General features: G+C 47.7%; 1 protein-coding gene across 1 annotated transcript; it reads left to right on the top strand.

Annotated features, from left to right (window-relative positions):
- Positions 1 to 26,055: 26,055 nt before the first annotated feature.
- On the top strand, positions 26,056 to 79,276 carry LOC145337733 (NACHT, LRR and PYD domains-containing protein 3-like). Its single transcript, XM_080182572.1, is given in 12 exon segments — positions 26,056 to 26,138; positions 36,128 to 36,223; positions 43,649 to 43,815; positions 51,934 to 52,105; positions 52,208 to 52,273; positions 54,193 to 55,930; positions 59,763 to 59,849; positions 67,129 to 67,291; positions 68,403 to 68,416; positions 73,274 to 73,444; positions 75,011 to 75,178; positions 78,849 to 79,276. Coding segments are annotated over 11 exon segments (2,898 nt in total). The 5' UTR covers positions 26,056 to 26,138; positions 36,128 to 36,159; the 3' UTR covers positions 78,937 to 79,276.
- The last annotated feature ends 40,500 nt before the right edge of the window (positions 79,277 to 119,776 follow it).

The raw sequence follows: 119,776 nt of genomic DNA on the forward strand, positions 1-119,776 counted from the left end.
CTGAGACACTGAGACCCAGAGGCACTGAGACTCTGAGGCACTGAGACCTTGAGTCCCAGAGGCCGTGAGACCCTGAGACTCTGAGACACAGAGACCCAGAGGCCCTGAGACCCAGAGGCCCTGAGACTGAGAACCTGAGACCCAGAGACCCAGAGGCCCTGAGACACTGAGACCCAGAGACCCTGAGACACTGAGACATTGAGACTCAGAGACACAGAGACCCAGAGGTCCTGAGACCCTGGGACCCTGAGACCCTGACACACTGAGACACTGAGACATTGAGACCCTGAGACGCAGAGGCCTTGAGACCCTGATACACTTAGACCCTGAGACCCAGAGGTCCTGAGACCCTGGGACCCTGAGACACTGAGACACTGAGACTCTGAGACATTGAGTCTCAGAAACACAGAGACCCAGAGGCCCTGAGACAATGAGACACAGAGACCCAGAGGCCCTGAGACCCTGAGACACTGCGAACCAGAGACCCAGAGGCCCTGAGACACTGAGACACAGAGACCCAGAGGCCCTGAGACACTGAGACATTGAGACTCAGAGACCCAGAGACCCAGAGGCCCTGAGACACTGAGACCCAGAGACCCTGAGACACTGAGACATTGAGACTCAGAGACACAGAGACCCAGAGGTCCTGAGACCCTGGGACCCTGAGACCCTGACACACTGAGACACTGAGACATTGAGACCCTGAGACGCAGAGGCCTTGAGACCCTGATACACTGAGACCCTGAGACCCAGAGGTCCTGAGACCCTGGGACCCTGAGACACTGAGACACTGAGACTCTGAGACATTGAGTCTCAGAAACACAGAGACCCAGAGGCCCTGAGACAATGAGACACAGAGACCCAGAGGCCCTGAGACCCTGAGACACTGCGAACCAGAGACCCAGAGGCCCTGAGACACTGAGACACAGAGACCCAGAGGCCCTGAGACCCTGAGACACTGCGAACCAGAGACCCAGAGGCCCTGAGACACTGAGACACAGAAACCCAGAGGCCCTGAGACACTGAGACTCAGAGACCCAGAGGTCCTGAGACCCTGAGACACTGAGATACTGAGACATTGAGACTCTGAGACCCAGAGAACCCAGGACACTTAGACACTGAGATGCATAGACCCAGAGGCTCTGAGACCCTGAGAAATTGAGACATTGAGACCCAGAGACCCAGAGGTCCTGAGACCCTGGGACCCAGAGACCCAGAGGCCTAGAGACCCTGAGACACTGAGGCATTGAGACTCAGAGACCCAGAGACCCAGAAACATTGAGACACTGAGACACAGAGGCCCTGAGACCCTGAGACTCAGAGACCCAGAGGTCCTGAGACCCTGAGACACTGAGATACTGAGACATTGAGACTCAGAGACCCAGAGAACCCGAGACACTGAGACCCAGAGACGCGTAGACCCAGAGGCTCTGAGACCCTGAGACACTGAGACATTGAGACTACGAGACCCAGATGCCCTGAGACCCTGAGACACTGAGACATTGAGACTCAGAGACCCAGAGACCCAGAGGTCCTGAGACCCTGAGACATTGAGACTCAGAGACCCAGAGACCCAGAGGCCCTGAGACCCTGAGACACTGAGACACTGAGACACTGAGACATTGAGACTCAGAGACCCAGAGACCCAGAGGTCCTGAGACCCTGAGACACAGACACTCAGAGGCCCCGGGACACTGAGACCCTGAGACACTGAGACATTGAGACTCAGAAACCCAGAGGCCCAGAAGCCCTGAGACCCTGGGACCCTGACACACTGAGACACTGAGACACTGAGACATTGAGACACAGAGTCCCAGAGGCCCTGAGACACTGTGACACTCAGACTCTGAGACCCAGAGGCCCTGTGACCCTGACCCTGAGACACTGAGACACTGAGATATTGAGACACAGAGACCCAGAGGCCCTGAGACCCTGTGACACTCAGACTCTGAGACCCAGAGGCCCTGAGACCCTGACCCTGAGACACTGAGACACTGAGATATTGAGACTCAGAGACCCAGAGGCCCTGAGTCCCTGAGGCCCTGAGACCCTGCGACACTGACACACTGAGACATAGAGACCCAGAGGCGCTGAGACCCTGCGACACTGAGACTCAGAGACCCAGAGACCCAGAGAGCCTGAGTCCCTGAGACACTGAGACACCGAGACCCAGAGGCCCTGTGACCCTGAGACACTGAGACATTGAGACCCAGAGACGCAGAGGCCCTGAGACCCTCATAAACTGAGACCCTGAGACCCAGAGGTCTTGAGACTCTGGGACACAGCGACACTGAGACACTGAGACATTGAGACTCAGAGACACAGAGACCCAGAGGCGCTGAGACCCTGAGACACAGAGGCCCTGAGACCCTGAGACCCTGAGACACTGAGACATTGAGACCCAGAGACGCAGAGGCCCTGAGACCCTGATACACTGAGACCCAGAGGTCCTGAGAACCTGGGACACTGAGACATTGAGATTCGGAGACCCAGAGGCCCAGAGGCCCTGAGACCCTGGGACCCTGACACACTGAGACACTGAGACATTGAGACACAGAGACCCAGAGGCCTTGAGACCCTGAGTCACTGAGACACAGAGACCCAGAGGCCCTGAGACCCTGTGACACTCAGACTCTGAGACCCAGAGGCCCTGAGACCCTGACCCTGAGACACTGAGACACTGAGATATTGAGACTCAGAGACCCAGAGGCCCTGAGTCCCTGAGGCCCTGAGACCCTGCGACACTGAGACACTGAGACATAGAGACCCAGAGGCCCTGAGACCCTGAGACACTGAGACACAGAGACCCAGAGGCCCTGAGACTCTGAGAACCTGAGACACAGAGACCCAGAGACCAAGAGGCCCTGAGACCCAGAGACCCAGAGGCCCTGAGACACTGAGACACAGAGACCCAGAGACCTAGAGAACAGGAGGCCCTGAGACACTGAGACACAGAGACCCAGAGGTCCTGAGACTCTGAGACACTGAGACTCAGACCCAGAGACCCAGAGGGCCTGAGTGCCTGAGACACTGAGACCCACAGGACCTGAGTCCCTGAAGCCCTGTGACACTGGGACCCTGAGACCCTGACACCCACAGGCCCTGAGACCCTGTGACTCTGAGACCCTGAGACCCAGAGGCCCTGAAGCCCAGAGACCCAGAGGACCTGAGACACTTAGTCACCGAGAACCTGAGACCCTGAGACCCTGAGACATTGAGACCCTGAGACCCTTAGTCCCTGAGACCCAGACGCCCTGAGACCCTGAGACACTGAGAACCAGAGACCCAGAGGCCCTGAGACACTGAGACACTGAGACTCAGAGGCCCAGAGGTCCTGAGACCCTGAGACACTGAGATACTGAGACATTGAGACTCAGAGACCCAGAGAACCCGAGACACTGAGACACTGAGACCCAGAGACACGTAGACCCAGAGGTTCTGAGACCCTGAGACACTGAGACATTGAGACCCAGAGACCCAGAGGCCCTGAGACCATGAGACACTGAGACCCTGAGACCCAGAGGTCCTGAGTCCCTGAGGCACAAAGACCCAGAGGCCCTGAGACTCTGAGACACTGAGACACTGAGACATTGAGACTCAGAGACCCAGAGACCCAGAGGTCCTGAGACACTGGGAGACTGAGTCATTGAGACTCAGAGACCCAGAGACCCAGAGGCCCTGAGACCCTGAGACACTGAGAGATTGAGACTCAGAGACCCAGAGACCCAGACGTCCTGAGACCCTGAGACACAGAGACCCAGAGGCCCTGAGACACTGAGACCCTGAGACACTGAGACATTGAGACTCAGAATCCCAGAGACCCAGAGGACATAAGACAGAGAGACCCAGAGGCCCTGCGACACTGAGACACTGAGACATTGAGATCAGAGACCCAGAGGCCCTGAGACCCTGAGACCCGGAGACATTGAGACTCAGAGACCCAGAGACACACAGACCCTGAGACCCTGCGACACTGAGACCCAGAGACCTAGAGGCCCTGAGACACACAGACCCAGAGGCCCTGAGACCCTGAGACACACAGACCCAGAGGCCCTGAGTCCGTGTGTCACTGAGACCCTGAGGCCCAAAGGACCTGAGACCCTGTGACACTGAGACCCGGAGACCCAGAGGGCCTGAGAACCTGAGACCCTGAGACACAGAGACCCAGAGGCCCCGAGACTCTGAGAACCTGAGACACTGACACACAGAGAACCAGAGGCCATGAGACCTTGAGACCCTGTGACCCTGAGACACTGAGACATTGAGTCCCAGAGACCCAGAGGCCCTGAGACGCTGAGACACTGAGACACTGAGACCCAGTGGCCCTGAGACCCAGAGACCCAGAGGCCCTGAGACACTGAGACCCTGAGACACTGAGACATTGAGACTCAGAGACCCAGAGACCCAGAGGACCTGAGACACTGAGACACTGAGACACAGAGGCCCCGAGACACTTAGACACTGACACACTGAGACATTGAGACTCAGAGACCCAGAGGGCCTGTGTTCCTGAGACACTGAGACACAGAGACCCAGAGGCCCTGAGACCCTGAGACACTGAGACATTGAGACCAAGAGACGGAGAGGCCCTGAGACTCTGATAAACTGAGACCCTGAGACCCAGAGGTCCTGAGACCCTGGGACCCAGAGACACTGAGACACTGAGACATTGAAACTCAGAGGCACAGAGACCCAGAGGCGCTGAGACCCTGAGACACAGAGGCCCTGAAACCCTGATACACTGAGACCCAGAGGTCCTGAGAACCTGGGACACTGAGACATTGAGATTCAGAGACCCAGAGGCCCAGAGGCCCTGAGACCCTGGGACCCTGACACACTGAGACACTGAGACATTGAGACACAGAGACCCAGAGGCCTTGAGACCCTGAGTCACTGAGACACAGAGACCCAGAGGCCCTGAGACCCTGTGACACTGAGACCCTGAGACCCAGAGGCCCTGAGACCCTGACCCTGAGACACTGAGACACTGAGACACTGAGATATTGAGACTCAGAGACCCAGAGGACCTGAGACACTGAGGCCCTGAGACCCTGCGACACTGAGACACTGAGACACAGAGACCCAGAGGCCCTGCGACCCTTAGACACTGAGACATTGAGACTCAGAGACCCAGAGACCCAGAGGCCCTGAGACCCTGAGACACAGTGACTCAAAGGCCCTGAGACCCTGAGACACTGAGACTCAGAGACCCAGAGACCCAGAGACCCAAAGGCCCTGAGACACTGAGACCCAGAGACCCTGAGACACTGAGACCCAGAGACCCTGAGACACTGAGACACTGAGACATTGAGACTCAGAGACCCAGAGGCCCTGTGACCCTGGGACCCTGAGACACTGAGACACAGAGACATTGAGACCCAGAGACGCAGAGGCCCTGAGACCCTGATACACTGAGACCCTGAGACCCACAGGTCCTGAGACTCTGGGACCCTGAGACACTGAGACACTGAGACACTGAGACATTGAGACTCAGAAACACAGAGACCCAGAGGCCCTGAGACAATTAGACACAGTGACCCAGAGGCCCTGAGTACCTGAGACCCTGAGACACTGAGACTCAGAGACCCAGAGACCCAGAGGGCCTGAGTCCCTGAGACACTGAGACCCAAAGGCCCAGAGACCCTGAGGCACTGAGACTCTGAGACCCAGATGCCCTGAGACACAGACACCCTGAGACACAGAGACACAGAGTCCCTCAGATACTGAGATACTGAGACCCTGAGACCCTGAGACACTGAGACACAGAGACCCAGAGGTCCTGAGACCCTGAGACACTGAGATACTGAGACTCAGAGACCCAGAGGACCTGAGACACTGAGACACAGAGGCACTGAGACTCTGAGGCACTGAGACCTTGAGTCCCAGAGGCCCTGAGACCCTGAGACACTGAGACACAGAGAACCAGAGGCCCTGAGAGCTTGAGTACCTGAGATCCTGAGACACTGAGACATTGAGTCCCAGAGACCCAGAGGCCCTGAGACCCTGAGACACTGAGACATTGGGACTCAGAGATCAAGAGACCCAGAGGCCCTGAAACCCTGAGACACTGAGACATTGAGACTCAGAGACCCAGAGACCCAGAGGCCCTGAGACCCTGAGACACAGTGACTCAAAGGCCCTGAGACACTGAGACACTGAGACACTGAGACTCAGAGACCCAGAGGCCCAGAGTCCCTGAGACAGTGAGACACTGAGACACTGAGATACTGAGACCCAGAGACCCTGAGACACTGAGACATTGAGACTCAGAGACCCAGAGGCCCTGTGACCCTGGGACCCTGAGACACTGAGACATTGAGACTCAGAGACCCAGAGGACCTGAGACACTGAGGAACTGAGACACTGAGACACAGAGGCCCTGAGACCCTTAGACACTGAGACACTGAGACATTGAGACTCAGAGACCCAGAGGCCCTGAGACCCTGAGACACAGTGACTCAAAGGCCCTGAGACCCTGAGACACTGAGACTCAGAGACCCAGAGACCCAGAGACCCAAAGGCCCTGAGACACTGAGACCCAGAGACCCAGAGGCCCTGTGACCCTGGGACCCTGAGACACTGAGACATTGAGACTCAGAGACCCAGAGGCCCTGAGACCCTGACACACTGAGACACAGAGACATTGAGACCCAGAGACGCAGAGGCCCTGAGACCCTGATACACTGAGACCCTGAGACCCACAGGTCCTGAGACTCTGGGACCCTGAGACACTGAGACACTGAGACTCAGAAACACAGAGACCCAGAGGCCCTGAGACAATTAGACACAGAGACCCAGACGCCCTGAGTGCCTGAGACCCTGAGACACTGCGAACCAGTGATCCAGAGACCCTGAGACACTGAGACACAGAGACCCAGAGAACCCGAGACACTGAGACACAGAGACACTGAGACGCATAGACCCAGAGGCTCTGAGACCCGAAGACACTGAGACATTGAGACCCAGAGGCCCTGAGACCATGAGACACTGAGACCCTGAGACCCAGAGGTCCTGAGACCCTGAGACACAGAGACCCAGAGGCCCTGAGACACTGAGACCCAGAGACGCTGAGACACTGAGACATTTGAGACTCAGAGACACAGAGACCCAGAGGTCCTGAGACCCTGGGACCCTGAGACACTGAGACACTGAGACACAGAGGCCCTGAGACGCTGAGACACTGAGACCCTGAGACCCAGAGGTCCTGAGACTCTGGGACCCAGAGATACTGAGACACGGAGACACTGAGACTCAGAAACACAGAGACCCAGAGGCCCTGAGACTATTAGACACAGAGACCCAGAGGCCCTGAGTACCTGAGACCCTGAGACACTGCGAACCAGTGATCCAGAGACCCTGAGACACTGAGACACAGAGACCCAGAGAACCCGAGACACTGAGACACAGAGACACTGAGACGCGTAGACCCAGAGGCTCTGAGACCCGAAGACACTGAGACATTGAGACCCAGAGGCCCTGAGACCATGAGACACTGAGACCCTGAGACCCAGAGGTCCTGAGACCCTGAGACACAGAGACCCAGAGGCCCTGAGACACTGAGACACAGAGACGCTGAGACACTGAGACATTTGAGACTCAGAGACACAGAGACCCAGAGGTTTGAGACCCTGGGACCCTGAGACACTGAGACACAGAGGCCCTGAGACCCTGAGACACTGAGACCCTGAGACCCAGAGGTCCTGAGACTCTGGGACTCAGAGACACTGAGACACGGAGACACTGAGACTCAGAGACACAGAGACCCAGAGGCGCTGAGACTATTAGACACAGAGACCCAGAGGCCCTGAGTACCTGAGACCCTGAGACACTGCGAACCAGTGATCCAGAGACCCTGAGACACTGAGACACAGAGACCCAGAGAACCCGAGACACTGAGACACAGAGACACTGAGACGCGTAGACCCAGAGGCTCTGAGACCCTAAGACACTGTGATCCAGAGACCCAGAGCCCTGAGACACTGAGACACAGAAACCCAGAGGCCCTGAGACACTGAGACACTGAGACTCAGAGACCCAGAGACCCTGAGGCCCTGAGACACTGAGACCCAGAGACGCTGAGACACTGAGACACTGAGACATTGAGACTCAGAGACACAGAGACCCAGAGGTCCTGAGACCCTGGGACCCTGAGACACTGTGACATTGAGACCCAGAGACGCAGAGGCCCTGAGACCTTGAGACACTGAGACCATGAGACCCAGAGGTCCTGAGAGTCTGGGACCCTGGGACCCTGAGACACTGAGACACTGAGACATTGAGACTCAGAAACACAGAGACCCAGAGGCCCTGAGACAATGAGAGACAAGACCCAGAGGCCCTGAGACCCTGGGACACTGCGAACCAGAGACCCAGAGGTCCTGAGACAGTGAGACACAGAAACCCAGAGGCCCTGAGACACTGAGACACTGAGACTCAGAGACCAAGAGACCCAGAGGCCCTGAAACCCTGAGACACTGAGACACTGAGACAATGAAACATTGAGACTCAGAGACCCAGAGACCCAGAGGCCCTGAGACCCTGAGACACAGTGACTCAAAGGCCCTGAGACACTGAGACACTGAGACTCAGAGACCCAGAGACCCAGAGTCCCTGAGACACTGAGAGACTGAGATACTGAGACCCAGAGACCCTGAGACACTGAGACACTGAGACATTGAGACTCAGAGACCCAGAGGCCCTGTGACCCTGGGACCCTGAGACACTGAGATATTGAGACTCAGACACCCAGAGGCCCTGAGTCCCTGAGGCCCTGAGACCCTGCGACACTGAGACACAGAGACACAGAGACCCAGAGGCCCTGCGACCCTTAGACACTGAGACATTGAGACTCAGAGACCCAGAGACCCAGAGGCCCTGAGACCCTGAGACACAGTGACTCAAAGGCCCTGAGACCCTGAGACACTGAGACTCAGAAACCCAGAGACCCAGAGACCCAAAGGTCCTGAGACACTGAGACCCAGAGACCCTGAGACACTGAGACCCTGAGACCCTGAGACACTGAGACACTGAGACATTGAGACTCAGAGACCCAGAGGCCCTGTGACCCTGGGACCCTGAGACACTGAGACACAGAGACATTGAGACCCAGAGACGCAGAGGCCCTGAGACCCTGAGACACTGAGACCCTGAGACCCACAGGTCCTGAGACTCTGGGACCCTGAGACACTGAGACACTGAGACATTGAGACTCAGAAACACAGAGACCCAGAGGCCCTGAGACAATTAGACACAGTGACCCAGAGGCCCTGAGTACCTGAGACCCTGAGACACTGCGAACCAGTGATCCAGAGACCCTGAGACACTGAGACACAGAGACCCAGAGAACCCGAGACACTGAGACACAGAGACACTGAGACGCGTAGACCCAGAGGCTCTGAGACCCTAAGACACTGAGACACAGAGACCCAGAGGTCCTGAGACACTGAGACCCAGAGGCCCTGAGATACTGAGATACTCAGACCCAGAGACCCTGAGACACTGAGACACAGAGATCCAGAGGCCCTGAGACCTTGAGAACCTGAGACCATGAGACACTGAGACGTTGAGTCCCAGAGACCCAGAGGCCCTGAGACCCTGAGACACTGAGACACTGAGACACATTGTCCCTGAGACACAGAGACCCAGAGGCCCTGAGACCCTGAGACACTGAGACACAGAGACCCAGAGGTCCTGATACACTGAGACCCTGAGACCCTGAGACACTGAGACTCAGAGACCCAGAGACCCAGAGGGCCTGAGTCCCTGAGACACTGAGACCCAAAGGCCCAGAGACCCTGAGGCACTGAGAATCTGAGACCCAGATGCCCTGAGACACAGAGACCCTGAGACACAGAGACACAGAGTCCCTGAGATACTGAGACCCTGAGACCCTGAGACACTGAGAAATTGAGACTCAGAGACCTAGAGACCCGGAAACCCTGAGACCCTGAGACACTGAGACACAGAGACCCAGAGGTCCTGAGACACTGAGATACTGAGACTCAGAGACCCAGAGGACCTGAGACACTGAGACACAGAGAACCAGAGGCCCTGAGAGCTTGAGTACCTGAGATCCTGAGACACTGAGACATTGAGTCCCAGAGACCCAGAGGCCCTGAGACACTGAGACACTGAGACATTGGGACTCAGAGACCAAGAGACCCAGAGGCCCTGAAACCCTGAGACTCTGAGACAATGAGACATTGAGACTCAGAGACCCAGAGACCCAGAGGCCCTGAGACCCTGAGACACAGTGACTCAAAGGCCCTGAGACACTGAGACACTGAGACACTGAGACTCAGAGACCCAGAGGCCCAGAGTCCCTGAGACACTGAGATACTGAGACCCAGAGACCCTGAGACACTGAGACACTGAGACATTGAGACTCAGAGACCCAGAGGCCCTGTGACCCTGGGACCCTGAGACACTGAGACATTGAGACTCAGAGACCCAGAGGACCTGAGACACTGAGAAACTGAGACACTGAGACACAGAGGCCCTGAGACCCTTAGACACTGAGACACTGAGACATTGAGACTCAGAGACCCAGAGACCCAGAGGCCCTGAGACCCTGAGACACAGTGACTCAAAGGCCCTGAGACCCTGAGACACTGAGACTCAGAGACCCAGAGACCCAGAGACCCAAAGGCCCTGAGACACTGAGACCCAGAGACCCTGAGACACTGAGACCCAGAGACCCTGAGACACTGAGACACTGAGACATTGAGACTCAGAGACCCAGAGGCCCTGTGACCCTGGGACCCTGAGACACTGAGACATTGAGACTCAGAGACCCAGAGGCCCAGAGGCCCTGAGACCCTGAGACACTGAGACACAGAGACATTGAGACCCAGAGACGCAGAGGCCCTGAGACCCTGATACACTGAGACCCACAGGTCCTGAGACTCTGGGACCCTGAGACACTGAGACACTGAGACACTGAGACTCAGAAACACAGAGACCCAGAGGCCCTGAGACAATTAGACACAGAGACCCAGACGCCCTGAGTGCCTGAGACCCTGAGACACTGCGAACCAGTGATCCAGAGACCCTGAGACACTGAGACACAGAGACCCAGAGAACCCGAGACACTGAGACACAGAGACACTGAGACGCGTAGACCCAGAGGCTCTGAGACCCGAAGACACTGAGACATTGAGACCCAGAGGCCCTGAGACCATGAGACACTGAGACCCTGAGACCCAGAGGTCCTGAGACCCTGAGACACAGAGACCCAGAGGCCCTGAGACACTGAGACCCAGAGACGCTGAGACACTGAGACATTTGAGACTCAGAGACACAGAGACCCAGAGGTCCTGAGACCCTGGGACCCTGAGACACTGAGACACAGAGGCCCTGAGACCCTGAGACACTGAGACCCTGAGGCCCAGAGGTCCTGAGACTCTGGGACCCAGAGACACTGAGACACGGAGACACTGAGACTCAGAAACACAGAGACCCAGAGGCCCTGAGACTATTAGACACAGAGACCCAGAGGCCCTGAGTACCTGAGACCCTGAGACACTGCGAACCAGTGATCCAGAGACCCTGAGACACTGAGACACAGAGACCCAGAGAACCCGAGACACTGAGACACAGAGACACTGAGACGCGTAGACCCAGAGGCTCTGAGACCCTAAGACACTGTGATCCAGAGACCCAGAGCCCTGAGACACTGAGACACAGAAACCCAGAGGCCCTGAGACACTGAGACACTGAGACTCAGAGACCCAGAGACCCTGAGGCCCTGAGACACTGAGACCCAGAGACGCTGAGACACTGAGGCACTGAGACATTGAGACTCAGAGACACAGAGACCCAGAGGTCCTGAGACCCTGGGACCCTGAGACACTGTGACATTGAGACCCAGAGACGCAGAGGCCCTGAGACCTTGATACACTGAGACCATGAGACCCAGAGGTCCTGAGACTCTGGGACCCTGAGACACTGAGACACTGAGACTCAGAAACACAGAGACCCAGAGGCCCTGAGACAATGAGACACAAGACCCAGAGGCCCTGAGACCCTGGGACACTGCGAACCAGAGACCCAGAGGCCCTGAGACAGTGAGACACAGAAACCCAGAGGCCCTGAAACACTGAGACACTGAGACTCAGAGACCCAGAGGTCCTGAGACCCTGAGACACTGAGATACTGAGACATTGAGACTCAGAGACCCAGAGAACCCGAGACACTGAGACACTGAGACCCAGAGACGCGTAGACCCAGCGGCTCTGAGACCCTGAGACACTGAGACATTGAGACCCAGAGACCCAGATGCCCTGAGACCATGAGACACTGAGACCCTGAGACCCAGAGGTCCTGAGACCCTGAGACACAGAGACCCAGAGGCCCTGAGACCCTGAGACCCTGAGCCATTGAGACTCAGAGACCCAGAGACCCAGAGGCCCTGAGACACTGAGACCCTGAGACACTCAGACATTGAGACTCTGAAACCCAGAGACCCAGAGGACATGAGACAGAGAGACCCAGAGGCCCTGCGACACTGAGACACTGAGACATTGAGATCAGAGACCCAGAGGCCCTGAGACCCTGAGACCCTGAGACATTGAGACTCAGAGATCCAGAGACACACAGGCCCTGAGACCCTGTGACACTGAGACCCTGAGACCCAGAGGCCCTGAGACACACAGACCTAGAGGCCCTGAGACCCTGAGACACACAGACCCAGAGCCCCTGAGTCCCTGAGTCACTGAGACCCTGAGACCCAAAGGGCCTGAGACCCTGAGACCCTGTGACACTGAGACCCGGAGACCCAGAGGCCCTGAGAACCTGAGACCCTGAGAGACAGAGACACAGAGGCCTGAGACTCAGAGAACCTGAGACACAGAGACACAGAGACCCAGAGGCCCTGAGACTCTGAGAACCTGAGACACTGAGACACAGAGAACCAGAGGCCCTGAGACCTGGAGACCCTGTGACCCTGAGACACTGAGACATTGAGTCCCAGAGACCCAGAGGCCCTGAGACGCTGAGACACTGAGACACTGAAACCCAGTGGCCCTGAGACCCTGAGACACTGAGGCATTGAGACTGAGAGACCCAGAGACCCAGAGACCCAGAGGCCCTGAGACACTGAGACCCTGAGACACTGAGACATTGAGACTCAGAGACCCAGAGACCCAGAGGGCCTGTGTCCCTGAGACACTGAGACACAGAGACCCAGAGGCCCAGAGACCCTGAGACACTGAGACATTGAGACCCAGAGATGCAGAGGCCCTGAGACTCTGATAAACTGAGACCCTGAGACCCAGAGGTCCTGAGGCCCTGGGACCCAGAGACACTGAGACACTGAGACATTGAGAATCAGAGACACAGAGACCCAGAGGCGCTGAGACCCTGAGACACAGAGGCCCTGAGGCCCTGAGACCCTGAGACCCTGAGACACTGAGACATTGAGACCCAGAGGCGCAGAGGCCCTGAGACCCTGATACACTGAGACCCAGAGGTCCTGAGAACCTGGGACACTGAGACACTGAGACATTATGATTCAGAGATCCTGAGGCCCAGAGGCCCTGAGACCCTGGGACCCTGACACACTGAGACACTGAGACACTGAGACACTGAGACATTGAGACACAGAGACCCGGAGGCCTTGAGACCCAGTGTCACTGAGACACAGAGACCCAGAGGCCCTGAGACCCTCTGACACTGAGACTCTGAGACCCAGAGGCCCTGAGACCCTGAGACGCTGAGACACTGAGACACTGAGATATTGAGACTCAGAGGCCCTGAGACCCTGAGACGCTGAGACACTGAGACACTGAGACCCAGTGGCCCTGATCCACTGAGACCCAGAGGCCCTGAGACCCTGAGACACTGAGACATTGAGACTCAGAGACCCAGAGACCCAGAGGCACTGAGACACTGAGACCCTGCGACACTGAGACATAGAGACACAGGGGCCGTGAGACCCTGAGACACTGACACACTGAGACATTGAGACTCAGAGGCACAGAGACCCAGAGGGCCTGAGTCCCTGAGACACTGAGACACAGAGACCCAGAGGCCCTGTGACCCTGAGACACTGAGGCCCTGAGACCCTGAGACACTGAGACCCAGAGGCCCTGAGATACTGAGATACTGAGACCCAGAGACCCTGAGACACTGAGACGCTGAGACCCAGAGGCCCTGAGATACTGAGATACTGAGACCCAGAGACCCTGAGACACTGAGACGCTGAGTCCCTGAGACCCTGAGACCCTGAGACACAGAGACCCAGAGGCCCTGAGACACTGAGACATTGAGACTCAGAGACCCAGAGACCCAGAGGCCCTGAGACCCTGAGACACTGAGACACTGAGACCCAGAGGCCCCGAGACCCTGAGACACAGAGACCCAGAGGCCCTGAGACCCTGAGACACTGAGACACTGAGACACAGAGGCCCTGACACTGAGACACTGAGACATTGAGACTCAGAGACCAAGAGACCCAGAGACGCAGAGGCCCAGAGACCCTGAGACCCAGAGACCCAGAGGCCCTGACACCCTGAGACACACAGACCCAGATGCCCTTAGTCCCTGAGACACTGAGACCCTGAGCCCCAGAGGCCCTGATACCCTGAGACCCTGAGACCCAGAGGCCATGAGACCCTGAGACCCTGTGATACTGAGACCCTGAGACCCAGAGGCCCTGAGACCCTGAGACACAGAGAGCCAGATGCCCTGAGACCCTGAGACACTGAGACACAGAGACCCAGAGGCCCTGAGACCCAGAGGTCCTGAGACCCTGAGACACTGAGACACAGAGACCCAGAGGCCCTGAGACACAGAGACCCAGAGGCCCTGAGACCCTGAGACACTGAGACACTGAGACACTGAGACTCAGAGACCCAGAGACCCAGAGGCCCTGAGACCCTGAGACCCAGACACCCTGAGACACTGAGACATTGAGACCCAGAGACCCAGAGGCCCTGAGACCCTGAGACCCAGAGACATTGAGACTCAGAGTCCCAGAGATCCAGAGGACGTGAGACACTGAGACACTGAGACACAGAGGCCCTGAGACCCTGAGACACTGAGACATTTAGACTCAGGGACCCAGAGATCCAGAGGCCCTGAGACCCTGAGACACTGAGACACTGAGACACTGAGACCCAGAGACCCAGAGACGCATGAGGCCCTGAGGCCCTGAGACACAGAGACACTGAGACTCAGAGACCCAGAGACCCAGAGGTCCTGAGACCCTGAGACACTGAGACACAGAGAACCAGAGCCCCTGAGACCCTGAGACCCAGAGGCCCTGAGTCACTGAGACTCAGAGACCCAGAGACCCAGAGGTCCTGAGACCCTGAGACACTGAGACACAGAGACCCTGAGACCCTGTGACACTGAGACCCTGAGACCCAGATGCCCTGAGACCCTGGGACTCTGAGACACTGAGACACTGAGACCCAGAGGCCCTGAGACCCTGAGACTCTGAGACACTGAGACGTTGAGACTCAGAAACCCAGAGACCCAGAGGACATGAGACAGAGAGACCCAGAGGCCCTGCGACACTGAAAAACTGAGATATTGAGACTCAGAGACCCAGAGGCCCTGAGACCCTGAGACCCAGAGACATTGAGACTCAGAGACCCAGAGACCGAGAGGACGTGAGACACTGAGACACTGAGACATTGAGACTCAGAGACCCAGAGATCCAGAGGCCCTGAGACCCTGAGACACTGAGACACTGAGTCACTGAGACAGGGAGACATTGAGACCCAGAGACACATGAGGCCCTGAGACCCTGAGACACTGAGACACAGAGACCCAGAGACCCAGAGGTCCTGAGACTCTGAGACACTGAGACACAGAGATCCAGAGGCCCTGACACCCTGAGACCCTGAGAACCTGAGACACAGAGACCCAGAGGCCATGAGACCGTGAGACACAGAGACCCAGAGACCCTGAGACCCTGAGACCCACAGGCCCTGAGTCCCTGAGACCCTGTGACACTGAGACCCTGAGACCCTGAGACCCACAGGCCCTGAGACCCTGAGACTCTGAGACCCTGAGACCCAGAGGTCCTGAGGCCCAGAGACCCAGAGGACCTGAGACACTTAGTCCCTGAGACCCAGAGGCCCGGAGACCCTGAGACAGTGAGTCCCAGAGACCGAGAGGCCCTGAGATCCTGAGACACAGAGACCCAGATGCCCTGAGACCCTGGGACTCTGAGACACTGAGACACAGAGACCCAGAGGCCCTGAGACCCTGAGACCCTGAGACTCTGAGACACTGAGACGTTGAGACTCAGAAACCCAGATACCCAGAGGACATGAGACAGAGAGGCCCAGAGGCCCTGCGACACTGAGACACTGAGACATTGAGACTCAGAGACCCTGAGACCCTAAGACTCTGATACCCTGAGACCCAGAGACCCTGAGACCCAGAGACCCAGAGGACCTGAGACACTGAGCCACTGAGACCCAGAGAACCTGAGACCCTGAGACATTGAGACCCTGAGACCCTGAGTCCCTGAGACCCAGAGGCCCTGAGACCCTGAGACATTGAGTCCCAGAGACCCAGAGGCCCTAAGAACCTGCGGCACTGAGACACTGAGACATTGAGACCCAGAGACGCACGAGGCCCTGAGACCTTGAGACCCTGAGACACAGAGACTCAGAGGCCTTGAGACCCTGAGACACTGAGACATTGAGACATTGAGACCCAGAGACGCATGAGGCCCTGAGACCCTGAGACCCTGAGACACTGAGACACAGAGATCCAGAGGCCCTGAGACACTGAGACACTGAGAACCTGAGACACAGAGACCCAGATGCCCTGAGGCCGTGAGACACTGAGACCCAGAGACCCAGAGGCCCTGCGACCCTGCGCCCCTGAGACCCAGAGACCCTGAGACCCTGAGACACAGAGACCCAGAGGCCCTGAGACCCTGAGACCCTGTGACACTGAGACCGTGAGACCCAGAGGCCCTGAGACCATAAGACACAGAGACCCAGATGCCCTGAGACCCTGAGACTCTGAGACACTGAGACACTGAGACTCAGAGACCCAGAGACCCAGAGGACCTGAGACACTGAGTCACTGAGACCCAGAGACCCTGAGACCCTGAGACATTGAGACGCTGAATCCCTGAGACCCAGAGGCCCTGAGACCCTGAGACATTGAGTCCCAGAGACCCAGAGGCCCTAAGAACCTGAGGCACTGAGACACTGAGACTCAGAGACCCAGAGACCCAGAGGTCCTGAGACCGTGAGACATTGAGTCCCAGAGACCCAGAGGCCCTAAGAACCTGAGGCACTGAGAAACTGAGACACAGAGACCCAGAGACCCTGAGACACTGAGACCCAGAGACCCTGAGACCCAGAGGTCCTGAGACCCTGAGACACCGAGACACAGAGATCCAGAGGCCCTGAGACCGTGAGACACTGAGACCCAGAGACCCTGAGACCCAAAGGCCCTGAGACCCTGAGACCCTGTGACACTGAGACCGTGAGACCCAGAGGCCCTGAGACCCTGAGACTCTGAGACACTGAGACACAGAGACACAGAGACCCAGAGGCCCTGCGGCACTGAGACACTGAGACATTGAGACTCAGAGACCCAGAGGCCTTGAGACCCTGAGACCCTGAGACACAGTGACCCGGACGCCCTGAGGCCCTGAGACAATGAAACCCTGAGACCCACATGCCCTGAGGCCCTGAGACCCTGAGACACTGAGACCCTGAGGCCCAGAGGCCCTGAGACCCTTAGACACAGACACCCAGAGGCCCTGAGACCCTGAGACACTGAGACCCTGAGTCACTGAGACACTGAGACTCAGAGATCTAGGGACCCAGAGGCACTGAGACCCTTAGACAGTGAGACACAGCGACACAGAGACACAGAGGCCCTGAGACCCTGAGACACAGCGACACAGAGACACAGAGGCCCTGAGACCCTGAGACACTGAGACATTGAGACTCAGAGACCCCGAGACCCAGAGGCCCTGAGACCCTGAGACACTGAGACCCAAAGACCCAGAGGCCCTAAGACCCTGAGACACAGAGACCCTGACATCCTGAGAACTAGAGGCCCTGAGACCCGCAGACCCTGTGACACTGAGACCCATAGACCCAACGGCCCTGAGACCCTGAGACACAGTGACCCAGGGGCCCTGAGACCCAGAGACAGTGAGACACAGAGACCCAGAGGCCCTGAGACCCTGAGACCCTGAGACCCAGAGACCCTGAGGCCCAGAGGCCCAGAGGCCCTGAGACCGTGAGACACTGAGACATTGAGACCCAGAGGCCTTGAGCCCCTGAGACACTGAGAACCTGAGACACAGAGACCCAGAGGCCCTGTGACCCTGAGACACTGAGACCCAGAGACTCAGAAACCCAGAGGCCCTGAGACACTGAGACACAGAGACCCAGAGACCGAGAGACCCTGAGACCCAAAGGCCCTGAGACCCTGAGACCCTGTGACACTGAGACCCTGAGACCCAGAGGCCCTGAGACCCTGAGACACGGAGACCCAGATGCCCTGAGACCCTGAGACTCTGAGACACTGACACGTTGAGACTCAGAAAACAAGACACCCAGAGGACATGAGACCCTGAGACCCTGAGACCCAGAGATATTGAGACTCAGAGACCCAGAGACCCAGAGGACGTGAGACACTGAGACACTGAGACCGAGAGGCCCTGAGACCCTGAGACACAGAAACCCAGAGACCCTGAGACACAGAGACCCGGAGACCCTGAGACCCAGAGGCCCTGAGACCCTGAGACCCTGTGACACTGAGACGTTGAGACTCAGAAACCCAGAGACCCAGAGGACATGAGACAGAGAGACCCAGAGGCCCTGCGACACTGAGACATCGAGACTTAGAGACCCAGAGTCCCTGAGACCCTGAGACCCTGAGACCCAGAGACATTGAGGCTCAGAGACCCAGAGACCCAGAGGACGTGAGACACTGAGACACTGAGACACAGATGCCCTGAGACCCTGAGACCCTGTGACACTGAGACCCTGAGACCGAGAGGCCCTGAGACACTGAGATACAGACACCCAGAGGCCCTGAGACGCTGAGACGCAGAGACCCAGAGGCCCTGAGCCCCTAAGACCCTGAGAAACTGAGGCACTGAGACTCAGAGACCCAGAGACCCAGAGGACCTGAGACCCTGAGACATTGAGTCCCAGAGACCCAGAGGCCCTAAGAACCTGAGGCACTGAGACACTGAGAGTCAGAGACCCAGAGACCCAGAGGTCCTGATATCCTGAGACACAGAGACCCAGAGACCCTGAGACCTGGAGACCCAGAGGCCCTGAGACCTGGAGACCCAGACACCCTGAGACACTGAGACATTGAGACCCAGAGACCCAGAGACCCAGAGGCCCTGAGACCCTGAGACCCAGAGACATTGAGACTCAGAGACCCAGAGACCCAGAGGACGTGAGACACTGAGACACAGAGACCCAGAGGCCCTGAGACACTGAGACAGAGAGACCCAGAGACTGAGAGACCCTGAGACACTGAGACCCTGTGACACTGAGACCCTGAGACCCAGATGCCCTGAGACCCTGGGACTCTGAGACACTGAGACGTTGAGACTCAGAAAACAAGACGCCCAGAGGACATGAGACAGAGAGACCCAGAGGACGTGAGACACTGAGACACTGAGACACAGAGGCCCTGAGACCCTGAGACACCGAGACCCAGAGGCCCTGAGACCCTAAGACCCTGAGACACTGAGACATTGAGACTCAGAGACCCAGAGACCCAGAGGACCTGAGACCCTGAGACACTGAGACACAGAGACCCTGAGACACTGAGACACTGAGTCACTGAGACAGTGAGACACTGAGACATTGAGACCCAGAGACGCATGAGGCCCTGAGACACTGAGACACAGAGGCCCTGAGACCCTGAGACCCTGAGACACAGAGACCCAGAGGCCCTGAGATACTGAGACCCAGAGACGCTGTCACCCTGAGACCCTGAGACACTGAGACGCTGAGCCCCTGAGAGCCAGAGACCCTGAGACACTGAGACACAGAGAACCAGAAGCCCTGAGACCCTAAGACACTGAGACCCTGAGACATTGAGACTCAGAGACCCAGAGACCCAGAGGACCTGAGACCCTGAGACACTGAGGCACTGAGACATTGAGACTCAGAGACCCAGAGACCCAGAGGGCCTGAGACCCTGAGACACAGTGACTCAAAGGCCCTGAGACCCTGAGACACTGAGACACAGAGGCCCTGAGACCCTGAGACTCTGAGAGATTGAGACCCAGAGACGCAAAGGCCCTGAGACCCTGGTAAACTGAGACCCTGAGACCCAGAGGTACTGAGACCCTGAGACACTGAGACATTGAGACCCAGAGACGCAGAGGCCCTGATACCCTGAGACCCTGAGACCCAGAGGCCCTGAGACACTGGGACCCTGAGACACTGAGACACTGCGACATTCAGACTCAGAGACCCAGAGGCCCAGTGGCCCTGAGACCCTGGGACCCTGAGACACTGAGACACTGAGACATTGAGGCTCAGAGACACAGAGACCCAGAGGCCCTGAGACCCTGAGACCCTGAGACATTGCGACCCAGAGACCCAGGGGCCCTGAGACCCTGAGACACAGAGACACAGAGACACAGAGGCCCTGAGACACTGAGACTCAGAGACCCAGAGACCCAGAGGTCCTGAGAACATGAGACACTGAGATACTGAGACACTGAGACATTGAGACTCAGAGACCCAGAGACACCGAGACACTGAGACACTGAGACGCATAGACCCAGAGGCCCTGAGTCCCTGAGACACTGAGACCCTGAGACCCAGAGGCCCTGAGACCATGAGACACTGAGACTCTGTGACCCAGAGGTCCTGAGACCCTGAGACACAGAAACCCAGAGGTCCTGAGATACTGAGATGCTGAGACCCAGAGACCCTGACACTCTGAGACCCTGAGACACTGAGACGCTGAGTCCTTGTGACCCAGCGACCATGAGACACTGAGACACAGAGAACCAGAGATCCTGAGACCCAGAGACACTGAGACACTGAGACATTGAGTCCCAGAGACCCAGAGGCCCTGAGACACTGAGACCCTGAGACATTGAGACATTGAGACTCAGAGACCCAGAGGACCTGAGACACTGAGACACTGAGACACAGAGGCCCTGAGACCCTGAGACACTGAGACACTGAGAATCAGAGACCTAGAGACCGAGAGGGCCTGAGACCCTGAGACACAGTGACTCAAAGGCCCTGAGACCCTGTGACACTGAGACACAGAGGCCCTGAGACCCTGAGACCCTGAGACACTGAGACATTGAGACCAGAGACGCAGAGGCCCTGAGACCCTGAGACCCTGAGACACTGAGACATTGAGACCAGAGACGCAGAGGCCCTGAGACCCTGATACACTGAGACCCTGAGACCCAGAGGCCCTGAGACACTGGGACCCTGAGACACTGAGACATTGAGACGCAGAGACCCAGAGGCCCAGTGGCCCTGAGAACCTAGGACCCTGAGACACTGAGACACTGAGACATTGAGGCTCAGAGACACAGAGACCCAGAGGCCCTGAGACCCTGAGACACTGCGACCCAGAGACCCAGAGGCCCTGAGACCCTGAGACACAGAGACACAGAGACCCAGAGACCCCAAGGTGCTGAGAACATGAGACAATGAGATACTGAGACATTGAGACTCAGAGACCCAGAGACACCGAGACACTGAGACGCATAGACCCAGAGGCCCTGAGTCCCTGAGACACTGAGACCCTGAGACCCACATGCCCTGAGGCCCTGAGACCCTGAGACACTGAGACCCAGAGACCCAGAGGCCCTGAGATCCTGAGACACTGAGACCCAGAGACCCAGATGCCCTGAGACCCTGAGACACACAGACCCAGAGGCCCTGAGACCCTGAGACACAGAAACCCAGAGGCCCTGAGACTCTGAGAACCTGAGACACTGAGACTTTGCGATTCAGAGACCCAGAGACCCAGAGGACGTGAGACACTGGGACACTGAGACCCAGAGGCCATGAGATCCTGTGGCCCTGAGACCCTGTGACACTGAGACCCTGAGACCCAGAGGCCTTGAGTCCCTGAGACACAGAGAGCCAGATGCCCTGAGACCCTGAGACACTGAGACACAGCGACCCATAGGCCCTGAGACTCTGAGACACTGAGACATTGAGGCTAAGATTCCCAGAGACCCAGAGGACGTGAGACCCTGAGCCACAGAGACACAGAGGCCCTGTGACCCTGAGACCCTGAGACACTGAGACTTTGCGACTCAGAGACCCAGAGACCCAGAGGACGTGAGACACTGAGACACTGAGACACAGAGACATTGAGACTCAGAGACCCAGAGACCCAGAGGCCCTGAGACCCTTAGAAACTGAGACATTGAGACTCAGAGACCCAGAGGCCCTGAGACCCTTAGAAACTGTGACATTGAGACTCAGAGACCCAGAGGACCTAAGACACTGAGACACAGAGACCCAGAGGCCCTGAGACCCTGAGACACTGAGACCCTGAGACCCAGAGGCTCACAGGCCCTGAGACCCTGAGACGCTGAGACACTGAGACACTGAGACCCAGAGGCTCACAGGCCCAGAGACCCTGAGGCACTGGTACACTTAGACATTGAGACTCAGAGACCCAAGATCCAGAGGACCTGAGACCCTGAGACCGTGAGACACAGAGACCCTGAGACGCATGAGGCCCTGAGATCCTGAGACACTAAGACACTGAGACATTGAGACTCAGAGACACAGAGATCCAGAGGCCCTGAGAGCCTGAGACACAGTGACCCAGAGGCCCTGAGACACTGAGACCCTGAGACCCACATGCCCTGAGGCCCTGAGACCCAGAGACACTGAGACCCTAAGACCCAGAGGCCCTGAGACCCTGAGACACTGAGACCCTAAGACCCAGAGGCCTGAGACCCTGAGACGCTGAAACACTGAGACTCAGAGACCCAGAGGCACTGAGAACCTGAGACACTGAGACACAGAGACACAGAGACCCAGAGGCCCTGAGACACAGAGATCCAAAGGCCCTGAGACCCTGAGACACTAAGACACTGAGATATTGAGACTCAGACACCCAGAGGCCCTGAGACCCTGAGACACTGAGACACAGAGACCCAGAGGCCCTGAGACCCTGAGACACTGAGACACTGAGACATTGAGACCCAGAGACGCAGAGGCCCTGAGACCCTGATACACTGACACCCTGAGATCCAGAGGTCCTGGGACCCTGGGACCCTGAGACACTGAGACACAGAGACATTGAGACTCAGAGACACAGAGACCCAGAGGCCCTGAGACCCTGAGACACAGAGACCCAGAGGCCCTGAGACCCTGAGACACAGAGACCCAGAGGCCCTGAGACACTGAGACTCAGAGACCCAGAGACCCAGAGGTCCTGAGACCATGAGACACTGAGATACTGAGACATTGAGACTCAGAGACCCAGAGGCCCTGAGACACTGAGACATTGAGACCCAGAGGCCCTGAGACCATGAGACACGGAGACCCTGAGACCCAGTGGTCCTGAGACCCAGAGGCCCTGAGACCCTGAGAAACTGAGACACTGAGACATTGAGACTCAGAGACCCAGAGATCCAGAGGCCCTGAGACCCTGAGACACTGAGACCCAGAGACCCAGAGACCCAGAGGCCCTGAGACCCTGAGACACTGAGACCCAGAGGCCCTGAGACCCTGAGACCCTATGACACTGAGACATTGAGACTCAGAAACCCAGAGACTCAGAGGACATGAGACAAGCAGGCCCAGAGGCCTTGCGACACTGAGACACTGAGACATTGAGACTAATGACCCAGAGGCCCTGAGACACTGAGACATTGAGACTCAGAGACCCAGAGGACGTCAGACACTGAGACACTGAGACCCAGAGGCCCTGAGACCCTGAGACCCTGAGAAACTGAGACATTGAGACTCAGAGACCCAGAGGGAGTGAGACACTGAGACACAGAGACATTGAGACTCAGAGACCCAGAGATCCAGAGGCCCAGAGACAATGAGACACTGAGACCCAGAGACCCTAAGACACTGAGACATTGAGACTCAGAAACCCAGAGACTCAGAGGACATGAGACAAGCAGACCCAGAGGCCCTGAGACCCTGAGACACTGAGACATTGAGACTCAGAGACCCAGAGGACGTGAGACACTGAGACACTGAGACCCAGAGGCCCTGAGACCCTGAGACCCTGAGAAACTGAGACATTGAGACTCAGAGACCCAGAGGATGTGAGACACTGAGACACAGAGACCCAGAGGCCCTGAGACCCTGAGACCCAGAGACATTGCGACTCAGAGACCCAGAGACCCAGAGGACGTGAGACACTGAGACACTGAGACATTGAGACTCATAGACCCAGAGACCCAGAGGCCCTGAGGCCCAGAGACAATGAGACCCAGAGACCCTGAGGCCCTGAGACACTGAGACCCTGAGACCCTGAGACCCAGAGGCCCTGAGACCCTGAGACCCTGAGACACTGAGACCCTGAGACCCAGAGGCCCTAAGACCCTGAGACTCTGAGACACTGAGACCCTGAGACACTGAGACCCTGAGACACAGAGACACAGAGACCCAGAGACCCAGAGGACCTGAGACACTGAGACACTGAGACCCAAAGACCCTGAGACTCAGAGACACTGAGACCCAAAGACCCTGAGACCCTGAGACACTGAGACCCTGAGACCCTGAGTCCCTGAGACCCAGAGGCCCTAAGAACCTGAGGCACTGAGACACTGAGACTCAGAGACCCAGAGACCCAGAGGTCCTGAGACCCTGAGACACTGAGACACAGAGACCCAGAGGCCCTGAGACCCTGAGACACTGAGACAGTTTCTCTGACAAAATAGAATTAAATATCTAACGGTTGAAAACAAAGTTTTTTTTTATTAACACATATTTCAACACATTTCCTACATGATGATGTCTGAACCCAATAAAGGAACAATACTCTTTGCACATTGTTCTCTCTGGATGTTTATAGTCAAGTAATAAAGACATTATACAGTGGGTAATAAAATAAGGAAAACATCAAATCTAACAACTGTATAATGTTTCCCGGTAGATCGGAATTTACCAGGGGATGTATTACTCTCACAGGCACACAGAATGACTGACTTTGTTCAACTTGATCAGTGAATTATCGGTATAAGTTAATATACATGAGGATATGAGTGATTCAGACCCAGCACTAAATTAGGGAAAATGTGATGAGGATTTGTACTGAGCAGGCTGAAGTTCATGTTTATGACTCTGCTGTTTGACAACAATTATCAAATTTTAACGTAGGGAAATTGTGAAATATTGACTTTTTGGTGCATTCGTTATCTATCTATCTGTCTATCTATCTCTCTATTTATCTATCTATCTGTCTATCTATCTCTCTATTTATCTATCTATCTGTCTATCTATGTATCTATCTATCTATCTATCTGTCTATCTATGTATCTATCTATCTATCTATCTGTCTATCTATGTATCTATCTATCTATCTATCTGTCTATCTATCTCTCCCTCTCTCTCTCTATCTATCTGAGACACGTATATAAGTCCTCTGTGAAATTGGATTAGAAGTTTCGGAATCCTGTCACCAATTGTAACAGAGTCACACGAGTTAATGCTCAAAATGTCCATCATTTTGTACAACATTTAAATTTAGTGTTTGAGAGCAAGTATGTTTCAAAGAAGAGAGTTTATTGTGTCCTGTTCTCTGCCGGATGAAACCCATAAATGAACATTGATCTTTGAACCTTGTTCTCCCGGGAATTGCCTCATTAAATAATAGATAAGTTAGACAGTGGGTGATAACATCTAACAACTGCTGACTATTTCTCTGTGGGTCTTAAAGAATCTGTGGACAATACTCTCTGTTATTAGGCACACAGAATGAATGTCTTCGTTTAAACTGATTACGGATTTATTGAAAGGATTCAGTAAAATTATACTGTTTAATTCAGACCCAGCTGGCATTAAGAGAAAGGTGTGGTGAGGAGTTGCACTGATCAGACTGAAGGTCGTATTTATGACTGTGTGTATCTGATCTTTACCCAGGGTGTGTTTGATAAGCGGTTGAATCCACTGTACTAATTTGTTCAGACTTTCTGGAACCAGGAGCGGGAACGGCTGCTCACGGTAAGAGCCCAGAATATCCTCACCACCTTTACATTGTTTTAATGTAGGGAATCTGAACAATCTCGAGTTTTGGTGCCATGGATCGATAGGTTAGAAAGTTCAAGGAGGTCAGTGTGTCTGTGTTAGTTTTCCATAATACCAATCCAGCCAGTCCATCTTTCCCCTATTTGTCCATGTACCCCCTCATCCTTTCCTTCAAGAATTCTTCATTTCTGTTTAAACAAAGTGAAATGGGATAAAAATGCTTCCAAATCCTTCTAACAATGATAACAGTTTATCTGCAGTTAATATTAAACTGTTCAGTGTTTGTAACATCACATGAAAGCTTCTATCGACCTCCCTTCCACATGTGCTGACAGTAATCATGCAACTGAGTTCCTTCATCCATGTATGATTTTACTAATTTTTCTTTGTCCTCTGTGAACCTTACATCTTCACTCTCGTGTGTGTCTTTTACTCGAGGGGATATTCCTGCTTGAAGCTGGAACAAAGTTTCATAAAGTTTCATCGTAACCTCCAAGGTCTGAGCAAGTCACTGAGTCATCTCATTGAGACGTATAAGATGATGAATGGGATGGATAGGATAGAGGTGGAGAGACTCTTCCCGCTCAGAAAGGACAGTAGGACTAGAGGGCACAGCCTCAAGATAAAGGGGGGGCGGTTTAGAACAGAGTTGAGGAGGAACTTCTTCACTCAAAGGGTGGTGAATCTCTGGAATTCTCTGCCCGTTGAAGTGGTGGAGGCGACCTCGCTCAATATACTTAAGACACGGGTTGATGGGTTTTTGATAAGAGAGGGGATTAAGGGTTATGGGGAGAGGGCGGGAATGTGGAACTGAGCCACGACAGATCAGCCATGATCTTATTGAATGGCGGGGCAGGCTCGAAGGGCTAGATGGCCTACTCCTGCTCCTATTTCTTATGTTCTTATGTTCTTATGTTCTAAGTCACGTCTGACATGCAGTGTGGGGCCGGGGACATCCTAACTGTGAGGTGTCCAAAGATGTCCCTACAACAGGCCAGAGGTCCTTTAGTCAGGGTTGTACCACATTGCCCAAGAAGTTCAATTCTGAGGGTTCCCACCACCTTTCCTGTGATAATACTGCCACTCCCTCTGGTAGATCTGTTCTCTCACGGGACAGACATTGAGTGATTCCATTCCAAAAAATGGAACCAGCAGACAAAGCTAATTACCAAATATTGAGGCTAATTAGCTGCTATATTCCTGATCACATCTCAGGCTGTGAACAAAAAATAGCGCAGATAACCAACTGGAGACTAGTCTGAGACATTCTCCTCACTAATCTACTGTTGCTGGGAGAATTATCGATGATGGAAAACACACAAGTTCAGGGCAGTAGAATAGAATAGAAGCCTGGGTACCGAGATTAATGCATCAACAATATCAATAAATTACATTTACACAGATAGAATTGTAGCAAAATAAAGTGAAAATCTAGTGATTGAAAATGAAGATATTTTAACGGTAAATCTCAGTGTTTCCTATCCTCTGGTGTCTGAACCCAATAAACCAACAATGTTTGAGTTTTGAACTTTGCTATGTTTGAAAGTTGATATTCCAATAATAAAGACATTATACAATACGTAATACAAAGAGAAAAAAAACATCACAGCCAGTAAATGGAGACTGTTTTTCTGTGTTTCTAAAAGGGCATGGGGAAATGTAATCACTATCAACAGGCAACAAAATGAACATCCTTGTCAAAATTGGTCAGCAACTAATCAGAACAATTCAATTAAAATTATATGTCGTTTAATCCGGATGCAGCTCTAAATAAAAGTACAATGTGTTAATGGTTTGTGTTGATCAGGGTGAAGGTCTTGTTTATGACCCTGATGTGTAGTTATTCTTTACCCAGGGTGTGTTCGATAATCTGCTGTAAGCTCTACACTAATTTATCAGGACTCTCTGGAACCAGAATCAAGAACCACAGCACAAGGTAACAACCGAGAATATACTAACAACTATTCCAGTGATTTGAGAACGGAAACATGAGCCTTTGTTGCATTTTACAGGGTGGCCCAGTAGATTTATTGAATAGTTAACAGCACTGAGGAATGTCAGCGAGTCTGTGCCGGACACTGCAAGGTCAATCCTTCTAGCCCAAATATCCCACCTCCCTTATCACCCTGTTTCCTTCAAATCGATTGGTTTTCTTTGGAAGATATCGGTGAAATTGAGACAAATATATTCAATTTTTCCAGCAATAGTTACAGTTTCTCTGCACTTCATCTAAACCGCTCAGAACTTTAAACATCAATTGAAAATACTTCTCAATGCTGTTCTCCATGTTGCTAATGTATCTGAATGTTATCAGTGTAACTGAATGTAATGTTACCAATGTCATTTCTGGCACCATTTTTATCAACATTTTCTTCACCTCTCTGAACAGGTTATGTTCTTGTTTAAGTACATGTCCAATGTTCAACTCATTATTCCTGCTTAAGGCTGAACTAATGTTTTAGGTTATATTCAATTTGGGCTCATACTTTTCACACTCTGAGACACCCTAATTGGACATACCCAAAAAAGATGCTGGGGAATCCCACACCACACCCCAGAAATCCCCGGTAAATCTTGTGTGACAATTACCCGAGAAGTTCAATCTTTAACTGAGCCCATCGTCCTGTAATGGATCCACCAGATATTGTGATGTAAATTACAAACTTCTGATTGTTCAGACTGACTGACAATAGTCATCACTTAGACCAATTTAGAAGAATTAAATCTACTTCAAATTTAGATCTCACTAGATTACTGAGGTATCTGTTGATAATATGGTGATCGATAGATCTTTAGATCCATAGACCACCCACCAGTGGCTAATAATCCAATAGGAACGACAGACTGCCATGACACTCCATGTTATTCCACATCTAACTTCCTAACATCCTGACCGTCCCCTCGATCCCCTCTGGCCAAATCCACAGAACATCTGTTCCCCTCCCCGTGTCCCGACTTCACCACCTCCAACATTCTACTGGATCCCACGGAAAACCACCTGATCTACAGAGTACTTCTGTCTGTGTCTTCCGTGTGAGCCCACCAGACCATGCCTGCCTACCAGACACTGCCATGTGAGTTATTATGAGCCCCTTGGGGAAACCCCACCTCCCTTCCTCAGGACTACAAATTTAATTACCCCCAGTCAACTCGTCGCTGACTAAATGCCACTGAGCACCATTCACTACTGACCCCTATACCCACTGATCATCCAGACCATCTGAACATCCCCCTGCAGCCCACCCTCCCCACTGAGCACCATTCACTGCTGACCCCTATACCCACTGATCATCCAGACCATCTGAACATCCCCCTGCAGCCCACCCTCCCCACTGAGCACCATTCACTACTGACCCCTATACCCACTGATCATCCAGACCATCTGAACATCCCCCTGCAGCCCACCCTCCCCACTGAGCACCATCCAAAGACTTGACCATTCTAATGACTGACCCGGCTGACAATCTGACCGATCTCCACCAAGTAACGACGTCATTGAAAATATGACACCCCAGAGGAACTTCATTCACCGTCTGCCAACACCACACTGAACATGTCCTATCCAAGCCTTTCACTGATCATCCCCCTGGCCACCTGTCCCTCTGGCAACTTCCTTGACCACCCAAAGGCCTAACATTGCCCACAGGTCCCACACTACATCCAAAACCCACTCCCATCACGTGACCTGCCTACAAACCTCCCAGAGATCCATGGGACAAAATGGTTTCCCTTCACCACAAGATTAGCCCTCCATCCTGAATAGGACAACATAACTGTCCCCCCACCAGCTGATGGATACAACACTGCCTCACTTGCAGCTCAGTGCACCCACCGAGAACCACCCAACATAGCACAGAATTCCAGCCCATCTTCCACAGCCGGGCCAACACCCCACTGACTAATCTGATAATGATTTTCCAATCATCACTAGATATTGAGGAGCTAACTGAGGGCTGCAGAAAGGCAAACTTAGTTCAATTGTTTTAAAAAAAATGTCAAGGGAAAGGCCAAACAATTATAGGCCAGTTAGCCTTAAATTGGTGGTGGGCAAATGAATGGAAATAATCCTGAGTGGGGGGATTAATTGTCAAGTAGAAAGGCAGAGATTTATCAGGAATGGTCAATGTGTATTTGTTAAAGGAAGATCTTGCTTCACAAATTTGATTGGATTCTTTGAGGATGTGATGAGAAAGGATGCTGGAGGTAGTGCTGTGTATGTTGTGTACATGGAACTTAGCCAGGTCTTTGACAAGGTCCCATATGGCAGATAGATGAAAAGTGTAAAAACCCACGGGGTAGAGTGTAATGTGGCAAACTGGATAAAATGTTCCACAGTGCTCACTTTTGCAGCTCCTTACACTTTGTGTTACAGATTAACATTGTGGAAATGAATGGGGCAGCACGATTTGGAAATCACAGAGTCACAGCCATAGAGATTTACAGCATGGAAACAGGCCCTTCGGCCCAACTTGTCCATGCTGCCCTTATTTTTTTAAACCCCTAGTTTAATCCCAATTGCCCGCATTTGGCCCTTATCCCTATATACCCATCCTACCCATGTAACTATCTAAATGTTTTTCTAAAAGATAAAATTGTACCCGCCTCTACTGCTACCTCTGGCAGCTTGTTCCAGACACTCACCACCCTCTGTATGAAAACAGATGCCCCTCTGGACACTTTTGTATCTCTCCCCTCTCACCTTAAACCTCCAGTTTTAGACTCATCTACCTTTGGGTAGGGGAGTCTAAAATTTGCAGATGGAAAAACATTGGCCCAGTAGTGAACAGTGTAGAGGGTAGCTATAATTTTGAAATAATATAAATGGGTTGGTGGAGTAGGCGGTGAAGAGGCAGACGCATTTTAACACAGAAGAGTGTGAAGTCATGCCATTAGGGAGGTAAAGCAGTTATAGAGATTACACGATAAATGGAAATATATTAAGAGGAATAGATAAGGTGAATGATCATGGTGTACAACTACACTGGTGCCTAAATGCAGCAGTTCAAGTAGATAAGGTTGTAATGAAGGCACAGGGAATGTTCTCCTTCACTGCCAGAGGTATAGAATACAAAACTAGGGATGTAATGTTGGAATTGGACAAAATACTGATCAGGCCACAGCTGAAATATAGTGTGCAGTTCTTGTCCCCATATTACAGTAAGAATGGAATTGTTCTGGAATGAATGTAGAGGAGGTTTACAAGAATGGTGCCAGGGCTAGAATACTGTTGCTATGAGGAGAGATTAAATAGGTTGTGGTTATTTTCCTTGGAAAATAGTTAACTTAACCCAAAAATTACTTGAGCCCGGACACATTATTGGAATCTGGAGCTTTTTCCTTCACAAGTGATGAACCCTGCGCTATGGTTTTGTGACCGAGATATTCCACACTTTGTGCCAAGAAAATGCATTTGGTACAATTCTGATGCAATGCTGTTTCTGAAGACTCTAACACTTGATTCAGGGTTGCTGAGGTTCTCCTCCTCAGTTTTCCCTGTAATTAGATGCCATAAAAATGAACTCCTCCAGGAGGAAAACCTTGTCACAGATTATCCATTGTTCCCAGCACGGTTTGAAAACAGAAACTCCAGGTAATCACGTACACACAGTATCATCATTTTTAATAACAGGGATATTTGATGCTCCCCAACTGAATGGACTCATCGAGTGGCTGCAAAGAATCAAACTCCTCCTCCTCCACTTTACCTTTCATGGTGAAGGACATTGTCCAGTACTTGAAAAAGTGAAGAGGATAATCTGTGGATCAACAAACAACTTCACTATGATGCCACGCAATGTACCCAGTTCATCTGAATATTTCTGACTGGAATCCTCTGTCACCTTTGTGTGCTTTATTTCATCCCAGTTCTACAGAACTTCACTGAGCAGCCGTGTCCTATGGATAAGGCTCCTTTCCTTTTACCACAAGGATATGTGTCCTCCCTTTGTGTGCAATGTCCATTTCTAACACTGGAAGCAATGGTATGGGCTCTGTGGTGTACATCTGAAGTTTGATCCCTGTCTGAGGAAGGGCTGGCGCCTGGTTAGAGTCCCAAGTTATCTTGCTGGTCCTTTCACTGATTACAGAGGCAGAGACTCCCGTGTCCACCACCACCTTGGTTTGTTTTCCACCGACCTTCACTATTTCATAGATAGGTTTCACACACCCTGACTCACATTAAACATGTTGTAAGAGTGCTCCTAGAGCAAAGAAAAGTACAACACAAGAACACAACCTTCGGCCCTCCAAACCCTCAAGTAACTGAATTAAAAAGCCCTTCTGTCCTTACTCGGTCTGTATCCCTCTATTCCTTCCTTATCCATCTACCCATCCAGATGCCATCTAGGGGTAACACAGTGGTTAGCACTGTTGCTTCACAGCTCCAGGAACCTGGGTTTGATTCCCAGCTCGGGTCACTGTCTGTGTGGAGTTTGCACATTCTCCTCGTGTCTGCGTGGGTTTTCTTCGGGTACTCCAGTTTCCTCCCACAGATGTGCGGGTTAGTTGATTGGCCACGCTAAAATTGCCCCTTAGTGTTCTGAGATGTGTAGGTTAGAGGGATTAGCGGGTAAATATGAAGGGTTGTGAGGATAGGGAATGGGTGGGATTGTGGTCGGTGCAGACTCAATGGGCCAAATGGCCTCATTCTGCACTATAGGGTTTCTATGATTCTATGATGGCCTTAAATGTTGCGAATGTGCCTGTGTCAACCACCACCTCTGGCAGCATGTTCCAGGCTCCAACCATTCTCTGTGTGAAAAACATCCCCTGCACATCTGTCTCAAACTTGCTCCCTCTTTCACCTTGAACCCTTTTACTGACACTTACACCCTGGGGAAAAAAGCTTCTGAATTTGCACCATGTCTGTGCATCTCATAAGTTTCTAAACCTCTATCAGGTCTCCACTCAGCCTCTGGCTGTCCAGTGAAAACAATCCTTGTTTATTCAACCTCTCACCATAGCCAACACCCTTCAGACCAGGCAACATCCTGGTGAATCTTATTTGTGTTCTGCAAAGCTTCCACATCCTTCTGGTAGTGTGGTGACCAGAACTGCATGCAATACTCCAAATGTGGCTGAACCAAGGTTTTATATAGCTGCAGCGTGATTTGCCAAAGCTTGTAATCAATACCCTGGCCATATGTCGTCTTAATAACTATGGCCACCTATGTTGCCATGTTTAGGGAACTGTGGACCTGCACACCCAGATCCCTCTGTGTCTTAATGTTCCAAAGGCTTCTGCCGTTTACTGTACAATTCACACATAAACTTGATCCTCCAAAATGCATCGCTTCACATTTATCCAGATTACATTTCATTTGCCATTTCTGTGCCCAAGTTTCCAATCTATCTACATCCTGTTGTAAACTGAACACTATTGCCCTCTCCACCAATCTTCGTGTCACCCGTAAACTTACTAATCAGCCCATCCAGTTTTCCCCAAATGAAATAGGTCCCAGCACTGGTCTCTGCAGAACATTACTAACTATAGATCACCATTCTGAAAAAAAAACCCTTGCCCTGCTGCTTTCTGGGGCGAATTTTCCTCTTCTGCCCACCATGGGAATCCGAAAGCCGAGGTAAGGTTTGTTGACCTCGGGTTGGCTTTTACGGTTTTGGGACGAGCACAGCCGTAACATCCTGCCCTCTGTCTTCTATCACCAAGCCAGTTCTGTTTCCGTCTAGCCAGCCCACCCAATTCCTTGTGATTTCAGTTGTTGTACAAGTCTGCCATGTGGCATCCTGTCAAACGCCTTAGTACAGTCCATATAAACTACACCCACAGCCCTTCCCTCATCAGATATCTTTATCACCTCTTTGAAAACCTCAATCAAGTTGGTGAGACATGAATTTCCCTTATAAAAACCACGCTGCCTGACACAAGCTAGTCAATGTCTTCCAAATGTGCACATATCCTCACCAGAAGCTTCTCCACCACAGACGTTAGGCTCAGTAACCCTTCATTTCCTGGATTATGCCGGCTTTCTTTCTGAAACAAGGGATCGCCAATGGCTATTCTCCAGTCACCTGGAATCTTGTCTGTGGTTAAAGAGGATGTGAAGATATCTTTTTTATTCCCCTATTTCTTTCCTCCCACAGTAAACTGGGGTCAATCCCATCTGGCCCCAAGGACTTGTCTACCTTAATTTAATTTAGACACCTATCACTTTCTCCTTCGATGTATTGACATTCTCTCGAGTGTTCACACACCTATCCTTGGCCTCAACATCCTTCAGACACCTATCCTTGGCCTCAACATCCTTCACACCCATCTCCTTGGCCTCAACATCCTTCACACCCATCTCCTTGATGAATACAGATACAAACGACTCATTAAGGATCTCACCACCTTCCTGTGACTCCACACGTAACTTCCCTCCATTGGCCGTGAGTGGGCCTATTCTTTCTTGGGCTACCCTCTTGCTCAGTATACAGGCATAAAAGACCTGGGATTCTCCTTCGCCCTGTTTGCTGAAAACATTTCAGCCTTCGTAATTTGACGATTAAATTCCTTCCTATTTTCTCTCTACTCCTCAGGGGCTTTGTCAGTTTTTTAGTTGCCGAGACCTATTTTATGTTTCCTTTTTGACTAAGCTTACAATTTTCCTGGTCATCCATGGTTCCCGAATTCTGGTATTTCTATCCTTCATTTCTCCGGGTCAGGCATTTCCTGCATTTCAACCAATTGGCCTTTAAAAGCTTCCCACATGAGAGAGGTGGATCTGTCCTCAAAGAGCTGCTCCCAATCCGCATTCCCCTGTTTCCTGTCTAATTTGGATGTATTTGGCCCTTGTCCAATTGAACCGAGAGTCACTCTTGTCCTTATCCATTCCTATCCAAAGTCTTTTGGAATTATATGGATTCCTTTGCTCCTGTATCTGCTCTGAGCTTTCCAGATGATGTGTAGCTGACTGATACTTTTTCAGATTTGAATTCCCTTGCTCCACCATCGAATCGTGGAACTATAGAACACTACAGCACAGAAACAGGCCTTTTGGCCCTTCTTGGCTTTGCTGATCCATTGTCCTGCCTAGTCCCACTCACCTGCACTTGGACCATATCACTCCACTCCCATCTCATCTACGTACCTGAAGAAGGTTTTCTTAAATGTTGAAAGTGAGCCCCCTCTCACCACTACATCTGGCAGCTCATTCCACACTCCCACCACTCAATATTTTCCTGAACTTCTTCACTCAAAGGGTGGTGAATCTCTGGAATTCTCTGCCCGTTGAAGTGGTGGAGGCTGCCTCGCTAAATATTTTTAAGACACGGGTTGATGGGCTTTTGATAAGAGAGGGGATTAAGGGTTATGGGGAGAGGGTGGGAATGTGGAACTGAGCCACGACAGATCAGCCATGATCTTATTGAATGGCGGGGCAGGCTCGAGGGGCTAGATGGCCTACTCCTGCTCCTATTTCTTATGTTCTTATGGTAACCTCCTCGAAAAACTTTAACAGGTTGCTTAAACATGATGTACCACGCACATAGCCATGTTGACTCTCTCTAATAAGCCCCTGTCCATCCAAGTATTTGGAGATCCTACCGCTTAGTACTCCTTCCAGTAACTTACCTACTACTCTATTCCCTTGAAACTTTTCCCCCTTCAGAGTTGGATAGGATAGTATTTGTGATTTTTAACAGCAGTGACAGGGTACAAACTTGACTGTATGGAGCTTCTGCAAAAATGGTCCCGGATTTGGGAGATAACAACATGTTCAGTGACTTTGGAGAGGGAAATGGAAACTGGGAATGGGACAGAGGATCGCAAGGGTGAAGGGTGGATTTTTCAGGGGACCTGATGAGGGTGACTGGTATTTTGTGAAACAGCTGCCACTAATATCGCGGTAACATGTGTAATTGTAATATTCTGAAATATATCTTACATCACAGTGAAGATCTTAATGCTCTGCTTCTGATTTTCATATTTACATCTGACCCTGACCCTGATATTATCCTTATTACAGAGTCTCAGAATCAGGGAACGTCTGTCAATATCATGGCTGAAGGTTCAAACAGGGGAGAATGTTCAACATCTCCAAAAAGAATGAGATTGGACACAGGTAGGATCACACAAAATACAGATCTAATTTCTGTCTTGTCTGCTGCTCACACAGGAAGAGGGAACAGGACAGGGACTGAGTAGAAATTGGGAGTGAGGCACCATCTAGAGCGGGGTGATCCAAAGTTCAGCCCAGGGGCCGGGTGTGATTTGTGAATCTCCTCTATGTCCCCGGAGGCAGTTTTCAAATTGTTGTCAAACAGCTGAGTTCAAATTCAAATTTGGACATTGTAAGGTTGACAAAGGGTGACTCAAGCAGAGTGTTCCTGAGTAACAGTGTGAGACGTGGGCCACAGAAATAGGAGTGATAGTGGCTGGAGATTCTGTTGTCAGGGGAATAGACAGATTCTTCTACAGCCCTGGCACATCACACATGGTAAGTTACCCCCTCGTACCAGAGGAAAGAATATCCTGGAACTGGTGGGATCGTCTTTGAGAAGGAGGAAAGACCAAAAAGATCCATGTTTTGAAGTAGTGACACAGATGGAAAGATGTTCATAGAGGAGCTGTTAAAACTGAAGCACTGGAATGAAAAACAAAGCATGAGTTAGTGATATCGGGATCATTCTGTGCTGGGTCAGGTCAGGAGGGAAATAAGAGGCTGGGTCAATGTGAAACTGCAAGGCTGGAACAGGAGTGGGGTTTCTCATTCTCGGTTTCAGAAGGAAGGGCCCCAGCGTCTGGACCATGAACCCATCAAGGACAATGGAAAGATAAGTGGAAAAGGGAGAACAAACAATTCATACGAACATCTGAAATAGGAGCAGAAGGAGGCCGTTCGGCCCCTTCATCACTTCTGCTGTTCAATGGGATCGTCGCTGATCTGTTTGTGTTTCAAAATCAACAGCCCTCTGAAAGAAAAAAACTCATCATCTCTGACCTAAAAAAACAACTTTGTTTTAAATAGTGTCCTGGACGTACCCACAAGGGGAAACATCCTTTCCATGTCCTCAGTGTCAATGCTGGATTTTCGAGGCTTCAATCAAGTCACTGCTCACTTTTCTGGACTCTGAAGGAAACAAGCCCAGTCTTTCTCGTGTTTCCTCATAAGATAACCCGCTTCTTCTGGATATCAATCCAGTTAACTTCCTTTCAATAGCATCTAATGCACGAATTGTTAAATAATGAGCTTATTAACTAGGCACAATATTCATAAAGTCATTTAGTCAGAGGTTTACAGCATGGAAACAGGCCCTTCGGCCCATCTTCTCCATGCCAGCCTTTTTTTAAACCAGTAAGCTGGTCCCAGTTGTCTGCATTTGGTCCATATCCCAATACCCATCTTACCCATGTAACTTCTAAATGCTTTTTAAAAGACAAAATTGTATCTGACTCTATTAACACCTGTGGCAGCTTGTTCCTGACACTCACCACCCCCTGTGGAAAAAATTGCCCCTCTGATCTGTTTTGTATCTCTCCCCTCTCACCCTAAGCCTATGGCCTCTAGTTTTAGACTCCCCCACCCCCTACATTTGGGAAATGTTGTTGACTGTCTACCTTACCTATGCCTCTCATTAATTTACACTCTGTATAATATGTCCCCTCAGCCTCCTACGCTCCAGGGGAAAAAGTCCCAGCTTATCCAGCCTCTCCTTATAACTCAAACCATCAAGTCCCAGGAGCATCCTAGTAAATCTTTTCTGCACCCTTTCTTGTTTAACACTATCATTTCTAGAATAGAGTGACCAGAACTGTACACAGTATTCCAAGTGTGGCCTCAACAATGTCTTGTACAACTTCGACAAGACGTCCCAACTCCTGTATTCAGTGTTCTGACCAATGAAACCAAACATGTGGAATGTCTTCTTCATCACTCTGTGACTTCACTTCTGAGGAGCTGTGAGCCTGTTCCCCAAGATCTCTTTGTTCTGTAACTCTCCCCAACGCCCTACCATTAACTGAGTAAGTCCTGCCCTAGTTCAGTCTATCAAAATGCATCAACTCACATTTATCTAAATTAAACTCCATCTGCTGTTCATCAGCCGTTTGAGATGTGGTCTCCCCAATTCCCTGTAAATCTTCAAATCCCCTCAAAATAAAGGACGATATTCCATTAACCTTCTTAATTACTTGCTGTACCTGGAAATTATTATTTTCTGACTCATGCACTAGAACACCCAAATCCAAATGCATCAGAATTCTGCAGCCATTCTCCTGTTTTGTAATTCTGCTTATTTTATTCTCCCTGCCAAAGCAAACAGATTCACATTCTCTCACATAGTCCATCTGTCAGTTTTACTCACCAATGTACAACCTCCTTGTATCCCCTTCACAATAACTTTTTCTACCAATGTTTGTATCATCTGTAAATTTAACCTTGATGCCATTGCTTCTCTCAAATATTTCATTCATTTAAAAAAAAATAACAAGTTGATGTCACATCATAGACGATTGCAGCATTCCACTTGTCCCAGCCTGCCAATCAGATAAAGCACCCATTCGTAAATACTGTTTTCTACCAGCCAGCCAATCTTCAATCAATACTATTATGTTAATCCCTGCACTGTCATCTTTCATTTTCCACAAAACTTGCCTCTGGAATCCACGTGCAGCATGTCTACAGACTCCTCTTTATCCTTCATAGAACAGTAAGAAGTCTCACAACACCAGGTTAAAGTCCAACAGATTTATTTGGTAGCAAAATCCACTAACTTTCAGAGCACTGCTCCTTCATCAGGCAACTGGGATTTCAGTTCACAAACAGGGCATCTAAAGACACAAAATCAATTTACAAAATAATGGCTGGAATGTGAGTCTCCACAGGCAATCAAGTCTCAAAGGTACAGACAGTGTGAGTGGAGAGAGGGTTAAGCACGGATTAAAGAGATGTGTACTGTCTCCAGACAGGACAGTTAGTGAGATTTTGCAAGTCCAGGCAAGTCATGGGGATTACAGATAGTGCGACATGAACCCAGTATCCTGGTTGAGGCCATTCTCGTGTGTGGAACTTGGCTATCAGTCTCTGCTCAGTGACTCTGCGTTGTTGTGTGTCATGAAGGCCACCTTGGAGAACACTTATCCGAAGATCAGAGACCGAAGGCCCATGACCGCTGAAGTGTTCACCAACAGGAAGAGAACAGTCTCGACTGATGATCGTTGAGAGATGTTTATTCATCCTTTATTGTAGCATCTGCATGGACTTCCCAATGTACCATGCCTCGGGACATCCTTTCCTGCAGCGTATCAGGTAGACAACATTGGCCGAGTTACAGGAGTATGTACCGTGTATCTGGTGGATGGTGTTCTCCCGTGAGATGATGGCATCCGTGTCAGTGATCCGGCATGTCTTGCAGAGGTTGCTGTGGCAGGGTTGTGTGGTATTGTGGTCACTGTTCTCCTGAAGGCTGGGTAGTTTGCTGAGGACATTGGTTTGTTTGAAGGCAGGAAGTGGGGGTGTGGCTACTTTCAAAGAAGACCAATGAATTAATTAAGCACAATTTCCCTTTCCATGCTGACTCTCCCAGATTTCCTTGAGTTTCTCTGTGTCCAGGCACAATCTTCTTAATGATCGATTTGAGTGCTTTATCTGTGACAGAAGTCAAAGTAACTGGCCTAGAGTATCTTTTTTTATCCTCCATCCCTCATTGAATACACAGGTTAAATTTATCAGGTTTTCAGCCTGATGGAACCATTTCACAAACTAGGGAATTTTTGAAAATTAACACCAATGTATCCAGTACCTCATTACCCATCTCTTTGTGATCCCACGATGAATGCCATCTCGATCTGGAGATCTGTCAGCCTCAGCTCGAGCAGTTTGCTCAGTACCATCCTTCTCGTAATTGCAATTTCATCAAATTTCTTTCCTAATCGCTGTCCTACAGCTATTACTGAATGTTTCTGTATCCTCTAGAGTGTAGACAACAGCAAATTGTGTTCACTTCATCCGCCAGTTCATTATTATCTGCTAGTCTCTCCCCATTGTCACTCTCCACAGGGCCAGTACCAACTGTACTGACTCTTTTCCTGTTTGAATACTTGTAAAAACTCCTACTATCAACTTTCACCATTTTTACCTGCTACCTGTTTATTTCAGTGGACAACACAAGTCTTAGACCCATTCTTCTGCCTCAACCTGGTTCTTGTCAGGCAACATTTTTTACACTCTTGCTGTTTACTGCAGTGAACAGTGTCATTCCCCCTCACTAAATTCTTTTGGAACAAAGTGTCCGGCTATTTCTCTCCCTGCCTGATATTACACAGTGTCTTCAGTTCAGCTTCCAGATCAGTAATCCTGATACGAATTTCCTCCAGCTGCTTATACTTTTCCTGACAAATACATCAGCAAATCACCTTGTAATTCAAAAGCTCCCACATTTCCACAGCTGCAACATAGCACCAGTGGTGCCTTTGCTACTTATGTTATTTACTTAAATTGATTGCTCATTTAATTAACTTAGAATAATTCCTATATCTCCCACACCTCTCTCCCATGCACTGAAGTCCTACTTGAAGCTAATTTGCTGCTCTCAGTCACCGTCTTACTCTGGTGTAGTTATGTATCCCTTACACCCCTTTTACACAATACAAAATTAATATAGATACTGTTACCTGGAAAGAACAGCAACAAGTGAAACAAACATATTTCGAGAGCATGAAATGAAACTTGCAGTGGTATTAAATCAACAGTTATTTTTTTGTTACATTTGGGAACAGACGGTGGTCAGTAATAATGTAGACCCTGTGAAAACTGATAATAGTGATATTGTCGGTGAAAATATGGAAATTGGGATATGTCAAATGTCAAATTTGCATCAGAATTTACAGTGAATTAGGGAATAACATGCCAGACATCTCCAGGAATCTAATGATGAATCAGAGATGAGGTTCATTCCAGTGTTTTAAACAAAGTCGGTGAGGCATTTTTCTCAGATTCATTATAGAGGTTTGAGACTTGTTGGTGAAGCCAGTATTTATTACCCATCTTATCTTCCCTTGAAAGGTGGTGATGAACTGCTGCTGACTTGAACCTTTGCAGTCCATGTGGTGCAGGTAGATCCACAGTATATTAGGAAGGGAGTCCTGGGATTTTGAAAGAAGTGGGATATCAGTCCAAGTCAGGAACTTTCATGTGATCATGTTCCCATACATATGCCACCCTGCTGGGGGTAAAGGTCATGGGCTTGGAAGTTGCAATAGTTTGCCAATCAAGCATGTTGTTTTGTCGTTAATAATGTTGAGTTTATTGCATGTGAATGGAGCTGGTTTCTTCTGGGCAAGAGATGAATATTCCATCACTTTACTGATTGTGCATTTTAAACAGTGAACAGGCTTTGGGGAATTGGGAAATGAGAAATATCTGCTGTAGAATTCCCAGCCTCTTACCTGTCCTTATAGCCACAGAATTTATATTGTTTATCAAGTTCAGTTTTGTCTCAATGGTAACCCAGGGAATATGGTCAGTGGAAGATTCAGTGATGGTAATTCTGTTGAAGGCCATGGGGAGATGATTAGATTCTCTGTTGGCAGTGCTCGTTGTGTGGCAGTTGTCTGGTGTTAGTGTTACCTGCCACTTATCTGTCCATGCCTGGATACAGTCTTGTTCCTGTTGTATAGGGACAGATAGCTCAATTGTACAGCACCTCACTCCCTTAGCCACCAATGCATAAGAACATAAGAAATAGGAGCAGGTTTAGGCCATCTAGCCCCTCGAGCCTGCCCCGCCATTCAATAAGATCATGGCTGATCTGAAGTGGATCAGTTCCACTTTCCCGCCCTCTCCCCATAACCCTTAATTCCTCTGTCTATCAGAAACCTATCTACCCGTGACTTAAACATATTCAATGAGGTAGCCTCCACCACTTCAATGGGCAGAGAATTCCAGAGGTTCACCACCCTCTGAGAGAAGAAGTTCCTCCTCAACTCCGTTCTAGACTGAACACCACCCCCCCCCCCCTCCTTATTTTCAGGCTGTGCCCTCTTGTTCTGGTTTCCTTTTTAAGTGGAAAGTATCTCTCTACCTCTATCCTATCTAGCCCCTTCATATTCTTATATGTCTCTATAGATCACCCCTCAGCCTTCTAAACTCCAACGAGTACAGGCCCAATCTACTCAATCTCTCCTCAGAAGTGAACCCCTCATTTCCGGTATCAACCTGGTGAACCTTCTCTGTACTCCCTCCAAGGCCAAAATATCCTTTTGCAAATAAAGGGACCAACACTGCACACAGTACTCCAGCTGCGGCTTCACCAGTACCCTGTACAGTTGCAGCAAGACCTCCCTGCTTTTATATTCAATCCCCCTCGCTATAAAGGCCAGCATCCCATTCGCCTTCCTGATCACCTGCTGCACCTGCAGACTGGGTTTTTGCGATTCATGCACAAACCCCCAGGTCCCTCTGCACACTAACATGTTGTAATTTTTCACCATTTAAATAATAATCCATTTTAATACTATTTCTTCCAAAGTGGATAACCTCACACTTGGCAACATTATGCTCCATCTGCCAGGCCCTCGCCCACTCACTTAGCCTATCCAAATCTCTCTGCAGACTCTGTGTCCTCCACACAATTTGCTTTTCCACTTATCTTTGTGTCTTCAGCAACCTTTGTTACCCGACACTCAGTCATCTATATAAATCCTCATCTATATAAATGGTAAATAGCTGAGGCCCCAGCACCGATCTCTGCGGCACTCCACTAGTCACCAACTGCCAATCAGAAAAAACACCCATTTATTCCAACTCTCTGCTTCCTATTAGACAACCAATCCTCAATCCACGCTAACACCTTACCCCCAACTCCGTGCACCTTAATCTTCTGCAGCAACCTTTTGTGAGGCACCTTATCGAACGTCTTCTGGAAATCTAAAAACACCACATCCACCTGTTCCCCTCTGTCTACAGCACTAGTCACATCTTCATAAAAAAATCCAGTAAATTCGTCAAACACGACTTCCCCTTCATGAATCCGTGCTGTGTCTGCTTGATCGAACCATTCCTTTCCAGTGCAATATATCCAATATATGCACAGTGACAGTAATATGTATCATTCACAGGAGGAACTGCAGCAACTCACCAAAGCTCCTTCAACATTTCCCAATCCATGATCTCTGTCACCCTTGAGGGACAAGGGCAGCAGATATATGGGAAGGCCACTATCTGCAAGTTTCCCTCCAATGGCAGTTCAGGAAAGAAAACAAATTCAGGCCTTACCAACAACTCCCACATCCAGTGAATAATTAAACAAAAACGTTGGTTTTATATTTGGAATTGATAGCCTCTTTTAACAATGGATCTTTATGGATTTGGGGCTAAGTTTGTTACAGGGGTACGGTCAGATATACTTTCACTGAATGTTTCTGTGTTCCCAGAAGGTGTTTGATAATACGGTTCACAGGGGGTTTCAGTTGCTTCTTGTAAAGTGAAGTGTAACAACATGGATAGAAACTCATTGACAAGTTTCATTTTCTCCATTTGTGTTCACAGATCCAAACCCCACAATCCCTGAGTTCCTGACAAACTGTGATGAATATCAACTGTTCAAATTGACAAAATTCTACCGGGACAGACTAGAGCAGGCGATGGAAGGAGGAGTGGATGGAATCAGCTTATCCTTAACATACGAGAGGATTTTCACTGGACAAGAACATGGGGTAAGTGGGAGGGACACAGAATGAATTATTTCAATCAGTGCAGGACTTTCAGGATATATTGACAAATGATGGTAAAAGAACAGGTTCTGTCCAGATAATCTTCGAGTATACAAGGAATCACAAGCTGCACTGATAATGGAGTTATTGACGAATAATATTCCTGTCTGTAAGTCTACACCAGACCCAGGTACCCCGCCCGGGGACAGGAGCTCGGCTGCACTCGCCCCCCCCGGGGACAGGAGCTCGGCTGCACTCGCCCCCCCCCGGGGACAGGAGCTCAGCTGCACTCGCCCCCCCCGGGGACAGGAGCTCGGCTGCACTCGCCCCCCCCGGGGACAGGAGCTCGGCTGCACTCACCCCCCCCGGGGACAGGAGCTCGGCTGGACTCCCCCCCCCCCCGGGGACAGGAGCTCGGCTGCACTCGCCCCCCCCGGGGACAGGAGCTCGGCTGGACTCACCCCCCCTGGGGACAGGAGCTCGGCTGCACTCGCCCCGGGGACAGGAGCTCGGCTGGACTCGCCCCCCCCGGGGACAGGGGCTCGGCTGCACTCGCCCCCCCCGGGGACAGGAGCTCGGCTGCACTCGCCCCCCCCGGGGACAGGAGCTCGGCTGCACTCGCCCCGGGGACAGGAGCTCGGCTGGACTCGCCCCCCCCGGGGACAGGGGCTCGGCTGGACTCGCCCCCCCTGGGGACAGGGGCTCGGCTGCACTCACCCCCCCCGGGGACAGGAGCTCGGCTGGACTCGCCCCCCCTGGGGACAGGGGCTCGGCTGCACTCGCCCCCCCCGGGGACAGGAGCTCGGCTGCACTCGCCCCCCCCGGGGACAGGAGCTCGGCTGCACTCACCCCCCCCGGGGACAGGAGCTCGGCTGGACTCACCCCCCCCCGGGGACAGGAGCTCGGCTGCACTCGCCCCCCCCGGGGACAGGAGCTCGGCTGCACTCACCCCCCCCGGGGACAGGAGCTCGGCTGGACTCACCCCCCCCCGGGGACAGGAGCTCGGCTGCACTCACCCCCCCCGGGGACAGGAGCTCGGCTGGACTCACCCCCCCCCCGGGGACAGGAGCTCGGCTGGACTCGCCCCCCCCGGGGACAGGAGCTCGGCTGCACTCGCCCCCCCCGGGGACAGGAGCTCGGCTGCACTCGCCCCCCCCGGGGACAGGAGCTCGGCTGCACTCGCCCCCCCCGGGGACAGGAGCTCGGCTGCACTCGCCCCCCCCGGGGACAGGAGCTCGGCTGCACTCGCCCCCCCCGGGGACAGGAGCTCGGCTGCACTCACCCCGGGGACAGGAGCTCGGCTGCACTCGCCCCGCCCGGGGACAGGAGCTCGGTTGCACTCGCCCCCCCCGGGGACAGGAGCTCGGCTGCACTCACCCCCCCTGGGGACAGGAGCTCGGCTGCACTCGCCCCCCCCGGGGACAGGAGCTCGGCTGCACTCACCCCCCCCCGGGGACAGGAGCTCGGCTGCACTCGCCCTGGGGACAGGAGCTCGGCTGCACTCGCCCCCCCCCCCGGGGACAGGAGCTCGGCTGCACTCGCCCCCCCCCGGGGACAGGAGCTCGGCTGCACTCGCCCCCCCCCGGGGACAGGGGCTCGGCTGCACTCACCCCCCCCGGGGACAGGGGCTCGGCTGCACTCGCCCCCCCCCGGGGACAGGAGCTCGGCTGCACTCGCCCCCCCCCGGGGACAGGGGCTCGGCTGCACTCACCCCCCCCGGGGACAGGGGCTCGGCTGCACTCGCCCCCCCCGGGGACAGGAGCTCAGCTGCACTCGCCCCCCCCGGGGACAGGAGCTCGGCTGCACTCGCCCCCCCCCGGGGACAGGAGCTCGGCTGCACTCGCCCCGGGGACAGGAGCTCGGCTGCACTCGCCCCCCCCGGGGACAGGAGCTCAGCTGCACTCGCCCCCCCCCGGGGACAGGAGCTCGGCTGCACTCGCCCCCCCCGGGGACAGGAGCTCAGCTGCACTCACCCCCCCCCGGGGACAGGAGCTCGGCTGCACTCGCCCCCCCCCGGGGACAGGAGCTCGGCTGCACTCGCCCCCCCCGGGGACAGGAGCTCGGCTGGACTCGCCCCCCCCGGGGACAGGAGCTCGGCTGCACTCGCCCCCCCCGGGGACAGGAGCTCGGCTGCACTCGCCCCCCCCGGGGACAGGAGCTCGGCTGCACTCACCCCCCCCGGGGACAGGAGCTCGGTTGCACTCGCCCCCCCCGGGGACAGGAGCTCGGCTGCACTCGCCCCCCCCGGGGACAGGAGCTCGGTTGCTCTCGCCCCCCCCGGGGACAGGAGCTCGGCTGCACTCGCCCCCCCCGGGGACAGGAGCTCGGTTGCACTCGCCCCCCCCGGGGACAGGAGCTCGGTTGCACTCGCCCCCCCCGGGGACAGGAGCTCAGCTGCACTCGCCCCCCCCGGGGACAGGAGCTCGGTTGCACTCGCCCCCCCCCGGGGACAGGAGCTCGGCTGCACTCACCCCCCCCGGGGACAGGAGCTCGGCTGCACTCGCCCCCCCCGGGGACAGGAGCTCGGCTGGACTCGCCCCCCCCCGGGGACAGGGGCTCGGCTGCACTCGCCCCCCCCGGGGACCGGAGCTCGGCTGCACTCGCCCCCCCCCGGGGACAGGAGCTCGGCTGCACTCGCCCCCCCCCGGGGACAGGGGCTCGGCTGCACTCGCCCCCCCCGGGGACCGGAGCTCGGCTGCACTCGCCCCCCCCCGGGGACAGGAGCTCGGCTGGACTCACCCCCCCCCGGGGACAGGGGCTCGGCTGCACTCGCCCCCCCCCGGGGACAGGGGCTCGGCTGCACTCGCCCCCCCCCGGGGACAGGAGCTCGGCTGCACTCGCCCCCCCCCGGGGACAGGAGCTCGGCTGCACTCACCCCCCCCCGGGGACAGGGGCTCGGCTGCACTCGCCCCCCCCCCCGGGGACAGGAGCTCGGTTGCACTCGCCCCCCCCGGGGACAGGGGCTTGGTTGCACTCGCCCCCCCCGGGGACAGGAGCTCGGCTGCACTCGCCCCCCCCGGGGACAGGAGCTCGGCTGCACTCACCCCCCCCCGGGGACAGGAGCTCGGTTGCACTCGCCCCCCCCGGGGACAGGAGCTCGGCTGCACTCGCCCTGCCGATTATTGGGAGATTGCTGGATACACAAACTGGAGATCTGGTCTCAAAATCCAGAAATCCGCTCGGTGCTTGTGTAAACCAGTGTTAAAGGAGCCCTTATGAGATCGGAGCTTTAAAACACCATGGAACATGCTTTGACATTAATTTTCAATTTTCGTCAAAGGCCCTTTCTGAAGTCATAGAGATTTTCAGCATGTAAACAGGCCCTTCGGCCCAGCTTATCCATGCTGCCCCATTTTTAACCCCAAAGCTAGTTCCAATTGCCCCGTTTGTCCCATATCCCTCCATACCCATCTCGTGTAACTCCCAATGACTTTTAAAATACAAAGTTGTATCCACCTCTACTACTACTTCTGGAAGCTTGTTCCAGACACACACCATCCTCTGGACCCCTTTGTATCTCTCCCCTCTCACCTTAAACTATGCGCTCTAGTTTAATCTCCTCTACCTTTTGGAAATGATGTTGACTATCTCGCTGATCTGTGCCCCTCATTATTTTATAGACCTCTATAAGATCACCTCTCAGCCTTCTATGCCCCACAGGAAAAAAACTCCCAGTCTATCCAGCCGCTCCTTACAACTTGATCCATCAAGTCCAAGTAGCGTCCTAGTAAATATTTTCTGCACTCTTTCTAGTTTAATAATATACTTCCTATAATAGGGTGACTAGAACGGGATACGTTATCCCAAGTGTGGCCTTATCAATGTCTTGTACAACTTGAAGACATCCCAACTCCTGTATTCAATGTTCTGACTAATGAAACCAAGCATGCCGAATGCCTTCTTCACCACTCTGTCCACTTTCAAGGAGCTATGAACTTGTGCCTCTAGATCTCTTTGTTCTGTAACTCTCCCCAATGCCCTATCATTAACTGATTAAGTCCTGTCCTGGTTCAATCTACCAAAATGCATCACCTTACATTTATCTAAATTAAACTCCATCTGCCATTTGTCAGCCCACTGGCTGTTACAATGCTAGATAACTGTCTTCACTGTCTGCCATGCCACCAATCTTGATGTCATCTGCAAACTTACTAACCATGCTGACTAAATTCTCATCCAAATCATTAATATGAATGACACATAACAGTACACCCAGCACTGATCCCTGAGGCACATCACAAGTCACAGGCTTCCAGTTTGAAAAACAACCTCTGTCTTCTGTCATCAAGCCAATTTTGGATCCATTTAGATACCTCACCGTGGATCCCGTTAGATTTAACCTTATGCAGCAACCTACCATGCAATACCTTGTCAAAGACCTTACTAAAGTCCATGCAGACAACATCAACTGCACTCCCCTATCTACCTCCTTGGTTACCCCTTCAAGAAACTCAATCAAATTTGAGAGACATGATTTTCCACTCACAAAACCATGCTGCCTGTCCTCTATCAGTCATTGCGTCTCTAAATGTCTGTAGAATCTGTCTTTCAAAATACCTTCCAACAACTTACTCACTACCGATGTGAGGTTCACCGGCCTATAGTTCCCAGGCTCTTTCCCTGCAACCCTTCTTAAACAAAGGCACAGCATTTGCCACCCTTCAATCTTCAGGCATCTTACCTGTGATTTTAGCTGAGGAAACCTGCTGTCCTGACTCAAGCTGGCCTGTTTGTGGATCCACAAATGTGTTTGACTACTCACTGCCCTCTGAAATGGTCTAGAAAAAGAGGCAAAACAGCTTAATTTCTCCAATCAAGGATGTCTTGGCAGCACGATTACTGACTGAACTATCCAGGCTGAACTTGTGGCGATTCACTTGTTTATGACAGTGTTGGTAAGACTCAGTGTACTGTCTGTGTTGGAGATGAAGAACCTTCTTCAAACTGAGGAGTGGGTGTGGTGTTGTGTGATGCTATGTCCCTGTGAAATGTGACAGATTATCAGGTGCAGCATTGCTTATCACCTCAATCTATTCAATAATAACATCACACATCCATCACTCCACCATTATAATCAAACCAGAGGCCTAACCCTGGCTCAATGAGTTGTGTAGATGAGTGTTATGATGGCCATAAAGGACATGGGAGATGGTCATTAAATCTCCTATTGGCTTTTTAAAGTACAAACTTTCTGTTTGAGCGGAGGCTTTAGCCGGACTGCTGGTTCTGGGATACAGACTTGCTGTAAGTTGTGATTGCTGCTCTTCCTTTTGATTTTCAATAAATGGTTTCTGGTGATGGGGAAGTGGATTTGGAGGCTTTCTGCATTGGTGATGAGGACTCGCCTCTGCAGACGACTGCCATTCATCAAGTAGCTTCAGTAATGAAAAGGAAATATGTTTGTTTTTGTGAAACCTGAGCCCTATGATAAGAGTGTACAGAGAGCATGCATTACTAATTTCATGTTAGCAACATTGAAGGAGATGAAAAACAAATGTAATATTGTTGAGAGCATGCAAGGCCCTGACATTCATTATGATTTAAAAAGTTTGACCTTGCTGCATGTTCCTGACTTAAACTATTGATGAACTAGTAGAGCGAGGGAAAAACCTCCATGACCCGAATCCCTCTGTTATACTCCAGAGATACCACTTCAACGTGGCTGAGAAATCTGTAGGGAACCTATCACCCAATTCCTGTCTGGATGATGAAAATTAGCAGAACATTTGTGAAATCTTGCTGCCTCAAGATGAATTGTGGTGATATAGATTGGTCTGCAGCATCAATAATCTAACTAGACCAAAAGAAGCTGTTGGTATAACTCAGTCTGGATTCACAACAAATAATTCCAATAACCTAATGTGTGAATAAAGCAGACGAGGTGCTCAGGAACTACAAGGGGCATCAGGCAGCAAAGTCATCCAACTGGGGAGATTGTCATTGTGTAAACAGTCTTTAATAGAGAGGGTTTGTGTAAACCAGGTGTTAAAGGACCCTTTGTGAGATCGAAACTTTAAAAGACCATCAACGAAAGGCAGTGATGACCCGAAGAGTGTTGGGGAACATATGCCAGAGAGTTGCGGATGCCAGACAATAAATTATTACAAGTACAGCCAAAGGGCACAGCCAAGGTGAAATTACAGGAATCGGTAAAACGTGTGCTGCCTAGTGAAGAAACCATGGCCAATACCTGACCGTACCATGCTGCTATTCCTTCTTCCAGAGTCAGAGATATACAAGGGAATCACATCACCACAACAAAGGCTGCCCTCATCATTATAGAATTACTGGGAAATGGCTAACCCCAAAGAACAAAAACAGGAACAGGCCTTTCGACCCTCCGAGCCTGCACCGACCATGCTGCCCGACTTAACTAATTCCGTCTATGGTTCCAGGGAACCATATCCCTCCGTTCCCATCCTATTCATGTATTTGTCAAGATGTCCCTTAAAGTCACTATCGTATCTGCTTCCACTACCTTCCCCGGCAGTGAGTTCCAGGTACCCACCACCCTCTGTTAAAAAACTTGCCTTGTACATCTCCTTTAAACCTTGCCCCTCGCACCGTAAACCTGTGCTCCCTAGTAACTGACTCTTCACCCTGGGAAAAAAAGCTTCTGATGATCCACTCAGTTCATGCTCCTCATAATCTTGTAAACTTCTATCAGATCATCACTCCAGTGAGAAGAAAGTTTCTCCAACCTTTCCTCATAGCTAATGTCCTTCACACCAGGGAACATCCTGGTAAATCTTTTCTGAACCCTCTCCAAAACCTCCATATCCTTCTGGTAGTGTGGCGACCAGAATTTAACACAATATTCCAGCTAAGGTTCTATAACATGACTTGCCAATTTTTAGACTCAGTGCCCCAGGCGGTAAAGGCCAGTGTGCCGTATGCTGCCTTGATTACCTTCTCCATCTGCATTGCCACTTTCAGTGACCTGTGTACCTGTGCACTCAGATCCCTTTGCCTATCAATACTCCGAAGGGTTCTGCCATTTACTGTGTATTTCCTTTCAGTATTAGACATCAAAAACACATTACCTCTCACTTGTCCAATTTAAACTCCATCCGCCACCTCTCCGCCCAAGTCTCCAACCGATCTATATCCTGCTGTATTCTCTGATGTTCCTCATCGCTATCCACAAATCCATCAACCTTTGTCTCGTCAGCAAACTTCCCAATCAAACCAGTTACATTTTCCCCCAAATCATTTATATAATATGTAGCAAAGTTCCCAGCACTGATCTCTGACTACCGCCAGTTGTCACAGCCCTCCTTTCAGAAAGGTACCCTTCCACTGCTAATCCTCTGTCTTTGACCGAGCCAGTTTTGTATCCACCTTGCCAGCTCACCTCTGATCCCATGCATCTTCACCTTCTGCACCAGTCTGCCATGAGGGACCTTGTCAAAGGCCTTACTGAAGCCCATAGAGACAACATCCACTGCCCTATCCTCATCAATCATCTTCGTCACTTCCTCAAAAAACTCGATCTAGTTAGTGAGACACGGCCTCCCCTTCACAAGTACGTCCACTTATTTCCAAGTGGGAATAAATCCTGTTTTGAAGATTCCTGTCCAGTAATTTCCCTAGCACTGCTGGACATCATAATGGATAGCCATAATGGGCATTTGATACATCCTTAGCTGGTCTCCGTTACAGGAGAACAGATGCACAAACAAGCTAACCTGCACATCTTTGGACTGTGGGAGGAATCCGGAGCATCTGGAGGAAACCCACACAGACATTAGGAGAATGTGCAAACTCCACACAGACAGTGACCTAAGCCAGGAATCGAATACAGGTCCCTGGAGCTGTGAAACAGCAGTGCTAACCACTGTGTCAATGTGCCGTCCCATCGCGTTGGACACTGAAGGACAGACAACTAATCACATGATTTCTAGTTCAGTTGATTCACATTTGTTTATTGTTAATGATTGGAATGAGATTTTAAGAGAATTTTCAGCCCATGTTTATTATGGATCAGGACCTGTCCCAGTGACTGATTTCTGAGCTGAAAACAACTGGGAAATCCCATCACTGAGCAGATCCTTTCCTTCTCATTCTCAGTGTTTATCTTTCACTCTGTGTCTCATTATTCTTCATTATTATTCTTCATAGAAAGTCACTGAGCTCGTGGATAAGGGAAACCGGGCGGACAGTTCCAAACTTCTCCTCAGTCTGGTGATGGGAAAAGGATCTCGGGCTCGAAGGGTGATGTGGGAATCCTTTGTGAGAATGCGTCACGGAGTCCCAAAGCTGGATAAAATACTGAAAGAAATACAGGAGCTTGGTACGGTAAATCACAGTGAATTCAATTTCCCATTTAAACACTGCCGATATCACTGTAATATTACACAGAGCTGTTTCCATGGAAGTTCATTTATTTAAACAGGTGCTGATTCGTTTGATTATATGGACATCGCACATGGTTTATCTGAATTACCCAGTAACCTGAAAGGTAAGAGAGAAAATGGAGATAATAAACTATTTCACTTCTGAGAATCTGAATGATTGGAGCCTTTTTTAAGAGATTGTGAAAATCTGGGATAGTGAAAATTAAAGACTGTGGAAATTGGGTAGAGCATGATTCGGTTTTATCATTAATACTCAACCATACATAGTTTCAAATTACAATTCATATCATCTCTCCTTTTTTTCCCAAAATTATGTGATTAATGCATCTTTTCACTTAATCCAGCTGTTAATTGCTATTAATTCTGAAGTCTTGTACACACCCAGTCGAAACCCGGTACTGTGTGAATCTCAGTACAGAGTTCCTGTGTGTCTGGATGTTCTAACTAACAGAAAGAAAAGATTGGGGGTAAATGGGTGTTTTTTTTCTGGTTGGCGATCAATGACTAGTGTGCCTCAGGGTTGAGACTGCAATTGTTTATGATTTACAGTGATGATTTTGAGTTGTATGTCAAAATTGGCAGATGACACAAGGGTGAGTAGCAGAGAAAAGTGTGCAGAGGCTGATGAAAGTCTACAATGTAATATAGATAGTGTAAGTGAGTGGGCGAGGCTCTGGCAAATGGAGTACAATATTGATAAATGTGAGGTCACCCATTTTGGTAGGAATAACAGTAAAATGGATTATTATTTAAATGGTAAACAATTGCAGCATGCTGCTGTGCAGAGGGACCTGGGTGTCACTGTGCAAGAACTCAAATGTAATTTTGTCCTTCATTGATAGACGGATGGAGTTTAAAAACAGGGAGGCTATGTTGCAGCTGCACCAGGTGCTGGTAGGTTCACACCTGGAGTACTGTGTATAGATTTGGTTTCCTTCCTAGATAAAGATATACTGACACGAGAGGGGGCACCGTCAGCTCTGTGCCAGAGATCAGTGCGGAGCTGTATAAATTATTACAATGTGCATTTGAATCTGCTTAAAAGTCACTAGCAAGCCCAGCACTGAAATTTCCAGGCCCGTTAGCCTCTCGCCCTGTCACCACCTCACGTCAGGAGTTGTTCACTCCAACGGGATTTTGTAGGGAGCTGGCGAACAGACCCCACTGGAGTGAAGGGGATGACATCGAAGCCCCTAGGAGGGTGGAGGTGGCTGGGGTACCCTGGGCATTGCCAGCCTGGGCCCCTGGCACTGCCAAAGGGGCAGAGTCCTAATGTCCAGGACACCTTGGCACTGTCTACTGGGTATTGAGCAGTGCCAAGAGTTCAGGGCCTAATGGGGATCTGGCCTGTGGGAGTGAGGGTGGGGAGTCCCGCTTCCACTCTGCATTCTGGCTGAGTGACAGAGGGAGGGAGGGACAGCGATTGGGGCTGGCCATCAGGGTGGGGAGAGGGGACCAGCCTGCTGGGGGGTGTGAAACCTATGTCGGGGTGGGGGGTTGGGTCAGGACTGTGTGGGGGTGGAGGGTAATGATGGCCTGGGTGTGTTCATGGGGCTAACGACCAGGGTGCCGGCAGTGTGGGGTCACTATGCATGTGCCGATCTTTGTGCTGACACATCGCACACACAGTGGCCACTCAGCGCGATGCTGCCGGTCTCTCCAACCGGAATAGGCTCCATTCACTGATCTTCCATCTGATTCACACTCGTCCACTCTGCTGTGCACAGATTGTGGGAGATTCATTCTGAAACTCCCGCTGAAAAGTCCAGCATGATTTACTCCAGTTTTTACACACATTCGACATTTAGATTCCTGTTTGGGAGAATCACCCCCAACACGTTATAGAAATATTGGAATTAAATGACAATCTGAAACGTTGTGGAAATTAATCATTGTCAAATGAGGTTTTCAATAACTCAATTTTATATCCTACTCAAACCTTGACTGACTGTAAAATAAATCCCTCAAATCAGCAAAGACAGTGTCTTAATGCAACTAACATTTCTCTCTGTTCTGATTGAAGATCTCCAGCAGAAACACAAGGAGACACTCCGGGTACAAACTGAAACTCTGAGAGTGAACACTATCCTCATAAAGGAGAAGGTTAAGATTTTCCAGCTGGTTGATCGATATGCTGAGCTAACGGTTATTTCCAATGTTCGAGATCGGACACTTGTCGAACATGAACTGCTGGCAAGAGGCCGAGATCATGAAGAATGGAGAGAGAAACATCTCCGGAGAGAACTGGAAAAAATACGAACTGATCAATTGTTCCAGAGCAGCTTTTCCCAGAGAAAATCCGAATCTGGGAATTCAGCAGCAGTGAGCGGAGTCCCGGGAATCGGAAAAACAACAATGGTACAAAAGATTGTTTATGACTGGGCCACTGGGAAAATATACCCACACTTTCAATTTGTCTTCAGTTTTAAATTCCGGGATTTGAACACTATTAACTGTAGAATAAACCTGAGGAATCTGATACTGTTCTTCTATCCTTACCTTGGGAATATTCTGGGAGAGCTCTGGAAGAACCCAGAGGGATTGCTGTTTATATTCGATGGTTTGGATGAATTCAAGGACACGATTGATTTTGCCGACAATCGGAGAAATACAGACCCTCAGTCCATGTGCACAGATCCTGAATGCTGGTGTGAAGTGTCTGACATTGTGTACAGTTTAATACAGCACAAGCTGCTCCCAGGATGTTCAGTGCTACTGACCAGCCGTCCCACTGCATTACATTTATTAGAAAAGGCTGAGATCAGTGTCTGGGCTGAAATCCTGGGATTTGTTGGTGATGAACGGAAGGAATATTTCAACAAGTTTTTTGAAGATCAGACGGTGGCAGCAGCTGTTTTCAAACACGTGGAGGAGAACGAGATCCTGTACACCATGTGTTACAACCCTTCCTACTGCTGGATCCTCGCTCTGTCACTGGGTCCCTTCTTTACACAAAGAGACAGGAAACAGCAGCAAGTTCCCAAGACCATCACCCAACTATATTCCTACTATATTTACAACATTCTGAAAAACCATAGCCGAGAGATTGAAAACCCCCGTGATGTGTTACTGAAGCTTGGTGAGATGGCCTACACAGGAGTCTCCAAGAAGAAGATTGTGTTTGGAAATGCAGATTTGATTGAGTACAATCTACAACCTTCCCAGTTCCTGTCTGGGTTCCTGATGGAACTTTTAGAGAGAGATGATTCTGTCCAGAGTGTGGTTTACACATTCCCACATCTCACCATCCAAGAGTTTGTAGCTGCACTCACACAATTCCTGACTCCAGATCCCGGGGAGATCGGGAAACTCCTCAGTGAAGCTCACAGTGAGGAAGATGGGCGATTTGAGATATTTCTCCGTTTTGTTGCTGGTCTCTCCTCCCCACAGTCAGCTCGACCCCTGGAGGAGTTTCTGGGTCCATTTCTTCATCAAACAACCTGCTGAGTGATTGACTGGGTGAAGGAGAAGGTTGAAGGACAGATTGGAGACACAGAGACTGAAACTGGGAAAAGGAACCTCCTGAACACATTCCACTACCTGTTTGAGTCTCAGAATAAAGCACTGGCTGAGAATACAGTGGGATCTGTGAAAACACTTTCATTTAGTGGATTACGACTGACCCCGATTGACTGTGCAGTCTTGTCTCATGTCATTGGACTCTGTGATACAATAAAACACCTCGATCTACAGCAATGCCACATTCAGTGTGAAGGGATCCAGCGGCTGGGACCCGTTCTGCACAAGTGTCAGGAGTTGAGGTAACTGTTTGTTTGGTCTCATGGCGCATAGTTTCATTGTTGAAAAACCATTTCCTTTGTTCTAATAAAACAGAGACATGTTCAGTTAAGGAAGTCGAGAGAGAAACAATGTCCAATGGTCACAGAGAAAGTGTGGGAGAATGGTGTAAAGTAATAATGTTCATTTCAGAGCAGCTGCAGACATGATGGGCCGATTGGCCTCATTCTGAACCTGTAATAAATCGATGATTCTCTGATAAAACTACATCTTTTCAAGAAAGCGGATTCTCGTGGGTAAATAGCCATGGGCAGTAAATGTTGGCAAAACCAGCGATGATCACATTCCTTGAGTGAATGAAAGCATTATTGGGATACATTTTAAATAATTAGAGGTGTAAAGGCCTCCCTACAAAATTTAAAAATAAATATTTCACTCTCCCAACAAAAACCATCTGATTCTGTATGATGCTAGAAAAAAAATTGTTTCTGTGTTCAGTACAGATTACAGTTTGTAGCTAATTATTATCAGGATTATTTTCCTGTACTCTGCCTCTCTTATGTATTATAGTTGGTGTGTGTTATATCGGACAGTGTCCCTTTATAATTCATGTGATCACCGGTGACATCAGTCAGGGTTGAAGTGGAAGTTCAGTCTTGTATTAAACTTTACAGTGGGCAGTTATGTAAAAACCTCCCTGTTCGGTTACAGCAGCCCACCAGTTTTCTCTCTCACTGCAGCCTCATAAAACCTGAACCACTCACTGTGTTTAAAAATAGTTTTTTTCACACTGTATTTGCATCTTTTGCAAATCAATTTAAATTGTGTTGTTGATCCTTATCCAAACAGCAAATGTTGATTTGCTACCTGCTCTGTCCAGCACCATCACTATTTTGAACATTTCAAATCTCCTCTTAGCATTCTTCCTTCCAAGGAGAACAACCTCTCCAGTCAATCCTCGTGACTTAAGTTTCACATTCTTGTAGCCAATCTTGTAAACATCTTCAGCACTCTCTCCAATGTGTTCTAAGCCTTCCTAAAGTATGACACTGTGCAGTGAGATCTTTTTTCAGATTTGGCACAGCCTCCTTGCTCTTGTATTCGATGCCCCTATTGACAATGTTATGATCCCAGCTGATGTCTGGACAGTCAGGTCTAAGAGCAGAACACCGGCTTAGTAAATCGTGACTTTTATTTATTGTTTAGAAATGTAGATGAACAGAATAACAAGGCAGTCGATTAACTTTTAACAAAAGACTAAAACCTTTGTTAAGAAAAAACTACAGTGCCCCACTACTTCACCCATCTAACTTCACAGTTGTCTGCAGATCTGTAGGGATGACACGATTTATAGAATAGATCTTATGCTTTAATGTTCTCAGTAAGTACACAGTCAGTGTAAACCAACAAGCCACTCGTGTTCAGCTACCCCATCTCTGAAACCAAGTGACAGATGCCGCCCAAAGTAACTGCAGTGGATTCTTCATCAAATCCCCCCAAATGTTTGTAACAATGTGAGAAAACTCGTCTCACTGGGACTCTTCCCTCCGCTCTAGAAACTTCACTCCAGGGGAAAAACAGCCTTTGGAATCCTTTCCCAACCAACACTTCCTCTCAGATGCCTTCACCAAGGATCCCCCTCCCATATTTCAATGTTTCCTTTCAGTATTCCTCCATACTCAGCCAGGCCAGCAGTACACAGCTCCTCTTGGCTGTATGAAGGTGTCACCAACTTTAGGATTATATCAGATGTCTGGATACTCGTGAGCAAACTTTACCATGTCCGCATTTAGCAGCTCTGTCTGTAACTGGGAGCCTCTCTCTGCTCCTCTCTTTAACTTCAGGAGCAGTAGCTTGTTCAGATTCAGGTTTTATTGTCACTTTGACTTCTATCTTCCTGACACTCCTCTTTTCCTTCTTGGTTTCTGACGGTGATTTATCTTTTGGGTTCTGCTTTCTGAATCCCTGCATTGCCCTGCCTCTCCTGGCAGCCTCTGTAAACACCGTCTTGCTTCTTGGGTTAACTGGTTACAACTGAAACTCAGTGTTTCTATCATTCACTGTGGGTCTCTGAATATAAACAACCATTTTCTTAACCTCTATAACTCTTACAGTATCGTAACCCTTAAATTAAAATGCAGGGACAGTTTAAAGTGAAACCAGGCAGGCAGCTTTGATTAACATGAAGTGAAATTAAAGTTTTGGCCCTTTCTGAGCTCACAAGCACAGAAACACAAATTAAACTTAAACTCAGGGATTATTATCTGATACCCACAAACATAAACTATTTCATAACAGTAAAGCCCAAGATTCTGTATTCTTTATTAACTACCTACACTTACCCTGCTAACAGCAATGATCGATGTACATATACGTCCAGTCCCTCTGATCCTGCAATCCGTTAACAATTCTACCGATTATTTTATATTGCTTCCTCATGTACATGTTTCCTGAAAGTATCACCTCACACGTCTCTGCATTGAACTTAATCTGCCACCGATCTGTACACTCCACCATGGTCTGTTTTTCAGTCCCAAGCTCTCCTCCTCACAGTTTCCGATGCCTCAAAGATTTCTGTGATCAACAAACTTTGAAATTTTCCCCAAGACTGTAAACACCGAGATCACTCATATATATCAGGGAAAAGCAGGAATCCCAATACTGACCGCTAGGATTCTCCACTATAGACACCCTCCAGCCTGGAAAATATCCATTACTCTTTATTCACCCAATTTTGTATCCACATTAATACTTTCCCATTTATTTAATGAGCTTATGTCACAAGTCTGTTGTGTCACTGCATCAGATGATTTTTGAATATCCGTGTACACCACATCAACAGCAGAACCATCATTGACCCTTTCAGTTGCTTCCTCCAATTCACAGCAATATAAAGCCAGTGGCAAACAGCATGTTTTGTTTACCAACCAATGAATTTAGTTTTCCTCTGTGTCACTATTAGATTCACCATTTCCCTTTTGAACTCAGTGTGGGCCGCCTCAGAGTAGTTAAATGATTAACTGACCCTCCGACAATCAGCTAAGTTTGACAGGACTGCTCCAGTCTGGAGCCACAGACTTGACTACATTAGATAGACCCACTCTTTTAGGTTGTGGTTACTGGCTCCTGGCCCTCCCTTCATCCACTCCAACAAACTGAGATAGATGATACAATGTCAATAGTTAAGTGGCACTAAGAGGGATCCACTCTCACAGCTTTACCATTTAACTCTCCGTAAAATCTACAATTCTCATAAAACCCTGGATTTCTGTAACAGCAGAAATGATTGGAATTTCCGGAAATGTAGCAGGGTCAGTGAGATTCAGGAGGGTAATTCTGATGATCAGGAAATGAGACCAGAATGTGGGACATGTTTAAAATTACTTTCTTGTTCACAGGATATGGGCATCTCCTCCCCCAGGGGCCATTAGCAGTGGGAAATAAATGCTGGTCTAGCCATCGGCACCCATATCTCATGGACAATTAAACAAAATATACATTTTGAGAGATGTAGAAGTGGATTCCCCCAGTAGGCAAACCAGTGAGAGTGAATTGTTCATCATTTTTCAATGCTGACTGTTGCCTTTTCCATTCAACAGAAAGGGTTTGATATTATTTATTATTGTCACATTTATTAGTGCCCAAGCTTACCGTACATAGAGAAGGAAAGGAAAGAGTCCAGAATGTAGTGTTACAGTCACAGCTAGGGTGTAGAGAAAGATCAACTTGGGTGAGGTATCGTAACTTAAATCAGTTCACCATTGGTGCTAAGTTTCTGACACAAAAATAGATCCAGCTATTTCTCCTGCTGAACATTAATCTGAATTTAATGTGTTTCTCACTTTCTCCATTCAGTCTGCGTGGCAATAAAGTTGGAGATTCAGGAGTGAAACTATTGTCTGCGGCTCTGAGGAATCCAGAATGTAAAATACAGAAACTGGAGTAAGTATCAGACTGTGTGAGATTGTGTTAATAATCAGTGAATGTCTAACACTGTAAATTATTATCAGTGTCAGTAATAGTGTCATTAATAACCATTCCACATCATTCCTGTCAGTATTTGTGTTAAACATCACGGATTCACTCTGATTCCTGAAATCTTTCTCTCTCTGATCTCCAGTTTGGAGAGTAACAGCCTCAGATATTCTCACCTCTGCTCTCAGTACAAACCAGTCAGTGATGTGTCTGAACCTCAGTTACAATAAACTGCGAGATTCAGGAGTGAAAGATTTAACTAATCATTTATAATTATTCTCAAAACCATTCATGAGAATAAAAAAGGTGGACAAAACAATTAAATGTTTATAGAATTACCAGATATGGCTGGTTACATGTTTAATTTAGTTTAATTTGTCATTCAGATTATAGATGTTTCTGTCTGTCAGCTTCTCAGTTTAATTAAACATAGAAAACTGCTGTATATTGGTAAGGCAGATTACAAACTACATGGAATTCTGATGAGTTTTATCCCGAGGGATCCACTCTCAAATTTATATTAAACGGAGCTTAAGGAGCTTCTTAAAAGAGAATGCAGAGATGGAGGTGGGGAGGGTTATGAAGAGAATTCCAGAGCTCACAGTCCAGCAGTTCAAGGCACAGCTCAGCTGGAAATGGCAATAATCCCAGTGCAGAATAGTCTGAATCATGTCCCTATTAATAATGGACATTGTTTTTAATAACATAAATAGCGATACTAAATATACCATTGCTATCAGTATTCCTGTTATTAAAAACACTGTCTGCTATTAGTAGATGTATAATAAGCTTAGGAGCAAAGTTGGAGACCATGAAATAAAAGAGACAAAGGCAGGCTGGATATGAAGTTATCTGAGTGTCGCTGAACAGAGACTGATAGCCAAGTTCCACACACATGAGGACGGTCTCAACAGGGATCTTGGGTTCATGTCGCACTATCTGTAACCCCCGTGACTTGCCTGGGTTTGCAAAACCTCACTTACTGTACTGTCTGGAGACAATACACATCTCTTTAACCTGTGCTCAATGCTCCTTCCACTCACATTGTCGGCCACTTTAGGACTTGAATAGCAGGTTAGGTGTAAAGATTTGCATTCTGATCAGTAATCTGTAAACTGTCTGTGCTGTTATATGCTCTGTCTGAGGCCAGAACTCTCTATTCGCCTGACGTACAGGGAAACCTCGAAAGCTTGTGAGTTTACTATCAAATAAATCAGTTGGACTAAAACCTGGTGTTGTCAGACTTCTTACTGTGTTTACCCCAGTCCAACCCCGGCATCTCCACATCATGACAGGAAGCAGGCAGGAGAGGTGAACTGTACCTTTTCATTTATAGGAAGCTGACAGTGGGCTTTCCCCAGCAACCAGTACTGTGTTACTACGATTCATTTTCTTTACATATATCATCAAATGAGAATTGGCTTTATCTAAAAATGAGATGTGAACCTGGTGAAGCTCCAGCACACGGCCACCAGACCACAGAGCGGATGTAGCATATGATAGACCGAGCTCCATCACACCAAAACCAATGGATCAGATTAGAGATTTCCTGTCTTACCGTATCCAGTCAGAAATAGAGTTAGACATGCCACAAATGTTGGACATGCCGTTTACATTACGCGACCCAGTGGCACAGTGGTTAACGCTGCTGCCTCACAACGCCAGGGACCAGGGTTCAATTCCAGCCTTGGGTGACATCATGTGTAGAGTTTGCACATTCTCCCAGTGTCTGTGCGGGTTTCCTCTGGGTGCTCCAATTTTCTCCCACTGTCCAGAGATCTGCAAGTTCGGTTGATTGGCTATGCTAAGTTGTCCTAAGTGTCTCAGGGTGTGTAGATGAGGGGAATTAATGGGCCATATATGTGGAGTTCCAGAGATAGGGTCTGGATATGATATTCTTTCAAAGAATTGGTGAAGACTCGATGAGCCAAAGGGCCTCCTACACTGTGGGAATTGTATGATTCTATAAACATTCCACAAGAATTCCATCATTACTGATGAGGGAACCCAGAGCATCAGTGCCACCTTCAGCCAGAAGTGCTGAGTAGAATGATTAATCTCAGCCTCCTCCTGAGGTCCCCAGCATTACAGATATCAATTTGATTCACTGTATGTGAGGTAAAGAAATGACTGAAGGCACTGTGTACTGTAAAATCTGTCAGCCTGGCAGTACCCCAGCAATGGTACTGAAGAATTGTGTTCCATAACTAGCCATTCCCCGAGCCAAACTGTTCCAGTACAGTTACAACACTGGATCTACCGGACAATGGGGAAAAAAGCAGGACAAATCCAATCTGGTGAATTACTACTCCATCAATCTGCTCTTGATCAACAGAAAATGTGGAATCCTTCCAATGCCTCATGATCATCACTGCAGGAGTTAGAACATAGAACGTAGAACATTACAGCGCAGAACAGGCCCTTCGGCCCACGATGTGGCGCCGACCAGTTAAAAAACAATGACCCTCTAACCTAAACCAATCCCTTTTCGTCCATAAACATATCCACGGATCTCTTAAATGCCCCCAAACTAGGCGCATTTACAGCGTTCCTCAGGGTGATGTCCGAAGCCCAACCACCTTCAATTGCTTTATCAATGACCTTCCTTCCATTATAAGGTCAGAGTGAGGATGCTCACTAATGATTGTACAATGTTCAGTACTGTTCACAATTCCTCAGATACTGAAGCAGTCCATGTCCATAAACAGCAAGACCTGAACAAAACACAAAATGCTGGAAAATCCCAGCATCCTGACAGCTTCTGTGGAGAGAGAACAGCGAACCCTTCGAGTCTGGATGACTCTTCAACAGATCTAATGTCTAAAGGTCTGAAGAACATTCAGGCTTAATCTGATAAATGGCAAGTAATGTTTCACTACACGAATGCCAGGGAAGGACCATCTCCAACAGAAGACAATCTAACCACATTCCCTTTACATTGAATGGCAGCACCATCACTGAATCCTCAACGGTCAACATCCTGAGTGGTGGGGCCGCACTGGGACCATTGAACAGACACTGAACTGTAAACACTGTGGCTCCAAGGGTAGATCACAGCCTGGGAATTCAGAGATGAGGAACTCACCTCCTGTCTTCCAAATTGTTGCCCAAGGCACAAGTCAGCAGTGTGATGGAATCTGCCCATCTTGCTGGATTGATGCAGCTTCAGAAACACTGAAGAAGCTCATCCAGGGAAAAGGAGCCACTGGATCAGCTGGCCATTCACCAAATTAAACATTGACTGTCTCTACCACTGACACACAGTGGCAGGATTTTACCACATACAAGGTGGAATGGAGCAGCTCACCAAGGTTCCTGAGACAGCATCATCCAAACAGGCACTATCCATCACTGAGATGGGCAAGGATATCAGAAGGATGGAACACCAACCAGCTTCAGATTTCTTTCCAAACCACACATCATTCTGACTTGGAATATATTGCTTTTCCTTCACTGATGTGGGATCAGAATCCCAGATGTCCCTTCCTAACGGTTTTACAAAGAACAACACAACACGGGAAACAGGCCCTTCGGCCCAACGAGCCCGCACTGCCATCTTAACAATGTATTTTTCCTACACCTCCCTTGACCCGTGTCTATGCTTATGGTACCCCCATTGGAAACCAGATTCAGGGGAGAATAGTGTAGGGACAATTTGTTACACCAATCAGCCTAAGAGCACATCTTTGGGGTGTGGGAGGAAACCAGAGCACCCGGAGAAAACCCACGCAAGCACGGGGAGAATGTGCAAACTCCCACAGACACCGGCCCAAATCCATGTGTCTGCACAGCTAGCAGTGATAGTCACCGAGCTGTTGTGGTGCCCATCTGCTGGTCCAGTTTGAAGCACACACACCGACATGAAGTACTAGGCCACTCTCGAAACATCCAAGAGCAGCCCACACACGACCCACCGTGTGAGTGCCTCTCGGTAGACAACAAGGTGGACCGACACCTGTGGAGTAAAAGAGACAAAACATCAACACGGAGCATTAGATTTCCAGGAACGTCCCGAGTCTCTGACCCTTATTTAAAACCGTCTCCTATAACCCTCCATCCCTGTTTCACTCATGTGCCTATCTAAGTAAACCTTAAACAAGTCCAGCGTGCCTGCCTCCACCACCTTACTTGGCAGTGCGTTTCATACCCCCACGACCCTCTGTGTGAAAAACCTCCCTCTAGCACCCAAATTATACCTCTCTCCCCTCACCCTAAGCTCGTGGCCCCTCGTGATATTTGTCTCCAATCTGGGAAAAAGCCTGTTAGATTTTGTACCAGATGCTGTGCAGAATTTAAGAAGATGGCTCACCACCACCTTCTCAAGGGCAATTGGGGATGGACTGTAAGTGTTTGTATTGCCCGTGACACCATCATCCCCTGAAATCATTAATAAAGACCAGCTCTACCCACTGAAGGGATGGGTAATTGTGCCTGTGTGTAACCCAAACACCGTCACAGAGGAGAGAGAAAACAGCTGCTACAGGACAAATTGTGTGACGATTGCACAGGCCAGAGGAATTCGAAAGATAGATCTGGTGGAACTATTCAATATACCCAGCGAGGGTCTCAATGTCCTGGTGTTGTTCTGTGTTCGATACAACCTGGAGTTAGAGTGGAGAAGCTTTGAACAAAGTGTGATGCAATACAATGTTGACCAGATGCTTCATGATGAGGAACCCCATGGACCACAGGCCAGGGACATGGGATATGTGTCAGGGAGGATGGAGATTCAGTAATACAGACATGTTTTCCATGGACCTTAACTCACACAGCCATTCAGTGTAATAAATCTTCCACCATCTCCAGCACTGTTACTGTTTCTGTGAATGTTTTATAATTTCCCTGGAGCCGTCACTACATGAAACAAAGACACTGGAATTGTATTGAGCTCATTCAGTGCTGTATTTCCCACCTCACATTCCCAGTGAACTGTTAAAGACCCAGTAATATGGTGAAGGATTTATTTAGTGGTGTTCCATCTCTGAATTTACTGGAAATACAAACACAACAAAGTGACCGGTAACAACAAAGTATAACCCTGTGAAACCCAAGAAAGCAAACCCACCATGACAACCACCCCCATCCCTGCACTTTCCCCTGAGCTACAGGTTGGATCTTTATCTCTCTCCTCTGGGAATTTCGATGACTGTGGCCTTTGTCCTCGGATTTCCTGAGTCCTGGAAGGATCCAGCCGACTGTGAATCCTCTGCTCAGATACTGGAGTTGTCTCCGTGATCACAGCTTCATGAGGTGTTTGTGTTACAGTCGGAGCAGAAGAGGACCCACTGCCCACACCAGGGGCATCCTGAGAGGAGCTCCCAAATGCTGCAGGCAGCCGCTCCTCTATCCATTCAGGGCAAACTGGACCCTCCCTGTTCAGCTGGGAAGTCCTGACAGTGACTCCAGGATCATTTTCCCATCCCTCCCACAGCCCGTGTCCCACAGAGCTCCTGGAGGTGGTGAGAACATGCAGCTCATGTGTATTTGCTGTGGGTGATAGGCTGGATGTGACTCTCCATGAAGGTCACCAATCTCTCTGTGGAGGATGTTATTTGTGTTCATACCTGAGACATGGTAACACTGCTGGTCTGGATTGACTCCTCCATCCTTTGTGTATGGATACACACAGCCTTTGGAAACTCCACCGGATGTTAAAATACCTTACACTGCAGCTCCAGTATCTGCTGCATTGTTAAAGACTCCAGTCACATTTCACCTTCCACAAGCTGGCTCTGCCCTCTCCCCTCAAGAGTGTGAGTGAACTCAGTTATTGCTGCCTCCATCAGCTGCTCGGGTTTGTGTGTGCTGTCCTGTGCTGCCAGATTGTAACCCCTTTGCTACTCGTGTGAGACAGTATCTGCTCTGTGGATGTTATAGAACATAGAACATAGAACATAGAACATTACAGCGCAGAACAGGCCCGTGCTCTGTGCCCTCTTCTACAAGCACATAAATTTCCATTGTTACTCACCCATCAAAGACACACACAAGCCTATGGTGCTGCCAGACTGCCCATCATGGGCCCACCAGGATGGTCACTCAGTGTGGGCAGTGCAGCAGTCATCTCTGACTGACCGGAACCCTTCACAGAGAGGTCATTCCCCCACCTTCCCCCAAAACCCTGTGCATTCCAGAGCTTCACCACTGGCTGCAGGGGAAGATCCCATTCAGGCAAAGCTGGTACCAGATTTAAAGGCAGCCAGCAGCACTTTTAAAGGCTCTGAAGGGAGCAGTGAGGGAGCCCTGGTTAATGAACAAAGGACTGAAATGGCAGAAGGCAGATTAAACCCAATTCACTGACACTACCCTGGAAATTCTCAAGGCTATATCGGTTTGGAGGGAGGTTCTGTTCCCTCAGGACTGGAGGAGGAGACCTGTCACCCTGAAGCCACATGTAACAAATTGTCTCTCTCTGTATTGGAGAGAAATATTAATATTTCATTGGGGACTATGGCTACTAACACTGTCCACACGGCAACATCACCAACTCCCAGCTGAAATATCAATACATTTCCAACCATTATCTTCACAGAATTGTTACGGTTCACAATGAGGCCATTTGGCCCATCGTGTCTGTACTAGCTCACCAAATTAGCATTAGGAATGTGTGTCATTCTCCAGCCTTTTTCTCGTATCCTCGCTCATTGTTTATATTAAAATAATCATCTAATTCCTTTCTGACTGTTTCGATACAGCCTCCCTCCACCACACTTCCCGGCTGTAATTCCAGACCCGTACCACTGGCAGTGTGAAAAAGGTTTCTCTCTCATCATCTTCAACCCCACCACACACTCCATTCCTGAGCCACTGACCATCCCATGTCCCTCCCTGTGACTCAGGGTAAGGACATGGGAATCCTGTGCTCTTCCCTTTCTCCATCATCCTTTTTGTCATTTAATCACTCCGACACTTTCATTTTATTCTTTCCTTGTCACCCGCCCATCCCCAGCTCCCTGTCACTTCAAACAATTTAATTCACTGCTACTTCCAAGTTCGAATTTAAGCTAATTGAAGTGAAACTAAATCTGTTTCTGTCTTCACAGATATTGCCTGACCTGATGAGAGTTTCCAACATATTGATTCATATTTCAGATTTACAGCATTAATATAATTTTGCCTTCTGTATGAACTGAAGTTGTGTTTCTTGAATGTCCCGCACTGTACATTATTATTGTTAATGATCTTATTCTTAAAAACACTGTGGATTTACCCTGATTCCTGTTATTTTTCTCTCTCTGATCTCCAGTCTCTGGGATAATAATCTCACTGATTCTTGTGCCGAGGACCTGGTCTCTGCTCTCAGTACAAACCGCTCACTGATAGATCTCAATCTGGGTAACAATAAACTGGGAGATTCAGGAGTGAAACGGCTGTCTGTGGCTCTGAGGAATCCGGACTGTAAAATACAGACACTGGAGTAAGTAGCAGACTGTGTGAGATTGTGTTTATAATAACTGAATATTCAACAATATAATTTCACCACTGGTATTTGTATAAAAACACTGCCCATTACTATTGGCGTCAGTTATGAATAAGGAAAATTGTTTTTCCTCTGACTCCTGTTGCTTCTCTCTCTGATCCCTGAGCAATGGGATGTCAGTCCCACAGGTCCTTATGTTGAGGGTGTGGGGGAATAATGTTATGGTTCACCCTCTGAGGTTCTCTCCTCCTCCTCAGATGTGTACAGCTCTCCCCGGACACAGGCCCTTCGGCCCATCAAGCCTGTGGCAGCGACTCATTCTTATTCAGACCCAGTACTTGTTGCTCATTCGCAGTTTCTATTCCTCTGTTCATCTCCCGTTCATGTTTCTATCGAGATAAACCTTGAACATTGGGAACGTGCCTGCTTCTCAACTTCACTGGCTGTGCATTCGAGGCACCCAGCACCCTCTGTGAAAACTTTCCCCGCACATCTCCTCGAAACTTTCCCCCTCTTGCCTTCAAACTGTCCCGTCCTGTAGTTGACCTTTTCACCCTGGGGAAAAGACTCCAACTATCAACCATATATCTGCCTCTATCAGGTCACCCCTCAGCCTCTGTCTTTCCAGTGAAAACAATCCGAGTTTATTCAACTTCTCTTCATACCTTAACCAGAGCAGGCAACATCCTTGTAAACCTTCTTTGGTTCTGAATATTGTTTGGGGTCTATAAATGATTCCCACAAGTGATCTTTTAACTTTGTTAATTCTTATCTCTCCCCAAACTGATTCTGTATCTTGATCATTGGAACTAAGTTCAACTCTCTCTACTTACATCATCTGATACTAACAGCAAGACTCCACCACCATGTCCTGTCCCCCATTTACTGTCATCTATTCACTCTCCCCTTCTCCAAAGCATCCACATCCTTCTGGTTGTCTGGCGATCAGCACTGCACTCAATATCCCATATTGGGCCGAACTAAAGTTTAATACAGCTGGAACATAACTTGCCAACTTTTATACTCGATGTCCCGGCCAGTGAAGCGAGCATGCTGCATGTCTTATTGACCAAGTTATCCACCTGTGTTACCACTTTCAGGGATCAGTGGACAAGTATGCACAGATCCCTCTGTATGTCAATGCTCCTGGTGTTTTACTCAGACAGGGAAGGCTGGGGGACAACCATGTGGAGTTCTATCAAATTATAAAATGAAGGAGAAAGGTTTCTTTCTCAGGGTCAATAACCAGTTGTATTGATTTAAGACATTGAACAGAAGTCCCAGAGGAGAATTGAAGATGGCTCAGTGGTTAGCATTGCTGCCTCACAACATCAGGGACCTTTGTTTAATTCCAGCCTCTGGTGACTGCCAGTGGAGTTTGCACGATCTCCCCGTGTGTGCGGGTTTCTGTCAGGTACTCTGGTTTCTCCCACAGTCCAAACTAGTGTAGGTTAGGTGGATCGACCATGCTAAATTATCCCTTAGTGTCCTAAGATGTGTAGTTTTGGTAGATTTGCCATGGTAAATGTCCAGTGATAAGCAGTTGTGTGGGCCTGGTTAAGATGCATCTTCGGAGAGTCAGTGTAGAGTGGATGGGGCGATTGGGTCCCTTCTGCACAGTGGGGATTCTCTGGTTCTGTGGAAATGTTTTTTCACCCAGAGGGTAGTGGGAATCTGGATCTCACTGTCTGAAAGGGTGGTGGAGTCAGGAACACTCTCAACATTTAAGAAGCATTCAGACAAGCACTTGAAATGCTGCAGGGTACAAGGCTATGGAGCAAGTGCTGGTAATGGATTAGAATAGATTGGTGCTTGATGGCTGACACAGACACGGTGGGCCGAAGGGCCTCTTTCTGTGCTGAAAACCTCTATAAAGGCCCAGGGATTGGAAGTTATGAAGCAGAACCTGAATTTTCACTAATCCCTGTTATTTGTCTCTCTCTGATCCCAATGAAATGGAATGTCAATCACATTGATTTTTGTGCCCTGGGTGTAGGGGAATAATGTAACGGTGACCCCATGAGGAACCGGTCACATGTTTACAGGGGGACAGATGTCACCCAGTCTCACAATCCTTCTTTTGTAAGAAAGAGAAAAGAGTGAATGGAGGCAATTGTTAAGACACAGGCCAGAAAATCCAAGGTGTTTTGTGAAGTTAACCTGGACCTTTGGTTTTACATTTGATTTTGGTATTGATGAACATGAGGTGTTTCACTCCAGGTATGATTCAAGTGACCCACTAGGACGCTTTTATCAAACACAGTTTATTTAAGAATGCAGTTAGAATGTAACAACAAAAATTAGCATAACCTTTACCAACTGCAAAACATAAACATGACACAGTATAACTCATAACAGCTAGCTATCTCTGTTGTTCCAATATAAAGCAATACCCACAGACACACACCCTTCTCCAACATTAGTTAGCACAAAAACAAGTTTGCAAATGTGTTGCCGATTTCCAGCTTTTTAACACTTCCAGACAGCCAACCGACAATTGTTTTCAGAGAAGGATTTAGCCTCCGAACAGCCCAATCACAGAGAGGTAACCCCAGTCTCTGACAGCTTCCAACACAGCAACACTTCAACAGCAAAAGCTCCAACTTCAGAGAGGGAAACAGCACTGCTGTTTGTCTTAACTTCAAGCAGCTTCTGAAAGCAGAATAAAAACTGGAATGCTCTGTGAAAAATAGCTGTCCCTCAGTCACATGACGTAACCTGTCAATCACCCACAATCAAGCTCGACTCTGTCATCCCAGGGGAACACTGAAACAACAGAACACTGCATTAGTTCAGATTAAAATCAACATGATGTCAATTATACTGCTTCAGTAACAATAAAGGAAACCGGTTACAGATAGCATGGTGCAGACAGTATAACCTGCATAGAAACATGATTAAAATAGAAACTAGAAGCAGGAGTCGGCCATTTGGCCCTTCGAGCCTGCTCCTCCATTCATTTTGTTCATGGCTGGTCATTAAATTCAATATCCTTCAGTCCTCAATATATATCTTCAAGGAATAGTTATAATTCAGTGTACATTCCAACAAGTCCTTCAGCTGGTTCCATGTGACTGGTGATAGAACATCAAACATTCCAGCGCAGTACAGGCCCTTCGGCCCTCGATGTTGCGCCAACCAGTGGAACCAATCTAATGACCCTCTAACCTAAACTATTCCAATGTTATCCATACGCCTATCCACTGACCATTTGAACACCCTTAAAGTTGGCGAGTCCCCTGGGATGGCAGAGTAGAGCTTGATTGTGGGTGATTGACAGGTTATGTCAACTGCTGCAGGCAGGGCATTCCACGCCCTTACTACCCTCTGGGTAAAGAACCTACCTCTGACATCCGTCCTATAATTACCACCCCTTAATTTAAAGCTATGTCCCCTCGTGTTAGCCATCACCATCCGAGGAAAAAGGCTCTCACTGTCCACCCTATCTAACCCTCTGATCATCTTGTCTGCCTCAATTAGTTCACCTCGTAGCCTCCTTCTTTCCAACAAAAATAACCTTAAGTCCCTCAGCCTTTCCTCATAAGACCTTCCCACCATACCAGAAACCTCCTCTGCACCCTTTCCAATGCCTCCACATCTTCCTTATAATGCGGCGACCAGAACTGTACGCAATACTCCAAGTGCGGCCGCACCAGAGTTTTGTACAGTTGTAACATGACCTCACGGCTCTGAAATTCAATCCCTGTACCAATAAAAGCTAACACACCGTACGCCTTCTTAACAACCGTATCAACCTGGGTGCCAACTTTCAGGGATCTATGCACATGTACCCCGGGATCTCTCTGCTCGTCAACACTACTAAGAGTCCCTCCATTAGCCCTATATTCTGTACTGCTGTTACTCTTACCAAAGTGAATCAACTCACACTTTTCTGTATTAAACTCCATCTGCCACCTCTCGGCCCAGCTCTGCAGCTTATCGATGTCCCTCTGCAAACTGTAACATCCATCCTCACTGTCTACAACTCCTCCGACTTTGGTGTCATCAGCAAATTTACTAATCCATCCTTCTACACCTCATCTAGGTCATTTATAAAAACGACAAACAGCAGTGGCCCCAAAACAGATGGGCACACACGCTCTGTGTTGCGGGTACAAGAGAATCTCCTGCACCCATCATTCAACCACTTCCGTCAGCTCCACAACAAATATCCTAAACAGTGATTTCCCACCCTGTCAGCTGTTCCCCCAGCTCCAGCACTTCGAATTCTAGGTGTAAGGATTACAAGATCTGGACGTTGTCACCATTTTCAGTTCATTTTTCTGGCGTTTTGTACTCTCTTCTACAGACACATAAAGTTCCATTGTTACTCTTCCATCAAAGACACAAGCCTCTGCTGGCGACAACCTGACTGACCATCGTGTCTACACAGGGAAATGTCTCCTGCATGTGGCCATCCCATTCTCACAGTGCGAGTGTTATCTAACCAGAGCTCTGAAGAAAGATGGTGATTTGTCTTTGACAGTTGATGCTGCTGTCCAGACATTGCCTGGTCTTTCTACAGTTTCACTCTCATTCTCATTTGACCTCATATCCCTCTGTTTACATGTTATAGGATGCTTCACCACCTTGTCAGAACATAGCAGGTTCTTCATCCTTTTGCCTCACTGCAACCATATAACCCACGCCTGCTCAGGTCTCCGGCAATCTCCATCCCGTTATACTTGGATTGATGTGACAGATACTCTCCAGTCCTGAGAGAACAGAAATTTGCTCCAAACTCATGCAGCCTTCGGAAACAGTACCAAGTGTTGCCAAGTGCATCATTGAATTGAGTTTAACCTTCCTCCTCCTATTTCAGCCCTGTGTTCAGTAACCAGGCCTTCCTCACTGCTCTCTCCAGAGCTGCTGCCTATGAAATTGCTGCTGGTGCCAGCATTGCCTGAACCGGGACTTCCCCTGCAGCGAGTGGTTAACGGCTGGAATTCACTGTCTGAGTGTGTGGTGGAGACACGTTCAGTTGAAAATTTCCAAGAGGAATTGGATTATTATCTGAAAAGGGAGAATGTGCAGGGATACGGGGAGAATTTGGGGGAATGACACTGAGTAAATTGCTGATTCAGAGAGTCAGTACAGACAGTGTGGGCCGAATGGTCTCCTTCTGCTCTGTAACAATTCTGTGATTCTACCTGAGAGAGATACCAATGGCCCTTAGTGGACACTGGTTAAATTATCTAACCCTGTTGACACTGCAACATCACCAGCTTCCAGTTAAAATATTGATACATTTCCAAACATTATCTTCACAGAATTATTACCGAGCTCCACAAGGTGAAATGTGTCTGCCCCGGCTCACCAAACTAGTATTAGGAAATTGTCTCATTCTCCTGCCTTCTCCTCGTATCTTTACACATTGTTTCATTCGAATGTTCATCGTCTGCCCTCTGTGATGCCTCAAATCAGCCTCCCTCCACCACACTTCCCGGCTGTAATTCCAGACCCGAACCACTGGCAGTGTGAAAAAGGTTTCTCTCTCATCATCTTCAACCCCACCACACACTCCATTCCTGAGCCACTGACCATCCCATGTCCCTCCCTGTGACTCAGGGTAAGGACATGGGAATCCTGAGCTCTTCCCTTTCACCATCATCCTTTTTGTCATTTAATCACTCCGACACTTCCATTTTGTTCTCTCCTTGTCACCCGCCCATCCCCAGCTCCCTGTCACTTCAAACAATTTAATTCACTGATACTTCCAAGTTCTAATTTTAACTAATTAAACTGAAACTAGATTTGTTTCTTCACAGATATTGCCTGACCTGATGAGAGTTTCCAACATATTTATTCATATTTCAGATTTACAGCATTAATATAATTTTGCCTTCTGTATGAACTGAAGTTGTGTTTCTTGAATGTCCCGTGCTGTACATTATTATTGTTAATGATCTTATTCTTAAAAACACTGTGGATTTACCCTGATTCCTGTTATTTTTCTCTCTCTGATCTCCAGTCTGGGATATAATGATCTCACTGATTCTTGTGCCGAGGACCTGGTCTCTGCTCTCAGTACAAACCGCTCACTGATAGATCTGAATCTGCGTTGCAATAACCTGGGAGATTCAGGAGTGAAACGGCTGTCTGTGGCTCTGAGGAATCCGGACTGTAAAATACAGACACTGGGGTAAGTAGCAGACTGTGTGAGATTGTGTTTATAATAACTGAATATTCAACAATATAATTTCACCACTGGTATTTGTATAAAAACACTGCCCATTACTATTGGTGTCAGTTATGAATAAGGAAAATTGTTTTTCCTCTGACTCCTGTTGCTTCTCTCTCTGATCCCTGAGCAATGGGATGTCAGTCCCACAGATCCTTATGTTGAGGGTGTGGGGGAATAATGTTATGGTGCACCCTCTGAGGTTCTCTCCTCCTCCTCAGATGTGTACAGCTCTCCCCGGACACAGCATCCATTGATTTGTGAAAGGGGGGAGAGTGAATAGATGACAGTAAATGGAGGACAGGACATGGTGGTGGAGTCTCGCTGTTAGTAACAGATGACAGTACAGCAGCGAGAGGTGAACTTAGTTCCAATGATCAAGATGCAGAATCGGTTTGGGGAGAGATAAGAATTAACAAAGTTAAAAGGTCACTTGTGGGAATCATTTAATCGCCCCGAACAATATTCAGAATCTCTGACACAAGAACAAAGAACCATCCAACACAGTAACAGGCCCTTCAGCCCACCAAGCCCACGGCAACTCCGAACCCTTATTCAGACCCAGTACTTACTGCCCATTCGCGGTTTCTATTCCTCTGTTCATTCCTTGTTCCTGTGTCTATAAAGATGTGTGTTGGACGTTGGTAACATGTCTGCTTCCACCACCTCCATTGGCAGTGCATTCCACACCCCACCACCCTCTGTGTGAGAACCTTCCCCACACGTCTCCCCTAAACTTTACCCCTCTCACCTTCACCCTGTGCCCTCTTGTAGTTGACCATTCCACCCTGGAGAAAAGTCTCTGACTGTCCACCACATTGAATTGATGCCTCTCATACTTGTGTTCACCTCCGTCAGGTCACCCCTCAGCCTCCCTTTTTGTACTGCAAACAATCCATGTTTATCCAATCTCTCCTCATACCTTAACCGCCCTTGACCAGGCTACATTCTGGTGAACATTCTTTGCACCCTCTCCAAAGCATCCCCATCCTTCTGGTAGTGTGGAGAACAGAACTGCAACCAATATTCAAATGTGACCAACTCAAGTTTCATTTGGCTTGCCAACTTGTCACCCTCACCACAAACTGCATTCCCAAACCACTGACCATCCCATGTCCCTCCCGAGCCACTCCGAGTAAGGACATGGGGATCCTGTGATTATGGTCCTGTCCCATCATCACTTTTACCATTTAATCACTCCTGTAATTCCAGTTTGTCCTTTCTTTGTTTCATCCCCAGCCACCCACCGCTGTCCCTTCAAACCTGTCAATTCACTGCCAGTTCCCAGTTCCAATGGAAGCTCAAACTTTACCCCTGTTTCTCTCTTCACAAATATTTCCCTAACCTGCTGAACATTTCCAGTTTATTTATATTTCATTTTCAGCATTGAGTATTTCCTCATTCTACAGAAATGCAAGTTGTGTTTTTGGAATGTCTCCTACAATACATTATTATTGTTATTAACAGTATTATATAAAACACTGGGGATTGAGCCTGATTCCTGTTATTTCTCTCTCTGATCTCCAGTCTGTATAGTAACGCTCTCACAGATTCTTGTGCTGAGGATCTCGTCTCCGCTCTCTGTACAAACCAGTCACTGAGGATTCTGAACCTGGGATCAAACTCCTTCACAGATCAATCTGTCCCTGCTCTCCGCCGCCTCATACGGACCTGTAGGAGTCTGGAGAGGATAGAGTGAGTGTTTGTGTTAATTTTTAGTGTAACAATTAAAATATAAATGGATTTAAAATATAAATGGGCCTGAATCTTCCAAGCAGCAGCAATGGTCAGCAGATTGCCGGAATGTGTGAAAATTCCCCCAACCTGAAACTGCTGCATATTTCTCCCAGAATCTTCAGCACAGTGACCCCGGGGAGCTCCGTCAGAGCAGAGTCGGGGAAGAGAGAGCACACACCCTATTTACAGCACAGTGACCCCGGGGAGCTCCATCAGAGCAGAGTCGGGGAAGAGAGAGAACACACCCTATTTACAGCACAGTGACCCCGGGGAGCTCCATCAGAGCAGAGTCGGGGAAGAGAGAGCACACACCCTATTTACAGCACAGTGACCCCGGGGAGCTCCGTCAGAGCAGAGTCGGGGAAGAGAGAGCACACACCCTATTTACAGCACAGTGACCCCGGGGAGCTCCGTCAGAGCAGAGTCGGGGAAGAGAGAGCACACACCCTATTTACAGCACAGTGACCCCGGGGAGCTCCATCAGAGCAGAGTCGGGGAAGAGAGAGCACACACCCTATTTACAGCACAGTGACCCCGGGGAGATCCATCAGAGCAGAGTCGGGGAAGAGAGAGCACACACCCTATTTACAGCACAGTGACCCCGGGGAGCTCCATCAGAGTCGGGGAAGAGAGAGCACACACCCGATTTACAGCACAGTGACCCCGGGGAGCTCCGTCAGAGCAGAGTCGGGGAAGAGAGAGCACACACCCTATTTACAGCACAGTGACCCCGGGGAGCTCCGTCAGAGCAGAGTCGGGGAAGAGAGAGCACACACCCTATTTACAGCACAGTGACCCCGGGGAGCTCCGTCAGAGCAGAGTCGGGGAAGAGAGAGCACACACCCTATTTACAGCACAGTGACCCCGGGGAGCTCCGTCAGAGCAGAGTCGGGGAAGAGAGAGCACACACCCTATTTACAGCACAGTGACCCCGGGGAGCTCTGTCAGAGCAGAGTCGGGGAAGAGAGAGCACACACCCTATTTACAGCACAGTGACCCCGGGGAGCTCCATCAGAGCAGAGTCGGGGAAGAGAGAGCACACACCCTATTTACAGCACAGTGACCCCGGGGAGCTCCATCAGAGCAGAGTCGGGGAAGAGAGAGCACACACCCTATTTACAGCACAGTGACCCCAGGGAGCTCCGTCAGAGCAGAGTCGGGGAAGAGAGAGCACACACCCTATTTACAGCACAGTGACCCCGGGGAGCTCCGTCAGAGCAGAGTCGGGGAAGAGAGAGCACACACCCTATTTACAGCACAGTGACCCCGGGGAGTTCCGTCAGAGCAGAGTCGGGGAAGAGAGAGCACACACCCTATTTACAGCACAGTGACCCCGGGGAGATCCATCAGAGCAGAGTCGGGGAAGAGAGAGCACACACCCTATTTACAGCACAGTGACCCCGGGGAGCTCCATCAGAGCAGAGTCGGGGAAGAGAGAGCACACACCCTATTTACAGCACAGTGACCCCGGGGAGCTCCATCAGAGCAGAGTCGGGGAAGAGAGAGCACACACCCTATTTACAGCACAGTGACCCCGGGGAGCTCCATCAGAGCAGAGTCGGGGAAGAGAGAGCACACACCCTATTTACAGCACAGTGACCCCGGGGAGCTCCATCAGAACAGAGTCGGGGAAGAGAGAGCACACACCCTATTTACAGCACAGTGACCCCGGGGAACTCCGTCAGAGCAGAGTCGGGAAGAGAGAGCACACACCCTATTTACAGCACAGTGACCCCGGGGAGCTCCATCAGAGCAGAGTCGGGGAAGAGAGAGCACACACCCTATTTACAGCACAGTGACCCCGGGGAACTCCGTCAGAGCAGAGTCGGGAAGAGAGAGCACACACCCTATTTACAGCACAGTGACCCCGGGGAGCTCCGTCAGAGTCGGGGAAGAGAGAGCACACACCCGATTTACAGCACAGTGACCCCGGGGAGCTCCGTCAGAGTCGGGGAAGAGAGAGCACACACCCTATTTACAGCACAGTGACCCCGGGGAGCTCCGTCAGAGTCGGGGAAGAGAGAGCACACACCCTATTTACAGCACAGTGACCCCGGGGAGCTCCGTCAGAGTCGGGGAAGAGAGAGCACACACCCTATTTACAGCACAGTGACCCCGGGGAGCTCCATCAGAGCAGAGTCGGGGAAGAGAGAGCACACACCCTATTTACAGCACAGTGACCCCGGGGAGCTCCGTCAGAGCAGAGTCGGGGAAGAGAGAGCACACACCCTATTTACAGCACAGTGACCCCGGGGAGCTCCGTCAGAGCAGAGTCGGGGAAGAGAGAGCACACACCCTATTTACAGCACAGTGACCCCGGGGAGCTCCGTCAGAGCAGAGTCGGGGAAGAGAGAGCACACACCCTATTTACAGCACAGTGACCCCGGGGAGCTCCGTCAGAGCAGAGTCGGGGAAGAGAGAGCACACACCCTATTTACAGCACAGTGACCCCGGGGAGATCCGTCAGAGCAGAGTCGGGGAAGAGAGAGCACACACCCTATTTACAGCACAGTGTCCCCGGGGAGCTCTATCAGAGCAGAGTCGGGGAAGAGAGAGCACACACCCTATTTACAGCACAGTGACCCCGGGGAGCTCCATCAGAGTCGGGGAAGAGAGAGCACACACCCTATTTACAGCACAGTGACCCCAGGGAGCTCCGTGTTAGTTGATTGGGGGAGTGAATGGGTTGGTGTGTCGCTGGATGAATGGTTAGTCAGGGAGCTGCAGAGAGGTTGGAGGATTAGTTCTGGGTGTCGGGGGAGTGGATGAGTTGTATTGTGTTGTGTTGGAGGGTTAATCGGGAGTTTGGATGGTGTCTGTGAGTTGGTCATGTTGTTGGGGTCTAAACAGATGTGGTTGTGTGGTGGGGGGGTTGGGGTTGGTTAATAGCTTTGAAGAGGGTAGTGGGGTGGGGTTGGTTCTGGGGGAATGAGTTTAAGTCAGAGGTTTAGTCAAGAATGTATTCAAGAGGCAGCTGGATAGAGCACTTGGGGTGAACGGGATTAAAGGTTATGGGGAGAAAGCAGGATGAGGCTATTGAGTTGGACGATCAGACATGATGGTGATGGATGGTGGAGCAGGTTCGAAGGGCCAAATGGCCTCCTCCTGCTCCGATCTTCTATGTTTCTATGTCAGGTGAGGAGAGGTTGGCTCAGGATGAGGCCAAGTTGGGAGGGTTAGTCCGATTAGTTTAAGGGCTCATGGGAGGTCGCCAGGCTGGAGGGGAGGTAGGGATGAGTGGGTCTAGTCAGATTGTGGGAGGTGTAGTATGGGGGATCAGTGGGAAGTGACTGGGGGACTCGGTTGTGCTATTCAGGTATTAGCCCAGGTGGTGAGCTGTCTAACATTACCTGAGTAACTATCCAGGTCAATTTTGTGGATCTGTCCCAAGTCTCTGACTCTAACTGCAGCAGGGGACTTCCCCAATAGTAGTTACTACCTCTGGGACAATTCCCAGGTAAATCAGTGTGTCAGGACATCCACAGGGTCCCGATGCTCATCTTCAGTTGTGTGTCTGGGTCTCTGGTGATCCAGAAACCAGAAGATTTGTCCCATTAACTCCAGTCTCCTGTTATTTACCCTGTTGTTCAATCTGTTTATTTCCTGTTTCATCTTTAATCTGTTTCAGGCTGTGGGGAAATCAGTTCAGTCCAAATGGAAGGAGACAGCTGGAGTCACTGCGGGGAGTCAGATCAGGACTGAGAGTGACAGTGTGAACATTTCAATCTCTGAACATTGCTGCTCCACCGGTTACAGTGAAATCCTGAATTGTGAAGATCTTTGACAGCTCCTTCCAAACCCTTCATTCCTGCCCCTCTCCCTCCCTATTCCATCAGCCCCTCTGGCCTGGCAGTGATTTCCCTGCTTACCTGGTTTCCCAGCTGGAAAACTGTTGTAGTTTTAGTCTCCACATTGAAGGAAAGATTGCTGCAAACCATTGTTTAAGCAGCAATGTGTTGTCAGTGTTCTCAGTAACAGAGTCTTCACCCTCCTTTCAAAATGGAGCAGCAGAGATCATTCTCCAGAGAGAGGGAAGAGTGTGTGTGATTCTGATAGTACCCAGCAGAGGACAGATTGGTCAATCTTGTCAGAGTTTCCTCTCTGTCTCTGTGAATGAATTAAAGGCTCCACCAGCCCCTCCTCAAAACCTCTTTCACTATCTGGGGATTAAAGTCACACAATGCCACCATCTGCTGGTGGCTCACACCTACTGCAGGCGCTGCTCTTTGTGAGCCTCAGACAAGTTCAGTCAGTCCCATGTCTGCATCTGGGAACCGCTTACTGCAGTGTGAATATTGAACAATATTGACAGGGATTGGAGTTTACAGCAAGAACCTCGGCTGGTGAATTAACCCTTTTATCACCAGACACTGTACATGAACTCTGTTCCCTCATTCCCTATGGGAGATATTGTCTGGAGATTGTCCTTAGGGATGATCTCAGACTGTAATGTGTACATTTGGTGCAGTTATTAGACACTAATCCCATTCAGAATGGGAGTGGGTAAACTGTGCTGCACTCTGTAATTCCTGTATCAGACATTCAGTGTTTAATCTTCCACAGTGGATCTTACTAATGGTTCTTTTAATATTTCCCAGATAATTGTCTCAATCTCACAGACTGATACTTTGAAAATTGGAAATACAAACATTTTGAGACACAATTACAACCATTCATCAATTTTGTCCGTGCTCGAACAGAAAATAATTTCCAAACAAACTATTCCCCTTTTCCTTTTGCTTTACAATTCCACAGGTTGATACAGAGAGCAGTTCCATTGGAATCCAAACCTGCCAATTATCAACATCAACACAAGTTCCCACATATTTACCTGGGAAAGTTTCAGTGTTGACTTTGGTGAAGCAGGGTGTTGATTCCTTAACCCACAACACGCACACACGCACACACACATACACACACACACACACACACATACACACACACGCACACACACATACACACACACACACACACACACATACATACATACACACACACATACATACATACATACGCACACACACATACACACATACACACACACGCACACACACATACATACACACACACACACACACATACACACACGCACACGCACACAGTAAATGTTAATTCAATTATTTCTGGAACTGTTAAAATCCCAAATGCACAGGTTGATTAAAGTGTTTCCAAACCAAAGGTGGAATATGTTTCTGATTTATAATCTGAATCACACAGGGGCACTGACATTCGCCCACAAAAGCATACAATCACAAGCATAATCTCACACACACACACACACACACACACACATTCACACAGAGACACAGTGCCACAATCATGGAACCAAACATACAGATACATAATCATACACATACACACATCTGTGCATCCTACACACATCCCTCCAAACACACACACTGATACACACAGACACAAACTGACACCAACACACACACATTCACACACTGACAAACTCACACACAAGTTCCAGGTCACAGAGATACACACTCCCTGAAACACACACATACAAAGCCAGACAAGTCCACACTCTTACCCAGGTATTGACACACAGAGAGACTTCAGAGGGAAACACAGAATCTCTCTTAAATACACACAACACACATCACAAACCCATGCATTACAGCGGTTAATAAATTCTCAGCACCCCATAAACAAATGAAATTTAATTTAGACAACAGGGGTAACATTTCCTCTGAAACCGACATCCCTAGACCGAAAATAACAAATGAACACTGGGGCAGCACTGGACAGGATCGGAGCCTCGGAAATACAGTTTCCTCTTTCCTTGTTCCTTATATCTCACTGAGCAGATGCAGAGCTATCGCACAGAAAGCTAGAATTCACAATTTCACTCTGTCCCTGCACACTCACCTCAGCTTTATTTAATTTCTGAATGTATGATTTATTTTGGATTGTCCCAAATATCTCAGGACTGATGCATGATGTCAGATATGACCATTATTTATCAAACTGTTTATTTGACCATGACAGATATTACCTGGGGTTTGTCAGATTGTTGTTTTTCATCCATCTGCAGTTGCAGATGTCAGCGTTGAAAAGTGGAGAGATATTCTATACCATTAAAAACATCACATTGAATCGGGGAAATTCTTCAAAGACTATGAATTAATCACTTTCAAATTAGTATCATTTCTTCAGAACAAACTATTCACATCATCTATTATTACAATTTAAACTCACTTTATTGTGTTGTCTTGTCTGTACTAGTTTTAACTGAACACTGCTCAGTATGTGATATGATCTATGTTATTGAGTTTTGAAAGAGAAAGGGTTAATGCTGCTGCTCTATAATTGTAATGGATATTCCTCATGTTATCATCTGTATCACTGTAGGTATTTGTAATTAAATATTGCATTTTTTTATGTTCAATGCTAATTGGTAATCACTGCACTCCTGAAACTAATACATACACAAGCTAATAAAGAGCGGGGGACTAGGATAAATACTGTAGCTAACAGTGAGAGTGAAACTAAAAAGACCGTAAGGTACAGGAGCAGAATTCAGCTGTTCTGCTCATCGAGTCTCCTCCGTCATTTAATCACAGCTGATAACGTTCTCAACCCCATTCTCCCACCTTTCCAATCAAGTGCCTGTCTTTCCCTGTCTTAAATACAATCAATGAGAGAGAGAGTAAGCAGAACATGTGAGGGGGAGGGTCGGTGAAGAGTGAGGGTGCGGGGAGAGGGTGATGGGAGATAGTGTGAGGGAAGGAAGTGAGAAAGGAATAAATTAAGAGTGAATGAGGAGGAGAGATGGTGAGGGGAGCTGATGAGAGAGAGTGATGGGGAGAGACAGAGGAGAGAGCAAGAGGACAGGGTGTGAGAGAGGGATGGGGAGAGTGTGTCAGGAATGGAGCGAGCTGGTGTGAGAGTGAGGGGGGGAATGGGGTGGGAGTGATAGGACAAGAGGCTGAGGGAGAAAGGGTGATGTCAGTGAGGGGGAGACACTGAGAGTATAGGGGAGAGAGTGGGGGAAGATTTTCGAAGAATAGTGTGAGATGCGGTGACTGAACAGGAGATATTGTAAGGGACAGATAGAGTGGGGGGAGGGATCATGAGGGTAGATAGAGTGAAGGGAGAGATAGGGAGGGGCGAAAGTGAGGGGAGGGAGCATTGGGAGATAGATTGAATGAAGAGGGGAGGGAAGGGACAGGAGTAGTGAGAGAAGGTGAGTGAATGAGGGAGAGTGAGTCGGGGGGGAAGAGGGAATGACTGGGAGAGAGCGCAATGGGAGATAGATTGAGTGAAGAGAGAGGGGGAAGGCATTCTGAGGGGGAGAGAAGGTGAATGAATGAGGGAGACAGAGGAAGGAGAGTGTAAGGGGAGAGAGTGAGAAGAGAGTGCAATGGGAGATAGATTGAGTGAAGAGAGAGGTGAGGGGGAGAAAAGTTGACTCAATGAGGAAGTGAGAGTCAGGAGGGAGAATGAAGGGGAGAGAGAAAGGGCAAGAGTAAGTGAGAGAGTGAGTGAGGGGTAGAGTGTGAAGGGAGATGGAGTGCTTTATCCAAGGAATGTTTCATCATATTTTTATTAATGTAGGAAAAGCAGGAATTAAATTGCTCAGCATCCCAGTGTGGCCTCGTGTTTATTTCAATCAGCCCCTTCACATTCAAACATGAAGGTGAAGTTTTGAATACTGTCTGTGTCAGTGTTTGTGGATTCAGTCCTTCTCTCACTTTTTTCACCTGTCTGAAGAATTTGAATGATAGACATTGTTGAATCATTCCTGGAACTGGTGAATCTTCAGGGGTGACAATCTCATCAAACTAACAAAGAACTGTATCTTTATTCATCCATCATTTCCAATCTCTGAATAGCTCACACACATTTCCAGAATGCAGGAAGCTCTCAATAATCTCCAATTATTTCCCAAAACAATTGTTCCCACTTTACTGTGAGCTACATTCCACTGACACTCCCAAAGCAGCAACAGAAAAGTGACTGGTTATTTTAAACTTTTAACCTGAGCTCTTTGAACTTACCAGTCACTCACATTGTACAGAAATGTTGACCCTGTTTTGATGAGAGTGACCAGATTAACATTAAATCATGAAAGCAGTTTCCGTACTGAGATTAACCACATTGGCAGCAATTCCAGAATATCAGAGACATTGCTGTGTGTACTGTGTGAATCCAGCTGTGAAATATCGGAATATTTTTCAGCTTCCACATTTTATTGTTTAATAAAAGACATTATTCCATCCATTTTCAATCTAAATCGTGTCAATTTACATCTCCCTGCACTGAAACTCTCCACGGAATAACTCTTTGCAGTTTGATATTTCCAGCTATACTGCTTCCAGTGCTGGCTAATGTTTTGTGTCCTTGGCAAACCAGGGTGTTTAGCATTCTGTCACATTAAATGGTCAACAAATATGTCAAAACTGTGGATACATTTCAGTGTGTGGGGGTGGGGGAGGTTGTCAGCATGTGGGTCAATGTATTTAAATCTCAAATATGTGCAGTTGTCGGCCGTTTGACTGAACGAACCTGATCTGGTGGTGAAAATGTGGAACAAGAATTTTCAGAGAATAATATGAGACAGATGAGGCTCTTCGACCTGTTCACGGGACAACTAATATCATAACTAATTTAATATCTGGCTCACAGCTATGCATGTTATGATGTACCAAGTAATCATCCAGATTCTTTACAAAGGATGTGACACAACCCACCTCTACCAGCCTCCAGGAAGTAGATTTCAGACCATCACCGACCACCAAGTAAAACAAAATGGTCACATTCCCCACACGTCCTGCCTCTGACCCTTCAATTAATGGGAACGGATAGAAACGGATGCTCCTTATCCACTCGATCAATGGCCCTCATAATCTTGCACGCCTAAATTACGTCACCCCTCAGTCATCGTTGCTCCAGTAAAAACAATCCAAGCCTCTCAATTCTATTTTCACAAGGCTGTTGTCAGACCCCACTTGGAGTACTGTGCGCAGTTCTGGTCGCCTCACTACAGGAAGGATGTGGAAGCTATTGAGAGGGTACAGAGGAGATTTACAAGGATGTTGCCTGGATTGGGAGGCATGCCTTATGAAGATAGGTTGAGGGAGCTGGGACTCTTCTCCCTGGAGAGACAAAGGTTGAGAGGCGATCTGATAGAGGTTTATAAAATATTGAGAGGAATAGATAGGGTGGATTCTCAGAGGCTATTTCCCCAGGTTGAAATGGTCGCTACGAAAGGACACAGATTTAAGGTGCTGGGGAGTAGGTACAGAGGAGATGTTAGGGGTAAGTTTTTCACTCAGAGGGTGGTGAGTGAGTGGAATCGGCCGCCATCGGTGATGGTAGAGGCGAACTCGCTGGGATCTTTTAAAAGACTTCTGGATGAGTACATGGGATCTAATGGGATTGAGAGTTACACATAGGCCTGGTAGGTAGGGATATGATCGGCACAACTTGTGGGTCGAAGGGCTTGGTTGTGCTGTAGTGTTCTATGTTCTATAACTTCAATCTTCTAACACAGGCAACCCTCTTGTGAAGCTGCTCTGTGTTTCCATGCACTGTCTTGGGACTCCCTGGCCTGTAGTTCGCTGGTTTGTATCCTCTAGAATATCTTCCGATTTTCAGTGCTTTTACCAGCCAGAGTATACCCGTGTACCCTCTTTACTTTTCTAATTACTTTCTTAAGCTCCGTTCTGTACTTGAATAATGCATCCAATCGTTTTAGTGCTCCTTCACAACTAAAAGTACATTTATTTTCCTTGTCGTGCTAACCTGTATATCTCTGGTCATTATGGATATTCGAGCTAGTTAGTCCTTGCTAACATACTTGAGGGAATATTTTGGGATTGCACTGTCCCCATTTCCTATTTCAGAATCCCCACCTGTACTTCAGCAGATCCTCCAACAATCGCTGCTCCTCTCTACCTCGGCAAGATCATTATTGAACCAAACGCCACTCCTGCTCAGTCCAAAGCAAGGTTTCGTTGTGAAGTGCTGAAGGTTTGATCTATACCAACTGTGCCTGAATGGAGTTTTAAGTTCAACATGCTGAAAGATCGCCAATCAGTCCAATTTATTTTTTTGGTTACAGTTGATTTATTTTGCACTACGTTGGGATTTCCATGTGGCTCGCAGCCTGGAATTTGTCAAAGAACAGAAGGTTTCAGATTCAATCCCTCTCCCTTGGCAGAGACGAGTTCTGAACAGGCTTTAGGGAGCCTGTGTTCCTTATCTGGGCATTGGAATGGAAACAATATGCACTGAATTGGCCCAGAGGTGACGTTTGGAGTGACCAATTCTGTTTGTATTTAATCGAACGATCCACGTGGGGTTCTGATCAATTCACTGTCGAGTTAGCGAGGAACATTTGGAGTTTTAACTCTGCTAACAGTCCATCTTGTTCAGAAAGTCGGGATGAAGAACCTGGGAATCAAGCTCACAAGGAGAGACAACATCTGGAAGACGAGGACAAAAAACTGACTCCGTGTGACAGTGAAATCCTGAGCAGGTTTTAATTGCAAGTGGAAATCAATCGTAAGTTAAATGCGGTAAGAGATAGTAAGCATTTCATTTATGTCTCACATGTAGCTTCAGGAAAAAAAGGAAAAAGTATTTAAAATCAACTTTGTGTCTTTATTCTCTGCAGACTTTAAAACACAGGTTTGGAAACATAAGTGGCACCCGAGCTGTGACCCGACAAGAAACAGAGGTGGAAGTTGCTCCGGGTTAGACTCTGAAAACTTTTGAAGTGATTTTGACAAACCTGATATTGACTCTGATCCAATAAATGCAGTAAATGGTATTATAGCTTAAGCAATGGCGGGGGGTGGGGGGGTAACTCTAGAGCCGGCTGCAAGAAGAAATGATCTTTTGATAGTATTGTGGGGGTAAGGAGTGGATAGATTCACTTGTCTGATACCCCAGGCATTCAGGGAATAGAAAATATTTCATTAGCACAAAGCGAGTTCCTGAGCTAAATGGCCTCATTCCCTCTCTTAGTTTACACCAGATGGAATGGAGAAAATGGCAGAGTGTTAGAAATGGGAAGAAACGTTGAGAAATAAACTCCATTAAAAAAAAATGGCCACATTGGGTGGAACTTGGCATCAATAGTGAAGAAGATCTGGGATCCCTCAAAAAGGGTGTGGAGCCCAAGGGGAGCGAGCAGATGAAATGATTAAAGTTACAGCGATTGTGAGTTGTTTTGGGGCAGTTAGAGGGAAAAATAAAGGGAAGTTAAGTGATGAAATGATAAACTGGAGAAAGCAGATTCAGCAATAGAGTAATAATGAAGATGAGTGAGCATATTGTAGATACAAAAGCAAAGAACGTGTAGGAGGATGCTAAAATTAACATGGATAGAATGTAGGAAAAGGTGAAAGAACTTTGAGTTGAAGTGGCAGATCAAGAAAAAAAGAAACCAAGCTAATATGAGAAGATAAGAACTAAGAGCAGGAATAGTAGGCCATCTGGCTCCTGGAATCTGTTCTGCCATTCAATAAGATGGTTTATCTTATCGTGGACTCAGCTCCATTATCCCGCCTGGTTACACTAGCCCTTAAACCATCTACTGTTTAAAAAATGATCTATCCTTGCCTTAAAAACATTCAGTTATGTCGTCTCAACTGCTTCACTGGGCAGAGAATTCCACAAATTCCCAACACTTTGAGTGAGGAACTCTGTCCTCAACTCAGTCCTCAATATAGGGGCACAAAGTGGTCTTGGCAGACAGGATTAAGGAAAATCCAAAGGCATTTTACTCCTATGTTTGGAACAAAAGGGTGGTTAGAGGAAAAATCGGTCCCCTCAGGGACAGAGGAGGGGAACTGTGCTTAGAGTCCGAGGGAATGGGGGAGATCCTGAATGAATACTTTGTGTCAGTATTCACGAAGGAGAGGGACTTGTTGTCTGGTACTGTCTTGGAGGGAGCTATAGACCAGTTGAAGGAAATATCCATTACGAGGGAGGAAGTGTTGGGATTTTTAGGTAGCATTAAAACCTCGTGTCCAACGAGGGGCAGACACACGATGGGTCGTACTGGGGCTGCTCTTGGATGTTCGAGATTGGCCTAGTGCTTCATGTCGTTAGTGTGTGCTTAAACTGGACCAGATACTGGGCAAGACGACAGATCAGTGACTATCACTGATTGCTGTGCAGACACATGGATTTGGGCCGGTGTCTGTGGGAGTTTGCACATTCTCCCCGTGCTTGCGTGGGTTTTCTCCGGGTGCTCCGGTTTCCTCCCACACCCCAAAGATGTGCTGTTAGGCTGATTGGAGGTAATAAATTGTCCCTAAATCAGTTTCCCTCAATCTGGATGGCCATAAAACATTAGACAGGGGTCATGGGGGGAGAGGTGGACTGGTGGTGTTGAGATAGCGGCGCGGGCTCGTTGGGCCGAAGGGCCTGTTTCCCGGGCTGATTTTGTTCTTTATAAATCTCCGGGGCCTGATGGTATTTATCCTAGGCTGCTTAGAGACGCGAGGGATGAAATTGCTGGGCCTCTGATGCAAATCTTTGTCTCTTCTTTGGACACAGGTGAGGTCCCAGAGGACTGGAGGATAGCGAACGTGGTACCGTTGTTTAAAAAGGGCAGTAGGGGTAGCCCAGGTAACTATAGGCCGGTGAGCTTAACGTCAGTGGGAGGGAAGTTGTTGGAGAGGATTCTTAGAGATAGGATGTATAAGCATTTGGAGAGTTACGATCTGATTAGGGATACACAGCATGGCTTTGTAAAGGGGAGGTCGTGTCTTATGAATCTGGTGGAATTTTTTGAGGTGGTGGCAAAAACGGTTGATAAAGGACGAGCCGTTGGTGTCGTCTATATGGATTTCAGTAAGGCGTTTGACAAAGTCCCTCATGGTAGGTTGGTGGAAAAGGTTAAAGCTCATGGGATATGTGGCCAGGTATCTAGTTGGGTAGAGAACTGGCTTGCAAAGAGGAGACAGAGAGTAGTTGTGGAGGGGTCCTTTTCTAGCTGGAGGTCTGTCACTAGTGGTGTGCCGCAGGGCTCAGTACTGGGACCTCTTCTCTTTGTAGTGTTTATAAATGACTTGGAAGAGGGAGTATGTGCTGTGATCAGCAAATTTGCAGATGACACAAAGATGGCTGGACTTGCTGATAGTGATGAACATTTTCGAACGATACAGTATGATATAGATAGGCTGGTAAACTGGGCAGAGAAATGGCAGATGGAGTTTAATCCAGATAAATGTGAGGTGATGCATTTTGGAAGAAATAATGTAGTGGGGAGTTATACAATTAATGGTAGGACCATTAAGAGTATAGAAACACAGAGGGACCTGGGGGTGCAAGTCCACAAGTCCTTGAAGGTGGCAGCACAGGTGGAGAAGGTGGTGAAGAAAGCCTATGGTATATTAGCCTTTATAGGAAGGGGTATAGAGTATAAGAGCTGGCGTCTAATGCTGCAGTTGTATAGAACGTTGGTTAGGCCGTATTTGGAGAACTGCGTCCAGTTCTGGTCACCGTACTACCGGAAGGACGTGGAGACTCTGGAGAGAGTGCAGAGGAGGTTTACCAGGATGCTGCCTGGTATGGAAGGACTAATATATCCTTTCTCAAGTAAGGAGACCAAAACTGTACACAGAACTCCAGATGTGGCCTCACAGCTGCAACATAATCGCTCCGTATTTAAACTCCATCCCTCTCGGGATGAAGGACAAAATTCCATTTGCTTCTTAATTATTATCTGTGAAAACTGCAAAGCAGCTCCTTGAGATTCCTGCACAAGCAAACCCAGGTCCCTCTGCATCGCAGCATGCTGCAATTTATTCTACAATTTAAACAGTCCATTCTGCTGATATTTCTACCAATATGGAAGAGATTGATTTTACTGCCATTGTACTTCATCTGCCAGACCCTCGCCCAGTCCCTTCAGCGTTCTCTATCCTTTGCAGACTTTCAGCGCCCTCTGCACATTTTGCCCTTCCAACATCTTATGTCGTCTGTGAATTTTGAGACACTGCACTTGGTCCCCAAGTCCAAATCATCGATAGAAATTGTAAACAATTGCGGTCCCAACACTGATCCCTGAGGCACGCCACTACTCACTGATCGCCAAACAGAAAAAAACCTACTCATGGACCATCCCCCCCACTCCTTCTTTCTGTTAGTTAATTAATCCTCTATCCATTCTAATATATTACCCGTAACAGAATGCACCTTTATCTTATCAATCAGTTTTTGCAGCTCTGCTGCACACAGCTCTGTCTAAGATTCAATGAGAAAAGTCTCACCATGAAAAGTAGCGAGTTATTCATGAAAAGGATGAGGCTGAAAAGCTGCCACTGGGTTAACAGAGAAATGCACAAATCTGCCGTCAGAGTTTAGTGTTTTTACACCAAGTCAGTAATGAAAAGCAGGTGCCTGCTGCTGCTCATTCAAAGCCCCAGCGAGAAACTGAAAAGTTGAAGTCACAGTGATCGATAGGGCAGGGAATGAAGTGTGTGTTTGAGATAGGGTAGAGCCATGCAGGGTGAGGAGAATGCCTGTGCTGTCTTGCAGGTAATCAATGTTTATAATATGATGAAAATTGGGGACCCCCCCACTTCCCTTCAGGGCCACATCCCGTTCCAATGCACCCGATAACCATTCAATGTAACTGGGACGATGGGTCGTATACAGTCACAAATTTAACTTTTTTTACGGTAGCTGAAGTAACAAATCCTATTTGACCATCCAATTGCCAAAACTGTGGAGGACAAATGTATTAATTAACGGGATATCGAAACACCGAGGCACTGGTGGGAGAGGGTATTGCATTTTTCCAGTCCTGACCAATGAGAAATCCCAGCAATGACGTACAGTTTCAAAGTGAATTTAACAATTGCAAGTGGAGGGGTAAAATGTCTCTGAGTGAAAAGGAGAACCCAACCAATCAAACCCACTTTTAATGGACAGATCCTCTCCTGTTTTTGTATTCGGTGACACGAGCCGCTATCCCTCAGGCACATAGAACATAGATTTCAACATCTAGGTTACAGATCATACTGTACACATCTCACCTGCAAAGCACACGGCTCTGTCCCAATAAAAAACCTGTCATACATGTTTCTGTCACAGTATCAGCCGGCTTGGATTCCATTCTGTTAACATAGGGGGCTGTTTAGTTTAGCTGTCTGGATCGCTGATCTGTGACACACTCTGATACCAACACTCCATGTTGACTGAGGTATATGAAGGCCCACCAGTCCCACACTGCCCATCACCTGAGGCTCTGTCATCCTCAGCTTAAATCAGCACTGGTCAGCTCTCCCCATCAAATGGGGGAACAGAATATTGTCATAAGAACATCAGAAATAGGAGCAGGAGTAGGCCATCTAGTCCTTCGAGCCTGCCCCACCATTCAATAAGATCATGGCTGATCTGTCGTGGCTCAGTTCCACTTTCCCGCCCTCTCCCCATAACCCTTAATCCCCTTGCCCACCAAAAACCGATCAACCTGTGACTTAAATATATTCAGCGAGGAAGCCTCCACCACTTCAACGGACATCCAGAGATTCACCATCTTTTGAGTGAAGACATTCCTCCTCAACTCCGTTCTAAACCGCACCCCCCCTCCCCACCTTATCTTGAGGCTGTGCCATCTAGTTCTGTTTTCCTTTCTAAGCGGGAAGAATCTCTCTACCTCTACCCTGTCTAGCCCCTTCATTACCTTATGTATCTCTATAAGATCCCCCCTCAGCCTTCTAAACTCTAAAGAGTACAGGTCCAGTCTATTCAATCTCTCCTCATAAGATAATCCCCTCAACTCCAGTACCAACTGGTGAACCTTCTCTGTACTCCCTCCAAGTCCAATATATATAAATAGGAGCAGGAGTAGGCCATCTAGCCCCTCGAGACTGCCCCGCCATTCAATAAGATCATGGCTGACCTGATTGTGGTTCAGTTCCACTTGTCCGCCTGCTCCCCCTAACCCTTAATTCCCTTATTGGTCAAAAATCCATCTATCTGTGTCTTAAACATATTTAACGAAGTAGCCTCCACTGTTTGAATGGACAGAGATGTCATTTGTGACTACGAGGGCTTTATCTTACCTTTATCATAGAGACTGCACTTCTTTTATATTCCCACATGGCCCGACCCACCACATCCTTCAAACCAATATAGGAAACTACTGTTGGAATAGTACAGCAAACGTAAAACAAAACATGTGGGAACTTAGCGGCTGAGATGTTCCAACAATTGAACCACTCACAGAATTCAAATAAAGGGAGATTTCAGGAATTTCTTCAACTGCTCTCTGAACTTCGTCTGGGTCACTACATAAATAAGTGTGTTTGTGCAGCAACTCGTGAGCTGCAACATGAATCCCAATTCCAGAACGTAATATGGCACAAATGTATAAGTATATCCCATCCAAACCATTCGGTTCAAAATGGAGAATACCTTTAATGTTGACCATAGCAGGATGAAATTTGCTGAAATTACAAACAGTAAAACAATGGATTTCCTCTGCTTATCCTTCTCTGGGTCTCTGGGAGCCTCCCCACTGGTGTAAGTCCGGAGTCTTCTCCGGGCTCTGCTGGTCATTAAAATGTGTTGCACTGTGATAACATTAAGCAGCAAAATCAGGACAAATGGGACAAACGGTGTGAGAATATAGTGCAGGAATGAGATTGTTGTCCATGTCCGAGAGAACAGAACATCAATTGTTGTGAAACAAAATCTTGGTGAGTTCTGCAGCATATACTCACCTGTTAACATAAAATACCAAAAACTGTTCTTTAAACAGCTCAGCACGGCCACTGTTCCCAACACAACAATCGCTGTTTTCTCAGTGCAATATTTACGGCTAAGCTGATGGCAACAAATGGCCACAAGTCTATCAAAGGTGAAAGAAATGGTAAACCAGACAGAACAATCAGCGGCTGTAAAAAGTAGAACGGCATGGATATTGTACACAGGATTGATTTCAGGAAGATAAATTGCTCTTTATAAATAATTGGAATCTGTCTCATTATTAGGTCCAGTATAAGGAGTAGCAGATCTGCCGTTTCCATGGCCACTAAATAACAGGCGATACATTTGGAGAGACCGCGTTTTCCACGAGAGAGAACGATAATTGTCATTATGTTTACCGTAAGAAAGGGAAATGAAGATTAACATTACAAATCAGAATGGAGGAAAATTTAAGATATGATGAATTAATCATTTGGAACGCTTCCCAGAATTGGGTGACTTGTTACAATGTTTGTACATGAGCAAACAAACAGCCGTATATCTGCTAGATTCGAACCTACTCTGGTGTTGCAACTTACCCAATGACTGGGTCATTGAATCTGCTTTTATTCACACTTTGTGATGGGCACGGTTTGAATCACCGAGTCCTCGTTGTTGACGGTTTTGCTCGGTGAGTCGACTGTAGTTAATTGCTGGCGGTTGTTCATTCTCCTTCTGATCCTGGCACTTAGTGCATTGAAATTACAAAAAAATGTTCAGAAACACGATTGTAAAGGAACCCGAGATTTTCGCAGTTGAATGCAAAAGTAAAACCATGTGTCTTGCAGCTACGAGGCTGCGTGTTGGCCTGTATTGACTCTTCACTTGTACAATTCCCCTTCCTCTTCTGCGGACAGTGAATGACTTCTTCTACAGGCTGGGACTGACATTTATGTGTGTAAGAAAAGAAAAACATTTATCAAGTTGGTGCAGAATGTTTGGGAGCTTTCTCTGTCAAAGGTGTTCCCAACTCAAGGAAGAGCGTGACTTTGCAGACTCCATCTCATTTGTTGATGATAGAATATGAGTTTGAAGATTAATAATGAATAGAACAGAAGTAATTGCTAAAGAACAATTTGTGGAACTCGCTGCCCCATAGTGCGATGCAATCTGAACAAGTGAATGGTGTCAAGGAGGCGATGGATATATTTCTGATAGCAAACAGTTACATGAATATATGGGGAGAATTTAGGGAGTTAAATTTGACACAACGATAAAGTTCAGCCATGATCTGATTGAATGGCAGAGCAGGCTGGGAGAGCTGACTTCGCCTAATCTTGCTCCGAATTCCGATGTTCCTAGGGAATATTTTCGTGACTCATCAGTTTTGCAGCTGGATTGCAATAGGCACACGGTCAGGATGTATTGAGAAACATAATATTATTAAAAATAACAGAACTTGTTGAACTCTGATATAAAAGGTAATCTGGTTGCCCCGGTAACTGGACCATAAAAAGTTTACAAGAATTTAGAGCGAGTAATTACGAAGGAATATGTCTCAATGTCGTCCATTGAAAGTAGAATTTAATCCAACACTGAGGCGTTGTTGAGATAACATGTCGATTATTGTGTCAGTTGCTGTCCGGCAAAATCAGATTGATTGAGAATGAGCGGAGAGAAGTTTCATTGGGCTGGTTCCTCAGTTAAAAGGGTTCTCAGATCAGGCAGGATCTGCCCCACTGATTATTGGAAGCCCATCCTGATGGAACGCATATGATCCTGAGGGATAGTGGGAGAATCGACGCTAAAAGGAATTTCCCCTTAATGTTGGAAACAGAACATGTGGACGTAAGTTTAGGAATTGTGTTAATGAAGAAGACTTTACTTGTTCTCATCACCTTGCCAGCTGCTTGAGGCAGGTTGAAGTCTGCTCACTGAAAGTATTGAGTTTTTGATTGAAATGATGGGGTGATAAGGTGTGTCTGGTAGTTATAAAAGTGGTGTGGAAACCTCAACTGACCAGCGGTGATTTTATCAAGTGCCCCAGGAGGGGCCGGAGAGCAGTTATTCAGAAGATGTCTTATTGAGTTGGCATTGCCCTCGGCGAGTGTATGTGAGGGTTTAGACCGAAACCATTCCTAAATCTCACTCACCCAGCACCCCATGGGGAGCAAATCCGCCAGCCCCCCAGTCCCAACCCCACCTCAGCACCTCTCCAGGAAATTCCAGTCGTTCCAATCACTGGGAAGGAGGCATTTGTACAGAACAAATTCAGCACAGCCGCCTCGAGATCAACATACAGACTAAAGAGAATCCATTTCTGACGGCAATTTGAACTGCCCCGTTTTTCATCTCATTCCCTCCACAAGTGTTAACCGCTATGCCATGCCTTCGAACCCCACATGCTTCTGAACAGCACAATCAAACCTTATCTGAAGCATCTCCAATTAAAACAGTCCAGCATTCTCCAATAGGTCTGTGTAAAGGATGTTCCCATCCCTGTAATGATGCTTGTGAATATTTCCTACTTTGGAATCAGTTTGGGTAAATTTGAATAGATTAGCAGTTGGAATATGCAGCGTGTCTTAGGTGGAAAAGGTTGGACAAACTGTGCCCACATCGGTTGGAAGTTATATGAGTAACCGGCGATTTATCTTAAACACACAATATTCTCAGGCATTTCAAAGGTGTAGATATGGATCCGATATTTCCCGAAAGGGGACTAAAGAACTCGGGTTCACTGTTACTATTAAAGGTTTACCATTAAGACCAAAGTGAATACATTGTTTTCCTCTCTCAGGGAGTTTCGGGATTCCCTTCCTCCAAAGCAGATTGGAACCACAGATATTGAATAAGGTTCATGCACAGACAGATATATTCTTGGGAAGCAAGTGGCCATTGGCTGCTTGCATACGTGAGGTCACTTCCCTTGACTGTGTCAAATGTTGAATGGAATGGGATGTTGGCCTTTATAGCGAGGGGGACAGAATATAAAAGCAGGGAGGTCTTGCTGCAAATGTACAGGGCACTGGTGAGGCCGCAGCTGGAGTACTGTGACCAGTTCTGGTCACCTTACTACCGGAAGGACGTGGAGACTCTGGAGAGAGTGCAGAGGAGGTTTACCAGGATGTTGCCTGGTATGGAAGGACTGGGGTATGAGGAAAGATTGAGCAAATTGGGGCTGTTTTCCCTTGAAAGACGGTGACTGAGTGGGGATCTAATAGAGGTATATAAGATTATGAAGGGTATAGATAGAGTAAACAGTGGTAAGCTATTTCCTATGTTAGAGACACACAGTACGAGGGGCCACGGGCTTAGGGTGAGGGGGGAGAGGTATAACACGGATATTAGAGGGAGGTTTTTCACACAGAGGGTAGTGGGGGTATGGAATGCTCTGCCAAGTAAGGTGGTGGAGGCAAACACGCTGGATTTGTTTAAGAGTAACTTAGACAGGCACATGAGTGGGTTGAAGATGGGAGGATATAGGAGATTGTTTCAAATAAGGTTCATTAGCATTGGGATGTCTCTGGTAATGTATAAGGATGTGGAATGATAATAATGTTTTTCTCTTTTAATTCACAGGTTTTAAGTCGGTCCACCTGGTGTCCAACGAGGGGCATACACGCGATGGGTCATACTGGGGCTGCTCTTGGTTGTTCGAGGTTGGCCTAGTGCTTCATGTCGTTAGTGTGTGCCTAAACTGGACAAGATACTGGGCAAGACGACAGCTCAGTGACTATCACTGTTTGCTGTGCAGATACATGGATTTGGGCCAGTGTCTGTGGGAGTTTGCACATTCTCCCCGTGCTTGAATGGGTTTTCTCCGGGTGCTCCGGTTTCCTCCCACATCCCAAAGATGTGCTGTTAGGCTGATTGGCAGCAATAAATTGTCCCGAAATCAGTTTTCCCTCAATCTGGATGGCCATAAAACATTAGACAGGGGTCATGGGTGGAGAGGGGGACTGGTGGTGTTAAAATGGCGGCGCGGGCTCGTTGGGCCGAAGGGCCTGTTTCCCGGGATGTTTTTGTTCTTTGTTCATTCAAAACTCTGACGGCAGCTGGGAAGAAGCTGTCCTTGAGTCGTTTGGAACGCAACTTCAGACTGAGAGTAGGAGCCATACCAAACTGTGAGACAACCAGAAAGAATGCTTTCTATGGTGCACTTGTCAAAGTCACTGAGAGTAGTGGGCATGTCAAATTTCCTTAGTCTGTCTGTGATCGCCTTGGACAGATATGAAATTGGAGAGATGATAATGTTTGAATTGTAATGTAAGAACATAAGAACATAAGAAATAGGAGCAGGAGTAGGCCATCTAGCCCTTCGAGCCTGCCCCGCCATTCAATATGATCATGGCTGATCTGTCGCTGCTCAGTTCCACTTTCCCGCCCTCTCCCCATAACCCTTAATCCCCTCTCTTATCAAAAACCCATCAACCCGCGTCTTAAAAATATTTAGCGAGGCAGCCTCCACCACTTCAACGGGCAGAGAATTCCAGAGATTCACCACTCTTTGAGTGAAGAAGTTCCTCCTCAACTCCGTTCTAAACTGCCCCCCCTTTATCTTGAGGCTGTGCCCTCTAGTCCTACTGTCCTTTCTGAGCAGGAAGAGTCTCTCCCCCTCTATCCTATCCATCCCATTCATCATCTTATACGTCTCAATGAGATCTCCCCTGACCTTCGAAACTGATGCGAGTATGTTTGTAACCATTTCAGTAATGTTATTCAGCAATGTAGCCTTTTAATAAAATATTATTAATTAGACATTTCATTAGGTTGTTGTCTCACTTTGTAAAGCTTAATGCCATAATTTTTCTAGCATGAAATTACAACATCAGTTGGTTCAGAAAAAGAATCCATGCAGGATCTTGTTCACGGGTGGTCAGTCTGCTGAATAAATTCTTCCAAATGTATTTCCATTCCTTCACATTTCCCATTTGAAGCCACACCGTGACTGTGTGCTGTGATTGTCTACACCACTCTGACCATGGCCCCATAACTTATAGCATGATGCATTGAGTGGAGTTATCCAATTGGATTGTGATATCTAAAGCAACATTCCTGTCTGTGACTGTCTCCATGCAGCAATTTTCTTGTTCCCATCAGGATGCAGGGTGCCTCGATGTGCGAGTCAGGATTGGCACGATAACTGATGAAGAAAGCTATTCACACATGCTGAGAAGACATTGTCATTGTTGGAGCCAAACTGTTGGGTGTTAATCTACTGGCCCAGTGGTAAACAAGCTCATATCTTTGTTTGCATGTGCATATTTTCGGTTGCGCAGTTGTTATTTCATTTTCAGCCGAACACAAATGCAAAATATACCTGAAAATTGGACAAACACCAGTGGGGAAGGAGTTCTATGGCCATGCCCTGCATTTTAACCTGTTGGCAGTACTGCACCAATTGCATGATCAGCAGCAATTCTGACTTTTAATCTTGGCTGCCTCTATCTCTGCAAACCTGCGGAATGAGGCAATGGCCAGACACTGAGTGAGAAAAAGCCCACTTACAGTGCCCATGGGACTGTAACCCGAGTGGAAGTATTTAAGTTGTCAGCAAACACACACCAGCATCCCACAGAGCCAGCGGTTTGAGAAGAGCAATAGAGGCACAGCCAGAGAGCCAGGACACTTGGAGGCTGATATCTTGAATCACTGATCGGGAATCTTGAGAGGCCGCCCTCTTCCCTATTCCTATTTGAGGATTATGATCCAGATGCTGATACTAATTCGGAGGCAGTTATCCACAGGATAATGAACATTAGATTTGAAATTCCGTGGAGAAAAAAAACGCCCATGCAACGGAAACCCGGAATAAAAGGGTTGTAATTCATCGGTGTGTATCATGTATTTCCAATGTAAACCTCTGACTGAATCCCCGTCTAAGATTCCAGCCATTAATGTGTTGATAATTATCCATGGTTCTAAATGTAACAGCCTCTCCTCACACCGAGGAACCTGGGAGTGGATTACATCTTGCAGCTCTTCTCGGTCAGAGCAAATGCAAATTAATGTATCAGTGGGTTAGATTTCCGAAGCTGCTACTGTTAACTCGTTTTACGTCTCCCTGAAGTTTACATGAGGGTGCTGATCTGGCTGACTGTGAGTGCAGAGAACCAAACGCACTTTTCCAGCTGCTGATCTCTGCCGTGGTCTCATTAGTGTGAGGTGGAATAAGCACTTGATGACTCTGTGGCCCTACATGAGAGATTGTGTCCGAGTTCCTTTTTGTGCTGGACAACAACCAATCAGCAATTCAAGTCAATGGCAACCAGAAGTTGTGGATATTGTAATCTCCTCGCAATTAACCCAAGAAAGGGAATTTGAGAATTGACATGACGATGGTTGTGATCTATTCAGGTATGGGGTAATATTACTTTCTCTTCTGCATAAGTGAAAAATGCACATTAAAGTAGGGAACATACGGGTTTTATCTGGTTTTGTTAAGAATGGCACAATGACGGCCTCAACACACACAATACCTCGAGACTGAGGATGGACTGTGCCACACCTGATATGGGTTCAAAAAAAAGAATACCAGAAGCTTCACCACACAAACTTTCTTCTGCATTGTCAAATACGAAGAACATTTTAATGCCATGCAGAAGAAATGATCTCTCCACAAAGTGATCATGCAAAGACATACATTTGAGATGTCCATCCACAAGGGCCCACGTTGCATCAACAGAATTTGAGGAATGTTGAAAGCCACTAAACTCAATCATCCGTGAAGCAAGAGGAACCTTATTCGCAAAATGAGATCCGAAAATAAATATTGGATTTCGGCATTGCCTGCTAAGGTAACATACTTCATTATTCTAAAAGGAACGCCATGATGACCAAACATCTGAAGGCAAAGAGTAGTTTTGGAAGGGTCCTTTTCTAGCTGGAGGTCTGTTACCAGTGGTGTGCCGCAGGGCTCAGTACTGGGACCTCTTCTCTTTGTAGTGTATATAAATGACTCGGAAGAGGGAGTATGTGGTGTGATCAGCAAGTTTGCAGATGACACAAAGATGGCTGGACTTGCTGACAGTGAGGAGCAGTGTCAGGCAATACAGCAGGATATAGATAGGCTGGTAAACTGGGCAGAGAAATGGCAGATGGAGTTTAATCCAGATAAATGTGAGGTTATGCATTTTGGTAGAAATAATGTAGGGGAGAGTTATACGATAAATGGTAGGGCCGATTAAGAGTATAGACACGCAGAGGGACCTGGGGGTGCAAGTACACAAGTCCTTGAAGGTGGCAGTACAGGTGGAGAAGGTTGTGAAGAAAGCTTATGGTATGTTAGCCTTTATAGGGAGGGGTATAGAGTACAAGAGCTGGAGTCTAATGTTGCAGTTGTATAGAACGTTGGTTAGGCCACATTTGGAGTACTGCGTCCAGTTCTGGTCGCCTTACGACCGGAAGGACGTGGAGACCCTGGAGAGAGTGCAGAGGAGGTTTACCAGGATGCTGCCTGGTATGGAAGGACTGGGTTATGAAGTTGAGATTGGGCAAATTGGGGTTGTTCTCCTTAGAAAGGCGGAGAATGAGGGGAGATCTAATAGAGGTGTATAAAGGTATGAAGGGTATAGATAGAGTGAACAGAGGTAAGTTTTTTCCTCGGTTGGATCCAAAAATTACGAGGGGCCACGGGCTTAGGTTCGGGGGGGGGGGGGGGGGGGGGCAGAGAGGTATAATTCAGATGTTAGAGGGAGGTTTTTCACACAGAGGGTTGTGGGGTATGGAATGCTCTGCCAAGTAGGGTGGTGGAGACAGGCACGCTGGAGTTGTTTAAGGCTTACTTAGACAGGCACATGAGCGGACTATACATGGAGGATATAGGAGACTGATCTAAATAAAGATCAAGGGCAGTGGGATGTCCCTGGGAATCAATTGATTCCTATGGATCTTCCAACATATTTCATGGCTGACTTGTTTTCTGAGCTTCTGGGGATTCTGTAAATGTTTGTAAAAGTTTTGCATGTTTATTGATGTCTTTTCTTTTACTTCACAGATGATTCGGTCCACCTTGTTGTCCAACAAGGGGGATACATGTGATGGGTCATACGAGGGCTGGTCTTGGATGTTGCTTCAAGAGTAGCCTAGTGCTTCATGTCGTTAGTGTGTGCCTAAACTGGACCAGATACTGGGCAAGACGACAGCTCAGTGACTATCGCTGATTGCTGTGCAGACACATGGATTTGGGTCGGTGTCTGTGGGAGTTTGCGCATTCTCCCCGTGCCTGCGTGGGTTTTCTCCGGGTGCTCCGGTTTCCTCCCACACCCCAAAGATGTGCTATAAGGCTGACTGGAGGTAATAAATTGTCCCTAAATCAGTTTCCCTCAATATGGAATGCCACAAACAATAGATAAGGGTCAGGGGTGGAGGGGGGACTGGTAATGTTAAAATGGCGGCACGGGCTCGTTGGGCCGAAGGGCCTGTTTCCCGGGATGTTTTTGTTCTTTGTTCTTGGCAGTCGCTTATACATTCCTACCCTGAATGATATGCATCGAATGTTATAACCATCGAATCCCACAGTGCAGAATGAGATCATGACAATCTGCATCATTGAACCTATAATGGGAAGCAACCAACAGGGAGCATTGTAAACATGGAAAAGAAAGAACCTTTGCTGAACTGCTCAGAAAAAAGAGAAAGCCCCATCCAGAGCAAGATCATTCAACATGTTTACTTCTCTGCTGGAAGATAGACTCTCACTCACAGGGTGTACTTTAGTCAAAGTCACCTAACAACACACAATCAAGGACAACACAACAAACTGCATCACCACAACCTAGTTCCATTCTTAGCAACAGGAACATGTAATGTTATGTGAATTAGCAGAAGAATCTTCATTGACCAGTGGAACAATGGCACTCATGCGAACAGATATACTCTGGCTATGATCTACACTATATATGAATTATTTATTTATTTGATCATATCCCAATAATGTATTCAATGTGTTTAAAGAAGATGCTGACAACACAATCGTCAGCACATTTTCTTTTCACATAAGCTGTTCAGCCTCATCCCATCCTTCTATGACAACATGCAATGCATCTCATAATTTCAATTCTCCCATTCCGCTCAGACTAAAGAATGAGGAATGAGGTGACATATGCCCTCTGTTCCACACAGTTGTGTCATTTCTTTCCCCACCATTCCAATCTGTAGATACTAAAGACATTCATATACTCACTTGGTCAGACAATAAGATCTGCAACCTGGAAAGACATTCAGTGCAGACAAAATAGACACAATTTCACATCTTGAAGAAACGAGTCATCAGGGCTGGAAATGTTGTAGTAGTCATGGAAACTTTGTGAGTCTCTCTCAGATAAATTGAACTGTTTCCTCCTGATTAAACTGACTATTCAAGCAGTGAGAATGAGGCTAGTTTTCAGTTTGTGTTTGTGCCCCTGTTGAAACTAAATGAAAATCCACAGGAAGAGGATAGCCGATGCAACTAAATTGGTTTCAGGCTGAAAGACATCACTATCCTTGAAGCAGAGCTCAAAGCACGGATAGGTAAAGTAATCAATATCTTTGAACAAATCAAAACACATGTACAGGATGACATGGAGCTAAAATTTAGGAACAATCTGCTGGATTGTAACGTTCGCATTCCCAGCACCAGATGCAATGGTTATGGAAAGTTGGTGGTGCGTGGCGACTTAGAATTTAATTTTGCCTCCTTTTGTCTGCTGGCTTGCCATAGGTCTGTGCCGATTGAAAACCAATCACGAATTCTGAACTCCAACAAAGGAAGAACTGGGAAGTTTTGTGGGAATTGTCATATAGAGACAACTTTGGAGGATCACGCACAGCCACAGAATGGAACTATTTTACAGCAATGTTGCCTCTTAATACGGTGAGATTGCCCCAACTGGCGTCAATGTTCAGCTGAGGAATGCTGGAAAGAGGTTAAGGCTCGAAACATCAACCAATGCGGAGTATAGCCGGAGAAAAAGGGAAATAGCGACACCTCATATGAGCTAACATCCATCGGGACAATTTGCAGTAACGATGGGATCTTGGGAAAAGGTCCAATATTACTACCAACCATGTCAGTTGACAGCGTAAGTATCGCAGTTTGTGGCAGGATCTGCCTCTCAAACATCTGCCTTGACAGGCACCAGGAAAGTTGCAATAAATGACGAGTTCATTGCTTCTTCCCTGCATGTTATCTCTCGGAGACGGAAATATTCATGGCCAGTGAATACATCGTGGATTGTTGTGTCCAGAATGAGGCACATCACGCCAGCTGAGACCTAACAAGTCATCGTTAATACTTTAATCTGATATTTTTACCATGTATCTCTCCTTATCTCCAAAGTATATTCTTTTTCATTTCTCTCTTCCTTATGAACATTTCCAACTGCCGATCCTGTTTCACCAATCTTTATCTTTAATACCCTGCATCCAACCAACTCACTGTTTATCACTTACACAAAAAAATGAAGTCATGTGAAAAAGACCCTTCTCCATTCACCTGTGATTCCTGTTTTATGGGGAAAAGAAAATAACCTCTATGCGGATACTGCCCGTGAATTGATACATTGCAGTTTGTATGACAACTCTGTTAAATTGCTCTTGATTGCACAACTTTTCGAAGCCCGTGCACACAACACTGACATCTCTGTCTCCTTCTGCCATTTCAGAAAATAAAGCTGTGACTTGATTACGTTCATGAGACAAAATTTTCCAATCACATATCTGCGCTGATTTCCATTTATTAAAGCATTTTTCTTACCAACAAACAATCCTGCTGTCCTTCATTGTGGCCTCGGACTTCCATCACCAGTAAAATCAGACCAACAGGCTAAAATTAGAAGATTCACAACCCTTAATCTCGCCATTAAGAATACACGTTCACACCCTTAGAATTAACCATAAACTATCGTGACGGACAGGTTTGCCAGTGCATCCAGTATTTTCATCTTCTTTCCCTCAGGCATCCAATGTTATAGAACATAGAACATAGAACACTACAGCGCAGAACAGGCCCTTCGGCCCACGATGTTGCACTGACCAGTTTTTAAAAAAAAACACTGACCCACTAACCTAAACCAATCCCTTTTCATCCATAAACCTATCCACGGATCTCTTAAACACCCCCAAACTAGGCGCATTTACAACTGCAGCAGGCAGGGCATTCCAATCCCTCACCACCCTCTGGGTAAAGAACCTGCCCCTGACATCCGTCCTATAACTACCACCCCTTAATTTAAAGCCATGCCCCCTCGTGCTAGATTTCTCCATCCGAGGAAAAAGGCTATCACTATCCACCCTATCTAAACCTCTAATCATCTTATATGTTTCAATAAGATCCCCTCTTAGCCGCCTTCTTTCCAGCGAAAACAACCCCAAATCCCTCAGTCTCTCCTCATAGGACCTCCCCTCCATACCAGGCAACATCCTGGTAAACCTCCTCTGCACCCTCTCCAAAGCCTCCACATCCTTCCTGTAATGTGGGGACCAGAACTACACACAATACTCCAAGTGCGGCCGCACCAGAGTTGTGTACAGTTGCAACATGACGCTGCGACTCCTAAATTCAATCCCCCTACCAATAAACGCCAAGACACCGTATGCCTTCCTAACAACCTTATCTACTTGATTCCCAACTTTCAGGGATCTATGTACACATACACCTAGATCCCTCTGTTCATCCACACTATTCAGAGTCCTCCCGTTAGCCCTATACTCGACACATCTGTTATTCCTACCAAAGTGAATTACCTCACACTTCTCCGCATTAAATTCCATCCGCCACCTCTCGGCCCAGCTCTGCAACCTATCTAAGTCACCCTGCAAACTATGACACCCTTCCTCACAATCTACCACACCTCCGACTTTGGTGTCATCAGCAAACTTACTAATCCACCCAACTATACCCTCATCCAGATCATTTATAAAAATTACAAACAGCAGTGGCCCCAAAACAGATCCCTGAGGCACACCACTCGTAACCGAACTCCATGATGAATATTCACCATCAACCACCACCCTCTGTCTCCTATCTGCTAGCCAATTCCTGATCCAATTACCTAGATTACCCACAATCCCATACATCTGCATTTTCTGCAGAAGCCTACCATGGTGAACCTTATCAAACGCCTTACTAAAATCCATATACACCACGTCAACTGCCTTACCCCCATCCACCTCTTTGGTCACTTTCTCAAAAAAACTCAATAAGGTTAGTAAGGCACGACCTACCTGCTACAAAACCATGCTGACTGTCTCTAATCAATTCATTACTCTCCAAATAACTATAAATCCTATCCCTAATAATTCTTTCTAAAACCTTGCCCACAACAGAAGTAAGACTCACCGGTCTATAATTCCCGGGGAAGTCTCTGTTCCCCTTCTTAAACAATGGGACAACATTCGCTATCCTCCAATCTTCCGGTACTAAACCAGAGACCAACGATGACCTGAAGATCAGAGCCAGAGGCTTTGCAATCACCTCTCTTGCCTCCCAGAGAATCCTAAGGTAAATCCCGTCCGGACCAGGGGACTTATCTATTTTCAAGCCCTCTAGAATATCCAGCACATCCCCCGTATCAACTGCAATACTTTCTATTTTACACCATTATCCCACCTTTCGCTGTTCCACTTTATTTTGGTACATTTGGATTGTAAGGGAATAACTGAACCAGTTTGTTCAGTGACTGTTAATTAATGTCATTGCCCCTGGAACCCAGCAGTGCCTCTGGAGTGATTGCCACGTCTATTAACAAGTCGAAGAATGAGGGTTGGTTCAGAATCTGAGGGAAAGAGTCTCGTATTTTAACAACACGCTGTGATGATCTGAGAATAGACGATCGAATGGTTCAACAGTGGACAAGAATCTTCGTCACTGTCCGCTCTGCCACAGATTTTGACATCATTTGCAAACTTGCTAACCATGCCTCCGAAATCCTCATCCAAATCATTAATATAAATGACAAATAACAGTGGACCCAGCACAGATCCCTGAGGCACCCTGCTGGTCACAGGCATCCAGCTTGAACATAAAACCCTCTACAACCACCCTCTGTCCTCTGTCATCACTGTATTTTGTATCCATTTGACGACCTCACCCTGGACCCTGTGAGATTTAACCAAATCCGGTCTACTTTTGTTTTTAAATGTGTTCATTTTTAAACATTGAAACCTCTTGCCTTTGTTGGGAAATATAAGTGTGGGTTGAGAAAAGCAAATGGTGATCCCACACCCAACACAGGACTGAGCAGAGGTTCTTGTACGTTATACAGACAAAACATACCGTACACAGAATACATAGGGGAGAATGAGAGGAGAGGATGCAGAATATAATGTTGCAGTTACCGATAGGGTATAGAGAAAGATCAGCTTAATATATGGTAGGTCCATTGAAAAGTTGACATTCTCCCCAAGCACTAAAGCTTTCCACAAGGCAAGGTTCTCAAATTCAACCCCACTTTCCTTAGTCCCCTCTCCCATCATACTGTGTTCAGAGTTTCTGATCGATGCTCAGAGCCTAGTATTTGAGGCTCTGAGCTGAACCCACAATCTGATTCTGAGAGAAGATTACTGCCCACTCAGATACAGCTGGCTGCAATATCCCCTTGAAATATATCTATTGTGTACAGAGTCGTTTCTTTTTTTCACTGTGTCTGCTACCCTTAAAGAACGACTGAATCATCTTTAAACATCTGTATTAATTATCACAGAACAGGGCCAACATGGGGGAATCTAGTATCAGGGAGGGAACCGTTTTAAATTCATACAGCTGCTATTAAAGAGGCAGATGAGGAGGAATTTTTCTTTCTCTCGGGGGGGTGGTTAGTGTTTAGATTTCCCTTCCCCAGAGTGCAGTGGGCATTGGGTCGTTGAATACATTCAATGGGAACAAGTTAAAATGTTCTGCAGAAGGGAGACCTTGTATACCTCTCTCAATTTCTGTCTCGCTCTTTTCTTCAATCTCTGCGTCTGTGTATTCTGTCCCATCTCTCTCTCCCTCTCTGGGAATCTGTGAAAAATACCCACAAACATCAGTCAGCCATTTGGAATTGCTTCACAGTGGCCATTCTATGTGAACACAACACTGAGTTATTTCTGACAGAGTTGTCTCGTCACCAAGGTAACATCGTATTTTAAATGTGACAGAGATGCAGCTTTGGAGACAAAAACCAACCAGCTGGCAAGGTGATGAGAACAAGTAAAGTCTTCTTCATTAACACAATTCCTAAACTTACGTCCACATGTTCTGTTTCCAACATTAAGGGGAAATTCCTTTTAGCGTCGATTCTCCCACTACCCCTCAGGATCATATGTGTTCCATCAGGACGGGTTTCTAATAATCAGTGGGGCAGATCCTGCCTGATCTGAGAACCCTTTTAACTGAGGAACCAGCCCAATGAAACTTCTCTCCGCTCATTCTCAATCAATCTGATTTTGCCGGACAGCAACTGACACAATAATCGACATGTTATCTCAACAATGCATCTGTGTTGGATTAAATTCTACTTTCAATGGGCGACATTGAGACATATTTCTTCGTAATTACTCACTCTAAATTCTTGTAAACTTTTTATAGGTCCAGTTACCGGGGCAACCAGATTACCTTTTATATCAGAGTTCAACAAGTTCTGTTATTTTTAATAAGATTATGTTTCTCAGTACATCCTGACCGTGTGCCTATTACAATCCAGCTGCAAAACTGATGAGTCACGAAAATATTCCCTAGGAACATCGGAATTCGGAGCAAGATTAGGCGAAGTCAGCTCTCCCAGCCTGCTCTGCCATTCAATCAGATCATGGCTGAACTTTATCGTTGTGTCAAATTTAACTCCCTAAATTCTCCCCATATATTCATGTAACTGTTTGCTATCAGAAATATATCCATCGCCTCCTTGACACCATTCAATTGTTCAGATTACATCGCACTCTGGGGCAGTGAGTTCCACAAATTGTTCTTTAGCAATTACTTCTGTTCTATTCATTATTAATCTTCAAACTCATATTCTATCATCAACAAATGAGACAGAGTCTGCAAAGTCACGCTCTTCCTTGAGTTGGGAACACCTTTGACAGAGAAAGCTCCCAAACATTCTGCACCAACTTGATAAATGTTTTTCTTTTCTTACACACATAAATGTCAGTCCCAGCCTGTAGAAGAAGTCATTCAGTGTCCGCAGAAGAGGAAGGGGAATTGTACAAGTGAAGAGTCAATACAGGCCAACAAACAGCCTCGTAGCTGCAAGACACATGGTTTTACTTTTGTATTCAACTGCGAAAATCTCGGATTCCTTTACAATCGTGTTTCTGAACATTTTTTTGTAATTTCAATGCACCAAGTGCCAGGATCAGAAGGAGAATGAACAACCGCCAGCAATTAACTACAGTCGACTCACCGAGCAAAGCCGTCAACAACGAGGACTCGGTGATTCAAACCGTGCCCATCACAGAGTGTGAATAAAAGCAGATTCAATGACCCAGTCATTGGGTAAGTTGCAACACCAGAGTAGGTTCGAATCTAGCAGATATACGGCTGTTTGTTTGCTCATGTACAAACATTGTAACAAGTCACCCAATTCTGGAAAGCGTTCCAAATGATTAATTCATCATATCTTAAATTTTCCTCCATTCTGATTTGTAATGTTAATCTTCATTTCCCTTTCTTACAGTAAACATAATGACAATTATCGTTCTCTCTCGTGGAAAACGCGGTCTCTCCAAATGTATCGCCTGTTATTTAGTGGCCATGGAAACGGCAGATCTGCTACTCCTTATACTGGACCTAATAATGAGACAGATTCCAATTATTTATAAAGAGCAATTTATCTTCCTGAAATCAATCCTGTGTACAATATCCATGCCGTTCTGCTTTTTACAGCCGCTGATTGTTCTGTCTAGTTTACCATTTCTTTCACCTTCGGTAGACTTGTGGCCATTTGTTGCCATCAGCTTAGCCGTAAATATTGCACTGAGAAAACAGCGATTGTTGTGTTGGGAACAGTGGCCGTGCTGAGCTGTTTAAAGAACAGTTTTTGGTATTTTATGTTAACAGGTGAGTATATGCTGCAGAACTCACCAAGATTTTGTTTCACAACAATTGATGTTCTGTTCTCTCGGACGTGGACAACAATCTCACTCCTGCACTATATTCTCACACCGTTTGTCTCATTTGTCCTGATTTTGCTGCTTAATGTTATCACAGTGCAACACATTTTAATGACCAGCAGAGCCCGGAGAAGACTCCAGACTCACACCAGTGGGGAGGCTCCCAGAGGCCCAGAGATGGATAGCCGGAGGAAATCCATTGTTTTACTGTTTGTAATTTCAGCAAATTTCATCCTGCTATGGTCAACATTAAAGGTATTCTCCATTTTGAACCGAATGGTTTGGATGGGATATACTTATACATTTGTGCCATATTACGTTCTGGAATTGGGATTCATGTTGCAGCTCTTGAGTTGCTGCACGAACACATTTATTTATGTAGTGACCCAGGCGAAGTTCAGAGAGCAGTTGAAGAAATTCCTGAAATCTCCCTTTATTTGAATTCTGTGAGTGGTTCAATTGTTGGAACATCTAAGCAGCTAAGTTCCCACATGTTTTGTTTTACGTTTGCTGTACTATTCCAACAGTAGTTTCCTATATTGGTTTGAAGGATGTGGTGGGTCGGGCCATGTGGGAATATAGAAGAAGTGCAGTCTCTATGATAAAGGTAAGATAAAGCCCTCGTAGTCACAAATGACATCTCTGTCCATTGAAACAGTGGAGGCTACCTTGTTAAATATGTTTAAGACACAGATAGATGGATTTTTGACCAATAAGGGAATTAAGGGTTATGGGGAGCAGGCGGACAAGTGGAACTGAACCACAATCAGGTCAGCCATGATCTTATTGAATGGCGGGGCAGTCTCGAGGGGCTAGATGGCCTACTCCTGCTCCTATTTATATATATTGGACTTGGAGGGAGTACAGAGAAGGTTCACCAGTTGGTATTGGAGTTGAGGGGATTATCTTATGAGGAGAGATTGAATAGACTGGACCTGTACTCATTAGAGTTTAGAAGGCTGAGGGGGGATCTTATAGAGATATATAAGGTAATGAAGGGGATAGACAGGGTAGAGGTAGAGAGATTCTTCCCGCTTAGAAAGGACAGCAGAACTAGATGGCACAGCCTCAAGATAAGGTAGGGGGGTGCAGTTTAGAACGGAGTTGAGGAGGAACTTCTTCACTCAAAAGATGGTGCATCTCTGGATGTCCGTTGAAGTGGTGGAGGCTGCCTCGCTGAATATATTTAAGTCACGGGTAGATGGGTTTCTGACAGACAGGAGAATTAAGGGTTATGGGGAGAGGGCGGGAAAGTGGAACTGATCCACTTCAGATCAGCCATGATCTTATTGAATGGCGGGGCAGGCTCGAAGGGCTAGATGGCCTACTCCTGCTCCTATTTCTGATGTTCTTATGACAATATTCTGTTCCCCCATTTGATGGGGAGAGCTGACCAGTGCTGATTTAAGCTGAGGATGACAGAGCCTCAGGTGATGGGCAGTGTGGAACTGGTGCGCCTTCATATACCTCAGTCAACATGGAGTGTTGGTATCAGAGTGTGTCACAGATCAGCGATCCAGACAGCTAAACTAAACAGCCCCCTATGTTAACAGAATGGGATCCAAGCCTGCTGATACTGTGACAGAAACATGTATGACAGGTTTTTTATTGGGACAGAGCCGTGTGCTTTGCAGGTGAGATGTGTACAGTATGATCTGTAACATAGATGTTGAAATCTATGTTCTATGTGCCTGAGGGGTGGTGGCTCGTGTCACCGAATACAAAAACAGGAGAGGATCTGTCCTTTAAAAGTGGGTTTGATTGGTTGGGTTCTCCTTTTCACTCAGAGACATTTTACCCCTCCACTTACATTTGTTAAATTCACTTTGAAACTGTACGTTTTGGCAGTTGGATGGCCAAATAGGATTTGTTACTTCAGCTACCGTAAAAAAAGTTAAATTTGTGACTGTATACGACCCATCGTCCCAGTTACGTTGAATGATTATCGGGTGCATTGGAACGGGATGTGGCCCTGAAGGGAAGTGGGGGGGTTCCCCAATTTTCATCATATTATAAACATTGATTACCTGCAAGACAGCACAGGCATTCTCCTCACCCTGCATGGTCCATCCTATCTCAAACACACACTTCATTCCCTGCCCTATCGATCACTGTGACTTCAACTTTTCAGTTTCTCACTGGGGCTTTGAATGAGCAGCAGCAGGCACCTGCTTTTCATTACTGACTTGGTGTAAAAACACTCAACTCTGACGGCAGATTTGTGCATTTCTCTGTTAACGCAGTGGCAGCTTTTCAGCCTCATCCTTTCCATGAATAACTCGCTACTTTTCATGGTGAGACTTTTCTCATTGAATCTGAAACGGAGCTGTGTGCAGCACAGCTGATAAGATAAAGGTGCATTCTGTTACGGGTAATATATTAGAATGGATAGAGGATTAATTAACTAACAGAAAGAAGGAGTGGGGGGAATGGTCCATGAGTAGGTTTTTTTCTGTTTGGCGATCAGTGAGTAGTGGCGTGCCTCAGGGATCAGTGTTGGGACCGCAATTGTTTACGATTTCTATCGATGATTTGGACTTGGGGACCAAGTGCAGTGTCTCAAAATTCACAGACGACATAAGATGTTGGAAGGGCAAAATGTGCAGAGGGCGCTGAAAGTCTGCAAAGGATAGAGAACGCTGAAGGGACTGGGTGAGGGTCTGGCAGATGAAGTACAATGGCAGTAAAATCAATCTCTTCCATATTGGTAGAAATATCAGCAGAATGGACTGTTTAAATTGTAGAATAAATTGCAGCATGCTGTGATGCAGAGGGACCTGGGTTTGCTTGTGCAGGAATCTCAAGGAGCTGCTTTGCAGTTTTCACAGATAATAATTAAGAAGCAAATGGAATTTTGTCCTTAATCCCGAGAGGGATGGAGTTTAAATACAGAGCGATTATGTTGCAGCTGTGAGGCCACATCTGGAGTACTGTGTACAGTTTTGGTCTCCTTACTTGAGAAAGGATATATTAGTCCTTCCATACCAGGCAGCATCCTGGTAAACCTCCTCTGCACTCTCTCCAGGGCCTCCATGTCCTTCTGGTAGTAAGGCGACCAGAACTGGACGCAGTACTCCAAATGCGGCCTAACCAGTGTTCTGTACAACTGCAACATTAGACACCAGCTTTTATACTCTATACCCCTTCCTATAAAGGCTAATATACCACAGGCTTTCTTCACCACACTCTCCACCTGTGCTGCCACCTTCAAGGACTTGTGGACTTGCACCCCTAGGTCCCTCTGTGTTTCTATACTCTTGATGGTCCTACCATTTATTGTATAACTCCCCCCTACATTATTTCTTCCAAAATGCATCACCTCACATTTATCTGGATTAAATTCCATCTGCCATTTCTCTGCCCAGTTTGCCAGCCTATCTATATCCTGCTGTATTGCCTGACACTGTTCATCACTATCAGCAAGTCCAGCCACCTTCGTGTCATCTGCAAACTTGCTGATCACAACACCTACTCCCTCTTCCAAATCATTTATATATATTACAAATAGCAGAGGTCCCAGTACGGAACCCTGCGGCACACCACTAGTGACAGACCTCTAGCTAGAAAAGGACCCCTCCACTACTACTCTCTGACTCCTCTTTGCAAGCCAGTTCTCTATCCATCTAGATACCTGGCCACGTATCCCATGAGCCTTAACCTTTACTACCAACCTACCATGAGGGACTTTGTCAAACGCCTTACTGAAATCCATACAGACGACATCCATGGCTCGTCCTTCATCGACCGTTTTTGTCACCTCCTCAAAAAATTCTACCAGATTCATAAGACACGACCTCCCCTTTACAAAGCCATGCTGCGTATCCCTAATCAGATCGTAACTCTCCAAATGCTTATACATCCTATCTCTTAGAATCCTCTCCAACAACTTCCCTACCACTGATGTCAAACTCACCAACCTATAGTTACCAGGGTTATCCCTACTGCCCTGTTTAAACAACGGTACCACGTTCGCTATCCTCCAGTCCTCTGGGACCTCACCTGTGCCCAAGGAAGAGACAAAGATTCGCTTCAGAGGCCCAGCAATTTCATCTCTCGCCTCCCTAAGCAGCCTGAGATAAATACCATCAGGCCCTGGAGATTTATAAAGAACAAAATCAGCCCGGGAAACAGGCCCTTCGGCCCAACGAGCCCGCGCCGCCACCTCAACACCACCAGTCCCCCTCTCCCCCCATGACCCCTATCTAATGTTTTATGGCCATCCAGATTGAGGGAAACTGATTTAGGGACAAATTATTCCTGCCAATCAGCCTAACAGCACATCTTTGGGGTGTGGGAGGAAACCAGAGCGCCTGGAGAAAACCCACGCAGACACGGGGAGAATGCGCAAACTCCCACAGACACCGGCCCAAATCCATGTGTCTGCACAGCAATCAGCGATAGTCACTGAGCTGTCGTCTTGCCCAGTATCTTGCCCAGTTTAGGCACACACTAACCACATGAAGCACTAGGCCAAACTCGAACAACCAAGAGCAGCCCCAGTACGACCCATCGCCTGTATGTCCCTCGTTCGACACGAGGTTTTAATACTACCTAAAAATCCTAACACTTCCTCCCTCGTAATGGATATTTCCTTCAACTGGTCTATAGCTCCCTCCAAGACAGTACCAGACAACAAGTCCCTCTCCTTTATGAATACTGACGCAAAGTATTCATTCAGGATCTCCCCCATTCCCTTGGACTCTAAGCACAGTTCCCCTCCTCTGTCCCTGAGGGGACCGATTTTTCCTCTAACCACCCTTTTGTTCCTAACATAGGAGTAAAATGCCTTTGGATTTTCCTTAATCCTGTCTGCCAAGACCACTTCATGCCCCTATATTGAGGACTGAGTTGAGGACAGAGTTCCTCACTCAAAGTGTTGGGAATTTGTGGAATTCTCTGCCCAGTGAAGCAGTTGAGACGACATAACTGAATGTTTTTAAGGCAAGGATAGATCATTTTTTAAACAGTAGATGGTTTAAGGGCTAGTGTAACCAGGCGGGATAATGGAGCTGAGTCCACGATAAGATAAGCCATCTTATTGAATGGCAGAACAGATTCCAGGAGCCAGATGGCCTACTATTCCTGCTCTTAGTTCTTATCTTCTCATATTAGCTTGGTTTCTTTTTTTCTTGATCTGCCACTTCAACTCAAAGTTCTTTCACCTTTCCCTACATTCTATCCATTTTAATTTTAGCATCCTCCTACACGTTCTTTGCTTTTGTATCTACAATATGCTCTCTCATCTTCATTATTACTCTATTGCTGAATCTGCTTTCTCCAGTTTATCATTTCATCACTTAACTTCCCTTTATTTTTCCCTCTAACTGCCCCAAAACAACTCGCAATCACTGTAACTTTAATCATTTCATCTGCTCGCTCCCCTTGGGCTCCACACCCTTTTTGAGGGATCCCAGATCTTCTTCACTATTGATGCCAATTTCCACCCAATGTGGCCTTTTTTTTTAATGGAGTTTATTTCTCAACGTTTCTTCCCATTTCTAACACTCTGCCATTTTCTCCGTTCCATCTGGTGTAAACTAAGAGAGGGAATGGGGCCATTTAGCTCAGGAACTCGCTTTGTGCTAATGAAATATCTTCTATTCCCTGAACGCCTGGGGTATCAGCCAAGTGAATCTATCCACTCCTTACCCCCACAATACTATCAAAAGATCATTTCTTCTTGCAGCTGGCTCTAGAGTTACCCCCCCCACCCCCCGCCATTGCTTAAGCTATAATACCATTTACTGCATTTATTGGATCAGAGTCAATATCAGGTTTGTCAAAATCACTTCAAAAGTTTCCAGAGTCTAACCCGGAGCAACTTCCACCTCTGTTTCTTGTCGGGTCACAGCTCGGGTGCCACTTATGTTTCCAAACCTGTGTTTTAAAGTCTGCAGAGAATAAAGACACAAAGTTGATTTTAAATACTTAAACACAATTTCCGTTTTTTTCCTGAAGCTACATGTAAGACATAAATGAATGCTCACTATCTCTTACTGTATTTAACTTACGATTGATTTCCACTTGCAATTAAAACCTGCTCAGGATTTCACTGTCACACGGAGTCAGTTTTTTGTCCTCGTCTTCCAGATGTTGTCTCTCCTTGTGAGCTTGGTTCCCAGGTTCTTCATCCCGACTTTCTGAACAAGATGGACTGTTAGCAGAGTTAAAACTCCAAATGTTCCTCGCTAACTCGACAGTGAATTGATCAGAACCCCACGTGGATCGTTCGATTAAATACAAACAGAATTGGTCACTCCAAACGTCACCTCTGGGCCAATTCAGTGCATATTGTTTCCATTCCAATGCCCAGATAAGGAACACAGGCTCCCTAAAGCCTGTTCAGAACTCGTCTCTGCCAAGGGAGAGGGATTGAATCTGAAACCTTCTGTTCTTTGACAAATTCCAGGCTGCGAGCCACATGGAAATCCCAACGTAACGCAAAATAAATCAACTGTAACCAAAAAAATAAATTGGACTGATTGGCGATCTTTCAGCATGTTGAACTTAAAACTCCATTCAGGCACAGTTGGTATAGATCAAACCTTCAGCACTTCACAACGAAACCTTGCTTTGGACTGAGCAGGAGTGGCGTTTGGTTCAATAATGATCTTGCCGAGGTAGAGAGGAGCAGCGATTGTTGGAGGATCTGCTGAAGTACAGGTGGGGATTCTGAAATAGGAAATGGGGACTGTGCAATCCCAAAATATTCCCTCAAGTATGTTAGCAAGGACTAACTAGCTCGAATATCCATAATGACCAGAGATATACAGGTTAGCACGACAAATAAATGTACTTTTAGTTGTGAAGGAGCACTAAAACGATGGATGCATTATTCAAGTACAGAACGGAGCTTAAGAAAGTAATTAGAAAAGTAAAGAGGGTACACGGGTATACTCTGGCTGGTAAAAGCACTGAAAATCGGAAGATATTCTAGAGGATACAAACCAGCGAACTACAGGCCAGGGAGTCCCAAGACAGTGCATGGAAACACAGAGCAGCTTCACAAGAGGGTTGCCTGTGTTAGAAGATTAAAGTTATAGAACATAGAACACTACAGCACAACCAAGCCCTTCGACCCACAAGTTGTGCCGATCATATCCCTACCTACCAGGCCTATGTGTAACTCTCAATCCCATTAGATCCCATATACTCATCCAGAAGTCTTTTAAAAGACCCCAGCGAGTTCGCCTCCACCACCACTGACGGCAGCCGATTCCACTCACTCACCACCCTCTGAGTGAAAAACTTACCCCTAACATCTCCTCTGTACCTGCTCCCCAGCACCTTAAATCTGTGTCCTCTCGTAGCGACCATTTCAGCCCTGGGAAATAGCCTCTGAGAATCCACCCTATCTATTCCTCTCAATATTTTATAAACCTCTATCAGATCGCCTCTCAACCTTCGTCTCTCCAGGGAGAAAAGTCCCAGCTCCCTCAACCTATCTTCATAAGGCATGCCTCCCAATCCAGGCAACATCCTTGTAAATCTCCTCTGCACCCTCTCAATAGCTTCCACATCCTTCCTGTAGTGAGGCGACCAGAACTGCGCACAGTACTCCAAGTGGGGTCTGACAAGGGTCTTATGAAAATAGAATTGAGAGGCTTGGATTGTTTTTACTGGAGCAACGATGACTGAGGGGTGACTTAATTTAGGCGTGCAAGATTATGAGGGCCATTGATCGAGTGGATAAGGAGCATCCGTTTCTATCCGTTCCCATTAATTGAAGGGTCAGAGGCAGGACGTGTGGGGAATATGACCATTTTGTCTTACTTGGTGGTAGGTGATGGTCTGAAATCTACTTCCTGGAGGCTGGTAGAGGTGGGTTGTGTCACATCCTTTGTAAAGAATCTGGATGATTACTTGGTACATCATAACATGCATAGCTGTGAGCCAGATATTGAATTAATTATGATATTAGTTGTCCCGTGAACAGGTCGAAGAGCCTCATCTGTCTCATATTATTCTCTGAAAATTCTTGTTCCACATTTTCACCACTGGATCAGGTTCGTTCAGTCAAACGGCCGACAACTGCACATATTTGAGATTTAAATACATTGACCCACATGCTGACAACCTCCCCCACCCCCACACACTGAAATGTATCCACAGTTTTGACATATTTGTTGACCATTTAATGTGACAGAATGCTAAACACCCTGGTTTGCCAAGGACACAAAACATTAGCCAGCACTGGAAGCAGTATAGCTGGAAATATCAAATTGCAAAGAGTTATTCCATGGAGAGTTTCAGTGCAGGGAGATGTAAATTGACACGATTTAGATTGAAAATGGATGGAATAATGTCTTTTATTAAACAATAAAATGTGGAAGCTGAAAAATATTCCGATATTTCACAGCTGGATTCACACAGTACACACAGCAATGTCTCTGATATTCTGGAATTGCTGCCAATGTGGTTAATCTCAGTACGGAAACTGCTTTCATGATTTAATGTTAATCTGGTCACTCTCATCAAAACAGGGTCAACATTTCTGTACAATGTGAGTGACTGGTAAGTTCAAAGAGCTCAGGTTAAAAGTTTAAAATAACCAGTCACTTTTCTGTTGCTGCTTTGGGAGTGTCAGTGGAATGTTGCTCACAGTAAAGTGGGAACAATTGTTTTGGGAAATAATTGGAGATTATTGAGAGCTTCCTGCATTCTGGAAATGTGTGTGAGCTATTCAGAGATTGGAAATGATGGATGAATAAAGATACAGTTCTTTGTTAGTTTGATGAGATTGTCACCCCTGAAGATTCACCAGTTCCAGGAATGATTCAACAATGTCTATCATTCAAATTCTTCAGACAGGTGAAAAAAGTGAGAGAAGGACTGAATCCACAAACACTGACACAGACAGTATTCAAAACTTCACCTTCATGTTTGAATGTGAAGGGGCTGATTGAAATAAACACGAGGCCACACTGGGATGCTGAGCAATTTAATTCCTGCTTTTCCTACATTAATAAAAATATGATGAAACATTCCTTGGATAAAGCACTCCATCTCCCTTCACACTCTACCCCTCACTCACTCTCTCACTTACTCTTGCCCTTTCTCTCTCCCCTTCATTCTCCCTCCTGACTCTCACTTCCTCATTGAGTCAACTTTTCTCCCCCTCACCTCTCTCTTCACTCAATCTATCTCCCATTGCACTCTCTTCTCACTCTCTCCCCTTACACTCTCCTTCCTCTGTCTCCCTCATTCATTCACCTTCTCTCCCCCTCAGAATGCCTTCCCCCTCTCTCTTCACTCAATCTATCTCCCATTGCGCTCTCTCCCAGTCATTCCCTCTTCCCCCCCGACTCACTCTCCCTCATTCACTCACCTTCTCCCACTAAACCTGTCCCTTCCCTCCCCTCTTCATTCAATCTATCTCCCAATGCTCCCTCCCCTCACTTTCGCCCCTCCCTATCTCTCCCTTCACTCTATCTACCCTCATGATCCCTCCCCCCACTCTATCTGTCCCTTACAATATCTCCTGTTCAGTCACCGCATCTCACACTATTCTTCGAAAATCTTCCCCCACTCTCTCCCCTATACTCTCAGTGTCTCCCCCTCACTGACATCACCCTTTCTCCCTCAGCCTCTTGTCCTATCACTCCCACCCCATTCCCCCCCTCACTCACACACCAGCTCGCTCCATTCCTGACACACTCTCCCCATCCCTCTCTCACACCCTGTCCTCTTGCTCTCTCCTCTGTCTCTCCCCATCACTCTCTCTCCTCATCAGCTCCCCTCACCATCTCTCCTCCTCATTCACTCTGAATTTATTCCTCCCTCACTTCCTTCCCTCACACTATCTCCCATCGCCCTCTCCCCGCACCCTCACTCTTCACTGACCCTCCCCCTCACATGTTCTGCTTACTCTCTCTCTCATTGATTGTATTTAAGACAGGGAAAGACAGGCAGTTGATTGGAAAGGTGGGAGAATGGGGTTGAGAAAGTTATCAGCTGTGATTAAATGACGGAGGAGACTCAATGAGCAGAACAGCTGAATTCTGCTCCTGTATCTTACGGTCTTTTTAGTTTCACTCTCACTGTTAGCTGCAGTATTTATCCTAGTCCCCCACTCTTTATTAGCTTGTGTATGTATTAGTTTCAGGAGTGCAGTGATTACTAATTAGCATTGAACATAAAAAAATGCAATATTTAATTACAAATACCTACAGTGATACAGATGATAAAATTAGGAATATCCATTACAATTACAGAGCAGCAGCATTAACCCTTTCTCTTTCAAAACTCAGTAACACAGATCATATCACATACTGAGCAGTGTTCAGTTAAAACTAGCACAGACAACACAATAAAGTGAGTTTAAATTGTAATAATAGATGATGTGAATAGTTTGTTCTGAAGAAATGATACTAATTTGAAAGTGATTAATTCATAGTCTTTGAAGAATTTCCCTGATTCAATGTGATGTTTTTAATGGTATAGAATATCTCTCTACTTTTCAACGCTGACATCTGCAACTGCAGATGGATGAAAAACAACAATCTGACAAACCCCAGGTAATATCTGTCATGGTAAAATAAACAGTTTGATAAATAATGGTCATATCTGACATCATGCATCAGTCCTGAGATATTTGAGACAATCCAAAATAAATCATACATTCAGAAATTAAATAAAGCTGGGGTGAGTGTGCAGGGACAGAGTGAAATTGTGAATTCTAGCTTTCTGTGCGATAGCTCTGGATCTGCTCAGTGAGATATAAGGAACAAGGAAAGAGGAAACTGTATTTCCGAGGCTCCGATCCTGTCCAGTGCTGCCCCAGTGTCCATTTGTTATTTTCGGTCTAGGGATGTCGGTTTCAGAGGAAATGTTATCACTGTTGTCTAAATTAAATTTCATTTGTTTATGGGGTGCTGAGAATTTATTAACCGCTGTAATGCATGGGTTTGTGATGTGTGTTGTGTGTATTTAAGAGAGATTCTGTGTTTCCCTCTGAAGTCTCTCTGTGTGTCAGTACATGGGTAAGAGTGTGGACTTGTCCAGCTTTGTATGTGTGTGTTTCAGGGAGTGTGTATCTCTGTGGCCTGGAACTTGTGTGTGAGTTTGTCAGTGTGTGAATGTGTGTGTGTTGGTGTCAGTTTGTGTCTGTGTGTATCAGTGTGTGTGTCTGGAGGGATGTGTGTAGGATGCACAGATGTGTGTATGTGTATGATTATGTATCTGTATGTTTGGTTCCATGATTGTGCCACTGTGTCTCTGTGTGAATGTGTGTGTGTGTGTGTGTGTGTGTGTGTGTGTGAGATTATGCTTGTGATTGTATGTTTTTGTGGGCGAATGTCAGTGCCCCTGTGTGATTCAGATTATAAATCAGAAACATATTCCACCTTTGGTTTGGAAACACTTTAATCAACCTGTGCATTTGGGATTTTAACAGTTCCAGAAATAATTGAATTAACATTTACCGTGTGTGTGTGTGCGTGTGTGTATGTGTGTGTGTGTGTGTGTGTGTGTGTGTATGTGTGTGTGTGTGTGTGTGTATGTGTGTGTGTGTATGTGTGTGTGTGTGTGTGTGTGTGTATGTGTGTGTGTGTGTATGTGTGTATGTGTGTGTGTGTATGTGTGTGTGCGTGCGTGTTGTGGGTTAAGGAATCAACACCCTGCTTCACCAAAGTCAACACTGAAACTTTCCCAGGTAAATATGTGGGAACTTGTGTTGATGTTGATAATTGGCAGGTTTGGATTCCAATGGAACTGCTCTCTGTGTCAACCTGTGGAATTGTAAAGCAAAAGGAAAAGGGGAATAGTTTGTTTGGAAATTATTTTCTGTTTGAGCGTGGACAAAATTGATGAATG

This window comes from Carcharhinus amblyrhynchos, unplaced genomic scaffold (genome assembly GCF_965287045.1).
Source record: "Carcharhinus amblyrhynchos unplaced genomic scaffold, sCarAmb.v2.hapA scaffold_68, whole genome shotgun sequence".
Classification (NCBI taxonomy): domain Eukaryota; kingdom Metazoa; phylum Chordata; class Chondrichthyes; order Carcharhiniformes; family Carcharhinidae; genus Carcharhinus; species Carcharhinus amblyrhynchos.